General features: G+C 40.3%; 3 protein-coding genes and 1 long non-coding RNA gene across 8 annotated transcripts; 2 read left to right on the plus strand and 2 right to left on the minus strand.

Moving 5' to 3' along the window:
• Positions 1-8,548: 8,548 nt before the first annotated feature.
• Positions 8,549-20,840, minus strand: LOC125326282. Its single transcript, XR_007203728.1, has 3 exons — positions 20,742-20,840; positions 13,268-13,521; positions 8,549-8,693 (listed from the first exon to the last, which is right to left on the minus strand). It is a non-coding gene; the product is annotated as an uncharacterized LOC125326282 (long non-coding RNA).
• Positions 20,841-36,901: 16,061 nt separating this feature from the next.
• On the plus strand, positions 36,902-48,149 carry TMEM33 (transmembrane protein 33). 2 transcript variants are annotated; one of them, XM_048303950.1, is made up of 8 exons: positions 36,902-36,995; positions 37,101-37,165; positions 38,482-38,576; positions 39,013-39,200; positions 40,172-40,239; positions 41,035-41,168; positions 43,110-43,193; positions 44,614-48,149. In XM_048303950.1, the coding sequence occupies exons 2-8, from the start codon at positions 37,109-37,111 to the stop codon at positions 44,741-44,743; spliced, it is 756 nt and encodes a 251-aa protein (XP_048159907.1). In that variant the 5' UTR covers positions 36,902-36,995; positions 37,101-37,108; the 3' UTR covers positions 44,744-48,149. The 2 variants fall into 2 exon arrangements, with proteins under 2 accessions (XP_048159907.1, XP_048159908.1); XM_048303951.1 differs by having other exon boundaries at positions 36,919-37,009.
• An 8,196-nt stretch (positions 48,150-56,345) lies between these two features.
• Positions 56,346-91,909, plus strand: SLC30A9 (solute carrier family 30 member 9). 3 transcript variants are annotated; one of them, XR_007203444.1, is made up of 19 exons: positions 56,417-56,528; positions 58,326-58,502; positions 61,047-61,109; positions 64,929-65,028; positions 65,822-65,914; positions 66,139-66,221; positions 67,260-67,318; positions 68,066-68,133; positions 70,629-70,731; positions 72,576-72,631; positions 73,964-74,099; positions 74,519-74,558; positions 75,002-75,073; positions 75,522-75,629; positions 76,552-76,717; positions 81,125-81,254; positions 84,000-84,113; positions 85,592-90,779; positions 90,870-91,909. XR_007203444.1 is itself a non-coding variant. In XM_048302774.1 (18 exons), the coding sequence occupies exons 1-18, from the start codon at positions 56,432-56,434 to the stop codon at positions 85,634-85,636; spliced, it is 1,710 nt and encodes a 569-aa protein (XP_048158731.1). In that variant the 5' UTR covers positions 56,417-56,431; the 3' UTR covers positions 85,637-91,909. The 3 variants fall into 3 exon arrangements, 2 of the variants coding, with proteins under 2 accessions (XP_048158732.1, XP_048158731.1); XM_048302774.1 differs by having other exon boundaries at positions 85,592-91,909; XM_048302775.1 differs by lacking the exons at positions 81,125-81,254; positions 85,592-90,779; positions 90,870-91,909 and having other exon boundaries at positions 56,346-56,528.
• Positions 91,910-96,540: 4,631 nt separating this feature from the next.
• Positions 96,541-127,822, minus strand: BEND4 (BEN domain containing 4). 2 transcript variants are annotated; one of them, XM_048302776.1, is made up of 5 exons: positions 127,374-127,822; positions 118,506-119,072; positions 107,108-107,199; positions 103,570-103,810; positions 96,541-100,398 (listed from the first exon to the last, which is right to left on the minus strand). In XM_048302776.1, exons 1-5 carry the CDS (start codon positions 127,735-127,737, stop codon positions 100,181-100,183), a joined length of 1,482 nt encoding a protein of 493 aa, XP_048158733.1. In that variant the 5' UTR covers positions 127,738-127,822; the 3' UTR covers positions 96,541-100,180. The 2 variants fall into 2 exon arrangements, with proteins under 2 accessions (XP_048158733.1, XP_048158734.1); XM_048302777.1 differs by having other exon boundaries at positions 100,306-100,398; positions 103,641-103,810.
• Positions 127,823-144,179: the final 16,357 nt, after the last annotated feature.

A 144,179-nucleotide genomic window follows, 5' to 3' on the forward strand; every position in this document is an offset into this window, starting at 1 on the left:
TCAGAGCCCACTCTGCTCAGCTGTCCAGTGTCCCGCTCTGAGGTTTTGTCAGAAGCCTGCCCAATGCTCAGGAAGAAGGTGCTCCAGCAAGGGCACCATTGTCTGTAGGTCCTTTCACTCCAGGTACTGGCAGCTACAGCCTTCAAGAGAGGTATGAGGCACTGCCTGACTGTCTGGAAGTGTTCAAGGTCAGGTTGGATAGGGCTCTGAGCAACCTGGTCTAGGGAGGTGACGCTGCCCATGGCAGGAGGGTTGGAACAAGATAATAGTTAAGGTTCCTTCAAACGCAAACTATTAATTCCATGATTCCGTGATTCTGTGACTGTGAATGTCTTTGGTGGAGCACCTTCTTTTTGCTTTTTGTTATCTATAGAATATGGAGAAGGGCACATGTTAACATGCTCATTCATCTTCCCCTCAGTATTTTAAATCATTGTGGTGATGCATTATTGAAGATGTGCATTTGTCATTTTGACCCATTCCTTTTCCATTACTTCTCCAGAAGATAATTAGACGAATTTTCCTCCTTCACAGATTGAAAGGATTTTTTCTAGTCACCAGATTATTTTAAGAACTCCTTAAAAGATATCTTTCACAACATTAGTCAAATATATGCTGATCAGAAAACTTTCCATCCCAGAATATTTGATATGTTTTGTGATATATTCAGCTTCCTGCTATATGTTGTAGTGGTTTTGATTCAAAATATTCATTATTTACTTATTTTCCTTCTGTGAGATAAGAATTAGGAGAAAAGCAAAGCAGGCCACAAACCTTAAACAGTTGCAGTACAATGAAAGAGCTTTATTACTAACAGAATTAAAAGTAAAGAGAAAACAACAAAACAAAATTAAAGTAAATTCCCCCCCCCTTCTTTCCAGCACTTCTCTCCTTTTATCCAGCTCACACAAGGGATAACAGAACATGGGATGTTAGTCAGTGTTGCAGTTCTTGAAAAGTCTCTCTCTTATGCTTAAGGAAAAAAGGGTTTTCCTTCAGTTGCACGTGGTTCCCAAACTGCCACCAATAGCAGACCCGCCCGGAAACAAACAGTCTGCTGTGTGTAGAACATCTCTCCCATGAAGAATTTCACAGTTCTTTCACACTACAGAACATGGGCCATCACATGGGGTTATTCATCTTTTTAAGGATAAGTTATTTTGGCCTGCACACAGAGGCTTTTCTTTGCCACAAGTCTCTAACAGCCTCTCACTGCTTCTATATAGCCTGGCATAGGCACTCTTCACAAACTTCATAGGCACACGTTGATTCTCCACCCCCCCCCCCCATGTTCTTCAAATGGATTAAAGAGACAAACAGTTTGTGGTATTACAGTTTCTTACCACGGCATGCAAGAAGGTTTCTTTTAAGCTGCGCGCCAGAATCGCGGCACCGCCCTCTTTTCTCCTGTCGCCATGCTCAGCTCCGTCCCACGTGACTCACTTCTCTTTCTCTCTGACTCTGAAGCCGCCATGTTGAAGAGTGTTCTTGTTTGGGCTTTACGGTGGGGAAAGCCTCGCTCCCTCTGTGCTGCTGGCTGCGTGGTGTCCTCTTCAGTTCAGCACGGAGTGTGCTGGTTGCAGACAGGAGGCTCTGCCGGCTCCCGCTGGCTCCGCCGGCTCCGCATGGAGAGGAGAGGGACCCGCCTGTCCCCAGAAGCCGCGCTGGATGGGTTTAGCTGTGAGCAGTCCATGGCTGGTTTGAGCTGCCTGCGGCTCTGGGACAGTCCCCCTCAGTGACCCAGGGTCCGTGCCGCAGCGATGGGAAAGGGGGAAAGGGGGAAAGGGGCAGTGGCCCCGGCCCGGCCCAGCGGGGCCGGGAGGCTCGGAGCCCCCCCACCTTCCAGCAGGCGAGCTCCGACCAAAAGGGGAAGTCCCGCCTTTCCGTGCGGTTTAAATATGTAAATTGTGAGAAGCGTAATTGGTCTTAAAGACTGTCCATCAACTCAGGGTCAACCCAACACATATGTTTCCCTTGTTTCTTCATCAAATTATCTGCTTACATGAGAAGACTTCTACTCATCCAGCTTTTCACTCTGTATTCAGTCTCTCAGGGGCAGCTGGATATGGCTGGACTGTTTGTTGGATGGACAGTACTTGGGACAGACAGTTCAATGATCCCACGTGAGTTACCTCTGTTTGTCTTGGGATAGCACATGGGCAGAAAGGACTCCATCCCTGCTGGCAGATCCACCAGATGCTGTAATAAACACATGATAATAAGGCATGGTGCTATCTACAAGGACTTTACTATGGGTAGACAGCTTCCCAATCTCTGCAGGTACCTGCAGAGATTGGGAAACCACCCTGATTCCAGCAAACTACCCCAACCTTGGACACCCTTAAAACATCTATTTATGGCTGTTCCTAAGAGGTGTGGGTCTTTGTAAAGGGGAATTGGCAGTGTGTCGGGATGATAGCAGAACAAGGATGAATCCTGATTGATCGTGAGGCTTATGAACATTAGCCAAATGTGGTCATTTGTGCAATTAATGCAATGATGCTGAGAACAGCAATATCTAGTACTTTATTGTAATTCTCTGAACAGAGTTTTGAACTAAGAAGGAGTAATTTTGCTACAATGAAAGTTATTTATGTTAAAGATACATAATGATATTAGGACTTCAAAAACTAGAGCCACAAACCCATTAAACTGAGAAAGCTTTGAGCTATTTTATACATCTTGTATTTGCATTTTACTTATAATAAATATAAATTGTGAATATTCCCTTTAAAAATGTCAGAAGGAAAAATAATTACCGAGGAATCACAAATTTTGTTTATTAGTATTTCTGTTTCTTTTTGTACTACAAATTTTAAAATATTAATGAAGTCACTCCCGCAACCCCCTCCATACCACTTGGTAGTGTTGTCAGGTTGGAAAAAGAAAAAAGTCACAGAAACTTGTAACTTACTTAAGTCAGCACATTCATTCTTTCTTTCATCTGGATAGCTGTTGCATGGCTGGAATAGGTTGCAGCCTCCCAGCTTCTCTTTGCTGCAGGAAACTTTGTAATAGCACTTAAATAAATAAAGAGACTGGGTAGGAGATTATTGCTTTCATTGTGCTATTGTATATGTGTATTATAGAGTCACCCCGTAGATTGACACAATTAGTTGAATGCAGGACAAGACAAATGTTGTGTATGACAGTGGGGTAGTATTGAAAGATGACCCCATATCTGGAGAGCTGAGAGTTATGGATCCATTGATGGCTGTTACCAGTGTTTTGAAGCGTGGCTGTTAAATTTTGCCTGCTGGCTTCTGGCTGCTGGCCTGCCAGCCCGCCTGCCTGGGCAACCGCGGGGCTGAATGAAGCTGCAGGCAGCTTCGGCACTTTGTTCTTCTGTCAAAAAAAACTGACCACTGACTGGAGGAGACTCTGCCAGGCCCAATGGGGACACAGCACTGCGGAGCTTTGTTGCTCATTTCTTTCCCTGTGCTGCTGTTCTGGAGCAATCTAAAGGGCTGAGACGCTTTCAAAGGCTTGTGTAGGGCAGCACTGGATGAGAAAAGAGACTCTGTCCACAAAGAAAATAACCTAACAAAATGAGATTTCTAATAAAATACAAGGCATTTCCTCCACAAAGAAAATAAGACCATAATAAGATACTTAACAGTGACAGTTCAGCATCTCTTACTGCCAACCATTTTCTTTTTAGATGCACACATGTGCAATCAAAACATGTATGCCATAGACAGCTAACTCGAAGTATCCAGCCTGGAAGATGCTGGCAGAAATTCCTGTCTACTTTGTTTTGAGTATAGGTGTAAATATTTTATATTCTTTAGTCTTTGATGACCATTTCACCTGTAAACAGGAAGGCCAGTATTTCCCTGTTAAAAAACAAAACCCCAAAATTTAAGCATTTTAAATAAATGTCTCATGCATTTATCAGGAGAATTATTCAGGGGACCTCAGAGATTTTTTTTTTTTCTAACTTCCTGAGTAAATAAGGTTTCTGCAATCCTACTCTCTGGGCTGTATGTTACTGTACAAGCAAGTGACCTAACACGGGAACCCAGAGGACTGTCTGAAATCAAATACAGCAAGACAGTGGACAATATGTTCTTTGCAATCTCATTAAATGGGTAAGAGTTCAACTTTTTTCTGCTGAAGAAAAATATCATTTTGAGTTCAGACTGTGCGAAGCAGGGAATCCACCCAACAAGATCTTTCAAATACATTCATGAGAAAAATCTAGCTGCAGGCCCATAAGAGATGGTCACATTCTAGAAAGCTCATGAGCGTAAGCATTTACTAAGAAAAGAGGATTGTCTCTGACCCCATATAGCAAAAGCTAGGCACATGATTGGCTTTCTTGGGGGAGCCGTTTCTACATCAAGTCCCAAAATACCGGTTATTAAACATGTCTCTCACAGGATTTATCTGGGTAAGCCTCTGGTCTGTTGAATTCTGATGGAGGAAATTCTGTTTTCAGGAAATTAGAAGCTTTTGTCTGACTTTTCTAAACTAACACCTGTTTACAGTACTGGTAAAACAGGCAAGTACAGTCTAAATGCAATTTATCACTTGACCCTGCACTTTGTCAGAGGAGTATTCTGGCTGTGCACATACACAGATAACTCTGTCATATAAAGGAGTCTCTGTTGGCATAAGCTGAAAAAGACCTTATATCGCTGTGGAGTTTTCTTATTACTGATAAGGTAGGAAACATTTTTTGAATGAAAAGATCAGGAGCCTACATTTCCTCAGTTTGCATCAAATCCCTATGGAAGGAGGAAATTTATGAAGAGTTCCCATCAAATCAGGAAGAATCAGGAAGACAGACTTTTGAACTTCTTTTGAACACCGCATAAAGTAATGGGAACTGTCAGGCTCCAGGCCTTTGCATGATCCAGTGCCCCTGACTGTTGTGGTCCCATGGATGTTGTACTGGCAAAAACCACCCTGGCTGGTCACTGCAACCAAATTTCTGGGCTTTCATAACCTCTTTCTCTTCCACTTTGCATATTTGGGAGAGCAAGAAAGTTCTCAGGACAAAGACACCACGCATGAGGCGATGAGTTTAACCAAATCATGGATTCCGGGCAGGATTGGAAGTTAAAGCTGTCAGGAGAGTAACCCCATTACTGTTAAACTTGCCTAACTGACCCATTCTCTGGCATTAGAGTGCCTGTGCAGCAATTTTTGTGGAGACACCGGGAAAGGAGAGGTGTCACAGGGCAAGGTGGGACACTTGGGTATTCTTTCTGCAAGGTGCCAGCAAATGTTGGTATTCCTTGCCAGGAGGGAAGAGACAGTTTAGTATTAGCACTCAACTAGATAGAGGGGAGACAAGGACTTGGCTGGTGGCAGGGAATCAGGCTAGCAATCATCAGATTGGATTCTGATCTTAATTTCATTCTACTGAGCCCTGGTTTCCAAGTCAAAGTATGCACTGGTTATCTCATGGCACATTTTTTTTCCTTGAAAAAAAAAAAAAGATAAATAATTCTCACCCTGACAGTGCTGCCAAACTGTGGAACTCCATGTGTATTACGATCTCCAAGAAATCACCAGTTACTGAATACAAAATAACAGCATTTTTTCACACCGTGCTCATTCATTAATACTTGTAAAATGCTCTGAGATCCTTGGATCTAGACTAGGATAAAATATGCTGTAATGTTACTGTTAATAATAAAATCAGGATAATTCAGAGATAAAAGATAGATGTAATAGAGTTTGTATCTAGGAAGAAACAACAGCAGTTTCTCTTTTCATTGTTCCAAAATGTCTTCGTTTGGTTTTCAGAGACAAATTGAACTGTACTAATAATTTCATTTAACTCAGTGATTTCTTTTGTCCTTTTTTATTTTTCCCCAAAGCACTCTTGCTTTTGCAAGACAACAGCAATTATGACTCACTCTTCATACACATTTCTTAATAAAGTTGTTCTCTTATTCTTCCTTAACTTCCCAGCGCTGAGGAAAGGTAGAAAGTTAGTGGAGTTATTCTATCCAAATGTTTTGTTTTGTTCTTTACCTTTGCTGCTAACTACTGGTGTGAGTACTCCCAACCCAAAGCAGGTGACAAGAAGGACTCAGTTCACACCTGTAAGGGTTGCTACTTTGTGTCTCTCTTAAATCTGCTCATTCTGCAGGTATAAATAGCTCCTCAGAAATCAGTAGGATTTCATAAGGTGAACAAGGTTTTCGCTTTGCTGACTACAGTAAGAGTTTTATCTGATTCAGGATTGGTCCCAACGGTGAATGATCAAAGCCAAAGTGGTAAGAGATGAAGTGAAAAAATGAATAGTGATCCTTTTCCCCTTACAACCCGTTCTCGTTGCTGTATTGAATTCTGCCTCTGTACAAATAATTCAAACCATCTCTTTTCATGATGCATTTTCAACTATTATTAAAGGGGAAAAGACTGTTTCTAGAACTTTGCTATTACTGAGAAATACAAGCTAGTGTAGAGGATTTTTCATTCATCACAGGAACCCTAACTGCAGGGTTTCAAAATATTCTTGTCCTTGCCAGCAGACTGTATTTGCTTGTTAAGGTGAAGGACACAGACAAGGTTTAGAAGATCACTCCTTAAGAGGAACATTTTTACATAGGATTTTTCCCGCCACTAATTTTACACAATACTTGGGCATACGGAATGTGTGTTACTGTATTCGTATACTCAAGGTACCATTTTGCACATTTTAATCAGTGAATTGATTACTTTTTGTGGGACCTCAATGAGTTTCTTCCTTGTAGGCTGTTATGCTCAGTAGGATACGTTTCCATATCAGTCTTTATAAAATCAGAGCTTCTCCATCTAGTATTTACATGGCAGTAGTTTTAGTTTACCTCAAAGGAGCCTTTAAAAAAATATTTTAAAGGGCTTAACCTGAGGAAGGTTTACACAAAACAAAGTATGCCACCATAATAGGACACTTGTCACTCTCTCCTTGCTTGTCAGGATCCAGGACTCAGTTTTTTGCCCTGCCAGCCAGAATGGCTTTCCACCAGCACCACCATCCTACTAGGGCCACAGTGGATGACCGCCACAATATTCACCTTCTCTGGGAACAGGGCTTGGCTTATGTTTCTCCCTGACAAAGAAAGAGAGGCCAGCTCAGCTGAGAAGCCTTGGGGACCTCAAAACTCCATGGAATATGACATGAAATTTGTAGGCCCTCTTCCACCCTTTGATTCAGGACTTTGAAGACAACAGACACTTTAATATCCTTTATTTAATCTACTTTTTAATTACTATTGCAGCATCCACAGCGTTGGCTCACTTTTCTCCTGCTCACATATGTGTGTGTTGGGGGGTGTATAGGGGGGTGTTGCAGGTGTTACAGGTGAGCCATCACACCAGAGAGGGATTGTGTTGCAACAGGCACCATCTCCATTACAAAAGCCCTGGTCTGGGCCACTTTGAGATTACTCAGTTTTGAGGGGCAGACCTCTATCCCCTCACTCATGGGCCCATGACTGTCAACTTGTGGGCCAAGCCAGGCCAGGTCCCAGGCTGCTCTGGCAGGAAACTGTGTGGGCTGGGGCTGGCAGGGCTCCACAGGGGTGTGAGGGTGCATGCATGCTTTTTTGTGTGTGTGTGTGAATGTGTCAGGAGTGCCCCTTTGGCCCATGTGTGTGTGTATGGGTGGGTGGATGTGTATGAGGGCGTGAGTGTGTGTGCCAGGAATGCCCCTTTGGCATGTGTATGTGTGTGTAGGGGAGTGTGTGCATGTGAGCATGCCAGGAATGCCCCTTTGGCCCGTGTGTGTGTGTGAGTGTGTCAGGAATGCCCCTTTCACCCGCCTCACCTCCCCGGCAGCGCGCTCCTGCCTCCGGCGGCTGGTGGCTCAGTGCACTGGCTGATTAGGTAACAACAGAGCACCTTCCCTCCCTGTTTCCTCTCAATGCGCTTGGGCCACGGCTTTTGAAGGAGCCCAGCCCTGCCACTATCCAGCCATTATAACGGGATCTATGGGGCTTTATCCGGAAAAAGCTCAGCCTTGCCCCAGGCTTCATCAATCATTTAGACCAGTTCAAATCCCCTTCATCGTGTTCCGCCTCATTAAACCTATCGAGGGGGACTGAAGAGAGTTTGTATAGGTCCAGAATGCCTGTACACTCCTCTCTATCTCAGATAGCGCGAACGGAGGGAAAAAAAAAAAAAAAGCCGAAGAAAAAGGCAAAAAGGCAAAGAATCAATTAAAAGGAGTATCTCTGCCCTGTCCGCTGCTTTCGCACGTGAGCCTGGCCGGGCATCCCCTCCTGATGGTGGCTTGTGGAGCCCCTTCACACTCCGCCTGGGTTGTCGGCCCCGGGGGGGCATTAAACTGCCCGCAGGTGTAAAGGCCGGGGCGATGCGGTCTGTCCTGGCCCCTCTGCTCGCCTGCAGTCACGGGAGGAGAACAGCCCCGTGCGCATCCCTGCAGTCAGGGAGAGAATGGGCCGGCTGCCACTGGGTCCCGTGCCAGCATTTTTAAAATAAACGTATTATTTTATCCCCTGGGAGAGAAAGAGAAATGAGCTCCAGCAAAACGGTACTGATTGTTATTTATCCTTATATTTTTATTCTGGCGACGTCAATCGCCAAACTTGCCGGTGCCTTGCCCCTCTTGTTCCCGCTCCCCGGGCTGTGGTACGCTGCCAGCCGGGATGCGCCGCTCCGTCGGGGCTGCGCTTCAGTCCGCGTCCGGAGACGCGCTCGGGAACCGGGCTGCAAAATGCTGACATCTGCATCTAAAACAAAGAGGGACATCTGCATTATCGCCGATCCCTTCTAATATTAATAGTCATAAAACCCGGAGTGATTACCGAAAAGGAACGTGTCAAATTGCCAGGAGTCTGGGTGGGGTTGGGTCTAAAAAAAAAAAGGAAAAAAAAAGAGAAAGAACTAACCAAACAAAATAATAATAATATATATAAAAAAAGGCAACGCAGTGAATCCAAGTCTGTATTTTAACTTTTTTAATAACGATTTTTCCTGTGCTGTAAGCTTGCACCGAATCCTGGAGGAATTGCTAAATCAGATTAAGGTTATATTTTGCAACAGACTGGATGGAGCAATAAAGGAGAAAGCGCGGAAATGGGACTTCACCCATCAATTAGATCTCTATTAGCAGCCAATGCAGGCTTCACCACAGGAAATGTCACGTCCCGGCAGAAGCAGAGCCTTTCACTTTCCCCTGAAATTAAACAATTCTTCATGCTCGCAGACCCCGGGCGAGCCGAGCCTTTGTTCGCCCGGGTGCAGAGGGTGCGCGTCCCGCCAGCACCTGCTCGCTGCCTGCGCCGGGAGCCGCGGCCGGGCCACCGCCTGCACAGGTTGCCCCAACACCTGCGCTGCTCGCCCGCCTGCCCAGCACCCAGGAAACCGCCGCCTTAGAAGGCTCTATTAATATTAAAGGGGTTATTCCAGTCATAAACGGACCATTACCAACACAATGGGCAGTATTTTGAATAGCAGGTCGGCTCATCTGCCTCCATAGATCATAACTGCCAAAACCGTCCTCCTCTCCCCCCGTGGCTTCTCATCTCGGGCTCCTTGGGGTTTATGGAGCCAAAGACTCTTTCGCATCAGTCTCAACAGTGGCACCGTCGCAGGGTGTGGGGTCGTGTTTAGCTAGGGCAGACAGAGTGGGCCGCTCTCCGGGATGGAGAAAGAAGCTTCTTTACACCGTGTGAAGCTGAGTGCCGGGGCGAGCTCGGCTCTGCCTGGCAGGGCGTGCCTGGTACTTCTCCCCCCTCTTCCCCCTCCGGCACTGCAACCAGACGAGCCACCGGCTCCGGGGAGCATACTGCGGGGAGGGAGGCAGGGGAGGGCACGGGGCCTTTCCCGCACACATCCCCCCACCAGTCCTTCCCCCCTTCCCGCTCAGGGAAAAGAAAGAAGAAAAGAGAAAAAAAGGCGTTGAATTTGCCCATAAGCAAGAAAGGTGCAACAGGAAAGGAATGGCCAAGAAGGGGGAAGTCACGGGGGGGATAAAGGGAGCTCTGTTGCCCCGGTCCTTGTTGTTCTTGCTGCTGCTCCATTCAGGCACCGAATTCAAATGGATATTTTACAGCTCAGTCCAGCTGAACAGGAGCTCAATGCCTGAAAGCTGCCGAGCTGCCTCCGCGGACATGCTCTGGGCCCGATATTATAATTTTCATAATGCGCTTTTATGTAGCTTCAGCCTCCTCCGGTGAGGAGCCCGCAGAGCAGCTGAAAGGGGCTTTGAGAGACTGGGGAGCGGGGCTGCAGCGAGTTGCGAGCCCCCCGCCGGCGTGAGTGGCACCGCCTGCCCCGGCCGAGGGCTCCTGCCTCCAACCCCCAGTCCCTGGCCCGCGGCTCCGCCGCGCTTCCCCGCCTGCCGGCCCCAGCGCCGCGCAGTGCGGAGCAATGCGGTGTGCTTCAGGGCTGCTCCGGCTTCATGTCTCTGGAGGGGTGTGCACCGTCCGTCCCCGCCACCAGCACAGGGGCACCGGGACAAAGCTCTGTTTCAGCCCGGGCACCCGTCGGCCACTAGCGACGCCCTGACCCGGTTGAGTGTCTACACCGGCCCCACCAGGGAAAAAGGCAAGGAAAGAGGGATTCTCCCCCTCAGACAGGCAGGAGGGAGGGCAGCTAAACAGTAGAGAATCAGGAGAGTTATTTCCACCGCTACGAGCCAGGTCTACTGAAAAATACGCAGCTGTATATTTATCATCCTGGGTAAGTCATCCGCTGCTAAGAGGGTCCCTGGCTGAATCGTTAACCGGCTGGAGCCAGTGCCTGGGAATGAGATTCGAAAGATTATTGATTTCCCTTCGGGGCCAAACGAGCCAGCTCCGCCAATGCCCGCGCGCCCCCGCCCCGCTCAGCAGGTGCGTGAGCCGCGCTCGTCGTGTGAAAACATCCGAGGTCTCCCCTCGGAGACGTTCTGCCATCCCCTTCCCTTCCGGCTCAGGAGGCACCCAGTGGCAGCAGCTGAAGAGATAGTCACTGGCAGAGGAAAGGGCCAAAGCAGATATTTCTAGCGCCCATTTTAGCTTGGAGAGCGTCCTCAAATATTTGCCTGATAGACTGAAGAAAGGGAAATTTTAAAAATGGAGGGGGAAAAAAATCAGGGAAAAAAACCCCAAAAAACCACCACACCAAAACCCTGAGAAAGCAGAGTCCACAGAGAGAGAGGCTCGAGGCGCCGGGGACAGCTCAGGCCGCGGCCCAGCCTCTGCGCGCCTTCGGCCGGGAGCGGCCAGACAGCGGCACCGCGGTCCCTCGGAGCTTCGCTTAGGGATACAGCACATAAGGAGGCAAGGGAGAAATCCGATTATCTGTTTCTAATGCAGCTTTTGACGTTTTGCACGGAGTGAAAGGCTCCCTAAGGTATAGCAGGGAGTGAAAGGCTTCCTAAGGAGGAAATGATTTGTTTTATTTCGCTACTTATAACTGCAACCCTCGTATGAGTGTCTTGCCCCCAAAATCTTGTCTAGCAACTGCCGCGTGTCACTCGCTAAGCCCCTGCTAAGCCCCTCTATGTGTTATAAACACATAGAGTCTTTTTTAAAGCAGGCCAAGTCCGTAGACGTGTGGTCTTTCTCCTTCATGTGTCCCAAAAATTTCCGCAGCCCCCTTGCACCTGCGGGAGGCTGCCTGGGGGCCCTGCCGCCGTGCCCGCACAGTTCCCAGCCCACCCCTGGCCTCGCACACGGCCTGGCTGAATCCCGGGGTTCCCCGCGGCATACGAAGAAGAGCTTGGAAGGAGGGCAGAGAAGCAAACATATCTTCGCCAGAGAAAAGGGAAAAATTACAACAACAAAAAAGGGGTTTTTTTTATCTCGTTCAGGTGGAATTTCACCCGAGATACGGCTGAGGGAGGGGAACTGTTCGCAGTCCCGAAATCTGCATGGTGTGAATGGCTGTGTTTCTCACCCACGGGCCGTGGGAAGCCACCAGTGCCCACGAGCTGCTTTAACCCTTTCTCGCCTCCTTTCCACGTGCTCCTTTGCAGAGGTGGAAATGCTCTTGGGCAGCTGAACCACCTCCTCCCCCACGACTGCTTTCCCCCCAGGGGAGAGCGAGAGGCCGTGGACCCCGTCTGCGCTCTGCAGAAGGGTCCGGATGCTTCGTGAAGGCGGCTGTGGCCGTCGCAACGTGGGTGCTGCCGTTTCTGGATCGTTTTGATTGTGAACCTACTGCGCTCATGTTACAAATGCAATTAATAGTAAAAGCAGCCTTTATCTATGGAGCAGGAGGCAGCTGCACACCGCAGGTCATTATCCATTAGCGAGTAATGTTCAGCACTTAGCAGGACTGTCGTGTTCAAGGAGAGGAGAGGAAAAACAAAAGCCTTATCTCCGGTCCTACTCCTTCCACCACTTCCCTCTGCGCGGGAGGGAGACCAGCTAGCGGCAGGTTGTCCCCTGGATAGGGCGGGCTGGGTGCCTGCAGAGTGTGGGGACCTGGTGGGCTTCCCCCCGGGGGCAAGTCCCCCTGGTTCAGTGGAGGAGTTCTAGTCTAAATATATATCCTTCTCTCCTGCCCTCTTCCCAGAAGAGTCCTTCAGTTTGCTTCGTAGCGACCGGCAGGGGTCGGCAAGTGCCGAGCCACTCCTCGCCCCAGCCGTGGGAAAGCAGCTTCGTGCCTCAGTTTCCCTATCCTGCAGACCCAGGTCAGTGCTCCCACCTCACTTTCTGAAACACGCCCAGACCGATGCCCCGTGCTGCTGATGCGAAAGGTGTTTCCACACCTCCGCGGGCCGCCCACATGACCTGAGGTGCCCGTTCTAACCCTGCTCGGATGCGTGTAGCATCTAGGGAGCTGGACTTCACCCCACAAGACATTCCTCTCGGGACAGTTAGAGAGCCGACAGAAACCCAGGAGGCAGAAATCCTCCCCTCGGCCCCACAGCAAGGCTCTACCTGCTGAGGCAGTTTGGCAGAATCCACCGAGGTCTCCGCCCGAGAGTTTTAGGGCTTCTCACCCATTAGGGTTCAAGAATACAGTGAGGACATCCAACAGGTCTGGCTAAAACCTCACTCGGGCCACTCACTCATGGCAGCACAGAGCAAAATACTTCCTCTGCAGCGTGGTGAACTGCAGTGAATCACCTACCATCTGCATAAATCTCAGGATAAGATGAAATATCTTATTGATTCCGTTTCTAAAGAAGTAGAGGAAGGAAAAGGGGGGGCGGGAGCCAACCCCAAAACACCCTTTTCTGTTTCTGGAAAAAGGAGGAAAAAAAAGCACCTCTTCGTAGCTCAGTGGGGAAAAGGTCAAGCTACTATTGACAAGTATGTAAAGACATCTTCTAACCATGGGAAAACATGTATAAATTGTTTCGACTCACTGCATTCAAAACCAATGGAAGTGAATTACAAAACTGCACTTCTTGCATTGTTGGACTGAAAGGATATCTATTTATCATCTTATAAGACAGCTCGAACGATCTTTATCTGCTTTGCCCACTTTCTGACCCAAATTCAGGGTTTTTATGGAAAATTGTAGTCAGTTTGATTGATGAAATCCAAAGATGTCTAAAATGGCACCAAAGATCTCCAACTGTGCAGACTCCAACCGAGGGCTTCAATGTTGGCATTGTTCCTACGAAAAAAGTTGAGAAAACGAGCAAAAGTTAGGGAATTTCTGTTTAAAAACTTCAAATTTCAATGAGGATCCCGAACCTATTATCCCTATTCATGGGGTGAACTGTGTGAACATAAAAGTATTTCCCACACATTGCAAAACAACAACAACAAAAACCCCCTTAGTTTTAAGCGGCTCCATAAACCTTCTTTGTAAAACGCTGAATAACTCTGAGCAGAAAATAAGCCCAGCCATTCCCGTTTAGAAATAATCTAAGTTTAAATCTTATAAACAGGAAGCTCACGAGAAATGTTTAAAGAGAGAGGAGAAAAAATATATATGTTTCATCTGTGCATCCGAAATTAAAGAGAGCCTTAATTTAAAATTCGGAGACGTGATGAAAGATTATTTTTATACCCGGTGTGGGACTTCGGAGGGTTTAACTCAAGGTTTAGAGGGAGCAGTTCTACGGAAGGTGCTCTTTCCCTGCCTTCCTTGTAGAAGGAAGCTAAAGCGCTGCCTGCCAGGATTTAACTGGCAACACATGGAGCTGAGAGCTGGGGCCCTCGCAGGTGGGTGAGCGCTCGCTGCCCTCTGGACCAGCCCAGATCCACCCGGGACATGGCTGTGGCGCAAAGCCCCGGCACTGCTCGGCCACGGATCTGTTTGCTAGCGACTCCCCGTCTCGTTTGGGGCTATGCATTATTGTGGAACACTGTCACCTGCCTAATTGTGCTAAATGGCCACCTCCTATTATTAATAATAGCTGGAACGTGGCTCCTAGACACGTTACCAAGGCTGGGAAGCTGATGAATGAAACCCCTACTAGGGAAAATCTTGGTAGCTGTCTTCTGTCGCATTACCCACGGGGGCCGACTATAAATCTTCCTTCATTTTAACCACGTTTACCCTCATACTCCTCCAGGCTAGGGATGCTGTGTTAAGATTGCACTGATGTGCCAATGCTTTGGACCAGCTGCTCCTAAATACAGACAAGTCCTTGTCAATTAAGCCATTGAGGAGCAGGGCCTGGGAGCTCTGGGGCATTTTAGCAGGCAGCAGTGTGCAGCCCCAACAATTAGCATCCATTTTGAAGGGACCTCCAGGGCACAAATGCACAGGCAGGGAAGAATCAAAACACCAGGCAACTTCAATTCTGAAAACTGGTCACATAATGATACTGAACAGACCGGCCTAGGAGAAGTGAGCCAATCTTTCTTGGGAAGGACGTTTAGCCGCTCCCCCAGCCAAGCCGTAGGGCCGAGGCACGCCGCGAACCGCGGAGTCAGAGGAGATAAATGAACACATTCATTTGCCTGTGTGAGCCGAAGTTTCCTTTGGCGGTTCTTCTTTGTAATTCGGTGTCACCTCAAGCAGCTGGTGGCATCCAATGCTCCCATGATCCTGGCCTTTGGCCCAGGCGGAGCTGGACAAGGCAGCCCGCTCCAAGGAGAAGAGCTGCGATGTCTCAGGTCAGAGAGGCCAAGCTACCAGTGGGACAGGCGGAGCACTAGGAGTTCAGCTAAACAAAACCCCGAGGGGATTAGGGAGCCTGGGGGATCATTAGCGAAGGTGTTTGCTTAAGTCATTAGGAAGCCGGTAGCCAGGGGAAAAAAGGCTTGTTCCACAAGGCACCTCCCTAGAATGGCAGGGCTGGAAATGCAGAGGATATCACAGCACAAGACTATGTGACCCTACCAAGTTCAACAACAGAGCAAACAGCACATGCCATTAGGGACGGCAGTCAACCGGGAGGTAACAAAGAGGGGAGGGCACTGGCAAAAATGTTCATGTATTAAATATGGAAAAGTATGGGGACAAGGGCAAGGGTCAATGAAAGTCAACAGGAGAGCAGGCGTAATGTTAGAAAGAATTTAATATCAAAAATACATAAATCTGCACGGGAGGCAGCCCCAGAATAGGCAGAAAGGAAGGCAGCCTTGGAGTCAACATTCACTTGGTGATAGAGCCAGAATGGATAGCGCCAGGTTGTTAACATTTAACACAAAAGTTAGCGCGGAATAAAGGACGCAGGGCCGGCTCCTTTAATTGTGGCCCCACCGGGAGATTTCCATATGTCACATTAAATGGATAACACCAGCCCCGCTCCGCAAGGCTTCTTCCGCAGAGTCCCTCTCTCTCCCTTCACTTTCGTTCCTTATTATCTCTTTTTCCTCCATCCCTCTCCACATGCCCCGCGGAGCTTCCAACGGGGGCTGAAACAAAGGTCTGCCTCTGAACTGGTGCGGGGAAGGACGGGAGAGAGGGAAAGGAGCGGGAGCGGAGGCTTTCGGGGAGCCGATGCCCTACCGGGGCTTCCCCGCCGACCCTCACCGGGCGTCAGGGCTCGCCAATAGCTGTCGCGACATGAAATTTAACTCCTGCGTTTTTTGTTAGGAAAGCGTCCTCAAGTTAAAGTAGGGTCCGAGGAAATAGGACCACTGTCCTGGTTCGGGAGGGCTCGGTTCAGCACCGCGCGGAGAACCGGCCGGGCCCCGCTGCCGCCCCCGCGCGGGGCCCGGGCCTGTCCGGCTCGGGGGAGCGCACGGACCGCGGGGCGGGGTGAGCGGGTTTTCGCGGACCAAACAGAAAAGAAAAAAAAGAAGCAAAAAACCCCCGCGCCCCTGATCAATACGGCAGTGTTTCCGCGCTAGTTCAGGAGGTCAGGCGGGCGTAGACACAGCATGGAGAGTTATTTATGTCAAGTCGGGTTATTGTAAACGAAATCCAGCAAATTGCACATAAGTTCCTCGGGGCCGCCAGTGGGCTCGTGGGCAGAGGTCAGTGTCAGTCAGTCTGTCCATCCCTCTGGAGACAGTAATTGTCCGGGGCCTGACACCGCGTCGGGGGCGATAGGCGGCTCCATCCATCTCCATCCAGTTATCCCGGCGCCGAGGCCGGGGCTGCCCCCTGGTCCGCGGGTGCGTGGCACCAGGCCACGGCCGGCCCCGCTCCCGGAAATGCCGCGGGGGGAATGCCACGGCTCCCACGGACCGTGCCGCGCCGTTCCCGCGCGGCGTCCCGCCATCCCCGCGCATCCCGCGCCGGGTACCGCGCCTCGCCAGCCTCCAGCATCCAGCTCCATCACTACCCTATACTCCCTTTATTAATAGGGAAATTCTTCCTTTCTGACAATTTAATAGTCTAAAGTAATCTTCTGCGTGACATTGCCCATCCGTCTTCTCAAAAGAGAAAACAAAGGGGATGTTTTTTTCTTTGGGCCTCTCCAGATCCTTTTCTATTTTAAGAGGGGCTCCCCACAATGGGGTCTTTATGAACCATAATGGTTATGTTTATGAAGCCAGCGATACCAGTGTATGAAGACAATTTTATGCCTAATTAGAAAATGATGTAAGCCAGGGGGAGACAAAGAGGGCTTGTCTGCCGTGGCTGGGTCTCCGGCCATCACTCCCGGGCGAATATATCGCCTCTTCTGTGCTTTACGTCCACTATTTTTATAACATCTCGTCCATTAGCTCCTCAAACTGTTTATGATATCGTGGACAGTTAGTAAAACAGCTCAATTTAGCGGTGAATTAAAGCAATTTTGAAACTTGTTCCGAAGGGAATCGCACGGGAGGCGAAGAGCAGCCCTCCCTTCTCCTATCCAAGGGGACTTCACCTCTGGGAAGACTCCAATAACTGCAACTCCAGCCCCACTCGATTAAGGGATAATTTTTAATATATATGCAATAAATGTTCACTTTGTTAGATTGAATGACAGACAATAATATCGGCAAATCTTCATATCCATCCATTACCGGCAAACGAGCCGCACAAAGAACATATTTGCTTTTGATTAATTTATTTGCAGACTCTGTTTGATAAAGCAATAACTATTTGGTTAAACTTGACATTCGGTCTTCGGGGGGTTATCAGACCAATTCCCTCTCGTTCGTGGGTGATAATAAAGCTGTTTAAGCGGGATTAATTATTAATTGGTTGCAATTAATTTCCTCTCTTCTCCACGTCGACAGACAATGAGGATCACTCACTCCCAAACAAAAGACTGACATAGGAGCATCCTCGCCCCGTCTGTATCTAGCTATCTGTTTATTCATCTGTCCCTTTCCATCTCTCCCGATTCCTGCGCGCAGCTTCTAAACTTTCCTCTACCCTTCAGCAGGGAGATCTCCTCCTCGGCGGGGTGAGAGGGACGCCGGGATCCCAGTGCGCGCTCCCTCTCCGCGACCCAGGGGCGCCAGTCCTGCGGCCGCGGTGACGGCCGTCCCTCCCCGGCAGCGGAGAGCACGGAGCAGCCCTGGCCCCTCAGAGGGGCTGGTCTGGGACGGAGCTGACCGAACAGGGATCCCAGGAGGGCGGCCAGGGAGCGGGTCGCTGAAGGACAAGACTCTCCGATTCAGCCGCAGTGATGAATTGCTGTGGGGGAGAGGAACAGAGCTCCTCTCCCCCCATCTCCGTGCTTCTGCTGCTGATGAATGGGCCCGGAGGATGGATAGTCCAGAGTGTGTTATATCTTCATCAAACTGTGAAACCCCTCCCTTTACTAATAATCTGTCACAACTTTACAGAACACACACTGAGACCAAAGGGAAGCCCCTGCCCTGTAGCCTGCCCCTTCCCTCCCCTGTCAGGAAGGGCTTTATCCGGGCAAGGAGCACGGGGGAGGGGGGCTCCCTCCGCGGAAAGTTTTCCTCGTCCACTGCTCGGCCTTTTCCCCCTCGGCTGTCCCAGGAACCCCCGCCCGAAGGGCCCTGTCCCCTGGCCCGGGACTCTCCGGCCTCTGAGCCCGGTCTCTCCTTGCTAGCCGCGGGAAGCGGGGCTGGTTCTGCTCAAGACAGCCAGAGCAGGGCGAGCCGAAAGCACCCCAGCAAATTTCCAGCACGGTTTTGAGTAGCGGGAGACATGAGGCCGAGAGGGGGGAAAGTCCCCCGTTTTCCCCGGGCAAACGGAGGAAAAAAAACTAAGGCGAGACCCAGCATCCTTCTCCAACGACAGATCTTTCTCCTTCCATTAGTATTTCTTTCGGGCACAGATAAATCTCCCTTTTCCGTCGCGTATTTGCATTTCGAGCAGGTGCATCTTCCAGCAACGATGTTCGCTCCTCTACTCTACACAATTAAAAACAATAATCAAAACTAGCTGTTTAAAAGTAAGGAGAGCAGCAGGAGGTGCCGTGGGTGACAGGCGGCACACACTCACCGCACCCGTGCCCCTGCCCGCCGCTCGGAGCCCCGCGGCGCAACCTCTACCCGCGGCCCCGGAGCGCTGCCTGCCGCTCCCTCTGGCTCTTCACCTAGAAAAAGGGTCGTTCCGGATTATTCTGCTGTTAGCAATAGTCATTGCTCTGTCCCGGAATAGTTTAAGGCGTAAAACTGAGGCAGTGAAAGACATTAGTCTAATGAGGTTTGTCGTGTAGAAGCTGTTGATATTATGTTGTCATTCATCTCATTTAAAGTCCGAAGAAACGCATTCATGAGATTGTTTCTTTATTTTTTCCCCCCTTTCTCCCCCTTTCTTGCTGTTTTTAAAAACATCGCTTTCTTTGGCTGTTTGCTTTAGGGGCTTTTCATCTGCGTGTTTCAGATAAGAAAAGAAATCAGATTCTTTTATTTTTCGATTGGATCCGAATTCCTTTTGATGTCCCCATTTAGTGCCTTTGACTTCTCCTGTGAATGGCAGCCTTTTGTTGCCGTCCCACATGCCCTTTAAGAAATTCTCCCTTAAACGCCTGGTACCCGCTGATGGATCCGTTTTCAAATGGACGAGAAGGAAAATGCAAGGAGCGAGAGGCCCGTTTCCTTAGTAATTGCTCGCGTTTGGGTGAAAATGCAGATATTTTTGTCCGATGTGGGAGTATTGGGAGAAGAACATCAGCAGGGGTTTAAAACAAAGATCGTCAGCTGCGAACTCGCTGCACAAGACAAGAAGCTCGCTTGACTGCCTTTGGTGTCAAAGTTGGGGTAACCTCCAAAGTGGGGAGCGGCGTGCAAAACCTCCCGATGGCCACAGTTGTGCCGTAGGACAGCGGGCAGCAACGGAGCGCCGTCCGATTGCCCGGGCCCCGGCCGAGCCCTCTGCTCCCCTCCCTTCCCTCCCTCTGGGGCACAGCCCTGGGCACAGTTATGTCAACAACATCGCTGAGAAAAAAAGAGTTTGTGATATATATACATGTATATTCATAGGGATGGAGGGATGGATGGATGGATGGATGGATGGATGCTGCATGCATGCTCAGATATTGCTGGCTCTAAAGAATGATTGGAGCCTCCCAAACTACACTTCGGAAAAAGCCACTGTAAAATAAATTCGCCATCCAAAAACGCAAACACCCCTGTGCTCCGAGGCTCGGGAAGCAACGAGGACACCACCAGACCGAGAGTGATCAAAAGCTAAACCTCACAGACATTCCCGAAATACATTATTTTTTTCATTTTTAAATAAGGACATTTCCCCGCATTTTGCCTCCAGGAAGTTTAAATAATTTTTAAGTTATCGGTAAGCAATCAGAAATCGCTATCAAGAAACGACTTCAGGGTCCGTGAAGGGGGATCAATCTCGTATCCCACAGCGATCCATTCGCTTAGCCGTGAGCCCGTTTTCTCCTCCAAGTACAGCATTATTTCTTGTTACTCGTCAGGGATACATGGTTTCAAAAACACTGCCTGATCATTTTCGGGTTTTGTCTTTTCTTGCATAAACACTCTTCTCTTACACCGCTATGTCTCGGGACATTGAAGGATAATTAAATGCCAACAGAAATAGCAAAAGGTCGGACACGTTACTTAAAGCTATTTACTTCCACCTAAGTAGAGCGCGGGATTTCGGAGCTGTAATGGGAAAAGGCTGCGGTGAGCCTTCGCCAGGAGACCCGGTGAGCCGGCACAGGTCGAAGGGACAGAAAGGCTCCGGCTCCCGGCAGGTAGTGAAATCTCAGCACCCGCTTCTATTTTTTTTTTTTTTCCCCCTAGCAAGAGCCTGCAGTGGCCGATCTGAAAGCACCGCTTTTCTCGTGGGGAGTTCTCCAGGACAGAGACCTCGTTGCCCCCTAAGCACCAAGAGCTAACCAGGGTCCTCCAAGTCATCTATTCTCCAAGGGAAAAAATATCTTACACTGCGACAGGGAGGAGAAAAAAGTAACAAGCAAGATTTTCTTTAGAATACGAATGCGAGAGAAAAGATTGCATATATTTAGGAACAAATTTGTAGCCACACATAATATTTCGATTCTGCAAAGATAATGGCAATAAGAGCAGAGTGAAAGGTGCCTTACTTACGTTTTAGGCGAGCGCCTTCCCTTCCACACTGACCTGCCTCCTGTGCTGTAGATTATTTTATACATTTCTCCCAGATACACTTATAAACAAGTGGAAATTTTGCATCCTACCCGCACCATTTTATACATGATGAGCCATCAGTAATAGGATTATTAAACAAAAACCGTCTGAGGCGCTGGCGTTAACCTTTTTTAAAATGGCTAATTAGGTTTTGCACAGAAAAATTAGATTTAACATTGCTTACATTGACTACATTTTCAGTTGATGCTACAATAATTTGGGGGGTAGGACGGCTTAAACAACTCGAAGACATAATAAAAAATTAACTATTTTAACATATATTATAGGTCCCCTACACTTGGGTAAGGCAAAGAATATTTTCATGATCAAATATTATATACATAAAACTAATTATCTCTCGCTGCTGCCTCCATCAATTACGCGGGAGAAGGGAGAGGTGTAGAGCGCCCTCTGGTGGCTCGTAGCCGGAACGCGCCTCGCGCAGACACGGCTCGCTCCGTCCCTCCTCTGCCCCTTGCCAATTTTTTGGATGGAAAAAATGTCCTTTTAATTGACCTACAGCTAGATTGATTTGTAACATAAAATAGGGAGGATATTGTTTATTTGATCTGTGTTGTTATACAGAGATAGTTATGACAGATGGTAGACAGTACTTGTCAAAGTTACTTCTAGACAAAGAGGCCTTCCTTCCTTCCTTCCTTCCTTCCTTCCTTCCTTCCTTCCTTCCTTCCGAATTCCTTCCTTCCGAATTCCTTCCGAATTCCTTCCTTCCGAATTCCTTCCGAATTCCTTCCGAATTCCTTCCTTCCTTCCTTCCTTCCGAATTCCTTCCTTCCTTCCGAATTCCTTCCTTCCTTCCGAATTCCTTCCTTCCTTCCTTCCTTCCTTCCTTCCTTCCTTCCTTCCTTCCTTCCTTCCTTCCTTTTTCGTATTTATTTCTAATTTTTCTCCTCTCTGTAGAACCTCATTCAAATTTATCTCAGAACCTTTCCCACTGCGTGTACCTCGGTGTACCCCGAGTCGGGCACGGAGGAACGCCACGGCCCCTCAGCGCCCACGGATTTCCCACAAGTGCGGGACTGCGCTGGAGGCTCCAGGCACCGAGTCCGGAGCTCCGCTTGCGCGGCCGGCTGTGCCCGCGGTGCGGGGACCTTCCAGCGCCCACCGCCGGCCGCGACACGCTGGTGAGGGGCCGGACCCCAATCCCCGCGGAGCTCCGCGGCGCGGAGAGGCCGCGCATCCCCCGTCCCGTGCCGTGGCGGCTCGGGGTGTGTGTGTGTGTTTTGGGAGCCGAACGGCGGAGAGCCGCCACCGAGTTGCCAGAGGGCCCAGCGGGCGAGAAGCGGGTCGGCAGCGCCGTCACCCAGCCGCGAGCTCTCACCACGTCCCTTTCTCCCACCACCTGCATTTTATCCTGCTTTTCAAAACACCCACAGATAGCAGACATCATCTCTGAAGAATCTACACGCAATTAAGGGGAAAAAAGCCCATCTTTCCCGCCTGGTCTATTCACTTACCTAGGTATTTACCGAAGAGAGAGCTTAGCTTGTTTTTCATCCTGGCTTAACGAGTAACACGTAGAGAACCTAAAAGGGCCATCAGAGGAGGAAAAAGCTTTCAGATGAAACCAAATGAGAAATGCATGCAGTTTATCCAACACAGCAGTGTGCATTGCTAAACTGAGTGTGTTCTTCTCATCTCTGTGGTGGGATGCTCTGTTTGCAGGGCAATTAAGGAAAATGGAGACATGTCCCCTGTGCAAGAACTGCAGGAAGAACAGTGTATCAGAAGGCACTTGGATGAAGTTTTCAGAAATAGGAATGGTAAAAGAGTATCTGTCCTTCTACAAAAAAATCTCGCTCTATCACAATAGATAACAAGGCCAGATAGTACTGCGTGAAGGTGCAGTATTTAGAACAAACAAACCATTATACAATTTAACATTTAAAACACATTTAAAAGCATTCTATCATCATATTAAACACTCATTAACTAAGCCTACTCTAGAGGCACAAGAGTATCTGTTCATTTTTTCAGGTTGCTTTTGCCCTATGAAGGCTTTACTGAGCTTCATGCAACTTCCTGGTGTCACCCTCCAGGCACTCCATTATGTCTGTAGTGTTCAGTCTCTCTGGAACCATGCTTTGTGTTGTTCCTGCAGCCTAATTTCTTAGGAGGGAAGCCCCCCAGTTTTGCTGTTCTGATGCTGCAGGCTGTGCTCAGTGACTCCAGGTTACAGATACTGTAAGGAGACACCCAGGTTATCTGTAAATGATCACATTTCACTTCCGCTGATTTAGTCTTCTCTGAGAGCTTTAAAATTTCTCATTCGAATTACTTTTTTTAGAGGTATCTTTAATGGCACTGTAGTGAGCTGTGTAGACAGACACACCCTTAGGCAGGAGAGCAATCCTCAAGACTGTTCTCTGATCCATAAGCACCATGGTTCAGAGAAAGGGAGAGAGAAACACTTTAGCAGCTTCCCCTCTGTTACCCAGAACATGCGTTACCCTCCACAAAATCTGCTGAAGTACCTAAAGTATACTGATAACTGCATTTTCTCCACTGGTATATAAATCTGTTTATTACCAGCATTTCAGGACTTCCCCTCTGTTTATGTGTACCTTCTGGGTAACCACTACTAACACTTACAAACTAGGTATCTCCCCACCCTAATTTCCCAAGAAGCAGGATCTGGTGGGGGAGCACAGAACGCGCCGGATCTGCACCTCTACCCCATTCCCCTAATTTCACCTCAGGCTGTTTTCAGGGGCTCCACCAGAAGCAGTTAGAGCTGATAATCTACTCATTGGTCCTCTGTGGCAGCTTTCTGTGCAGAGACAGGCAGTACTTAATAGACTGTATACTCCCCTATTTGCAGACTAATATTCACTTAAACATCCAGGAAAGAAACAAACTCTTTTGTATTCAATCATTGTCAATATACCAACAATAAATGGAAAAGCTGAACCATGCATATTTTTTATTAAAATATATGCCTCTCCTACCTTCACTGTCCACAGCATTTGCCTCAGCCACTTTCAGCAATATGTTATAGACAGATATTTTGGCTGGAACTATGCAAATATTTGGAATACAGAACTGAAATATCCTACTTTTCTTTCAAAATTTGCCATATTACATTAAGCCTGCTGCTGCTGGAATAGACTACAAATATATCGAGCTTAATAACACTCTCTAAGAACCCTAAATCTTGGTATACAATGCAGAAGGTTTTTTATTGAAAACAAACAACTGAAATGGCCCATTAGGACAGTTAGCCCAGAGCCCTGCCTTGCCAGGTTCATTGCTTACAGTCAGGACCAGAGGTATAATGCAATTATGTGGCTGTGTATTGTGCAGCATCTCGGGAAAATATATCTCATCATAAGCCTGTTTTTCTCTGGTAAAAAGAGCTTGTGGACAGCTTGATGGCAGGATATGGCTGGTCTTTGTGTGTGGCGATAGCCAGACTGATGGTAAGAATTAAAGACAAAACACTGCCATTGCCTGTGATTTTATTTAGTTTTGAGTAACATTTTGAGTAATTGTTGTATCAAAGGGGCCTATATATTTGCCCAGACCTATTCAATTTTTACAGTGCTCATTGGCAGGTTTTAGCTCATTCCAAGGGACAGATGTTATTTTGGGGGAAATACGTACCTGGGACTGTTCCTAATAAGTAGTCCTGGCAGGGTATATAGGCAGGGTTTGTACATTTCATCCATATGTCCAGAAAAAAGACACAGGCCAATTTTATTTACTTATATTGACAGCTATTTTCTCATAGTATTTTTTATAAATAGCTGAAAAAGGAAGTAACTTCTTCTTATCTGATTGTTTAATTTTGAGGGCATCTTGAAAGGCTACTAGGTAAAAGTGTTGGACCAAGTAATTTCCTGTCATGCATTTAAACATTCAGGAGGAACTAATTCCATTCTGATGGAATCAGAGTTTAGAGTATGAATAAGTTTTCATTGGGTTATAGCTTTTGTAAAACAAAATCTTGCAGCAGAAACATCTTTAATTAGTACAGTAATTATTAACTTATCAAGAGCAATTTTGATCTTGAACAAGAATTTCCTTTGTGCTGGGAAATTTCTTTCTAACGCTACAGGAACTGCATAGAATTGATAGCAGTGATTTTCCAAGTTAAAATGTTCTATCAGTGAAGCCACTCTGAGTCTCATGCATGGTATGGATATGGGGAAAAAGGATCAGGATCAGAATACAGGGTTTCTGTTATCTCTATAGCTTCTTAGTTTTAGTAATGGGAAAGAGCTACATTTGCTGAGGATAAGTCAGAAAGTGTCTGTGTACCAGTGGCTTGGTGACAACTGGACAGGTAATCTGTACTGCTAAATTAAAAAGGGCTAAGCAGTATGACTGACTCCAAATGACCAACATTTGTCCACCCTGTTTTTCATTTCCTATACAGATTCTCTTTGATGAAAATTTATGGAGATAATTTGAAGCAGAACAAGGACCGAAGGAGGAGCTGATATTGTGGACAGTCTATCACAACTGCTCAAATTCACTTTCTGAATCTTTTTTATTAAACAGCTTAAATGCCCTCTGCATCATCCTGACCACCCTGGATTTCTGGTGCAATGAGAAATGATGCTGTGGATTCATCACATGAATCTTTAAAAAATTGTGTTTATACTTTCTGTGCTGTTCCAAGGTGCACACTGTATCTTCAACATCACTTTATCTAGGGACTGCCAGGCGACTATGTGGGATGGATTGCAGAGAGAGGCCAGGAATCCATACTTCCTGAAATAGGTAGGAAAATTATCTTTGCACATAGGTCTTTGAATTAAGACTGCCGTCACATTTTGTAAGGATATCGTTCAGTAGCCTTACAACAGTTATTAGACTAAGGCACAGGGTTTCTGTCATTTCTCACCTAATGATGTAAGTCAGTAGCACAAAAGGAATGAAATTGAACCTCCTCATACATGGGCTCCTGTGGCAGTTTAAACTGTAACTCAAGCTCTATTTCATCTAGAAAAATATTTGTCTTTTCTAGTTGCTTTTACTTTTAGATTGATAAACACACTGAATTGTGTGGAGACTTTTTTACCCGAATAAATATCTACAAGGAACAAGTATGAAACCACTAAACTGATTTTCACTCCTGGTTTTAAAACCAGGTATCAAAGTAGCTATCTAGAGATGAGATCTAACCAGAGATTAAACCCAAGTAAACTGTTTGGTATTAGCCTTAGGAATTTTATTCTTCATAAAATAAAGCTCTACTTTGATACCAGGTGTTAATGCCTTTACTGAAACTGATCTTAGCTGATAGCATTACTGAAAGGGCTTTCAGCAACTGATAGAAATTGAAACACTATCTCTATTCATGTATAACTAATACATATGGTAGACATAATTTAAATGGCTTGATACTCAGTATTCAAATAGGAAAGAAAAACTATTCACACTGATCTCCAGAGCAGAGCAAAATCAGATGACTAGTGACTGAACAAGCTAGGTTCATGAAAACAATCTTTGAATATTATGGGTTGAATATAAAGAATGCACAGAACAGATCAAATCCAGAATGCAATACTGTATTTCTATTCACTGGATATCAATGTGCCCCTTTTATTGGTCTTGCAGAATCTGAGGAAGTCGTGATTAGATGGCATGAGTGTTCCATTTTCAAAAGAATAGATAAATAGCATGAAAGTTCTCTTATGACTTTAAGAAGAAATTCCCCCCGCACTATTTCTGGTTCCTAGTAAACTTTGCTGTTCTTTGAGAAATACCATTCCTACAAGATATCATGCAATTCTACATCTGCAGATGCCAGAAATACTGGGATGCCAACACCACTGAAAAAGTCCTTCAATATATTAAATACTTCTCCTAACTATCCTTCTTGTAATAAATATTATTCACTATTCATTTCTAGTGACCTTTTTAGCAGTGTTAGATTGTTTTATACTTTAAACAAGAAGAATCTTAGTGTGAGGATCTCCAGTGAAATTTTATGAGGTAATTATGCAATAAATGATGAACGTACTACTTGCAGTCGTCATTGTTCTGTGTTCTATTGCTTTTGTTATCACTACCTCTAAAGGTCTCAAATGAGGCTACTGAGACTTTGTTGAATGCTGCACTTGCTCAGATTAAAAGAAATCTTGGTGTTTTCTTTTTTCTTCCTGGAATTTTGCAGCCTGAGGTCCTGACGGAGGTAGGTGGGGTCATGTCAACCAAGGCAAGTGCACCTCTTAGTGCTTACTGAAAAAGTACAAATGTACTGCTCCATTTAGTTTTCAAAAACAATGAGCAGACACAATCCAGTTTCTGGATAATTAGAAATCTGGATTATCATAAATGAATTTACTTGAAAGGCATGGTAGGAGTTTAATTTTTCACTACACATAGAATACAGACTGTCAGATCATAATGCTTTAATTCTCCATTAAACTGAACACTGAGAAACCTGCAGAAACAGGAAATTCACCCATGTTCCTTACCCATTTACTATGTAAGAGTTCTTATTAACTCCAGAATCACAAAATGGATTTCAAAACCAAGGTTACCACTGATTTGCTATGTTACTGAGGTTCATTCACTGGGGTTTAGTGAGAGGAAGACTTGAATTGCATCTGATATGATATCGTTTTCACAACAGAATCAATTGTGAGGTTTTCCAGCACTGACAGGGACATAATGAAAACAGATCTGTCTTCTGGCCCTGCTATCCCTTGTTGAGCAAGATGTGGCATCTTCAGATGAGATGTGAAAACCCAGCTTTTACTTTTGGCAGAAAATAATAAATTTGACCACTAACCATGCCTTTCTCTTTACCTGCTGTTTGGTCCTCCATTCTCATTTTTATTAGTTTTGCAGAATTTCATCTCTTCTCTAGGCCATGCACTAGCACACAGGATATCACCCTGACAGAAGGATATAAAAGACATTTGTGTCCTCATGATAGGCATGTATTTGTCCAAGTAAAGAGGACAACAATCTGTTTATTTTCTTATGCTGATTTTCTTCATGAATCACAAGACTATTTAAAATTACATTCTAATTAGAGGTAAAAACACTTTAGGAATAGAAATGTACTAATCTGATGATTCACTCATAATTTTAACATTAATCCAAAGTCACAGTTAGATCTCCAAATTCTTATTTACATTCTTTTCTGACTCATCCATGTTTTACTTTTGAATTATTATTTTCCAGTTCTATTGCTACATGATAAATCCTCTGATAGGCATATGTAAAGCCAAGACAAATAAATGATTGATTGACACAAGTTTTATTTTGTTGCATGAGCTGGTGCTCACAAGTGAAAATAATTAAATTTCATGGCTTATGCCTGAGGCACTTCTAGTATAAAACTGTTGTAAAATGCGGATCATATTTAAAAGTTAGAAGTGTACACTGCCATTTATGGCGCGGTAAGGTCATTAGATGAGAAGATGTTACCAACATCCATATTTTTGCTGGGAAAACAGCCTTAGTTGTTTCTTTTGAGCTGAGGTCTTCATAAAAATGGACACACTAGAAAACATTCTTGAGGAAGCAGGTTCTGTGAGCAGTCAGACCTTTTATGGTTACTATGTTTTGAACTCTACAGGTCTCACAGCATCCTTATCTGAGTCATGGGCAACACCACCATGTTAACCGAAAGAATGTTTGGTGTCCTGGCCAAAAGTGCCACATCTTTGTTGTGAATTTCAAGAGGACAAGCTCTGTGACCTGCTCTCTGTCCATATTTCAGGCTGTTAGCTCACCTGTGCCTTAGGTCCAAAGCATCCATGTGGTACTGAGGAGAAGTTGATCTTGGGATTACAGCTGATGAATGAGGTTCTGACTTTCTTGGTGCCCAAAAGAGATCCAAAAAGAAGCCAAAGACTGGAAACTCAGTGAAGTTTGAGAGATTGGTGTTTCAAAATTCAGATGAAAGTCAGGATTTTACCTTGTGCTTGGAGACAGCATTGACAGACTGTTCTCACGCCTTGTGACTTGTTTTCTAGACACTTCTAAGAGAATTTTGTCTCCAGCTTGAAAGCAGGGGGCAAATTTTTAGGGAAATTTTAATCATTTGACTATGGAGTCCACTATGGCATCTCATTTTAGTCACAGAACCTCAGAGATGCTTTTTTACAGACATCTTGCAAAATTGTTTTCTCTCAGAAATTGCAGAATTGTAACATTTTTGAGATTATTAAAATAAAATCACAAATGAATAAATATGCATTATGGAGAAACACTTTTGCTATGAAAAATTAATTATTATTTAGAGTTTTAGTGTATCAGCACTAGCAGCATCAGTTCTCAAAGGATGCACTAACCACTGAAATCCTCTTCATTTTGTGGTTTGTTCATAGTGTCCTTTAAAACAAAACAGTAAAAACAATCACGTTTGATGCTGTTCACACCCCACCAATTAATGGGTACAGTTAACCCAAACCCTCTATGGATGATTTGGAGACTTTGCTCTTAACAGCCCAGAAGGAATTATCTGGGTTTTCAAGCTATATTCTTGATCCTGTATCTTAGAAATCAAAACTTCTCATAACGATGGAATTCATGAAAACATTTATTCTGTTATTAACCTTCACTGTTACTCATCACTTTAACTCCTATGAATCCTTAAGACTCCTTATCCTTCAGTACCTCTTAACAACGTCTGCTACTCCATGAGGTACTTGTTATTCTGACAATGGTGGGTGTCATCACTAGCTGTTCCAGTTTCTTCATTTTTGCTGCTTAAGATTCTCCCTTTGCACAAAACCAAACAAATATTGATTGGAAGGGACCCCAGTGACTAGGTGGTCCAACCGCCCCCCTTGAAGCAGGACTACAGCTGAATCTTGAAAATCTTCAAGGACACAGATTCATATCCTGCTGCTTGTAAATTATTCTCTCATTTCTTATTGTTCATCTCATTTGTCAAGCACATTCCTGTCACTAGGCCTGCTAGAGCTTTCTTCTTACAATTCAACCTTCTCCATACTGATGTTTCTTCAGCTATTTCAATACCTCTCTTTCTGTTGTTTTTTTTGATTTTTAAAAACTGTATTAAAATTAGTGTACAAATGAAACTTTTCCCTTTTCATCTTCTTTTCCCATTTTCTTTTTTTTTCCGTACTGTGAGTCTTAATCCTAGAATGCAGCTCAAAATCCTTATCATGAATAACTTTTAGTGGCCAAGCATCTTCCCATGTTTCCTACCTCACTCATCATGAATTTACCTGCTGAGGATGTTTTCTCATAACTTCTGCCTCCCCAGTGGGTTGCCAGAGGAATTATGCTGAGAACTGTCTGGGTTTCTTTTCCTTTAAGCATCTTTCCTGGAATATCATCCATGTAACCACTGAATGTCTGCACTGAATGCAGTCAATTGGGTGAACTTCCAGAACTTTTTTTCCAGCTCCCGTCAGAATTATTTTAAATTTTACATCTGCACATTGTTTCTTGCTGCAGATAAGACTCTGAAGGAATCATGTGATGAGCTTGCCAGACTTTTTAATATTTCAAGGTTTATTAATAAAGACCCTCTTCCTAATGTCATCCATGAAGATAAAAACAACAGTGCCATGTGAGAATTATTTGTAGCGGTCTTGGACCAACTGTAATGTAAAGCAAACTTAAAGAATACTGGTTTTTTAAAATCTCAGTTTTATCTTTTGATTAGGAGAATTTGCTTACTTTTCTGAACTGTGCAACTGATTGAAATTCCTATCAGGAAGAATAAACAGTATAACTCACCAAAAGTCCTATTAAACCTCAGTGAAGAAACTAAGAGTGAGTGTACTTGATTTTCTATAGACATACCCTGAATTCCCTGTGTTTCTCTTGCAAGTTGCTGATTGATAATGCATCAACTATTACATTTCAAAAGCTGTCATAAATGCCAATAATCTTGCTCAGTGTTTAACTCTTCATTTTACTTGTGACCCTCTCCAGATTGCTTACAATTTTCCTTGTGTAAATGCTAAATATCTCCCTTGAACCTGAACCTCCCTGTATTTTACCTTCCTAATGAAGTACTTACTACTGGCTGTATATAAACAAGCAAAGATTGCTAAAGAATAAGTGTTGGATAGGTCTTTTCTGCAAAAGCCACAGCAGGGAGGGCTGAATTCAATAAAAAGTTATGAGCCTCAAAGAATATCCTTCCATTACCAGTCACTCTTGTTAATATATAAATCAGAAGCTTTGTGACTGAGCAAGAAACTTATCCTTGACTTATCAAGTAGACTATCTGACTAATTGGTATCCTTGAGGATTTTTATATCTCAGTAAGAACATTTCTGGGCTATGGACAGCTTGATTTCATTCAATTTCATGCCACTTCAGCACATGATTAAATCAGATTTAAATGGATGGACTTTACCTATGAGTGTTTGGAAGGACAAATCTAATTAACCTGATTGTCTTTCCATGTATTCTTTATCTTTTCTAAGTTTTAAGCTGTTATTGATTATCAGTGGCTACAAAAGCAGTTGGATAAAATATGCACATACCTTTTTTTTTTGGCAATGATTATAAACTTAAAATAATCTAACTAAATTATATTGAATAAAATAAAAAAAAGAGGGATTCATTTTATAAACTGCAACACTTGCCTGCTGTGTCTGGAATTGGATATGCTGTAAATAATAAAACACCAATGAATAAAAATATTCCCACCTCCAAAATAAGCAATAAAATATCTGTAGAACATGTCAGTGGACATCTCAGTCGACTCTGCTTAAAATTTAATATCCAATATCAAGTGTTAAAAATATTTCCACATATTCCTATCACATAATCACCCACCCAGTTTTCTGTGACTGAATTTCTGAATGGGAAATCACAAAGAATGCAGAAAGTTACTGATTTCAGAGTTTATCTGTAGTGCAAAGTGCTTTTGAAAATTCAGTACCTGGAGTATGTACTACAAGATTAAGAAAAATTTATGCAATATAATAAATTAGATCATTCAAACCCTGGTTAGGAAAACATACCAGACTGTGTAAAAAACTGTCCAAAATCAAAAGCTTCTTTCTGAAGCCTCCTCTAATTTTAGTAAGGTCTTCTCTATATACCTGTATACCTTTACTGCCTAGGACATTTATAATGATGGTAAGAGTGAAGGTGATATGGACAGACATGAACAAAGGTCTAAAGATGCTTGTGAATGAAACCAGAGGCAACTTTGTGGGTGCAAAGAACAAAAAATATGCAGTTCCCGCATTTATTGTAGTTGTGTGAGAAAAGTTTTGTATGTGAATGGGATGGGATTCCTGACATATTGGCTGGTACACTTACATCAAAAAGAGGTCTTTGGCTTGTGTCACCTTCAGGTAAAAGCAAAAAATTCCTTGGTGGTTCATTTTTATTCAGTTTATACAGCTTGCAACCCTAATTATTTATCTGCAAACTTCTGCTTGCACTGAGTGGCAGAATGTAATAATAATATCTCTGCTGAAGAAAACAGGACCACAGATTATTGTGTTATTAGTTTTTAGTCATTAGTGCGGAACATGTCAAGTGCTACTGTCATCAATCTTTATGGGGTTTTGCTCAGATCATATAACAGAGTATTTTAAAAAGGGAGTATTTCTTTTCACATTTCTCTGCATACATAGAGCTAACATTCCTTGCATTGTAACAGAACTTCTTCTTGAGAAAGCTCACAGGTTTGGGGCTTTGTCCCTTGTCCTCTTTTCATTCCCTCATTGTAGCCTGTGATCAGTACAAGATAAGGAAGCCATTTACCAGGAACCCAGTACTGAGTTCAGCATTGATCAATACACTTTCAGATACTTCTCTGAGCTTGCAAGATGATGCTTATCAATCTTTCCTGCTGTGGTATTTATAATCAAGCACTACAGGTAGTCGAAAGTTTACATCTATAATTCACTGTGTTCCTCCATTTGTTGATATGGTCTCTTGCTGCAGATTTCTAAAATCTTCCTAATCTTCCCTTGATTAATTTTTAAAAGAACACTTGCCTATCTTTCTTTCCATTCTTAAATTTTCAATATTTTTCATGTCTCTAATGGGTTGGACATTGCAAATAAAATACACTGGCAAGGTTGCTCTCTGATTCAATCACGACAATCCTTGTGCAATACCTCAAATCTTACAAAAGACATATATAAAGTTAACATATTTCTTTTTACAGTCTTAAGCCTACACTTGCAGCTTCTGTGTCATTTATTTTAATAACATAGGTATATAACAAAATGCTGAGAGTTATAAAAATGCTGACACAGAAAGCAACTGGAAGAAATTTTGCACATCTACTTCGCACATCTTCAAAAACCTTGTGGTTTCTCTTTTTCAGTGCTTTGGCACATACACTCAGTGATTAAAAGGGTAATGTTTCCAGGAAGGGTGAGTAAATGGAAACTCCAGCTGCAAGGGAAAAGAAAGAAGAACATATTCGATATTGCTACAGACCATCCAGCAAAAATCACAACGCAATCTGGTAGAGACAGAAGACTTCTGTTTCTTTGTCTGAAAAATGGAACAGGCATTTACCCAATGTCCTTTATTGTTTCTTGAGATTTGGATAGCCAGCTTGAGACAACCACAAACAAGAACCAAATTGTTCATTACAGCTTTTCATAAAAACTTATTTTATCTTTGCATTATACACTACTGATACAAATAATGGAGCTAGTTTGGCTACGAGGAACTGCAATCCTATCAATCTTTAAGGAATGTTCTCTCTTTTATTTGAAATAAATGAAAACTATATACAGATGCTAGCAACAGTACCTTCTTTCAAATCAAGAAGGATGAAAGAGATAAATCATTATCTGAACCTCAAGTGCCCCTTGCTGCAAGGTGATGAACACCACATAAACAATGCTACATCATTGTCTGTTAAAATGATTGAGAGTTGACACCACTGGAGACAAAAGATTGCATGCTTGTGATGGTGATGCTACTAAAAAGACAATAAAAAAATTCAAATTTAAAACAACCTTTAATGCAAAATACTGGTTCTATAAAGTATTTATTACGGCTGTCAAAATGCATTGACTAAGAATTATTGTTTATAAAGTATTTCCATAGTGTCGGTAATGAGGTTATCAGTAATTCATTTGAAACACCATCAAAGCCTTCTTTGGATATTCAAACTGGCTTCAAATTGCCTATGGAGTTTTGCATATGATTTCATCTGAAAACACATAGTGACTAAGAAGAAAACCGGCAAGGGTGGCTCTGGTCTTATATATTCCATTTCTAGCCCAGTTATGCTACTGCTTGTGTGCCTACAAGTAAATTAGTAACCTTTTTGACCTAAAGTCTACATTGAACTTCATCTAATTAATGGTGATGTTGTGAGCATTAGTAAACTTGCACTGCCTCTGGAGAGTCTCAGCTCCTCAGTCTCAGCCTTGCTAAACAAATGTAAAGCATTGCATTCCTATTTTCTTCCATATAATTCCAAAATGTGTGACTTACTTTGTAGACATAGTAAGGTGCTTTATTTTTTTCCCCAGAGACATCAAATGGATTAGTGGAAGTGGATGTATACATCTGGGCATAAAAGGTGAACATACATCCCTTTGCATCCATAACTCTTTAAATTAAGAGCAAGGTGATCCCAGGTATCATTACCATCAGTAATTCTTTGATACATGTATGCATGTATTGGGGGAAAACATGGAAGTGTTAGTTAAAATTTCAGCCACATCCATGCTGATTGTGTTGGACTGCCACTGGAGAAATGGGACTATATTGCTAATGAGGTAGGTAAGTCCTCAGCCATTACAATGATACTCTTCTAAATATCTGAACTATCAATCACCAATTAAAGCAAATGGGTGCCTTGATGGTATGGAAGAATCCCCTCACAATTGTTGGAAACAAAATCATTAATAACACACAGATCAATTTCTGCTCCTGCTGTCTGCTCAATCAGCAGTGTCATAGCAGAGGAGAATTGGGAAAAGGAGAAGCCAATAGCTGACATTTGATTTCTAAAGATATAATTTAGTGTCTTCTTTCAAGTTAAACTAAACAGTAGCATGGTCTGAAGTGCTCAACAGAAGAGACTGTACCAAACAAGAAGCAACAACAGGTGCAGAACAAAAGGGGAAAGTCAGGAAAATAAGGATTGGTATGAAGAAAAAAGGGACTAGTTGCAAAGGGTGAAGAGGGACATTTCTTATTAAATCTTCCAAAGTACGACACTTTTTAATCCATTAACTTCCATAAATAAACAATGGCTAACATTCCATTTCAATGAAATTAAGGCAAAATTGTGAAAGACAACTTTTGCTGTTATGACCAAGAGACACCAAACCAGAATCTAGAAATGAATGCTTTGCATACAAGTGCATTGAGCACTTCCTAAATTACAAGTGCTAAGAAATGAAAAAAGCACTCTTGCTAAAGACATGCACTTGTCATCCTAGGTTCATTTAAGAAATACAAGTAACCTTCAATACTGACCAGATTTTTTTCCCTTGTGACATTTCAGTGAAACATTCAGTGGTTTTCATGTTTCAGCTGCATCCAAACAAATCACACGGATATATCAATATTTCATTTTGCAATGGAGTAAACTGGTAATGGTTCAACTTAAATTTACTGGGCTATATTTGAATTCTTTATTTTGGTTTAGCATAAATTTTTGCCAGACTTTTTATTATACACCTGAGAACGCCCAGCAGACACACCGAGAGTCCTAATTCTCTACTGCTGTTTAGTAGAGTCTCCTCCACCTGCAGAAAAACCGTCCCAAAATAGGAGGTGCCTACTTCTCAGTTACCTTAGTGAGAGATGAATGGTGGGGAGAGAAGTGGAAAATCAGGTTCTGCATCTTCAATTTGAAAGTGTTAACTAGCCTAAAATTACTTAGATTATTTATAATTGTTATGGTATTAGAATCCTATCAGCTGACTCTTTTGCTCCTTTCCTTGTCAACATACTTCATTACACATTCTTCCTGAGCGTCTTCCAATCAATCTTCAAGTTTAATCCCCGTAAGCCAGAAATGAGGCTGATTGCGGATGTTGATTCCAACATCCTTGGTCACAAGAATATATCCTTCTTGCTGTTAAAGAGTAATTGAATTGAAAGCATCTGGGAACGATTAGAACCTGGAGCAGACGGCTTGCTGTCCTGAAACCCATGCTGCCAGAAGGGGGAACCTGCTGCACATCCTTGAGAGAAAGCCACCAGCACAAACTACATGAAGCCGTATGAGCCAAAAGGCAAAGGTATCGGTCACGAGGCCCGGATTTTGTTTTCTTTTGCTTTATGCTACTTCAGACGAGTTACAGGCTTCCAACTGAGAACAGAAACATGTTCACATAGCTATCCGGCACAAATAATAATAATAATAATAATAATAATAATAATAATAATAAATCAATATTAAAGGCAAGGGGAAGATTAATGAAGGCAGTATTAAACCTTTCCAAGACCTTGAAAATTACATATGCTACATGTTGGAGAGTGAGCAGAAGGCTGTTTCTGCTTTGTGCTATCCAGCTTAGTTCTCCTGTCAGACGTTGCTGATATACCTGTACTTGAGTAAAGCTCCCTAACTTTATGGTTTAATGATTACTGATCAAAGATTTCAGAAACTTCTTTCGAAGATCCCGCTTTTTAACGTAGTACCGCTGATAGTACGAATCTTTAGGCACACGTGGCTTTGAAGCTGCGCGCTTTTTTAAAAAAAATTATTTTTTCGCTTTTTACATTATAGGGAATCAATGACACTAAAACACAGGGACGCAACCTCGCATCGTTTTTGTGCGACACCACCGGGCTACCGCAGCACCGGGAACTGCGGAGCGCCTTGCCTAGGTCCTGTGACTCTACGATTCCAGTTTATATTGCTGATGCACAGCACTAAGCCTCGCCAGGTTGCCGTGGAAATCCAGAGCCCTGGAAATCCAGTCGGCCTCCAGTGAGCAAACACTCCTCACACTGGGGCCGAAGCGCGCATTAATAGTGTTGCCGTTGCTGTCACCACACACAAGTGCTCCCGAATAGACCCTACAGACGGGGCTGTCGTTGGGGCTGCTCTGCACAGCGGGGGAAGGGACCAGTGTCCTGCCCAGCGGGCTCGCCCCGCAGCCGCAGCGCCGCACCCGCCGCAATCACGCCGGGACATCCCCGCGTCACCGCCCAGCGCCGTCGGGAGCGTCCCAGTCACCGCCTACATTGCCCGGCAGCCCCGCAGTTCGCGGGAAGTGGCGTCCGGCTGCATCCGGGAGTGCGGCTCCGCAGGAGCGTGTTCCGTGCCCGGTGTGGCGCTTGCGGTGGGTCGCGGCCGGGCCGGGAGCGGGAGCTCGGGAGGCGGCGGCTGCGGTCGTCCCTGTCCCACAAACTGAGGCGCTTCTCTCCCCGCAGGTGCGGCCATGGCGGACTCCACGCAGAACGGGCCCATGCCAGGCGGGGCCGGCGGCGGGGCCGTGGTAAGGAGCTCCCGGGCCTGAGGGGCCCGGGCCGGGCGCGGTGCTGCTCCGGCGGCGGGGGGGTCCTGCTGGGGTGGCAGCGAGGCACTGCGCGCCCGGGTGCGGGCACGGGGAAGCTGCTCTCGCTTCGCGATTGAAAGCGTGCTATTAGTGTGCCGCCGCTCTTGAAAATGGCTCAGCTGAAAGTAATTCAGTGTGGTAGCATCTGTATTTCACAGAATCATAGAATATGCTGAGTTGAAAAGGACCCACAAGGATCATTGAGTCCAACTCGTGGCCCTGCACAGGACACCCCAGAAGTCACACCATGTGCCTGAAAGCATTGTCCAAACGCTTGAACTCAGACAGGCGTGGTACTTGATGCTGGGGAGCCAATTCCACTGCCCAGCCACCCTCTGGGTGAAAAACCTTTTCCTGATAATCTAACCTGGCCTTGACACAGCTTTATGCCATTTCTGTTGTTATATTGTGCAACTAAGATACGAGATCATATTATAAAGATGCTTGTAGGTTTCTGGTCATTTCCATGGAGATGCACTAGGAATATAGAGGAGAAGAGAAATCCTCAAAAGCTGGTCCAAATTTAGAAAAAAACCGTAGCTCTTTCAGGTGGAAGGAAGCTGTTGTTTTGAGTCTGAGGCACATATAGCCAAAAGCATTCTGTGCTTCATGACAGCCTTTCTGGCGCTGGGGCTATAGCAGGACTGAGGAGGGCTGTAGTTAGGGAGAGCTCAACAACAGGAGAGGTGCAGGATTACTATGAAAATGTTTCTGCTTGTTCAAGGCCAGGAGTATGTAGGCCAAAACAATGCCACTTTCCTTGTAATGTAGTTTTGCTAACTTTACCTGACCCTGTATTTTTCCCCCTTGCTAAGAATTGTGGAGATTTAGCCCCACCTGTGTATTGTATTCTAAAAGAAACCTTGAAGCAGTCGATACAAAAGTCAGTCAGGTCTAGAAACCCTACATGGTAACATTTGTGAAGCTGACTGTTTAGTGAGGTGTGTTTGGATAGGAAAACTATTTTTCTAGAAGTTCTTATGACTGTATTTGATTGTATTGTACAAAGGAGCCTCTTGGTTCTGAGGAAGCCAAGCTATTTTTGATCTGGCTAGTAACATTGTATGAGCCAAGTATCACAGAACAAAAGAAAAGCTTTCTGCTTCAAGCTATAATTTGCTTATATTTGAGATTGGAGAAAGACTTGCAATTCAGTATAGCTGGGAAGAATGTTCATTGTATGCAAATATTAAGATACTGACTTCTGTTGGGGCTGGTCTTTTTTTATTTTTCCTTTTTTTTCTTTTCCGATGTAGCAATTTCTGATGGCTAACAAGTTGGATACAGCAATGTGGATTTCCCGCTTGTTCACAGTCTACTGCTCAGCTTTATTTGTCCTGCCTCTTCTAGGGTATGTAGTGTAATATTGTAAAACAGCATTAAAATTTACAAACTAACTAGATTCCCTTTGCATAGAATTGTTTTTTCATGTAAGAGTAAATTGCTGTTACTCAGCTTACTTGGATGCTTTTTGTCAGAACAGCTTACAGATTTTAGATTGGTTTAAAACACTTGTAGATGTGTTTGGAAAATGTGTTGAGCAAATGTAAAGTAGTAGTAAATGCATGTTTTTGTGTGTAAATGGAGTAATATATTGAGTTGTTTTACTTTAGGCACCTTCAGTAAAGTCAGTGTTAACCAGTTTTTGAGTTATTTTTTGGTAATAGTGGTTATGTACAATAATAGAAATAAATACTTTAGGTATTGTTCAGTTGTGATGCAATTCTCGAGGGTAGAAGACTTCTGAGCTTGGTTCACATGGTAACATCTCCTCTGACGATTTGCAGGTTGCATGAAGCAGCAAGCTTCTATCAGCGTGCCTTGCTGGCAAATGCTCTTACCAGTGCCCTCCGACTACACCAAAGGCTACCGCACTTCCAGCTTAGCAGGGCATTTCTGGCCCAGGCTTTGCTCGAGGACAGCTGCCATTACCTGTTGTACTCCCTTATCTTTGTGAATTCCTACCCTGTTACAAGTATCCTTTACTTGTGTCATCCTGCTAGTGTTTTTAAATATATTAGAAATCTGATTCTTTTAATCACCTTTGCCATTGTTTGAAAAACTAGTTTGAAATGTTTGCTATTCACAGAACATACTCTATGTAAAATATGAGAGGCTTATGTTGATTGATCCATATTCAGTTTAATCAGCTCTATAATTAGTGCACTGCATTCTCTGGCTGTTTAGATTTTCTTTTTTCAAGATTTAAGTTTGGTGGATTTTATGACCGCTCTCCAGTGATATTTGGAGAAGTTGGTAATTTTCATTTATTGCTGGTACAGGGTTTATACATGATTTCTCACTGTAGCAGACATTCATCATGTAGAGAGATAATTATTCAGTAGTAACTTTCTCAGATAAGTTATTAAACCAATAAAATCTGCAAAAAATTTGCTCCTGTGGATTGTCAAAGGTGTCAAATGTCAGAGCTGACATTTCTTTATGCCACGCTATGTATGCTTAATGTCCTGCTCCTAAAATCTTTCTGGCAGAGAAATGTCTACATTCTTGTTCTGTAAAATCTCAATGGCTGCCACCTGTGTGTTCTTTGGTAAAGAAATTAATTTTGTATCATCTTTTAACAAAAAATATGGCTACATGTATTTAAGAGGTTTTGAGTAGTAAGCTCACATGTGCCTTCTGTGCAGAAAAAACGCATTTCTTTTTTCAGTAGAAACACACTGGTGTGTAATGGTGTGTGTTATACTTTTGCATGTTTGCAGATAGCCTTATTTTGAAGTTAATAAAAAGGCATAGCAAAGAGATGTAAGAAGCAAAAGGAAGAGCTATAAATATAGATTTTAGACTTACACATATCTTCATCCAGTATAGGTCATTCCAGCCAAACTCTTGCAAAGAGCCATCGAGCTATGACTTGTGTAGTATAAAATCACAGAGAAATGAAGCACTTGTAAAGTCTGTAATTTTCCTTATGGCTTGCTTCAGTGAGTATTTTTCCAGTTCTGCTGTTCTCTCTGCTTCATGCTGCCACATACACAAAGAAGGTTCTTGATGTAAGTATGATATGTATATGTTACGATTAATACAGTTGGTATTCTTGGGGTTTATTAACAGGTTTAAGTTGCAGCTCTGGTTTGGTTTTCTTTGGTTTCACTAGAGGAATTAGAGTGAAACTGGAGTATAGAATCTCAGCACAGAGAATTTGAGAAGACTTTTCTGGGTTGGTTGGGTTTGGTGGTTTGTTTTTTTATTTTTTCCCCTTCTGTGGGATGATATGTTGGAGTTGACACTAATTATTTTTCTTCAAATGCTTTTCTTTGAGGGAAACAAAAGCTGTGGAACAGTTAAGTTGAAACTTTAGATGTGTCTTTTTCAAGCTAAACCATATCCTGAGAATTTTATTTTTCTATTTCAGTAGTAAAGTAACAAACTACAGGGTGAGACTAGCAAGCAAAATACTAGCCAGTTGGACTTGCTGCTCAATGCACTGCCTCGTGCATTTCAATGTAACTCCAGGCTTTGGTGTTCCTAACTGGGCTGTCTTGCTACCGTGGGCACTTCCTCCTAGTGGACTGAACAAGGCTCGTAGCCATCTCTGTGCAGTTGAACCTAAAATGGGTGGATGAGGGAATTGCAACACCTGATGCTTTTAACTGAATTCTGTAAATTACGGAGTTCCAAGCCTGCAGTAGTTTTCCTTAGGATACTAATCTCAATACTGATGAAGTCTTAAAATGGGTGATATAAATGGGTGGTAAATGACAATTGTTTGTATTTTGTTTTCTCTGTGCTAATGAAGATAGGTGTAACTTGCAGGTTTTCTGTAAATCATGTTTTCTTATTTAAAGGCACGAAGTTCAAATAGTTTGCCCTTTTTGAGAAATCTCTTAGAGAAACTGGATGCTAATCAACAGAATATTCTAAAATTCATTGCTTGCAATGAAATTTTCCTGATGCCAGCTACAGTTTTTATGCTCTTCAGGTAAGAATTATGATAAATATTTAAATAATTAGCAACTTGCTACACAAGACTACTTTTTGCAAATGAGTTCTCTGTGGATCATAGTACTCCATTTGTATGGTTCTGCCTGACCAAGGCTTGAATTTCAAGTAAAATTTAGTTGATTCCTAGGCTTCTTAAGTTGGTGCATCCTGACATCAAAAAACATTCATTGTGATGCAACTGAGCACCAGAAAACCTTCCCTTTCATAGCGTGGGTGATGAGTCACATGGAAGTTTATCAGGCTTGAAACTTGAATTCGCCTACATTTCTGTCAGTATATTGTTCAGTAAGTTTAATTTTGGTTAGTTTAATACAACATTAAGATTTTCAGCTTCACTGAAAATGAACTCTTATTTTTTAAAATTAGATTCCTGAAATTTAAATGGCATGGAGTTTCATTATGCAAAAACTGTGCAAGCAGGAGCAGGTTGCATTCTCTCCTATGATGCTTCTGAGCAATGACCCTTCTGGGTTTTTTTTATTCCATTTGGTTTTGCCTGCTGTGCAGCCTGTTGAATTCATTTTAGGGATCTTGAACATATTGGAATCCTACTGAAGTTGTATAGGCATAATGACCTGCCAGTCTCTGAAGTTTGGGTCATCGCCTTTTAGTATTTGGAGGGGGAATACAGCCTTTGTTCTCTACAAGGTATAGCATACTGAGAGCATTTATCTTGAGTGGTCTCATAACCAGTAGAAGGGAGGCTTTATCTTCCTGGAAGTGGATAGGATGCATAATTTGTCTTTATCTTTTGTTATATCTGCTGAACATTTCAATGCTTCAGCCCTCAAGGATTGCATTTCATCTAAGACCACTTACCAGCTGACAGATACACTCTATCCAGTATCTGAAACTTTCAAGTGCTTTGAATTTAGTATAGCTTTTTTTTTTCTTTTGCCTCTCTGTGGAGAATGTAATATGAGAAATGTTGCTACTTGGTATGTCATCTAGCAGATACTGAAGCTTGTAAAAAACCATATGCCAAATTTTAAAATAATTTAATTGTTAAATGCAGCTATTGCGAGATCTTGTTCTTTAAATGTTGTAGCATATTAAATTGTTTGTCAATACTGTACAGGTTTCAAGATTTCCTCTTTTGTCCCTCCTGTAGCTCACTTTCACTTTATATTTTTCTTCTGGGTAAAGATGCTGCTAATACTTGAAGGAGTTCTACTTCCTGGAGCCATCATGTTTAAATTCAAACAGAATTTTTAAATAATGTATTTAAAGTCACTAAAGTGATTTTAAATACATGCCCTAAGTCACTAAAACTTTGGCATTTCTGTGCTTTGCTGTGTATGGTTTGTGTGCTGCGTTTTCACAGTTTCACAGCACAGCCATTTGAAACAGCAGTTTTGTGAAATACCAAAACCGAATTTCACTGTAAGTGAAATAACTGGGTATTAGCTTGGCATTAAAGTCGCATTATACGTCTGTAATTGTCTGCAATGTGTTCTGAGAAGTTTTGCAAAAGATACTAGAAATATGGCCCAGATATTCAAAGTAAAAAGGCTCACTGTAACTGGACTACTTGTGTCAGCCAGTTTTTGTGCTGGACCAACACACGTTTTCTTGCTGCGGAACACATCCACCACCATTCCTGTGATTCTTTGCACACCACCAGAAATGAGGCATATAAAAACACTTCATAAATATAAAATCAATACAAGAACAGCGCTTCTTTAACTGCTTCATTGAGCAGTTTTATTCTGTAATGGAAGCTTCTGTATTTGTAAGTATATGGTTATGTACTTTTTCTTGTCAGGTCTAGATTTTCTGAACCAATGTGACCCAAATCTAGCTTTTCTTTGAGCCCAAGTAGTTTGCTTGCTTTTCTTAGAAAAAATCCTGGTATTGGTGTTTTGTTTTGGGGGGTTTTTTTGTCACTAGTAAGCTCTACTGAACTATTCTCTTTCAGTGGACAAGGGAGTCTGCTCCAGCCATTCATTTACTATAGGTTTCTTACATTACGCTACTCTTCTCGACGAAATCCATACTGTCGGTAAGTACTAAATTGATTTTGGAAGTTAGTGTTTAACTGCATAGTGCTTAGGCATTCAGAAACTTTTCATTCTAAAATGAATGCAGAACTCATAATACTACATCTGCAAATGGCAATTATAGAATGTGAAATACACCTGGATGTTAAATAAATCCCTGGCTGGTTAAAGGTTAGATTTTTTCACGTAAGTGGTCAGAAAGGTACCACTATTCTTGAATGGGAGCTTTCAGAACGTGCTTGTGTAATTAAAAGTACACTTTGGAAGAAGGTCTTTCTTTTCAGAAAGATATCCTTATTTTTAGATCCTAGGTACATATGAGGCTAAGCCCATATATAAATAGGCACTTAAAAACTTGTGTAGTACTGGAAAAGAGAGAAGTTTTATTTTGAGAAAAAAATGCCGTGGATGATCTTAAACATGTTCATTACCTTCTGTAGTTGAATTCATAAATAAAGCTAATTATATTTTAAATAGGACCTTATTGTTTATGAAGTTGGTCAAGCCAATATTGTTGCTTTAGACTTTGAAATCATAAATATTTCTATGAGCGTTTTCTCAGGTGAGTGCTTTCTCAGAAGTTTTCTTATGACCATTACATAGCATAAGGTTTTGTGAACATACTTTCCAGTCTACTTGATCAGAAAATGGCTTGCTAAAGTGCCGAGAAAGTGGCTTTGGCTGCCATGGTATGCAAGGACAGGTCTGAGAATCTTAAGCTTAATTGTCTTCTATTGCCTATTTTTGCAAGAAATCAATTGTTCCATCCTACTACATATATTTATTTTTAACTAACACCAACAACATCGATGAAGTTGCTTTACTACTTTGGTATCTAAAAATAATTTAAGCTGTGCAATACTAAAATTGACTTTCAGTAGAACTAGTTTATCCAAAATGTTCTGCTGTCATTTTTTTTGTTTTAAGGGAAACTGTTGATGTGGGTTTTATTTCTCATGCCTGTCGTCTTCTAGTTGCTTCTGCAGTGCAGGATTCTTGCATATTGGGAAGAAGTAGCACAAACACTTAATTGCCTCCCAACTCCTTACACTATTTGTGATAAAGCATTATTATTTTTTCTCTTTTTTTATAGTGCTTTTTATAGTCTTTATAGTATTTCTTTTTTTTTTTCCTTTTGTTTATTTGCTTGAAGGTGGAGTTTCTCTGTTGTCTCTACTTCAGTAGCTTCCAGTCGAGGATGGATATAGAGTTAGTTAAAATGTTAATGTTTAAAAATCAAGAATTCTGATGCTCTTGAAGATACTGCAGCACTGAATTGGTCCAAAGAATTTAATTTAAAATGTCTCTGTGTGTGCGTATGTGTGATGTTGAGAAAGGAAGTGAATTAAAAAGATATATGTAGATAATACTTCTGAAAAATGCTGTAGGATTTTAAAACTGTCTTTAAATCTGATTTTTCAGGACTCTCTTCACCGAGCTCAGGATTGTTGTTGAACACTTAATAATGAAGCCCTCGTGCCCTGTTTTTATAAGAAGACTATGCCTCAGCGGCATTTCCTTTATAAGCAGATTGGCACCAACTGTTGCATAGCCAAATTCAGGCACTTGTGTTTTGTGAACATTTGAGCAGCTGGCACTTCTGCTGATGATTGGAAATTCCTGGTTTTACACTGGTCTCACTCCAGGCTGTATAAGAATACATATATGCTTTTCTTGGAAATAATACGAAATTTAGCATATCAAAAACAAACAACAGAAACTTAAAATTACTGTGCTGTATTGTTAATTGATAAAAACGTAGCTGCATCCTACCTAGAACGTGCCCAATCATACAAGTTTGTTGTTTTGCTTTATTTTTTAAATCAAGGATTGTTTGAGATTGATTGAAACTTCTTGTAAGAGATCTGTGCTCACTAGGTTTATGTTAGTTGGAACTAACTTTAGCTACTTTAGGATGTCTCCAGTGGATAGCAGTTGATACACATACCTATGCAGTACACTTTGGACAGTATATTTCTGCTTACAAAATGTATATGTAGAACTATTTTGTCCAATTTATACTCAGTGTAGAAATACAGCCCACTTTGAAGTTAACACAAGGGAAGAAAATCTATCAAGCTGACAGAGATAACACTTTTTGTGAAGGAGAGGCTATTTTTATTAATAATACTTAAAAAGAACTCTCCCACATTTCTACCTTGTGACATAATCTTACCTTACACTGTTGGAAGAAATACCAAGACTGATCACAGAAAACTGTGCAGTTTTCTTGTCGTAACAAGTTGTTTTACCAAGCCAAACTGTTGACCTGTAGGATTTTCAAAGATGCAATGCTTAAACTTTAACCATGTCTCAAATGAACTGATCAATGTAAATGAAGTAACTTTCGCAGAGTCATTGCAGATTGGTTCTTGTGTCCACACAAATGTGAGACTGCAGTAATTCAAGCTTTTTAGAAAATTAATCTGTAGTTAGCTCTATATAAATTGTTATTCCAGTTTCTGAGACCCTCATTGTGATGGGAAATTTGCATAAAGAATTGTACCTGTTTAGGCAGCTTCTGAAACAAATGGGTGTAGGATTTCTTGGCATAAATCCATCTGATGACTATGGAAGTGAATATTAAATTAAGTGCATAGATTAATTACACTGATGATGCATTCACCCAGCAGCTGAAGGGTAGGTTATGAAAAAATAATACTATCTGTCTGAACACAACTTCTTTCCAGAAATTCAAGGCAAAATATTTGCCAGATTTTCTGTAGTTAGTGTTAGTATTCTAACTGCATAAAGTTAAGGGGCTTTCATTGGCCTTTTGTAAACTTCTGTAGTACTGAACTTAACTATTCTTCCATGGTCAGAGAAACCTTACGTGAAACTCTTTCAAAAACAGTCTTGAAGCAAAGTATTTTCCTGTAACTGTTGAGTTATTTTGATTGTGATGTGAATATCATTCTGACTTTCCAGTTGTATTAGTTTTTAGATCAGAGCCATGTATTTATAAACTTATTTCATTTTTTTTCTCAACCTCTTGGTACTGTTGAACCAGTTGGTAATTGAATATGATATTCTTTGACTACTTGTCTTGCTCTCTGAACATTATTAGCTATTTATAGAATACTTGCACACTGCAGAAGCAACTGCATGCAGTTAATGCTCTACAGCTGCTAAAGACTTGCAATGAGATTGATTATATGTATATCCTGTAATTTGAGGATTTTATAAAAACTAAAATTTCTACTGCAATAAAAGGAGTGTTAAATGTAACTTGCTAGGCTTTTCAGGCTCATTGTCTCTCTTAACACAACTTACTGATGCTTGAACCTGGAAGTTGAGCAGAATGCTGTCCTGTGTGTATGTGTGCATGTTCTTATATTCCCAGTGCTGCTCCTGAATTGGGATATGATGTCTTGTGCATTTCTAAATTATTTTATAGGGAATTTTTGCCTTCTGAGGTGCAAAAATTTATGACCCTTTCCTTCAAAATCTAACCCAAGAATGAGCACTGCAACAATGGCATCTAATCAGAGAAAAAAATCTAGACTTACTTATTACCGTTTCAGTTCCTCAGCATGATTCTAGACCCTCTGTCATGTTGCATGATGTGTTTTTTGAATGGTGACATCAGACTCTCTTCAGCTGTTTGCACCACTGCGATTTAAAAATTAATTTGGTCATCTAAGTTGATCTCCCACACTGGGAGTGGAAGGCAAATAAATCTGTAATTACTGTAAGCAAAACAACATATTACTTCTGAGCAAATTTTTGTGGTCTGACTGCTGTTACAGGTGCATTCTCCTGTTCCTTAATTGTATGATGTTATTAAATTAGAGACGAGTCTAAACTAGATCCAGTGTAATGCAGCTGTAACTGAAGGATGCTAAGTAGAGATCCAACTCAATGCCGGAGAAGGATTAAAAGGAGTAAGTGAATGACAATGCTGTGAGTAAAGAGTTGGAAGACAGTGCTATGAAGTAGAACTTATGTGTGGATACTGAATTTAACTCTATTAAGTCTTGAAAATGGACCAAGAGGAGGAAATTTCATAAATGGGATTTGATTTGATTTGATTTGGCCAGTAGTATATTCTTGACTTTGTGAGGAGTTGCTTGACAAATGAGCAGCTTGTGGCCTGGTAAAACTTACTTCTCTGATATGCCGAGAAAACATGGAACAATGTTGTAAGAATAATGTTCAAACCAAATAAATAGGGTAACTGACCTGTGCACTGCATCAACTTTGATTTTTATTGTAGCCTTTCAGCTGCCTAAGTGATAACACTTGAGTTTCTTCAATGCCAGCAAAAACATTCTGTCCTTGAGCCTGGTTCCTCACCACAGTTTGTGACTGTTTCTATTCTAATTATTAAATTAAACATAAAATTCTGGTTGTATCCTGATAGCTTGAGGTTTTTTTGGTGAAGAGAGCTGTATGTTCATGCTGCTATGCTGTCAACAGCTACCCGTGGTGCAGAGGCTGTGACAGAAGTCTGTGATTGTAGAGAAATTTTGCAACTGACCATAAAGTGCCTGCCAACCCCAAACTGAAGCAGATGAGTTTTTGTATTACTGAAAGGTACCTAATGTGATAACTGTTTCCACTGGTATACATCACACTGCTCATTGCTTTTTGTCATCTTAGCTTTCATAGGTTAAGTGCTGTTGCATAGATTGTGTGGGTAGCCCAATCCTTTGCTCTGTACAAGCTTTCTGTAGAAGTGATACTTCAATATAACACTTGTCTGTTTTCATCTGTAGGTAAGGTATCAGGAGCCATTGAGTCTGTTGGAGTAGCTAATGCCAGTTGGGATTTCTTACGTAAAAGTAACTCACCAATATATCCATCCTCTCCTTTATTGCCTTTTATTTAATTTTATACATTTATTGTGATTTCTGTGCTGTCAGTTTTATGTTTTGCTCCTTTCTTTGATGGGTGTTTAAGTGGAGCAGTATCTGTTAATGTCTCAAGGATTTAAATAAAAATTATTATAATTATGAGCCACTATTTCTTCCAACAGTTTTTGAGCTGCTAACTATGTATGTGATAGTACTGTCCAAACAAATAATGTAGCCAGTTATTTTGTACAGTCTGTGTCAGACCTTTTTATTGTTAGGCACCTGTATTGCAACCTTTGCTGTACAGATGCTATGTTTATTAAGGAAGTTATTTTACAGACAGGAATAGAGACATGGAAGGAAAGAGCGCTTGCCTGAGAGGATGTAAGAGTTCTGGCAGAGCAGGAAATAGAAAAAAGAGAGTTGGACAAGTGCCCAGAGGAAACTGGTTTGTTTCTACTCCACATATGACTTGTTAGTCCTGCTCCTAAAATTATACTAACTGTAGGCTTAAATACTTTAAAGGTACTGTACCTTACATTGCTCAGATTAAGGGTAAAGAAGACCATTGCGCTAGAACACCATGTTCTTTTAAAGTGGTGTCAAAAATTGATTTTCATGTGCAATGCTAGGTGTGGCCCTTGTATCATCATCTCTGACAAAAAATCATGCAGCAGAGTAAGATCCCAAGCACTTAAGGTACTAGATGGTAGTAGGGTATGCTAATATTTTTAAATTGTCTATAATTTTTAATTGCTGTGGTACACCTATTTGTGGTTAAACTATATAGACACTGAAATTGGTTAGTGTATCTTTGTATTGTAACTTCTATAGTGCTATAATTTTCTTAAAGTCACAGGAACAGTCAGGCCTTGCTGTTTTAAATTGCCTTTTAAGGACAGAACCTCAAGCAATCCTTTATTTCAAAGATGGAAAGATATCAGTATGGATAATGTAATAGAATTTAATCTTAAATGTGAATTCAAAAATCTTTTTCATAAAAGCTCAGCATTACTTATTAACTTCTCTGCAGAAGCTAGCTCTGTGATAATGGCAGATGTTGTGCAGGTAAGGGAGTTTCATTGCTTAGTTCTGTGCCATCCAGCTGGTATAAACTTTTAAAATTAATTGAAAAATTCATCTTTTACTTGTATTCAAGGACTGAGGCACAAAATGCTAATGTAAGGGCTCAGAGGGGAAATACAGTTCTCCTGCATATTTGAGAAAATGTGAAGCCCTTTCAAGAAAATCTAATAAACATAATAATCGCAGGCTGCTGACACTAAGGAAAAAGCACCTCATTCGCTCTTTCTTTTATGCAGCGATTTACTGGTCCCTACTGATTTTCAAATTGGATCACTGCAGTAAATCATCCATACCAGTACCTGTGAAAGAAAGCACTGGGATCCATATTTGTTCAGTGCTGTGCTTAAATCAGCAAGAATGATAAATTTGATGGTATGAAATTGGAAATACCAAGGGCTTCTCTCAGTGAATGAGCAAGTATCTCCATTTGTAATTTATTGTGACCCTTCTTCACAGTATGTGCTTTGTATGTCAAATATTTTGTATGTCAAGTATTTGTATTTCAAATACTTTGAAACAAATTAAATAGTTTTCTGTATTGATACCTATTGTTTTGTTGATGTTCTTGAAATCAGATTGTGTATTTTTTCTGGATTTTAACTATTACTAGGGTGTGTTGCAAAACAGCACTTATTTAAGTTCCAGTCTCTGAGTCAATTTGAGTTAGTGACCAACAGCTTTGTGTTAAATGTTCCAGGTGCATGTTGGGTGTTTGTTTTTTGTGTATGTGTTTAGAATAGTGCAGGATGCAGTGAGCTACTGCAGCACCTCATTTACTTTTTCTAGAGAAACAGGAAGATTAAGGTGTATATCAAAACAGAAAAAAGAGCTGATTCCTGTCTTTAATTCATTGGAACTATTCTGCTTTATATCTGGCATAGGTAATTCCAAGTCCTGTGGAAGAAAATCTACCTGTGTGCCCAGTTTACTGCCATGTTTTCAGTGCAGGTGTTAATAGAGAAAGTTGTACACCTGTGTTTTGGCAAAATTCCTGTCTTTTAATTTTAGAATAGGTTACTTTGTGACTATGATTACATCCTACTACCTAAGTAGGTGCCACTGCTGAACTGAAAATGAGTCGTGGTTACTGCTGAATTACTTGGAATTTTTGTCAGGATAATAATAATTTGTTTTGCAATTACTAAGCAAAACTGTGAACCACTGTTTTTAATAATGTGACCCTGTTATCCTCTTCTTGTGGGCTAGGTGTAGCTCATTGGTGATGGCACAGTTAGTAGCCGACTTCTGTTCAACCCAAGTGCCAATCAGATGGGCTTTATTCTACCACACCAGGCTACCACCATACAGCTGGGCTTTTGTAAAAGCAGTAGTATGGATTGTATTTTGAGGAGCCATGAAAGACTTTGTTCTTACTTTAAATTGATTTGAGTTCATCTCTATCACAGCTTCCATGTGTCTGACCATGAAAACTTGCTTGTGAGGTGAGTGAAGTGTTGGAACAGTCCAGACTCTTGCCTGGCTTGGGGAAACTGCTTTCCTGGAACAAATGCAGATCATGGTATTTTCATTTGCTATATGTGTTCCTATGAATATTTGCTCATGTTCCTTTGCCAGTGTTAAAAGCAGGAGTATGTTAGATGAAGATGATGCATTAGTTAGTTGAGATATTTCACAGGAAAATTAAGCTGAAAATCAGAAACTGTAAAAGATGCAGGACTAGATTATTTGCAGGGTTTAAAGCAGTATCAACTGTAGTTTTCATGAAGGTGGAAATGCAATAGAAAAGGAAGGAAGAAGAATGGGGAGAAAAATAATGAGAACACAGAAAATCCCAGAATCATAGAATATGCTGAATTGGAAGGGACCAATCAGGATCGGCAAGTCTGACTCCTGGCCCTATGCAGGACACTCCAAGAGTCACACAGTTCTGTGATAAAAAGATGTCTGGAAATCCTGCTGTGTGCTCTGTTGCTTTCACAAGCCCCAGTTCACCATTCATGGTTTTATGCCATCAGTATCCTCTGGATAGTACTTAAGTTTTCATGCTGTAAATTACGTATAATTTATTCTCCATAAAAATTAAAATACAATTGAAATAGCCACATGGTACAGGAGATGACAGTCTAATTTTGGTTTACTTAAAATAGAAAACAGCTGCAGTGGAATTATGTGTTCTCTATTATGTTTGAAGCTTCTGTAGTGAAACAGTAAAGAAAGAAATGCTCTGGGCTTGTTTTTTTTTTTTTTCTTGGCAATCCGGGGGAAGACCTGATACATACAACTCATGAGGTTTTGTCCTGATGTATGTTTGCATAGAAGAAGATATTTGTAACTTCGTATTTTAATATTTTTGGATTTAATTTTTTTTAATCTGGAAAAGATGACGAAACAGATGTCTGTGTATTACAATCCCTTTCAACATACTTTCTGCTATTACAACTTCAGTTAGGTTCTGACTAAAGCACAACAAAAATAATTGAAATAAATGAATCCTTTCAGTGTTAAAGTATAAATCAAAGCCATTAATGAAAAGTTTTTTGTAATGGCAGATGGAAATCCGAGGTTGATTTTCTGAATTTTCGTATGTCTAGTGGCATTTTCAGTTTTTTAACTGTATAATACAGAGAAATATTGAAGCCTTAGAAAACTACAGGTACAGCAACAAGCATCAAGTTCAGCATGCATGTGTTTGAGCATCCAATGGCTCTATTCACATTTCTAATTATCTCAGATTTTTTAACATCACACTGAGGCAGAGGTAAGACATTCAGGTGCACCAGTGTGTATGTACTGTGAATGGATGTGTATGTATACTTACATCACTAGATACATGACTAAATAAAATGTAATACTTTGAGGGTTTTTCCTCCTTTTTGGAAGTGTTAATATACTTTGCACTTCATGATGAAACAGCCTCTTCCTGTCCTCTGGTGGCCTTCTCTCTCTGCAGAATGTTACACATTTGTAAGGGAAATAGTTGTTAAAGAAGTTTCTTGCACTGCACAGGTGCTTCTAATACACTGCCCTTATGCACTTCAAAAGTACTAATTGAGCTTATTTCACATTATTGTAATTTTTTTTTTTCTTACAAGCAAAAGAATCAAGCTGCTTTTAAGCTGGTCCTTGCTTGGTTCATGTAAGAAATTATAGGACAAGTGGAGTAGCAAGAGACTGAACCTGATGATGCAAGAAGCTTCCTCCAGACCTGTGTTCTTATGCATGTCTGTATATTACTGTAAAGTACTTGTTTCAGTATTTTATGTGTTATGTACCTAGTATTGTTTTTAAGAATTTTAAACTAGCTTTCTGCTTTTGGGTGAAGGTAAGTGCTGCTAACCTTAAGAGTTCTTTTTCCTTACTCAGAGGCTGGAAATTCTATTTAATTATATGATTTGTCCATTTGAAATGAAATGGAATTCTTCCTCCGTGTGCTAATTTTATTCCAAACTACTGACCTCTAGTGGCTGATTTGCAACTATGAAGCTAAAAGTTTTAGTAATGTAATGTGCTCGTCCTGAGTATTGGCTACAGGAAAGTAACTTTCCGTTTAAATTTCTCAGGAGAATAATGCCTCTTCATGATTTATTGTCCTTTGGCAGTCACTATCTGCTGCTGCTGCTGCTGCTGCTGCTGCTGGGGTTGAAACGGCTTGTTGAGCACTGCTGCCCCCAGTTCAAGAAACTGCAGATGACTGCCGATGTTTAGGTCAATGAACTGCATGTGAATAACTGAAAACACTTATCCGTGTGCTGGAAATGAAAATATTTACTTTTAGTTTATGTAAATCTTTGACCCAATGACCATGAAATAGCTTTACAGACCTGTGTGACTCAGAGTGGTGTTATGCAGCTTCTGAAGATTCGCCATTCTGTGCTTTGGAAGAGTCATTCTCCTCATGCACCTGCCCACCACAAAATATTGTCTCATTTTCTGTGAATTTAAATATTTTGCCTGAAAAACTTAGAGGTTATTTGGTATCACTGGACACTTCATTTATTCACATATTTTTTGTACTACTGGTATGTAGCTGCTTGTGTTAACCGTATATGTGTCATAAAAGGTACAAAAATCAAAAGTCTTTCCCTTTTCCCTTTTTTCCTCTTGTTACGCTCTGTGAGAGACCCACAAGGCAGGATATGATGGGAATCCTAAAGAGTAATTTAAACTATATTAAGTCAATACCATCAGCTCTTCCTGTGGATCTGGGGACATGGCAAGTCTCTCTCCACGGTATGAACTTGAATATTTAATGAATTTCAAATTTAAAAATATTCAAATTGGCTTTATATTACTTCATTTTTCATACAAGGAACACTAAAATCATTCATTTCTTATTAGCCTTTACATATCACAGATTTCTTGCTAGGCAGTAATATTGCAGAATTTCATCATGATGGACTGTTGTAGCTTGAGTAATACAGTCAGTTACTGAGTTATTTTAAATAAAAAGGAATAAGGAAAAAAGTTTTCAAAGGTCTGTATTTCAATCCAGTCACCTGGCTTTCTTGATCTGCAAGCAGTTCTATGTAAACTTTTCAAGTGTCTCCATAAAACAGGTTGTAGCCATAGTCCCTGTTCTTCCTGAAGACCTCGTAAGGCAACTTAACCTTACAATTTTTTATAGGCAAGGTAATATGCTGTATAAAAAAGGGTTCTAGAGTTTTTGCAAAAGGAGGCCTGAGGAAATGACTCTGACATGGTAGCAAGTCTCCCCCTCTTATGAGCGACATACCAAGATCTTGACACAATTGGTACATGAGTAACCTCTGTCCCCTAGACAGAGGTTGAGATGGCACAAAAGCCCATGTACAAGCATGGTATATGGAAATAATATTTTCTTATCAGTTTAGCATTTAGCAACTTGAATGTGAATGAGACTTCTTTTTTTTTTCCTAGGTTGATTTTATGAAATACAGGCTTAAAGTAGTCATTGAATAACCCTCATTCAAAATTAAACCTCAGAATGCAATTCCAGCTATATTGATTGAAAACAAGATCTCACAGATTTGCTGTATATAGTACTCTTTGCCACAGAGACAAAGTTGTTAAATGCAGTTTGGATGTTCTGAAATACCATATCATTTAGGATTTTTCTCTGTTCATTGCTAGTGATTGATAACTCATAAATTGAGATGCTCATAAATACAGTTGATTTTTTTTTTCTTAGGATGCTGCAGCTGCATGCCAGGAGTCTTGGTAATTCATTATCAATTGCTTTATGTTCTTGGCTATTCCACACAGAATAGGCTGTTATTGACGCTCTTTTACTTGCTCTTTGTCTCCATCAGTTTTCAGTGTTTGCCAATATAAAGGGTCATGCACAGTAGCTGATTGTGTAAATCCTGGTTGATCACCACACTGTTGGTATCTATTAATCTGTCTATACTATTCCAGTTTTATTATTTTCCTTCTTGTTTCATATTTACAATACCAAAACCAGAGAAAGCAAATTCAGTAACTTTCAGATGGATAAAAGAATATTAAATAGTTAGTGGTTCCATTTGGTTTTAGAGAGGAAATGATAAACCTAAACTTAGCATCTCTTCTAGAGCATAGCAATGAGTCTTCAGAAATTACAAATGTTTCAAGAATTTCTATATGCTTTCAAACATCTTTATGTAGGGGAAAAAAAATAGGGAACTCTCAACCTCCTCTTTATTTTTGTTTTTTACTTAGGCTGTTGCCAAAATAACCAGCAAACCATGTATCAGCTGCATGTTTGACTGCAGGTTGTAAAGTAGCACAGGTGAGGTCACTTCACCAATTTCAGATGGAGTCTGTTTAGTATTTAATTCCAGTGCTGTACATCTGGTACTTAATGATACAGCATCTGTTGCAATACTCCTGATTCATTTGGTATGGCTGCAGTTGTACTACTGGGAAGATGAGTGTTAATTATTCTGTGGAAGTATTTTACTTCAATCTGTCTCCCCTGGGCTTCTAGGAAAATTTGTTTTGGCAATGTTACTAGGTAGCTGGTAAAGACGTGCCAGTAAACTTTGTTCAAAATGTAATTATGTATGTTAAAGACAGGCACTGTAATAACTCTCCTCAGTGATCAAATGCTTTGTGGATTATCAGGTACAATAATTATCCAAATTCCCTGTCAAGCTAACTTCTGGTGAGCTCCCATGTTCCTCCCAGTGTGCAAATGAAGGCAAGGAAGCCTGAGACTTTCTCAGTCATGTAAACCAATATCAAAGCTATACTGGAAAAAAACTTTTTAAATAAAAGAGTATAATACAGTGCCAGTGGGACTGATTACAGGCATGTGATCCAGGCTGTAGGTGAGCAGGGCAGGAGGTGTCACAGCTGGGCACGGGCAGCCCTTAAAACCCTAGAGCACAGGGTCAGCCACATGGCACTCTCCCTGGAGAAAGACATCATTTTAAATCCTGTTTTAAGCACTGATCTGGGAAGGGCATTTTAGGTGATGGCTTAGGCTAGGGGGAGCACATTTTCATTTAGAAATAATGCAAACAGATTCAGTGTACGTGCTTTAATGTTACCTATGTCCAGGGAAAGGCAATGAAGCTGGTTAAGGGTCTGGACCACAAGTCTTCTGGGAAGTGGCTGAGGGAGCTGGGGCTATTTATCCTGGAGAAAAGGACGCTCAGGGGAGACCATATCACTCTCTACAACTGCCTGAAAGGAGGCTGTAGCCAGGTGAAGTCAGCCTCTTCTCCCAGGTAAGTGACAGGACGAGAATCACAGAATAACGAGGTTGGAAGAGACTGCCAAGATGCAGTCTGAAGCTGCGCCAGGGAAAGCTTAGATTGGACATTAGGAAGAATTTCTCCATAGAAAGGGTCATTAGACATTGGAACAGGCTGCCCCGGGAAATGGTGGGAGTCACCATCCTGGAGGTGTTTAACGAAAGACTGCATGTGGCTCTTAGTGCCATGGGCTAGTTGACAAGCTGGTGTTCGGTCGTAGGCTGAACTCGATGATCTCAGAGATCTTTTCAACCTAATTATTTCTGTGACCCTATTGATAAAATGTCTAATGTGCTTTCACGTCTGCTAACAAATCTAACGCGCGTACCTTTGTTACACGTGCCCACCCGTATGCCCTCCACCAGGCACAGTAAAAGAGCAGGACCTGCTGCCGAGGTGCTGCAGGCCCGGCGGCGGCAGCCGAGGCCCAGCCGCTTCCCAGCGCCAGCCCGGCGCGACGCCGCCCCTCTCCCCGGGCCAGGCGCAGGCGCGGCGGGCGGGGCGGGTGAGTCAGCGGCGGCCCCACGGTGCCCCCGCACATCCGGGTGCCGCGGCGCCGCCCACCGCCGGCCTCCGGCCACCGCTGCCGCCCGGGGCCAGCGGGGCTCCGCCGCAGCCGCGCCGGCCTCCGCCGATGCCAATCGCCGCCCGCCCGCCGGCCGCTGCCGAGCGGCCGCCGCCATGATGCCGGCCCTGGCCGCCCAGCGGCGGGGCTGCCGCGGCCTCTACCGCCTGTACCTGCGGTGCCAGGCGGCGCCGCGGCCCCGCGCCTGCCACGGTGAGTCCTGCGGGGGGCGGGCCGGTGCGCGGCGCCGGCCGAGGCTCGTAGGGAGCTGTGGCGGAGCTGCGCGCTCGCCTGGGCTATAGCGAGTGCCGGCGCTCGCAGGCGGTGGCGGCAGCCGGGCTCCCTCCCGGGGTGGTAGCACCGCTGCGGGCACCAGTGGGTCGGGACCCGCCGGGAGCGCCGGCTGCTTTCTGAGGGTCGGCTTTAAAAAGAAGGAGAACGTGCAGGTGTTTTGCGAGCGCAGTGCCGGGCCGGGGTGTCCTCGGCCGGGCTGTGCCAGCCCCGTCTGACGTACAGCGGGCACGTCATGCTCCTGCCGTGGCCGAAGTTTGCAGTAATTACATAAAATGTAGCGCGGTCTTTCGGGGTTTATGTTGGTCCGCGGAGCGAGCCCCGGCTTCTCCTTTAGGCCGCAGATCTCATGGAATTTGAGTTCTGAGCGGTTTTCCCCCTTTTCGTGTAGTCACGGTTGAATTGCGGCAAATGCTCTTTTTCTTTAACTCTTTCTTGTGTGTGCATGGATTAGTAGGAAAAATGCCCTCTAAATGTGCTGATTAAGTTTCTCCTTTTCAATTATTCCAGTATGACCAAAGCTTAGGAAACAACACCGCTCATCTTGTGCCGCGTATTTATTGTAGTGTTTGATAAATTCGTAATCAGTAAGTTCAGTGAACTGCGTTGCATATGAAAGGCTTTTGTCACATTTGTGACTACAGTTAGTAAGAGCTGTCCTTTTTTGATGAAGTTTTCCTTCGGTAAGGTTCAGGTCGGTGCACACAGACATGCAGGTGTGCAGAAGACACACACACAAAAAAAAGGAGAGCTGTTGAGGCTTTCATGGAATGAATAGTTCTGTAAAATACTATCTTCTTTTTGTGAGAGGTATGTTATTAATAGTTAAGTGGTCGTGCTTTGTATGTCTTTATTTAGTGGCACCTCTTAATTATTTTTTTAAATGTATTTATTTTTTAGTGAGTACTTTCCAAAGGAGCCAGTTTCCCTGCTGCATTTCTGGTTGGAGGTGTTATTTACCCTCTCTACAAAAGTGTTGTGCTCCCTAAAAGAAACTGGTTGCTAATACGGATTGGTCTGTACTGCAACTCTGCTTTTGGCTAAGCTTTTGAAATTGAAGATTGCCTACCCAGGGTGGTTTCTCAATGGACTTTTTGCATATTTATCTTGTAATTTGTTTATTGTGAATGTTGCAAAATTTAGGACACTTCCCTATAAAATGTTTTGTGTAATGTTGCGTGCTTTTCTATATGATTTCTGTAGCAACTGTATGATTTGCACACAGTTCAGTTTTTCTTCATGGGTAAGCTGTGATTTGTGCAGAGTGTGCACAGAGTGAAATGAAATGGCAACACTGGCTAATAGTTTTGTAGTGGTCTGTATTTGTTCTTTTATCAATATATGGTTTTTAAAGACTTCGAGGCAGTATGACTAGAATGGGACTTAATGTATCAGAAAGCCAATCTTGTCAAATAGATTTTTTTTTTTTTTTTTAATTAACCCTTAAGATCATCCAGAGATCTCGGGAAAAATGCTTACTGTACTGTGGGAAAAACCCCCTAATGTTAGAATGAAATTTAAAAGTGGATGTTTGAAGGGAGGTAGTGAAAACATGCTATATACTCTCATTTTGTAATTCATAAACATGGGTAAGATAAGCACGGATCAGTACTTAAAAGCTAACTTTCCATAACTTATGCTGGTAGAGCAGGACCTCTTTTCCTTCTTTATTCTTCCGAAATGGCTGCCTGAAACAGCTTTTGTTCTTCCCCTTGTTAGGATGGCAAGTTTCAATGAAAAGTGGGAGCCTGTCTTGTATTCTACCATGCAGTCGCCTGCCTGTGCAGTTGATGAGTCAAGTGAGAGTTTATACCTCCAATGGTCAGAAGAAAGATCTTGGATCAGAAGATACAAATGGATCAGCCCGTGGAGAAACCCTGCATAAAGTTGAAACAGGTAGTACTAAGCTACAATGAGGAGTATGTATAAAAATGTAAAAGCTTAATATGTTTAGTGATAACATTTTTCTTTCAATTGTGTGATACTATGATTGCAGAATTCTTAGTATTTTTTGGTTGTGGGCATCTGTATAGAAAATTCAAATGCATAAGCAGGGAGGAGTGCTGAAATTTATTTCTTTGTCATTCTGATATTTTAAGGGTTTAAGTTTAGAGTAATCAGATTTAAAGTGGCGATGGAGAAAATGTGGATGTTGAAAGGGATTAAGTAATTTAAGAGGTAAGAAATGGAATATATTACTCAACTTTTGCCACTTTGCTTGCTTATTTGAATTTTTTGGTAGTATTTCAGGTATGTTGTGTCAAAGGAACTAATGATAAAGACTGAACTAGTGTCACTGTTGAACAGTGGGGCATTTCAAGGCCAGACTATAAATGACGGGTAAAGAAGGTTGAGCTGTTTCATCTGCTAGAGCTTTCTAATCTGACAGTTGTTAGAACTGCAGCATTCACATTAAACATTTGATACAGGGTGCATAACCTGATCCTCCCTGCTGTTCTATTGTTGATCTTGTGCTTGTTAGGTGCTTGTGAAATTTAGAACTGTCGTGTACTTGCTCCATTGTAGCATCCTCTATTTTTGATGCTTATTAACTCTGAGGCTGCACAGATACAGGCTCGGAAGACTGTGCTTAAGAGATAACAGATGCTTTTCAAAATGAAAGCTCTCTTTCTGTATGCTTTTATGGGAGTGGTCTTTTAAAGAAAATTTCCTTTTCCTCGTTGTCAGGATGGCAGATATTTGTTCCTTCTTTAGTAACTTGTAAATTCCTGGGGCTTGCAACAGTCTTTAAAAGCTAGGAACTGTAGCCAGCTAAGGGTATTACATTCTAATACTTGGAAGTACAAAGTGACTCTTAAACGTTGATCAGTCTTGAAGGTTCTAGTCTTATCAACCTCTACGTGTCTGAAAAACAGTGATTGTGAATTGAAGTATTCTGTGTCCTTTTTCCTCAATGATGCACCGTGATTTTGTTCAGTCTCTAAGCTGAGGTAGTAAACTTCGAAAGGGTACTTGATGTACGTAGATCTCTGTGCGTGGATATAATCTTAATATTTTTATGTCTTTCCCCCCCACCCCTGAAAGCTTGTGAACCAATCTCTTGTTAAATAGTTTTTGTGATATTTATTTTAATGATATACATGTTGTACATGTTTTTTGAAAAGAAGCTGCTACTCAAGTTTTTGCAAAACAATCTCAGTGGAAGTTTTTTATCATGAATATTGATGGGTCAGCTGCTTGGTATTTTAAACCAGGTAAGAAAAGAAAGGACAGAAAAAACAAAGAGTTTTTTTTCTTTTGTTTTCAAGTGAAAGGGATGACTGTTTAAGGAATACTAGTTAGTTATGGTGCAGCCTTATTTGCTGTGTAGTAAGATCAGCTTCAGAAATTTATAAACGTTATTTTTGCAAGAAAGTATCCTTGAATTGTTATTAGCTGTAGTTCTCAGTTGCTTTTAGGGCATTAACTAACTGCCTGATGGAAACATAGTTACATAGTCCAAGCTTCAAGAGAATCTGATCTTTGAATAATTTGAGTAGCATGTTAAGCTAGGAGTACCTCATTACTTAACACCAACCAGCTTGAAAAATCTTCATTGTTTTTAATATATCACATTCAACAAGATAATTTTAAATTTTGTTAATGATTATGAATGTGTGGCAAACCTCCAATGTTATAGAGTGGTAGGGCACAAAAGAGTGGATATGTTGGTTTGACATGTTAGAACCATAAGTTTTTTGTTCTAAAAGCTATGTTGAGATGTATGAGATAAGGATGTGGTATTTGTTTGTATTTTCTAGTAGTACTTCTAAGTAGAAATCTCACTGAATTTACTCAAATATATTGTTTTCCAAATATTAAGATTAATTTCACTATTGTAAATTGTATTTTAATTTTTTTAATAGAATCATATCCACAAGTTTCAAAACCACCTAAAAGACTTTGTTTTCATTCCAGCTCCAGTTTGTTACATATGAGTTGTGGGTTTTAGTTTAAATATTCTGTGTTTTAGGGAGCTAACTTTTTTGTAAATGAAGAAGCTTCCATCCCTTAAAATTGAATCCCAGCTTGGAAGCTCTGGAACACTCTAATACATAGCAGCCATAAGCTATATAGAATTAATTATATTTACTAACCTAAAATTTTGCGTAAAATTTGTCCCAAACCATAAGTGCACTGTTAAAATATTTTTTTTTAATTTGGGGTGCTTTCTGAATTATTTTGCAAATTGGTGTTCTTCTGCAAGCTGCTAGGAGTTTATTGATCAATGCTATATTAAATGTTCACTTTTTTGTTTTGTTTTGCTTTGTTTCTGTCTTTTGAGAGTTTTAAATGTTGGAAATCTGGCAAAAAATTTTCTAATTGTCAGGGTGCAAAGCAATATTAAGATATATTCTAATGTTATGTCAGTCAAACTCTTTACTAAAAAGAAAGGTAGGTACTTCCATATTTACAGGGAGCTTTAATTTTATTTTACAGGACAAGATACAACCAACACAGGCCAAAACCAGTCTTCACCTAAACAGCCAATCCAAGTAAAAGGTAAAGGAGTACTTAGTGTATTGAAACTTTACTGCTGTATGCTAGTAGTCAAAAAAAAAAAAAAAAAGAAGTGTAAGGAAACTCTGGCTCCTCTTCAATTGTGTAAACAAGTTATGTGAATAGCATTTTAATACACACTTGTGTGCCAGCTTTGTTTGGTACCTGTTTGTTTGAAAACGACTCCTAAAAAATCAAATATAGCAGTATTCTTTCTAATTACACACTCTTCTGTGTTTGTTGGTAATCTTCATTTAATCTGCAGAGTTCTTCAGGAAAAGACTGATTTGTTTGTTCACATGTTGTTGCAGTCTGTCCTCCTTGTGTGTTTTTAGGCATGTCCATTCACCCTCTCAGACTTAATGTGGCTAAGCTGAATACTTGATCTTCCTTGTTCCTTGTTCTAAGTCTTCCTCTGTTCTTTCTTATTACTGAATTAATCTAATCAGTGTTGCTTCTAAATATATTTTGACCATGTGAACTGCCTAATCTGAGGTGTGTAAAGTTCCCATTTGTGTGTAATAATGTGGTGGGCTTGACACTGGCTGGACACCAGGTGCTCACCCAGGGCAGTCTATCACTCCCCTCCTTAGTTGGATAGGGTAGAGAAAATGTAATGGAAGGCTCCTGAGTTGAGATTAGGACAGGGAGAGATCACTCACTGATTACTGTCATGGTCAAAACACATTGGACTTGGGGAAAATCAGTTTATTTTATTGCCAGTCAAATCAGACTACAGTACTGAGAAATAAAAACTAAATCTTAAAACACCTTCGTCCAACCCTTCACTTCTTCCCAGGCTTAATCTCCTGCTTTTCTCTAGCTTCTCACCCCCAGTGGTGCAGGGGGATGGGGAACGGGAGCTGGCATCAAGCACATTGTCTCTACTACTCCTTCCTCCTTGGGGAAAGGACTCATTCTTCCCCTGCTCCAGCATGGGGTCCTACAACAGGAGACGGTCCTCCATGAACTTCTCCAGCATGAGTCCTTCCCTTGCACTTCAGTTCTTCATGAACTGCTCCAGTGTGGATCCCTCTTCCACAGTGTGCAGTCCTTCAGGAACAGGCTGCTCCAGTGTGGGTCCCCCACAGGGTCACCAATCCTGCCAGCAAACCTGTTCCAGCGTGATCTCCTCCCTCCATGGGGCCACAGGTCCTGCCAGGAGCTTGTTCCAGTGTGGGCTTCCCGTAGGGTCCCAGCCTCCTTTGGGCGTCCACTGGCTCTGGTGTTTGGTCCTCCATCAGGAGCACAGCTGCCTCACCATAGGCTGCAGGGGGATTTCTGCTCTGGTGCCTGTAGCAGCTCCTCTCCCTCCTTCTGCACTGACCTTGGTGTCTGCAGAGCTGTTTCTGTCATGTGTTCTCACTCTTCTCTCCTGGCTGTGCTTGCCGTTGTGCCCAGTTTCTCCCCCGCCACTGCTTGTTAAATACATTGTCCCAGAGATGCTGCCGCTGTTTGGATGGACTTGGCCTTGGCCTGTGGTGGGTCCCTCTTGGAGCTGGCTGGCATTAGATCTGCCAGACATAGTGGAAGCTCCTGGCAGCTTCTCAGAAAAGCCACCCCTGTAGCCCTCCACTGAAAGCTTGCCATGCAAACCCAATACAAGTAAATATATGCTTTACTCATCAGTTACATTGTTTAAAAACATGAATGGCAAAATAAGAGTGTAACTTTCTTTTGTATTTTTAATTTATCATGACTTGATTTCACTCTGTCTTTATTCACTCCTTCCACACTTTATTATACTAATAGTTCCTATTGTATTATTGTGAGAATTTTACGCCATTAAAAACCGCTTTAGATTACTCCTAGCATTCTATATATCTAAAGTCCTTCCTGTCTTTCCTCAAAATAAAGAAACATCAAATCATAATTTCTTTTTGTAACAAGGCGAATCAGTGTTTATGTATATTTTCTGTACACTTTTGTCTACATCTTTTATGTCAATTTCTTTAGGTTTATTGTCGATTAGTATATGCATGTGGGGAGAAAATACAAGGTAGATAGGAGAAATTATTATTTCTGAGAAATAATTGTGAAAATAGATACATCTTTCAATAAGAGTTTTTCCTCTCTAAATTAAAGATGTGCAAGGAGGAATGTTTATGTTAAGGATTTTGATAGTGTCTAGAAGGTGGAATTCTAATCTTAAAAAGCTGCTCTGACTTAGAAACTTACTGATCCAAGTACTACTAAGTATTACAAAGACAGTAACATTTTTAAAGGATCACTAATCTTAAAACAATGTCCTTTTTAAGTGTTTTTTTAACATTCTCTTTTATAGAGCTTGTCTTTCTCTTGTAAACACCAAATAGATTTTTTTTCTCCACATTTACTACAGTTTTATACAGTTACTTGAACTAGGAGTAGGATTGTTGAGATACTGTGCAATGTACAATTGTAGTACAATATATACAATGTACAATATATGATTTATTTTAGTGAAATTTACCTGTATTTCTGAAAGATGAATTAGTAAGTGATAAATCTGTAAGTTGTTTTATAGTAAGGTTAATATGATTTGGGTGTGTATTTTTTTAAATAACAGATGGGAAGTGTTCTTGATTAAAAATTATCAACCTGTTCTAACATTAGTAAATGGTGTACTGTTTTTAGAAAATATCTTAAGATTTTTTTCATCACCTTCACTCAGAAGCTTTGTGGGATGAATGTGGTTATTCAGGGACTTAAAAAATTGTTCAAGTTCAAACTGGATGAGAGAAATCAGATTATTATGATAAATATTGATACCTCTACTGTTAGTGCATCGTGGAGAGTCAAGCAATATATTTTGTTGCTAAGCTGCAAAAAGACAATGTAGAAGTCTGGGAAAAATTTTCTCGAAGTCTTTAAAAGCAGTGTCTTTCTGTAAGTATCCTGTGAGGAGTAGCTCTGGACCAACTGTAGAAATCATATCAGTCTTGTGGTATGCCTGAAGTTCACGTGTGCTCTAAGGTCTTCTCATCAGTAGAATCCGAGCTTTTTGTTTTAAGTTGTATTCTGTAATGTTAGTTACATTACAGTGTTGGTTGTGTTATATCCTTCCGAATGTAACTAGTCTTCCAATAAGCATATTTTTAATGCATGTTAGTGTATAGTGATTTACATTTGAGAATAAGATGAAATTATGTACATACAGACAAGTGGGAAATAATGGCATAAATTTAAAATTCCATTTATAATTTTTCTGAATATGTGTGGTGTTCTTTTCCTTGTGCATGAAAATCTGATGTGATAAAAGTACATTTTTTAGATATAAAAAGCATTATAAATAAAGAATTAATGTTTTTAATTGTTATAAATGCCCAATGTTAAGAGTACTAATTTTGAAAGTAATAGTTTGGAAAAATGATGTATACAGTCTGCCTCATTTCTCTGTATGCTCAGCAAGGGTCAAAAGTCTTATTTGCAGAAGCTGGACTTGATTATTGGAAAAAATAGAAATGGAGCAGTCTGTTGGTATTTCAGTTGCTAGACCAGGGGTTTCCAACTGGCCATATTTGAATGCTATTTATGGAGCCAAGCACCATCTCTGACATCAAAGTTGGAGAGGTAGCTGGCAGTGGCAGTTATGTTTGAGAACCCTGAACTACAGCTTAGTAAGTAGCATTTTTGGAGGTAAATCATTCTACTCTTACTCATTTCCACAATGAGGAAGATACCTTACTCTTCTCTGTCAATTTTCTGTATCACTGGCAAGCATTGTTTTTCAGATTTCCACTTAGAGATATTACAATATGACACTAGATTGAGTTACTTTTTGAAGTTTCTGCTGTAGTCTCCATGAGTGACTTAACTTGTGTATCTCTTTCTTTATTTAAGTGAAAGCAGTCCTTAAAAAAAGAGAGTATGGACCAAAATACACACAGAATAACTTCATCACTGGAGTCAGAGCAATAAATGAGTTTTGTCTTAAATCCAGGTATGATGGGTTTGAGTTGAGATTTAAATTCAGAATATTTGTTCATATGTGCATGAGAAATAATTGTGATTGTAGAGTGATTTTGCACAACTTTTTCTAAATGCTTTTGTGTATACATAATTTTAAGTGGCTGAAGTTAGTTCTTGCTTAGTTTTACAGTGGACTAGGAGCTTGCACTTAATTTTCATGTTTCATTACTTGCTTCTTAGAGTAGTTTATTTGTACCTATGAGACCATAAATCTCGTTGGGGGGAGACACCTCTGTTCTTCACCTGTTTTTACATAATGGTGTAGATGCCCTAATGTGTAGCTCAGCATAGGAAATTTTATCTGTTTCCCCAAGTAGCTTTGTTATCTTCAGCCTTTTGCAGCTTGTGCTGGGAGTATAAATTTTGGGATTAAATTTGTTAACTTTTCTTGTCACATGACTTCTGATTTCCATTTAGAGATGCTAATTCATAAATCTGCTTGTTTAACATATGTACACATTATCAGTTACATACGGATCATTCATTGGATGTTTTATTATATAGTGTTTTAATACTTTGTCTTCAGTATTTCATAGTATGAAGACATGATTTGGACTTCTGTGTTTGAAAAACAGTAGTTTTCAATAGCCTCCTAGAGATACTTGCTTCATGTTATCTATATGTTCTGTTTGAAGTAAACAACTTCACTTTTTTGTACAGCAAATTAGTAATATCAAAATTGTGGAACATCACCTAGACATAAAAGTCAAATTAGAACAATATGATCCTTTCCTTGCACTAAGCTCTTTGTCCCCTTTCTTTAGTGATTTAGACCAGCTGAGGAAAATTAAGCGACGGAGTCCCCATGATGACACTGAGACTTTCACCGTGTACCTGAGATCGGATGTAGAGGCAAAGTAAGAACATTTAAAATGGATGATGAGAGAGAGAAAAGAGTTTTTAAAGTCAGGTTTGCAATGTATAAGGGCAATAATGTTTTTTGTTTTCTATCAGAACAGATTTTATATCCTGATTATTGTAATAATTACTTTGCAGATATAAAATTGGAGGGTATGTTTTTATGCTTGAAAAAAAAGTTGCATGAATAGAAACATTGTTAAGTTACTTTTACTTCATGCAGGTCTCTTGAAGTTTGGGGTAGTCCAGAGGCTCTTGCCAGAGAAAGAAAACGACGTAAAGAGGCAGAGATCAAGTACAGAGAAAGTGAGTATAGAGTTTTCAAAGAACTTGAAATATAAAATCAGGTATGATTGTTAGAAATCCACCAGATAGTGTTATTTTATTGAGAACATGTAAATTTGGAACTAGCAATTGCTGATTAGGTTTTATGGCATAATCTTAGAGTAGCATGTTTTACTATCTATGCAGATATAGTCTGTTACTATCTTGCAATTTATCTTCTTTGTGATGCAGCAAGAATGTACATTCAGTTGAGATCTATAGTCATACTCTTTTGGGGGGGCTTTCAATTTCTAGATGATAATTTACATTTTCAATGCCTTTGCATTTCTTTTAATTTTTCTAATAGTTTTCTAATTCCAATTTTGAAAAGAGTTAAAACTGATCCAGATGTTTATACCATACCGTTACTCATTAATTTTTTTCCTCTGAAAAGAATTCAGCTTGCCTTTGTGTTTCAGAAGGGGAGAAGTACCCCCAAATAATATATTTTTGTGTAATGTTATTTTTGTTATCCTTTCTGATATTGTCAATAACATGTACAGCCAAATCAGTAGTGTTTAATGTATTTGGATCTGTCTAGTCAGTTAAAATCACACAAGAGGCAATACTGCTTCAAGATACTTAGTGCAGTTGTGCACCTTAAAATGAGAGGTAAAGTTTTTTGGAAACAGTTGTGCTGCTAGAACACCCTTCTGGCGAAAAAGGCTAGAACTGCAGGTACCTGTTAAGGTATCTGTAAGTGTACTGAAAGTGCAGTCAGGAGCCTTGACCTGGAGAATAATTTTTGGATATAAATAAAATGCCTGAATTTGCAGAAGTGTATTGAGGTTTTACCCTCTGTGCATTATCATTTGTTGGTAGAAATGATAACAATGTATAGGATCATAACATATTGTATTTGTCATTTTGCATGAGTATATAACAATATGTGTTTGTGATTAACAGTATCAAGAGAGGATTTTTTTCACAGATAGATTATGCTGCATAAAAAAAGTAGACTTCAATTCCTGAAACTACTGGTTACTACTACATATTCATGATACTAATTTTGTATTGCAGATCTGTTTAGAAACCAAAGGCTGTTGTGGGAATACAAGGAGTTCTTTGGAAATACTAAGGTAAGGACGTTTTCAAGTATTTGGCTAGAAAAGTGTCATGAAATGTATTATGCTACCTTTTGAAGGCAAATTAGTGTAACTGAATATTATTGGAAGATTTATTTGCACTTTATTGTACTTTTTGTAGTTTACCAGATCCATATCTGATATGCAGTAGTAAATGTTATGATGACAGCTTGAATGGGTTCGTACTGTGGCAGTGTAATCCACCAGTAAGAGGGTTTGTTTTTTCAGTTGCCTTCTTACCAAAATCACAGCTGTACTCGTGATTTCATGTATAACCTATTAATATGTACAGTGAATATAGTGTTAATTAAAAAAACCTAAGTAAGTTTCTTTAAGGAAAAAGACCCCAGAAGATGAGTGCTTTTGTCTATGCACTGCTGGCCCGTCCTCTTTGCTTAAGCAGACAGATACCCTAGATCCAGGTGTATAGAATGATTCTGTAGCAGGTTCTGGGCCTTATGGCTGCAGTGGCCTCTGCTGCAGACTTCACTGGAGGTTTATTTTTTTTATAGCCAACTATTTGTAGAAATATGGAAGACCCAACTGCACTTTGGCTGAACATTCAGTAGTAAATTAGTTGCCTTCAAGAACTGTAGCTTCACTTTTGCAATACAGGGTAGTGCAAAGTTTTTAATTTAATAATAAATAATTTAATATTTAATAATTTAATTTTTATTTTATGGTAGGTGTCTCACGAGGTCTAGATTTAGTTATTAAATAATCTGTTATTTCTTTACGTAGCCACGCTCCAGTTCAGCAGCTATGTTTTTCAAGGGACCAGGGAAGGTGGTAATGGTAGCTATTTGCATGTAAGTAAAAAAAATAATGTTTTGTTTATGCAAGTATAAAGCAATTTATTTATATTGTCCTGGAAATAGGAACAGTGTGTGTATTTAAGATAAAGATACCTGTGTCTGTAACTGAAATCAATAGATCTATCTATTTATTGTTGATAGGAGAGAGTTTATGTGAATACATTCATCAGTACATAGCGATCAGGTATTGAATATATCTCTGATGAGAGAAGAGCAATTTTTTTGGAATTGATCAGACAATAGAGTTTCTTAAAGTAAAAACTAAAATTTTGAAGGATGTGAAGAAGCAGGTATTTAAAATTGTCCTTTTTTCTTGCTCCTTGAAAGGAAGCTTTTCATACATTTTAAACAGTCTTCCATATAACCAACAGAAAACAATTCACTTTTCTCTTTATACTGTTCTTTAGCTATTTTCTTTCCTAATTGAAAAGGGGGTATTTTTTGAGTTTTTTAGCTTTCACAAGTTTGAATGAAACAAGGTTAAATTAATGATTCTGATGTAAAACAAATGATCACAGAGACTATCTGGTATGAAATAGGAGGAAGTGTGTTAAGTTTTTCTCAGGAAATGGAGGCTAAAAATTACTTGCCATGAAACCTTGCAGTTTTTAAATACATTTTGTTTTATAAAAGCTATTTAATTTTAAAGGCCCTATTGATATAACCAAGCATAATAGAAAGAGGGAAAATACTTTTTTTGGCCCAGGAAACCAAAACATTTTGAGCAGGAAGTAACTCTTTGAGCTTCTGCAAAACGATATTCTTTTATTTGTGGAAGAAAAATACAAAGCTCATTTGACTGAGAACCTCCCTTTTTACTGAGTATTCTACTAGTAACTGTTCAGAGCCTTTTAAGTTAAAAACATGTAAGAATTTTTAGTATGGATGTTTCTAATGGAAAAAAAAGACTGGGGGTGTTGTGGTCATTTCTACCTCCTTCTGTTTCTTACACTCATACAGAGAAAACAGACCTTTCCTCTTGCTTTCTAGATAGAGCATAGCTGTAAACATTGCATTCTCTTCATAAATACCTTTGGATTTTTGAGTATTGGTATACAGGAATGCTTGGCAGCCAGTCCAGGAGAAATTTGTAGAGATAGTTGTGTTGCTCAGTCATCTTTTCGTGGAGCTTTTTCAGAAGTTCAAGCTACTCTGGAACTCAAATATCTTACGACTTTTCAGAGATTTAAGTCAAGGCCAGCATCAGTGCTCCTTTGCTTGTGGTCCTGATATTTTTAAAGGATTTTGGCTTTGTCTCAAGAAGAATCAATCTGTCTTAACTTCTGCAGTTAGAATTATTTGGTAGACTTTTAACAAACTTCAGGTTTCCCCAGTGAGGATGAAATGTGGTTCAGTCAAAAGTTGAGTTGTTCTATGGATCCGTGTGTGAGGGTATAGACCAGCTGCACTGGAACACTTTTGTGTTAATAGCTTTGGTTTGTGTTCTGTTAAGATTTCCTACTTTCAGGTCCATGCAGATAGAAATGAGGTAGCTAAATCAGTTCGGTACAATGGAGCAAATACTTTCTGAAGTGGTGGTGACTGATGTAGAATGTAACTTTGTTTCCAACCAAATCAGAGCATTTTAGCTGCCTTCTCAGAATCTGCTGGGTTTGCTTCCTCTAACTTGAATGTAACTTCTGGCACGTGTTGTTAAAATACGCCACTACAAGATGTTGTTAAAAGTTTCTTGTAACACTTAATTTCTTTAGATAATTTAAAAAATTGGCAATAAATGAAACTCATGTTAAAAAAATATAGAGGAGGATATTATAATTCTCTAGTCTGATTTTCTGTGCAATATGATTATAGCAGTTAACCTGCTGATTCTGATGATGTTTGAAGTGAGAATGTAGACTTGGACTTTAGTGCTAATAGTTACCTTTGTGCAACATAGGACAGTGTTTACTCCAGTAAACCTGTAGCTGTAAAAATGTCTTCTTCATTCGCACTGAACATCTTAATGGAGAAGTTCCATAGATAATTTTTACAGTGTAATCTAGTGACAGCCTTGTCTTCCTGTCTCTTGCCTTCCTGTCTCTTATCTTACATTTGTATCCTACTGAGAATGCCTCAGACTGAGATTGAAGTAGGGAACCTTGCCCTATAGAATTGGGAGAGGATGTGTAGGAGGCAAAGGACTGAAAAAAATAGAAAAGGAAGTTGTTAAGACTTGTATTCTCCCACTGGTAGAAAATTAGTTGTTCTGAGTAGTGACTGTGATGGTAGTTTTCAGGAAGTGTTACTTGTTTGGGACTGCTTAGAAGTTAATGATTTTTGAACATTATCAAGTTTAGCTGAAAGGATATTTTTCACAGTAACCATGCAGAAAATCTATATGAGTTATCTGTCTGCACAGCTCTCTAATTATTAAACTGATATTTGAGTTTACCACTTTCTGGCAGGTAATGCATGATTGTACAGCACCTGTGGTTTTGCTGTAAATATTAAACATCAAATATTTTGGTATTTCTTCTCTTTGTTTTCAGAAATGGGTTGAATTTTTTCTTTAAGCTACTTGCTTGGGTTTACACGGGTTCTGCAAGTATGTTTTCAGAAGCCATACATTCTTTAGCAGACACATGTAACCAGGTGAGTATTTTTTTCCATTCTGCTAAAGTTAGTACTTGTAATAAAACTTGGAATAAAGACAGATACTTACAGTAGTTGTTGTGCACTTGAATTAAAAAAAAAATAGGATGCTTTTTAATTTGTATTAATGTAAGAATGAGAAATCAGAATGTAGATTTTGAAGTTTTTTTGGAAATAAGTTGAAGGAGGGGAGTTTCAGTAAGAACTGTACTCAGCTACTTCATGGATCATGAGTGGTACTTGAAACTAAGATGATTTTGGTTAATATTTTGGTTCACTGTTAACTTGAAATGCTTCTCCTGTCAGTTATTGTAATATAATGTCAGACTTTGTTACTTATTCATCCCTAGGTAGAATAATGATGAGAATTTGAGCATCTTGTTTTCTTTTTCTATTCCTAGATTACCTTACCAGCCTCTCACAGCACAAGTAGCCACATACATGGCACGTTTACTTTGAGAAGTGAAGTGGCAGGCTCAGAATTGAGCCTGTAATATTAATGTGCAGGGATAAAATTAATGTTGTTTTTTCCACTGTTTTCTATAGTATGCTTGAAGCATGTGTTATGAGACCTTAAAATGATATTGCAAGGCTTTGGGGGGAAAAAAATCAACCCTTAAAGAAAGGGTTGAAAGAAAGGCTCATGCAGCTCAAGAAAGATGAGTCCTTGGGTAGCTTGTAATTCATAAAATGCAACAGTCTTGTGCTCCTCCAAATTTGAGGAATCTGTGGAACCTTAGAGCAGGCTGAATATCTTGAAAAGTCTATTAACATAGTTTTGGCAAACTTTTTCCTTGAGTTGGACCTAGTATGCTTTTCCGTCCCGGAAGACTGCGTTAGGACTCACATTTTGTTTGATGGTTTTATACAACCTTTCAGCTGTTCCAAATGTAAAGTGAAGACAGGGGTGCTCCTAATTCAACTGATAGTACTTAAATGTATGGGGAGGCCAGCCTTGAAGTGTTTGATTTTTCACTTGGCCAAGTGTGTCAATGTACAGGTGAACCAAGTTTGATAGTGGTATTATATACATTGGAGAGCTATTCTTTTAAATAGTTTTTTTTTTAATAGTTTTTTAAATATCAAAGTTGAACGTTCCACTGAAATGTGGAGGGTTTGTTTTGTTTTTTCAAATAATTGAGTGTGTGGTTGTGGGAAAAACACAGGAGAAACCTTGCTGCCTCAAAGCAGCTTGCTGCTGCTAAGACTAAAGTGTCTGCATTTTAGTATTTGTTACTATGTTTCATTATCCATAGTCCTAAAACAAAACATGTGCTTTGCAAAATTCAGGTCTAGATTTATAATTTATTGCATCAACAACTTAATACATGCCTAATTAAATATATGCCAGATAGGCAATTTAGATGGCAGGGGGTTATTTCTTCCTTCAAAATATGCTGAAAAGTTGCAGTGTAAAGTTACTGCTTTAAATATTATGTCATCACCATACTACACCACAGTCAGTATAATTTCTCTTCAAGAGGGATTTATTTAAAAAGCTTTGTTCCATGAGCAACTTCATTCCTTTGCGCTGAAGCACAGCAATAACACTTGTGATTGCATGTAATGTTCATTTTCAGTTGTAATTCTAAGTTATAATTAACAGTAATTATATATACACACCATATAATTGTGTATATATTATATATGTAGGTATAGCTAACAATTTTTTGGCAGTGGTAGATTTAGATGACAGATTTTGAGGATTATATTCCAGCTCTAGTAAGATATCAGTAGCAAAGCATATATGCAGTTCAACAAATTGCATCTATCTTTACCTTTCAAGTTGAGTTGATACAGAATGTTTCTAATTTTTTTTCTTTTTAACCTTTTGTCTTAAATAGGCGTTGCTAGCTTTGGGCATCAGTCAGTCTGCACGGACGCCTGACCCTAGTCATCCGTAAGCTTTTTGAGTAAATAAAGATTTTGGTAACTATATATAGGAGTAAGATCAGTTCTTGTTTGTGCATCGCCTTGTTCTTTTTAATTTGCTGTTTTGTGTCATTTCTGAAATGTATTGTTTCTGATTTTACAATAGATAAAATAAGAAAAGGGTTTTCTTTCAAGCTGCAGGGGTTGTAGTTTCAGTGGCTTGGTGCATGTTTTGATTGGTTTTTTGTTGGTTTTTTTTTTCATGGTATGCTTTTGCTATGTTTTCTTTTAATTGACATTATTTCTCTAAGTTGTTGTGGGCTCTTCTGCCTCTTCCAACTAATAGATCTACTTTGTTTTTACACACTGTTCATGTGGATCACAGGATTTTTTAAAAATAAAAATTACTGTCCTCTTCCTTTTTTCAACAAGTGCTATTATGTGAGCCAGTTACTTGTACCATAAGGAGTTGTGTTTAACATTAACTGCTCTTTGTTTTTATCTAGTAATAGGGGTAGTACTTGATAAATTCTTACAAGTTCATGGAAGTTACAGCTGTACTCTACATTGTATTTTCTTGGGGTTGACCTGTTTTACTCTTCATATGTTTGGGCAAGTCATTCATTCTTTAAGCACTAGTTCAAAAATACATCTAATTTATGGAATTAGTTACCCTTTTTTTCATTAACAGCATCATTAAAATTTGAAAAATTTAAATCTTAGATTTGTGCAAATATTCATCATATCTCCTTTTTCCCTCTCACTTCTTTCCCTTCTTCCTCAATATAGACAAAAAAAATGCACTGTTTGTAGATGGAGTTAAAACCAAAAAAAGGAATAAATACATACTTTTAATATTGCTTTAATTCTTCCACTGCACTTAAAAACTGCAAGTGTTGAATGTCTGTAGTTAGCTGTACTACTGAGAGATGTATAAATTTTATTCCCTTTCAATTAGTATTATGAATTATGTAGACTGGCTGCTCACAAAACTAGAGTCCTCATTTAGAGGTAGCATTTCACTAAAATCTAAACCTGACGTGAATGTTGCTTGGTTTTTTTTTTTTTTTTTTCCAGTTGTAAAATCCTCAGTCATTGTACCAAAGCTAATACAGCTGTTTAAAAACAGGTTATAAAAATATTTATGCTTGGTGTCCTTGCATGTATTAGATATCCTTTTTCAAGTAGGCTGTTTTTTTTCCCCTTGGATTAGATTGGATTTAGCTGCTTTGTCTTAAATAGATGCCAAGTCATATGATGATAATTTAAGGCATGTAAAAATTGATGGCAAACTTTGAGATATGTTTGTAGAGATGTAGAATCTTATATTCCTGAAATAATTTTCTTTCCTTTCTTCTAGGTATGGTTTCACAAATATGCGCTATATTGCCTCCCTGATTAGTGGAGTTGGCATTTTCATGATGGGTGCAGGACTTTCTTGGTATCATGGGATCATAGGTTTACTCCACCCTCATCCTGTAGAATCTCTTCTGTGGGTAAGCTAATCTTGTTCGGTATTGTATTTAAAACCAGTGACTTAATAAAAAATAGTGTCATAGTCTGAAGTTCTCTTCGTGAGTCAGTTTGAATCCCAACACAATTAACTCAAACCATTTTTAATGAAAATGTGTTTAAAGAAAAAAAAAAACCTTTTAAGAGCTACAGTTGATCTTGGAGCAAAATGAGCTGTTCTCTAAACCCTGCATCTTCCTTTTATAGCCCCCACCAAGAGGTCCTCCTTTCCTGTTTTGGAATATATTGCATGAGTCGAATATTACTGGTTTCCTTCTGTTTAGGAAAATTACATGGCACAGTGTGTAATGTGGTTCTGGAATGCTACGTTTGGATAGCCTGTGGTGAAGAGATCTGTAGAAATACGCATATAATATAGTAACTGATTCTTTTTTCCTTATAGGCATACTGCATTTTAGCAGGGTCATTGGTATCTGAAGGAGGTATGTTGTTTCAAGTTCCTATTTCAGTATTTGTAATCTCTTAAGATTACTGTGTCAGTAATTACAGTAATAATTGATCCTTGCTCACGCAGTGAAGTTTTGAGCTCTGTTGCAAATACTTGTAAACAAACAAAAAGAAACGTGTGAAAACTTTTCTTTTTTATATATGTCTATATAATAAGAAGTTGAAGAACACATAATTTGGGAAGTAGACATGGAATGCCTTTTTGGTATTAAACTATCATTGAATATAACTGTTCTGATTTGTATGGGAGATACACGTAGAAAAGAAAGCAACTATGCTTTATCTTTATTCAAAGTATCAATAATCAGAGCTTTCTTTATGATCTGTTGCTATGATATAAAGAAAAGTTCCCTCTTTTCAAAATGGAAACAAGTCTTTTTGCCTCTAGCATTTTTCAGCAAAAACTTTGTTGTTTCAGCCACCCTCCTTGTTGCTATAAATGAAATTCGGAGGAGTGCTCGAGCCAAGGGTCTCTCATTTTATCAATATGGTATGTATCATTATAGCAGTAAAGTATGTGGTTATTTAAAACACAATCTGTTCACTACTATTTGCATAATGATAGAAACCATTTTCTGTTTTCCCTTTTCCCTTTATTGATCTATTTTCTATTCTACTAACAAATAACATTTTACAAATTAGGTGAAAACTATTCATTTAAGAGCACTGCTTAAATACTTGGCTAAGTGCATGTATTTTTCAGGATAAATTGCCCTTTTAATTTTTCTAACATTTTTGAGATGCTTCCATAACTGGGTTTTTCTGTGTATGTATAAATGCTTTCAGAAGTGTGTGCATATGCCAAAATTCAGATTACACCTATATACTTGCATAAATTGTTCTTTTAAATTGCTGTTGTTATTATAGTTTAAGTACTGTGCATAATGTAGTAAAGCTAAGCTTTCAAAGCAATGTAATTTTTTTTGTTGTATGTACAGTTGTGCAGAGTCGTGATCCCAGTACCAATGTGGTGTTACTGGAGGATGCTGCAGCAGTTCTGAGCGTGGCTGTAGCTGCTACCTGTATGGGTCTGACTTCTTTAACAGGTAAAATTCTGCACAGAGGCAAGCAGAATGTGGATTTCTTCCCATGCATGATATGAACATAGAGCATTTCGTTTGTATTGGTTGCCAAATATGTCTCTGCTCTTTTTTTCTGATACTTGTACTCTGTAAGCAGATTTTTGAGCTATTTTGTCATACAAACTAAGTTATTTTTTACTAAACGTAGGATGATCTGTGTAGCAAATGGTTCAAAGAATGTCTTTGCTGCATAGTTAAGTTTTCTAAAGAGGGATGATTACTTATTCATCCCTTTTTATGTATTGATTTTTAAAGACAATAATTATTGGAATTTTGTTTCTTGTGGCTTCTAATGGCTTCATTGCGAGTTTCATTTTTTATATAGAATTAATTTTTAAATTTCATTTCTAGTTTCCTTCATCAGCTTAAAAACACAGTATTATTTCTGTGGATCTGAACATGAGTGTTTGAAACTTATTAATAAGTACTATATTCCAGAAATGGTTCATACTTGCAAATTTTTGAGTTACTGATAAAAGAACACTGGATTTTGTGCTGCTACCTATGTTGAGGTGGATATAACTTTGTGTATAAATTTATGTTTACTAATATAGAAACACATATACAGACAAGAGTTTACTTGTTTATTAGTCCTGCAGGAGACAGGAGTGGTCCTAGGAGGGACTTAAGGATTTATTTTAAGATAGCTTGTTTTCTTCCAGCTTCATTATGTTCCTCAGTAGGAAAAAATCTCTGCTGAATTAAAAAAAAAAAAACCTAAAAAAAAAAAAACTTGAAAAAAAAACCCCACCAACCAAAAAAATCTCACTAAAAAGCAAAACCCAGAAAACACCTCAAAACTATGTACTCTTTTCAGTGTGAAATTGGAATTCTCTGCTATATTTTAGAAATACTCTGTGAAACTAATTTGCTCTATCTTGTTTAGGAAACCCGTATTATGACAGTGTGGGGTCTCTAGGTGTTGGAACTTTGTTAGGAACTGTGTCAGCATTTCTAATCTACACTAACACTGAAGCCCTGCTGGGACGATCCATTGAACCTGAACAACTGCAGCGGCTCACTGAGTTACTGGAAAGTGATCCTGTAGTAAGGTAAGGATCTTTACAGCTCAGTCTCTACTATGAACAACAAAAAGCAAGAAAATAACATTTAATGGGAGAAGTCTGGTAAGATTATTTTTAGTGTGGAATCTTCTGTATTGGGATTCTAGAATCTTTATTATTGCTGACTTCTATTTCTGTGCTAAAACTTTCAGTAAGTGAATACTTGGATCTCTCGGGTGTTCAACAGCTAAAATAGCATTGCAGATATGTTCTAACAGCCACATTAACTACAGGAATTGACAGTGACTTAATGAGAAAGCCATCACAGACTTAAAACTATTTTCAAATGCATGAAATGCAAGTGCTTAAATGATACTGTTATGTTGCTTGAATAGTTTATTAGCACTTAAATACTTAAATTCTGTTAATATTCAGTGTGTGGAATTCTATAGCAGTTGGCAGGATGTGCTACAGTGGTATTATGATGCAATGGATTCTGCATGTTACATGCTTATAGAATTAACTCAATGCTAATTTCTCCTTTGCAAGTCTGCAATTTGTAGTAAACTTACAGCTCATCGTAATTCTAAAATCTTGCTTAAATGCTTTTCAATGAGCTATTTTAGCTTTAACCCTCTTAACCTTGATTTAGAAGAAAACTTATTTTTGTTTTCTTCTAAATCTTTATTTAGGAATATATTTCTGTGTAAATCAGCTGAAATATTCTAGTGCTTTTTAAATTTGTAGTAAGTTTTGAGCTGTGAAGGAAAAAAACCCAAGCCCATTAGTTAATGCCAGAGTACTTGAAAGAAACTAAGTGCTGCATCCTCACAGTTCCAGGCAAGAGGTCTGGACGACATGCCCTTCATTCCAGAAACTAAACAAGATTCCTATTTGGAATACAATTCTGTTAGTACTTTCACATGTCAGTAACTAAATTGAGTATTTGTGGTGGCCCTGGGTTAGTCTGAATGGTGAAGGATGTGTCAGCAGTGCTGTGTTAGAGAAGGTGAATTCACATGACTATTTGTATGGGACTTCTATAGTTCTTTTTTTCGAAATGTGCAGGTGGCTTTTGCTTGTCTGAGGCTGAAATAATAAAATTTCTCCCAGGCCAAGTACCATTTTATATTGTATTCTGTTTTATAGGTGGCTCTAACTTCTCAACAGAGCAGACTTAGTTCACATTCTTCTTGCTGTAGATTTTTTTTTTTAACAAGAAGTACCTTAATTTTAAAAAAGCGTGAATAATAAAAGAAGTAAAGACTTAGTGAGAAACTGTGTGTTTTTATTTTCTGGAGGTTAGAAGCTGAAACATGTTTAGGTGTTTATCATACCTTCTGTATGCACTTTGTCTTCAGTTATCTCTTTCTTAGATCCATTACGTTATCAGCTTTGATTTCTTTCAGTGCCCAGTTTGTCTTTGCCCAAGTTCTTATAACAAGCCTACTATCCCTAGCTCGGTTAACATACATCATCTAATAAAACATCTGGTCTTAATCTCAGTTCTCTGTGATGTAAACTTACATTACCCTTGCTTGTTACCCTTGCGTGTACTTTGGGGAAAAAGCTGAAAACAAACAAACCAAAGGCTGAAATAAGAAAAAAAAATCAGGGCAACTGAAATGAGGAAGTTTTTTAACATTAACTATTTCTTCAAAGGGAAATTAATGACTGGAATTAGTGTTCTTAGTATAATTCTTCTCTCCATCTTTCTCACTATTTTTCCTTCAGTTGTCAGGTGAAGTTGTCCTCAGTTAAATGGATGGACTTGTTTACTGTTCTTAAATTTTGGCACAGTGGTGTTAACCTGGTTTGTTTTTGTTTTAATTCTCATCAGTATTGCAAGATGAAAAATCAATTTGCATTCACAGTTATTCTTAGTTCTTTTTACTCTTGAATATAAGTTATGGAACCTGCTGGATTAGAAGTATTTTTTTCCATTTAAATATCCAATATGCTTCTCTCCTATTAGTAGGAAAATGCTTTGTTGTACTAATATGATCTTGCTTACATTCCATTCTTAACTCTCATTGACACCTTTGGTGCCTAAATCATTCTTGTGGTCAGCTTAACTGAACTGTGGGAAATTAGCCTTTCATAACTGTGAAATAAAATATGTGATGTGGTACAGACTCTGTCCTGATTCTGTTCTTATGGAATTTAATCACAGATTCCTAGGCATAAGCTATTCTTAGTGACAGTTTCATCTTTAATTTTACTTCATTGTAACAGCTGTTGGGTAGTTGTGCTTCTGCTGTGCTGGAAAATCTGTCATTCTGGTTTGGACAAAAACCAAAACTATTACAACCAATTGCTCAAAAGCAGTAACTTGATGTTCTCTGACAAATTTTTCATTAATGTGAAACTTGCTCTTTTCCCTGGTTAGAATTGATGTTGTCTACTAACCATCCAGAAGTTTCCATAAGCAAGCTTTGTAGCTTAAGCTTTAGCATACACATTTGTATTTTTGAATGATTAGTGATTTTTCTCCTCTTGGCTCACTGTCTTATCTTTCCTGGTCAGATTATATGCACAAATTCCTTCACATTTATAGAATATGCATAATTTCACTGAATTTTATCAGGCTGCTGCTTAATGAGAATCTCAAATATCATTTATTATCTTCTTGCTTAGCTCTGGTGGGCACCTGATATGTCTTCAATATTTTTGAATCACATGGCTCCAAATTCCCTTCATTAACCACACCTGTTGTCTTAAATAGCTTCTTTGTGGTGAGGTAGTTTGATGCCATCTAGTTTACTCCCATTAATACTGTTTTGATTTGATACCTTCCCACAGAATAGTTGTGTAAATTGGAATGGAGCTGGAAAGACTTTATTGCTATCAGTAAGCTGATAGTTCTTTTAATCTGCTTAAATATTTACGAAGATGTATGTTTTGGTGTCTCTATATTTAGTTCATGTTCTGTTTCTTTTTTAATATACTTACCTCTCCTCCACCTTGAGTATTACAAGAAGTATTCTGTAAAAGCGTCCTGTGATTGTTCATCTTAAAGTTTCTGTCTCCTGTTCTTTTTTGGCTGTTCATTCTAGCAGGCTTCTTCCAACATACATGCCTTCTGCTTTCTTCCTGCACTGCCTGTGAAGTTATTTCTGATTTATAAACATTCAGATGCAAAGAAGCATTTCCAGTTGGGAAGAGTAAATTTGATTAAGACAAAGAGTGTGCTAAATGTAAAGATTCAGTGAAATTGTACAATTTAGCAAAATAAATGGAGGTAAAGTTTGGTACTTTCCATCAAGTGAGCTGCGTTGCTAAATCTGAATTTTTGTGTTAGAATTTACCAAATTGTCAAGATTGCATTTTTTCTGTTAATAAACTAAAAGTCTTTGAAATATTTTATACTTGTTTTACTTCGAAAATGTCAGAAGCAGGAATTTGAAAAATGTGAAACTTTTGTGATTTGTGTCCCGTGTTTTAGACTCCACTTATTTTTTCTGACCTTGATGGAAAAATGTGGAAACTTACTCTGCAGTGGCAATTTTAAATTCTCTTGGCTTTAAAGATAAACTGAGTTTTTGCTAATATAATTAGGAAAAAAATAGACTATTTAATTTTTTTGAAATGCATCACCATATGTCTTGGTCCTGAGTTTACTTCTTATCCCAAAAAAATTAGGAGCTTGTTGTTTACTACCTATATTCACACATTAGAATTTGTCCAACAAGCTGGAACAAAACTGCTACAGAAAACCAGAATTTTTCAAAGGACCAAAATATAAACATTAGAGCTTTCATGTTCTAGTATTTATTAGGAACCTTTAAATAAATATACATTTTCAGCATTTACAAACAGGTGTATCTTGATAAGCTGTGATTAATAGTTCTGAAGGATCAAAAATGAGTTCCAAACAAAATATCCATAACTTTTTCTTATGTCAGATGTATTTTTGAAAATTCTCCAAAAGATCATGCCTTTACCAACTTTAGGAAAGGACACTTCTATAATTGCAATGTGTCCTTTCAGTGATTAACAATAGGTTATTGTTCCTTTCCTCAGAATTGAGGGTACTTAGATTGTTAAATAGTGTCATGTATATGTACAAAAACTTTGGAGTAGAAAATAAGTTGGACTTGAACTTTTAACACAGAATAGGGAAGTTCTCACACTTCTAATTGTGGATTTTTAAAAAATATACTGTTAGTCTAGTTCTAAATGTGTGATGCTTCTAGTAGTCTGGCTTTTATTGCAGTGATTTATAGATGTGATGGTGTTGCAGAAACCTGTCGAAGTGGTATAACCAGTTAAACATAAATCAGTATTTAATGGAACTGTGAGTGGGCAAAATGAGGATATTTTGTCAAAGGCAGTGACCTTTTAAAATTACAGGATCATTTTGTGGTGACAGTATTGTTAACTTGAGAAGTCAAACTTAGCTAGTGGTTTGTTCTATGTTGTTTTACATTTTCTTTAAAAATGTATATGTTTCAGAGCAATTCATGATGTTAAAGCCACAGACATGGGAATGAGCAAAGTGAGATTCAAGGCAGAAGTAGACTTTGATGGACGTGTTGTTACTCGGTCTTACCTGGAAAAACAAGACATTGAACAGCTGTTACAAGTATGTGTAAAAAATTGCTTTTGTAACCCCCAGTATCTGGTATTTACTTTCCAATTTCAAATACCTCTAAACCCAAGACTTGCAAGTAGGTGAGGTACATTTCACTTCTTCATTTGAAGGGTTGCAGATGTTCTTACTTTGTGTTAGTGTTTTAAATGTACTTACAGAGAATCGTATTATGTGCTGCTGAAAAAGTGCCTGAGTAGGAGGAAAGCAGGGGTTTTTTTTAACTCATTACCCTTGAGATTGGCTCAACTGGTCAGAGCCAGGTGCCAATAGTACCAAGGTTGTGGGTTTTCTCCCTACACAGGCCATTCACCTAAGTGTTTGAGTCGATAACCCTTGTGGGTCCCTTCCAACTCAGAATATTCTGTGATTCTGTGATTGTTTTGTTAGAAAATACAGATTTATAAAAAAAAAAAAAGAGAACATAATTCTTCTAATACATTTATTGAATTACAAGATCTGCAGTTAAAACTAGAAGCCTGTCACCTGCAAAAAAGCATCTGTTTAGTCAGAGCCATTTAGCCTGGCTGTTGGTGATGCAGTATTAGGGTTTACAGGTCCAGCTGTTCAGACTGGGTGTGAATATGGATTGCTTGCATCACATGATTCAGCATTTTGGTGATGTTTAAAAATTACCATCCTTAAGTGTCAGTCTCTGATTTTAGTATAGTTCAGTGTAGCTTTTCTTAATCCTTCTTTTCAATATAGAAATGCAGAGATGTTCTCTGCTATATGGCAGAACTATGAAATATGAAGAAAATAAATATTATCTAAATCAAAAGGAGAGTTTTAAGTGAGCAAAATGTTTTGCTTCCTTACCAGTTTTCACTGGTAAATTTGCTTGTGTACAAGATTTCTTTCTTTTCCACCCTTTCAAAATGAAATACAGATGTCAGATGTCTGCATTTTATGTCTGTCCATTAAAAACTACTTAGAAGTTATCAGAGTTTACCTTTAAATTTTACATTGCAATTTTTTAAACCATTAGTATCCCAGTTTTAAAAACATGTCAAATTAAGAATTATGTATGTGTATGTACAGTACAATATCTGACCTGTTCATCTACTGGATTTCAATATAATACATTTTGGAGAGGAAGAGTGCTATCAGCTTTGTACTACTGAGGCACTGCAAGTTTGCCTGGTTGCTTTGCTGTTGCAGTTTTCAGTACGCTAGTCTTCTTTTAAATGCTTTGTTAGATTTTATTCTTTACCTGCTATTTCCCTTGGCAATTGCATGCAACCTTCACCAGTTCTTCCAATACTTCTAGTATTGTTGGAAAAGATCTTCCTGATTGCTTGTAGGTTGGCAACTGTTTCTTACACAAGTCATTGTTCTTTCACATAGTAACCTCATGTCAGCTATAAAACCATTGGTCCTTTCAGTAGGATTCAGCCATCTGAAGTCAAAGGTGAACATCGTGCTTGCCTTTTGATCTATACTTTTTCAAATAAGCAGCTCATTCAACTAGCACTGCTGTCAACATTATTCTTTCTACAGTTGTGAAATGTTTGTTGAAATGCTGTCATTCAGATTACCTTGGCTTTTTTCATGTTAGACTTGCCGTGATCATAGTCATGGGTTATTGTGGTTGAGATATTTTTTAAGCTTGATCAATTACATTATTCCTCTTCGGTTTTAGAGTAGTGAGAAGGAGAAAGAAGTTGATGTCATGTACTTGAATGCACAAGAAGAATTAGCTGTTTCATAGTTTCTGTGTCTGTTTGCAATAACCTATTTATCCCAAACATACTGCAGCTGAGATAAACTACAGGACAAATGGCTTCCAGACAGCTTAGTGTGAGACCTCTAAGGAAAGCTCATGGCTTTAAACTGAAAGGTGATAGATATAAATGAGATATAAGGAAAAAATTCTTTACTGGGGTGGTCAGAGTGGTGAGACAGTGGAACAGGTTGCCTAGAGAATTGTGGATGTCCCGTCCCTTGAAGTGTTTAAGGCCAGGTTGGATGGGGTCCTGAGCAACCTGGTGTAGCAGAAAGTGTCCCTGCCCATGGCAGTGGGGGAGCAACTAGATGATCTTTAAGACCTTTTCTGACCCAAACCATTGTAAGATTCTATGGCAATACTGTAGTACCTGCTTTGGTGCTGCTGAAGTCTGTGTTCTTTTGGAGGGTGGAGTATAACATTCTTTCTTCCTTAATGTCATTCCTTCAGTTTCATATGCTGTTGGTCTCTTAGTCTGAGTTCCTGTCAATTGTCTTCAAGTTTCTGATATTATGGAGGAGTCATATTTACAGCAGTGTTTGTAGTAATCCTTATGGACTTTCAGATGAGTTGGTTATGTGATGCCCAGAGTAGGCAGTGTAATGGAATAGCAAGAATGTAGAAAATGGGGAAAGAATACACAGGGTGGTGAGACAGTGGAACAGGTTGCTCTGCCTTGCTGTGACAAATACCTCAGAAACTTCTAGAAAATGAATGAAATTCTCTAAACTTATTTGGAAAGTTGAGGAGGAAATCAATTAAAGATAGAAGAAGGTTTTGTATCACATGCAGGTGTAATGATAGAGCCAGCTGTTTTCATCTAATAGATGCTACTCTTCTGTGTCTTTGAGACATAAGAACAGATGATGTTTTGAGAGTAAATGGCAAAAGCTGAAGTGTTTTGTTTAGGTTTTTTTTTTTCCTCCCTCTTGAAATATGTCAAGACCCTCTGGAGTGTTATTCCTTTATTTTCTTTTCCTCATCTCAGTCTCTTAAATTTAATTTCTTCCTAGGAAATTCAGCAAGTGAAAACTCTTGAAGAATTAGAAGCCTTTATGCTTAAGCATGGTGAGAATATCATTGACACTCTGGGAGCTGAAGTAGACAGACTTGAGAAGGACCTGAAGGTAAATTTAACTGCTTATTAGTAGTGCTTATTCTGTGATATATTTTAAACAATATCACTGCATCTAATTTTTGGGATTTCATTTGTAAATATGAGAGAGAGAAAGAGGCTGATATTATGAATGCAAATTTTCTCGCTATAGTTTTATTAACTAAGTTCTGACCACCAGCAAATCCTTCCTTTGCCACTGATCCATTTGTTACGTATTTTGTTCCATTTCATACCAACACAGAACAAATTTTCACTAAATAGACCTGAATGTGTCTTTGTAACTGTATTCTCAGAATTTCAGATTATTTATAGGCTGTTGAATTCTGTTTTGGGTATAAAAAAGTACTTTTTTTTTTTAAGCTGGTTCTTAGCATTCTATCAAATATTTCTGGGTGATGGGACTGCTACTCAACATCTTTCACTCTTGTTTAAGCCGTATAGTGTTTATTTGACTTTACAAAAGCCTCTCAGCTTTCTTATGATTTTTCTTTTAATTCTGCTATTTAAATATCTTCTGGCAGATGCAAGAAAGGGTTATTTCCATTTTTAATTTTGTAAGTATATTGGGGCTGTCAGTCTTACCTTTCTGGCATGAATTCAGAACTACAAGAATATTGACCCCCAGATAAAAGCAGTCCTGCCATGACTCTCTTTTCTGGACATGAGACACTACTCAAGAGCATGGCTGTCCTTGCTTGTTATATTTCATAAATATTCTAGTTTAAGCTTCTATCCCTAGGTTTGTCCTGTTTTAAAAGTCAAAATACTGTTTTTGAATTTAATTGCACTATCTGAATCAGTTCTTCCTGTATGGTTTTGGAGGAGCAGGATCATGTCTAAATTTTTTATAAACATAGATATGTTTTTTTGGTGTAGGCATATATATAGTGATTGTGTTGGTATTGAATATGCTTTACTAAACATACTAGTCATGTTCACATGCTGGATGACTCTGAAGTCATGACTTTCTCATGGATTATACAATTGATATAATGATGATAATGTATTTCTACAATATCAGAAAATGAATATTTCTTAATAGAAACAGTATTCTGAATCTTTATAAATAGCTTCAGTGGCATAGAATAAAATATTTCAAAAATCTTACCCGTTATTCAGGAAAGTATCTGTTAAAACTTTAAGAAAGTGGGATATGTACATGTACGTGTTCTGAACAGTTTTACATAAAACTCTACTGCCTTTTTAAAATTGAGAGCTCCTCCATACTTTATAAAGCATAAGAACTAATTTATTCATGATGTTGAAAAGTATTTTTCAAATAAAAAGATGACCTAGCTTTCAAAAAATGCCTTATAATATGGACAATGTTTGTTGAAACTCTTCCTCATTTTAAAGTAGTCCCTATGTTACCCAAAAAGGGGATTTGTTATCCAGTTGACAATATCATACAAGAAATAAATTACTTGTAATGATGCACAAAAATGTATTTGAATATCTTCAATACATTGTTTTTAAATTTTATTTCAGCAACGAAATCCTGATGTTCGTCATGTGGATTTGGAGATACTGTAGAGCTGAACAGGAGAAATCTTCAGGTTGCTACCCTTGTGGAAAGAAGTCACGTAAAGGGCTGAAAAGCTTCAGAAATTGCAGTGACCTCAGCACCATACTTCGCTTCCTTTGCTGTAGGCTTCCTGGACTGTTAGCACTGCTTCTGTTTCTGGAAGAGCGCTAGACTTGCAGACAAAAATTTCCATGGCAAAATCAGTTTCAAAAAGCTACTTGAGTTAAATTCCACAGGGGAGTCTGTCCAAGTATATTTACTGCGATTCAGAACTTAAACCTTGAGGTTTAGTTAGGCATGTACAGCTGCCTGAAACTATACAACACAGTTTTTCCATTTGTGTCCCTTTGCAGTCAGTTTGCACTTCTTTAGTTTCTTTCAAGATATCATTAAAGGTTCTTGGGAGATATTAAGATTAGCTAGGAAGAGTTTGTTCCAGTGGAACCTGCCAACCTTAAATTGTAATATTTCAAATGTGTGATTGTTTCACAATTTTTCTTTTCTATGAGATAAATTGTTTCAAATGGGTGCTGGCCTTATCTCAAGTACCATGACCTGGAAACCTGCTTTTTGCCACCATTACAATTACAACTGTACTTCAGGGAAACAAGGTTTTTCACCTCAGAGGAGCCAGCTGTATGGGTTTAGCCAGAGTATATTAAGTTACTGTGAAAAATTACTATGTACAAATTTCGGTGCACTTCCTCTCTTTAAATTTTGTTTCTTTTTTTCCTTACTTTGACACTTGTTTTCTTATTTGTAAGTATCTTCAGATGTAATCTGGGAGATATTTATGGTAGTGCTTATTAAAAGTTACCTGGCATTTTTGGCTTTCTATATTTTAATAGACTCTATTGCCAGATATGGTCTTTGCTAGAAGATGCAAGAGATGTAGCTGGAATATATAATAGTAAAAACGATCTATTTATAATTAAACAAATGAATACATTGTATTTTTAATTTATTTACCTTTAGATATTATCTGAATTCAAAACCACTTACTCTGCATTTTTTCATGACTTGAGCTTGCTTGTTTGGGAGAGTAATTCTATCAGTGGTCCTCAACAATCCAGAGATAAGTGATTAGTTTATAACTTTGAAATGTGAAATTCTACAACTGTGTACAATTGTCTCAAGGCTTTCTGCAGAAGGTACTCAAGTTGTACCAGATTCTTTGAGACCCAGCCTTTATTAATAAGGCTGTGAGTACTGAACATGCAAGTTGAAATATAAGTGAAATAACTGTATTTAAATAGCACTGAGGAAAATTACTTATGCACTTTAACATAAAATTAGATTTGCTTATGGGTGAGTGTGGTAATAAGACCATCCTAGTAACTCAGTTGCTGAGTAATGACTAACTTGCTGAAAGAAGGAATGTTGATATGAAACACAAGTCTTCAAAAATCAATTTCAAGATTATATTATAAGCATTGCAGCAAATAATTGTGGAGACCAATATGTCCAGATTTGACTAAAAACATTTTAGAATATTTTTTTTTCATACTAGGTGTCAATTACCAGTGAACTATGAGAATTTAAAATAACATGCCTTTTTGACAACTGCAAAGCACTTTGCATGCTGGTCATTTTAAGTAGAAAAACATTCCAGAGTTAAGTTACAGATGGGGCTTCACATACAGTAATTGTGGGTGAAAGGATCTCCTCAGTACCCTTTTCCATAATTCCTATTCACTGGTGGCTTCTTTATAGCATATTCCCTTATTATGGCTAACTTAAAAGAAGGGTTACTTTATCTGGTTTTCTCCTATTGTAGAAATAGTTAGTATATTTAAGCCTGATGATTTAAAATGCTGTTTAAAGGTAATTTGGAAGTCTCCCATATCAAATAAATACAGCATATTTTAGCACATTATAAATAATTTGCCTTTCTCCTTGCCCTTCTACGTGAAATTCATCTCTTCTCAGAATGCACTCTCCTGGTATTAGTCTTATTCATGAAGAGGACTGGAATCTGGTAACGCATAACATGTTTTCTTCTCCCTAGAATATTTATATGGATTTTGAATTTGAATAAACACATTAATAAACCAGTTATTTCAGAAATCAAAAACCTGAAGAGAAGTAAAACTGGGAAAATGTTCTTCTTGCAGAGGTTAGTGAAGACAGCCAGTGTGACCAAGTGGTTTGCGTGCTGGAGTTACTGATGAATGAGTAGTGTCAGTGTGCAGTTTGCAGTGCAGAACTTTCCCTGCAAGGTTAGTAAATGTTATCTCAATAGCAAAATGTTCCTGTATTGTTTTCAAGAGGAGGCATGAGCTTATATTCTTACAGAACATATGCTCCAAAACCCTATAAAAATGTTTTTTTTATTCATTGGAGATGTAATTCCTCTGAATTCTGATCTTAATTTCCTTATTTGAGTCAGAAAAATACCCATCCACACCTTTGTTTATATTCCAAGATAGAATTCAGTTCCTTGTCTCCCAGTTACATTACTGATTATAGCATCACAATATGTTAAATTCAAGATGCCAGGACTTGAATGTTTTTGGGTACATTACAGTTGACCAGTCTGAAGACCCAGTTCTGTTTTTTAAAGTGACCTGGATGGTGATGTACTACAAAAAGGCAGGCAGACTGGTTTTGGCAGTACCTTGGAAGTTTACATGTCATGCAGTTGGATGGAAGTACTGATTCATTGATTCGTTGCCAGGTCGGAAAGGAAAGTAATTCCAAGCTGTTACATTTTAATTTATATGTTATAATTTACAGATTGTTCTTAACAGATACAACATTTTTACTGCTTTTTTTTCCTTTAACTGTCTTTATAGTCAAAACCTTGAGGTGATGTGGGTCCACTACTTAGTTTACTTTTGCTTTAATGTTTTTGGGGAAAATAATTAGCTAATACGTTGACATTTACATGATAGAGTCCTCAGATTAAAGAACTGTACAAAGTGTGGAGGAGTGAATCTTTTCTTTATCACAAATGCAATTACAAAATGGTTTTTCTGATTGATTTTAAGGAAAAGAAATGGGATTTATCTAACAATAAAGTTATATTCTAGGATTTTTTCAATTAAGGTGTGGTGTTTTAAAATAATTTATTTCTGTAGACTGGCCTTGCAGGTTCTATTTTTTTCAAATTGTGTTCAAAGTGTGGCTGCCCTCTCTGCTTTGTGGGAGATTGCTTACATGCTGTGCAGTGTCTCATAATTCTGTAAAACTTGTGATGTCTGAAAAGCTTGTCTTAGTGTTCCAATATACTGAATGATCTTAATGTATTTTAAATCCAAGCTGGCTGGATACTAATAATATGTTTTTCTGTAGATTTTTTTTTTCTGTAAAACATAAAATTTGGAAGTGATTATCTTACCCCCAGCAATGAACTTCAAGTCTGAATTGTCTCCATTATACACCAGAATTCAGCATTTGATGTGGTCTCCTTTTCCCCCTCTACCTTTAAAGCATTTGTTAAGGATACAGTGGTAGTAGTAAATACCTCAGTGGATCACTGTATTACACAGACTGTTTGGTGGTTTGTGTTCTGGTCCAGAAGTAGTGGGGACATGAGCACACATCTTTTAAGGATCGGTTTGCATCCTTTATCCCCTGTGACTCATCCTTGAACTGAAGGCTTTTTAGGCTCTATTTTTTTCCTTTCTTGAATTCCCACACAGATTTTATTGGTTTTTTAAAGTGATTCTTACTTTTAGAGGAACAGGCCATTATGAACAGCTTATGTTTTTAATAGCAGGATTAAATTCTACTCGTCTGTGAATTTTGTACTGTACTTCTTATTCATTAATAGTTGACAATAGAGATTACTGTTTTGAAAGCTACAAACCATTTTAGCCCAAACCAAGTTTTCTGATTCTGTCAGGTGCAGCTTTTTCAGCTGTATCTGAAGACTCAGTTTTTATTGAGAGATTTCTACTGCCCCCTCTTTGATAAGGAAGAGTACAGGAAGGTTTTTAGGTACTTTGTCTAGGTTATACATTGTTTGCAGTCCTGTTTTCTCCTTATTTGTAATCATTTTAGCTGTAACAAAGCTAACAATTTGTTTCTGTAACAAAGAAAAAATACACATTAAGGAAGTACCTTAGTGCTGAGTACATCAACTACAGTCTTCATACAAAGAGTTTTTATGCCTTTGTGTATTGAAAGTGTGGCAATTTTTGAAAATCGTCAATGAAGTAATCCTTCTTCTAAACTTGATTTAGATGCTTTCCTTATAAAGGAAACCAGAACACCATATTGTTTAAGATTTGAAAACAAAATGTTTCCTTTTATGGTCATATGTTCTTAAGGCATTTTGGCATAGTAGAACTATTGATGAATATTGACTCCTGTACAAAACCTGCCCTTCTGCTCATGCCTAAAGGCTTACAGAAGTGAATATAAAATGACAGTGTGCTTTTTTCCTTCTAGCTTAAGTATTGTGCTGCTACTATTCTTATTGTTGGCTCTGAATAGAGAGTACCACTAACATCTCTCTTGCAGTTTACCTGCATAATGTAAATGAGAAGTCAAGATGTACCAAAAAGATTTTTTTTTTATAGAGGGTTTGTGTAGCTTAAGTAATTTTTCCTTTCTTGTTAGTGAGACACAAATCATTAAGATCAAAAGTAGACTATATTACATAAAAAGAGTAATAGAAATCCAGGCTTTAAAGCACAATAGTTCAATTTTTGAAATGTATGTCCTTTGAGGAAAATAAAACAGAAGCTCTAAGTCGATATATGATCTATAGAAACTGCAGTCAGTCAGGCTTTGCTGAAGCAAAAGAAATTAAACTAAAAGTATGTGATAAAAAGAAAAGAATACAAGGAAGGAAAAGACCCAAGACATTGAGCACTTGGAAATAGGAAAGAATGACAACCATCTAAAAAACTTGTCCAGAAATAAGAAATTATGATTGCAGAAGAAAAGAACAGTAAGAAATTATATTTTATTAGAATGCACAAAACTAAATAGGATGATGTTTTCTTTCTTTTACCAATATTCTGATAGTTGAATAATTCCTCCCTCCCACTCCCAGCAAAAATTCATCTTTTTTTTTCCTGTACTGAAAATGAGAGCCTCTGTCTAATTATGTCCTGATATGGCGTTCAGCCTTGCAGGTACAAACGTATTTGTCCACTGAAAACGGCTAAGGGTGATGTAATCTCGGTCTTTGTTGGTGAGGTAGGTGTTTGGTAAGTGGAGGGTGAGTAGTGTTATTTGTGGTAATGGGAGCTGGAGTGAATTAAAGAGAAAATTAATTGATTCTTTCAGAGAGAAAATGACTGAAGCACCATACTGAATGTGCTGTGGAAAATGAGAAGCTCTGTTCTAAGGTCCAGAGAATTCTTGCAGTGGGCTGTAGTCACCGATGAATGTTAGTCTGTATTTTTCAATTTGCTGAGATGTCTGTGAATAAACAAGATTTCTAATTAAATCACATTCTGAAAAGGAGTTAAAACATTCAAAATGTAATGTGAAAGGATGTATGTTTTTAAAATACCACAGACACTACAGCACATTATAATAGATAGGCAGAAAATATTCAATATTACATGGGGCGCTTGTGGACATTTTTTTTTTCTGTGTGAATCAGAGCCACCAATTAAAATAAAGGGTCTTAGTTACTTTTTATAAGCATTACACTAACAGCAAGCCCAGTCAAATTTTTATATAGCCAGCATTCATAGTGCTGTTCTGGGAAGGAGGTGTCTGTTAAAATAGTGGAATACAGATCCATAATCTAGCATTAAGTTTGATTTTTGTAATCTAAATTTAGACTGTGTTTAAAACTTTAGGGGTTGTGATCAGCTGCTTCAAATCTGAAGTCAGAAGAAAAAAAAATGCAATTATCTGTAAATGATGTAATATAAAAGGGATTTTGTAAGTTTCTCTTCAAATTAAATATGCTGAAGAACTGTGTGAGAAGTGTTTGAAAAATGCCTGAAGCATTTGGAAACCGTTTTGGCTATTGCCAGAATGGTATTAAGTTTGAAAGTCAACAGTGAGGATTTTCACTGGTGGCAGAACTTTCAAAGGGCAATCTCAAAGTCAAAATCTATTTTTCCATGCAGCCTTTTAATCAGATTAACCAGCCCCTCCCCACCTGTGCCTTGCATTTTGGTGTATTGGCTTTTTCATTCTGTGTCCTGGTTAGTCCATATTAGTATGGGGAAGTCATTTTGATTTGTGGTGTAGACATTAAAATACTTACCTGCATATGTTCTTTGTTTTGTAATTATACTTAAATTCAGTACATTCTGTATCATGTCTGGAAGTTGTAATTACTCAGTAAAATGTTACATAGCCAGTAAGGGTTGTGTTCTGTTAATTTCAGCGATTTTATATGCATTGGAAAAGTAAGCAATAACACTGGCTTTAGGCAGCTGATGATTCACTATATTTCTGAATTCAAATTGCATATAACTATTTTATGGATGCAAAACAAAGTTTCTATCCATCTATTTATACTGGTTATTCAATTTGCCTTTGTGGCACTGGCACACATTGTTCAATAGCATGCATTTGGTGATGGAGCAACCTGCCCAGGCCAGCCAGCTCTCTTCTTTAGTTCTCTAAACCTCACTGGCAACTCCACCTTTCATCCCATTCACCCCCTGCCCTCCAAGAGGGCGGTTCCTTCCCCAGTACTGAGAAAGCTCTTTTTGCCTGGCTCAGAGGCCCCACTGTCAGTGTGTCCAGTTTAGACTACCTGTCCTGATCCATATGTAGGGATGACATGAAGAAAGGTAGTACTACAGATAGGTTGCATGTCTCTGTATAGTCAGGTTTATGTGTTAGACTTGCGTAGTAACCATAGTTTCACAATCCCAGCAAAGCTGTCCAAGCCTCTTAAGAAAAAGCTTGAAATTAGCCAGCTTAGAAAGGATTTAATGTACTGTCTGATACACTTAAGTGCCACTTTTTATCACTAATACCGATAAAACAGCTTCTTTATCTGGTTATGGGAAGAACTGTTTCTAACCAGGCTGAAAAAGTTTTATGTGATTGGAAAGAAGAGTCAAAAATGCCAGAAGCCTGGGTGATGAAATGGAGAAACTTGAAAAACTGGAGGTTTTGTCTGTATGGTATCAGATACCAGAAATAAAGTGGTCAAGCAACATATTGCAGGAAAGATTTTGGCTACGCAGTGTATGTCCTGATTGCTAAGAATGTTTCATTTCATAGTTGAGAGACTCTCAAGGGAAGTTTGTTGGTTTTGTTGCGTTTGTTTTTTTTCTCTTATGAACCAAATGGCACAAGATCTGCCTGAGCAGAGAAGTGACAGACTTGAGAGCCTTGTCTCTTGTCTGTCTGAGGTCAAGTTCAAATACTGGGCTGTCTTTTGGGCTGAGTAACCAAGCAAGTGGTCTCAGCCACTTTGAAAGAGAGAGCTCTGTCTTTTCACATAATGTAACCTGGAATCTTCAAAAGCCTTTCTTTATTTGCTGTCTGTGGCATTAATTGAAAGGCCATTCCTAAATAGTTGTGTTAAATGGGGGCTAATGGGTTGAAGTGGGACCTTGCAGTCAGCTGGTTGAGGTGATCTAAAAGTCCTGTTCAAGAATGAGTTTTGTCTGTCTTTGCAAATATTTTATGAGGGACTTATTAAAAGATATGAAAAGTAAACGTTCCTTTAGTGTTTGAATTAAACTTTTTTTGAAAACCTTAGGAAAAGGGACATAATTTCTGCTTTCACAGAAGTTGTGCCAGCTCAGCTCCTAGTAAATGACGTGTATTGATTTACCCAAGCTCTTTGTGATTTTGTTTTTTAAATTTAGACTTCTTCACTTCTGATGCTGAATTGAGGCTTAGTAAGATCTTTTCTAGGTTCTCTTTCTGGCACTTGAGGTGACTTAAATATTCACTGCTCTAGTATAAACTGATCTTCAGTCTTTTAGAGAAGTATTGTTTTTACCCCAAATACTGACTGAACAGCAGTTTACCATTAAATCAGGCTACTCTGGATACACCAAACATTAAATTTAGGGTTTAAATATGGGGGTTTTATTTTCCTCTAAGGCAGTCGTAAAGAAAATCCGTCTTGCATTTGATGCACATAAAAATGGTTCATATATGAACCTCTGTCTCTGCATGTTATAATTGTATGTAGGTGTCTTTGGCTGCAGATTTGTACCTCACTGATCATCTTTCTCATGAAAGACAACTTTCTCAGCATCTCCTAATGAATTTGGATAACTTGGAAACCTTGATGTGAGAAAGACTTTCCAGTAAGGCTGTGGCTTTAACCTGTTCTGCTCCTTTCCCTTTATGCTTTGCACTGATTTCATTGGTTCTGACCTTCAGTGTAGAACTTCAGTTTCCAGGTGGTTCAAAACAGGAGTTTTAGGTGGAGAAGACTCATTCCAAAATCTGTGTTCCAGGAGCTCCATCTGCTCAGTAGGTAATTGGACACTTCTGGATCATTGAGGGAGATGTGTGTGATACTCTGGCTAGCATTTGGTGGGTTTACGAGTGTGCCAAGGTCAACTTTCTTCTTGGAAATGTCTCACCCTGGAACAGTCTTCCTGATGCTGTGGATGGGAAAGATACCCCAGGTGTTTCCTTGACATCCTGTTTGTCAAGGGGCTGTGTTGGAACTGCTTGCTGCTCTGCTTCTTTGGATTATCCTTTAGCAAATAAAAAAATCCCTCTTTCCATCAGTTTAATAAGTAGTTAAGGTTTTGGCTCTTCGAGGTTCTCGCATCATTTTGTGAGAATTTCAGTTTTTCAATCACATTACTACAAGGCATTTTTGAACGGTTTAATTAGACTTTTTCTGCTGTACTATTGACCCTGTTCCTAAATGGGAACTAAATTTAATATTAACTTTTCTAATGGGAAACTACTTTGAGTCATTAGCAAACCTGTTTCTTTCCATTTTCCTACGAAGACAACCTAGGTTGAGGCAATTATATCTGTCAGATGAGTGGGAAAGTTTAAAGCAGTTTTCAGGACAAAACGTTTTTTTAGCTTTTTCCCAACATTGTTCATGTCAGATTTTTTTGTCTTGACTTAGCTAATTAATCTGCTGATATGACTTTTTTTTTTCCTTGATGTGATACATTTGCAGTAGAAGCTGCTTTTATACTTCAGATATTGAAGGGTCTGTGGAGGAGGGTTTTTGTATTCATAGGGCAAGGTCACGTACTGAGATCTGCCAGGTATTCCAAGGGACTCCCTGGTGCAGCAGGGAAGGTTTATCCCTGGAGAGCTGTTTGTGTATGAACTTGCTAGGAAATAACCAAGACAGAGCCTCTGATTTAAACAGGCCCCACTCAAGGAGTGGTCAGGTCACACCAGTGGTGTTGGTTTGCTCTGTTAATAGCTAAGATTTATATGATTGTCACCTGGAGCTGTATTCACAGTTGCCTCAAGCACTTGGGGACTGTTTGTAGTTACCGATGGTGCAGACGAGCATAAGTAAGAGTCAGGGAGGGCAAGATGAGTTATTTTTGAGATTACATGCAGTTTCCAAACAGAAACCGACTTTGCAAGTTGGTACACATCGTAGTGTTGTCCATGCTGCATACGAGCCAGTGGCAGTCTGCTGGCTTCAGTCAGTGCCTCAGCAGAGGGAAGGAGGCAGAGAAAACCCTGCCTAGCTGAACTCTTGAGGACAAGATTTTGCAATGTGAGTAATCTTATTAAAATAAGATTACAAACACTTTTATAATATGAGATTGCACATGAGCTTGTTCAAAGCAAATGAGGTTAAAACTAAATACCTTCATATGCATGAGGTTCAATGTCTGACTTGGACCTTAAAGTTCTCTTCAGGGACATCTTGTGCCTCAGGAGAGATGCAACTGCCAGCATGGGCCATGCTTCTGAGGGCACCAGCACTGTTGCACTGCAGGAGCACAGTTTAGTCATTGCCTTACCAGTATCTTTAACAGGTTATTAGGTGAAGATAAAATGCGACATTATTGAATTACACTTCCCATCTGTGGTACTTGTTCCACTGCAGTTACTTCCTAGGCCGGCTTCTTTCCCATCCCAGGTACCTCTTATACCCCTTCTCTCTGCTTGCCCAGCCCCAGGCACTACCTCTCATGCTTATCCCCTTCCATATGCTCTGCTGCTAGACCTTATCTCCGTTTTTGAGTTTCATAAACCCAATTGCTGCCTCTGGTTCCCTACTTATGTACTCTTCTTCCCTGCCAGCTTTCCCTGCTGGGTTCCTGCCTGTACTGCTCCTTCACCCTGTTTGGTTTACACACAGCCCATCCCTTTTCCATCCTGCCTCCAGATCTACCCTCACATTTCCAGCCATTGCCCAAAAGTCTGGGAAGACAAAGTTTTTGTAAGATAAGCTAATTATAATTTTTTGCAGATGGATTAATACAGGTTTTTTACCTCTGTTTCTCAGAGTTACCTGAAATTATTTTGGTGGGGCGTTAGTACACTGTTTTCACTAATTGTGATTTTCACCAAAAAAATGCAGTAGGCTGAAGCCCCTGACCTAGAAAATACTTGCCCAACCCCAGTTAATTTTACAGCATTACAGGCACCTGAAAGTGTTGTTTTATAATGGCACTATTTGGTAACCATTTCAAATGGCTGACACCAGCCTGTGGGCAGGCCCGTCTGGCTCCACAGCCCAGCAGCAGTGGCTTGCTGTGGTGAATGTTTGTAACCGTAATTCCTCTACAAGTGATCTGGAGCCAGGATTTTCTAAAGCATTTAAAGAGAACAGGAGACATTCAGCCATCACTGGGTTCTGAATTAAAATAGGATTTAAACGTCACTGCTTGAAAATCCAGGTTTTAAGATTGCGGATGGGTACTTCTTTTGAGCAGTCTCTCTCTTTAACCAGCACATAAATCTATGTGGTTGTATACTGAGGTGAAAATGATTTATATTATATTCATACTTGAATTCTTCATAATCTTTCACTGTGGTTTTTGGTGCTTCATACCAAACAAGCATTTAATGCAAAAGAAAATGTTCTAGCACTTTATATAAATCTAAAACTTTTAATATATATTTATAGTGAGACCCAGGTGTCATGGCTGTCACACTGACACAACATTGCCTCTAGAGAAAGAGAGAGACAGGTTAACCAGAGACTAACTTTTATTGTGCATTTTTATGCAACAGAACAAATGGAACTGGAGGTATGTAGTAATAAAATCAATATTCAAATTAGAATTAACACTTGAAATAGTAAACTGTAGGTAACAAATGTCTTTATAATTAAAAAATATTGACTGTTTAAAAAATTCTCTAAGATTTTATATTCTTTAAAAGAAATGTGTGTTGCCACATAGAAAACAATTCACACATCCTATAGAAATTGTCACAAAAACCTTACTAGTCTATATTACACTATGCACTTTTCTTTTGTACAATATCTGATAAAGGTCTATCCCTAACCTGTACTTACTCTACACAGTACAATCATCATTAGAAAGTATTCATAGAATTAACTACACCATAACAATAAAAATATCAGGATTAATGTTTTTTTTAAATCACAGTTTCTCCACAAATATTTGTCATAGAAAATATAGCGAAGGCATGTTGGCACAGATGGGCGTGCGGTGCTGCTACACGAAGTTTGAGAGAAGGCAGATACCTAAATGACAGTAAGATTAAAGCGTATGGAAGGATAAGACAAGAATCTCTATCCTCCTGGGACTTTCTGGAGTGACATGATAGATAGCACTTTCCTTCTGTTGCTGGGAAGGGATGTACTGGCTTATAAAGCACACTGCCTAAATATGGACATTTCCCTCTGCAAGGGCTTATGTGCTATCTATTATTTCAGGTCCCAAATCTAACATATTGCAGATATTTAGATGCTTCAATGTGTATGAATTTATAACACCTAATGAACAAATTAACGGAATAAGATGATGTGCAAGGTTTGGGGTTTTTAAAATGAAATGTGTGGGTTAAGTGGTCATGATGGCAATTAAAAACAAAGACAGATAACTGACAAAAGTTTTTATACTCTGTTATTTTAAAACCAAACATGAACAAAAATATGAGCTGGTGTCTGTTAATGCCTGTCTGTGGCCATGATTCATGTCACTGGCTAGTGCACATAAGCAGTTGAGGGCAACATTTTGTTCATAAAGAAAGGTCCAAACCTGCAAAGCCATTTCTACTGCCAAAGTGGCTTTCAGGATGAAATTATACTTTTGGTTATTTTGCACAATGAGAGTAGAGGATTGTGAGTGGTTCCAGGATGCTGGCTATGCTTTTTACACTAAAAATAAAGCTAGGCTTACTAGTTACTTCAGCAAATCTTTCAGTTAGTAAGTGAGAGGTCTGTCCAGTTCAGTAATTCTGTTCTGTGACTCTTAAAAAGTGTTTCTATCCTAAACATCATACAATTAAGCATCTGAAAGGAAACCATTACAATGTTTACAAAAATACAGCATGATACATATCGCTGTGGACAAATTTACAGTATAATGTTGACTCACACGTTCTGACATGTTTTACCAAATAGTTCTGGCATGTGTCACCACATTAAACATAGACCAGCAAGACTTACACCATCTGAGCAATGTAACATCTTCTATTATAGTTCTTTTAAAAAAAGTGTAAGTTCAACACCGAAAAGCTACTATAGGATATCTGTACTGTGACATTTCTATACACTGAGTTTCTCCTCCAGAGGCCACCATGTGCTGTGACCACTCCAAGAAAGTCACCTCCTGCCTGTAATGAGGGAATGCTGTTCTAAACCCCTTGGTCTAGTGAGGTCCTGTGTGACTAAACTGGTAGTTGACTTTTAGAAAATAAATCAGTTATTTTGGGGCCAGTGAGTGCCTTTCAACCCCCTTTTAAAAAATCACCAAAATTAAAGTGATCCGAGAGATACTGGACATTGGAGGACCTAAAGCATATGGGGGCTGAGCAAGGTCCTCTCTATGGCAGTGCACAGTGAGCCTGTGTCCCGAGATGGCCCATGGGCCAGGAGAGACCAGTCACAACCACAGGCAAAGAGGAGGCAGAGGGCAGGAAGGAGCTCCTGTGTGGGTGAGCTGAAATTTGAGAGACTTCCTCAGCCCTGCAGCCAGGCTGGCCCTTGAGGAGCGCTGCACCCCAGAGAGCCCTTCTTGGTCTCTGAGGAAGGGGCTGGGTGCCTCCTGCCTTGCCCTGTGCATGGGGAGAAGGTCGGGAAGGGGAGGAGAAGGGTAAAAGGAGCCATTAGTAGCTATGCTTGTGGCTTGCACAAGGCGGTGAGGAAAGCTGGGGAGTATGAGAGATGCGTTCAGGAGAGTCAACGCTGATGAGGTAGCACTAAGGATGGTCAAAAGTGAAGTGAGCTTGCTTTCCCAAAAACAGTTCCCTGTACCTGCCAGTGGGGAAATGTTGCCTCAGGAAGAGCTGGTTCAGGCTGTGGAGGATGCCAACACTGGCCTGAAATAACACAAAGGTAAGGAGATGGAAACACCCTGATGTGGAAAAGAAAGGGCATCATTTCTTTGGCATTGCGTATTTCTGGCATGGATCAATTTAGAGGGACAATGAACTCCTAAACTTTTAAAATTAGACTTCTTTTGTAGATTGACTTTTGTTTTTAAAGCTAATATCTGCTTCCAATGTTGTGCACCATTGTGAGTTCTGCTGCAACAGCTCTTTTCTTATAGCTCTCAGTCTGGATCCTATGTCCACTTACTACAGAACACTAAACCAGGTTCTTCTTGCCCAACCCCTCCCTGAAAGCAAAACTGAGCAAAACCAGCACATTGCCTCACCTCTTTGAAGGAATAGATATAGAACACAAATGAAAGTGAAAACAAGAAAAGGCAATTTAAAGCCTCTAAAGCTACATAATATGGCTGCAGAATAGGAACAGACAAAGGAAAATCTGTCTTCTGAAATGGCAATTTGTTTTTAGCAATCTTGTTTTAATGAAAACTGTCATGATCAACTCTAATCCTCTAGAAATCTAGATAAATATACTGTCTGTCTGATATACAATGCAATTTTTATCTCTTAGAGGTGCCTGTTATTGTTCTGGGTCTTTGAAGGATTCTGCTGTTGACGAGTGCTTCTGTTTTACTCGGGAAGCTTAATTTCCTGACAGAGTTGGCTAAGAAAGTCCCTGGATTTTCTATCTTGTGTGGTATTTTAAGGTAGCATTTATAATTACGTTCTTTTCTGTTAGCAAATGGGAAACCACTCCTTTTTTGTTGTAAGTGTGCAGACTTATACTTAAATCTTCTTGTCAGGGAAAGCAAATAGCACCCAGCTCTTCTGAGTCCAGGCCTAGGATTGTTATCAATAAGCTGAAGAGATAGTAGCTGTTGTTTCTTTCGACATTTTTAGAGTTTTTAAATAACCTTTCCTCTATAGCTGGATGAAATGAACTGCATGTTCCCTTTGAGTGTGCTATGAGGGATTTGGAAATAATAGGCACTGAGAAGTCCCATAAAGCAGGTCTTGAAATTGATTTCTTTCTGTTAACTGGGATATGGTAGGATGGAGAAGCTGAAATGTACGCAATACATGTTCAAACATGCTTTGGACTCCTAAATGACAGCAGGGTTAAGTGTGTTTAACAAACAGTCTCTCCTAAATTAAGTGGTTGCTACTGTCGTATGATGTGGTTCTCACTGCCATCAATCTCCAGATCCATCTTGCATACCTCTATTGAAGACTTCATCCTGTGATCCGGGGTGGTCAGTCCCTTCATAATATGAGGTGCCATTGTGAAGGAAAGTCCCCACGGCACGGCCCTGGCGCGCGTGTCCCACCGCGTCACTGAACACCTTGTTTATTTGCTCTTCAGATGGCATCCACCAGTCGGGGTTGGAGGTACAGTGCATCCTAATGAACTCTGCAGGAAAACATGCAAGGATAAAAAGCAACTTGCCTTTGCAGCATCTGGTATTGCCCAGGCATAAAAAGCTCATGGGAAATAAGAAAGGAGGTATTGCTGCTCTACTTAAGCAGAAGTAAAGTCTTTATGGGGGATGCCATGATAATGCCACTTGGACATATTTTATTTCTGCACAAGTGTGTTTCTCCACATGCAGTGTATGTTGTTACACCTGATCTACCTCAGTGACTCATGGGACCTGGATATAAAATCCCTTCTTGTGGAAATACAAAAAACTAATTTGAAGTGAAGGCTGTGATTTAGCACGTGCAATATGGAAGCTAACACGAGCCAGGAGGTATTTAATTTGAAACCTGTTGGTGTCTATACCTCAAGGTGATTGCTGTTGGATCTTTCTGACCTCCCTCTGCTGGCTTCTTCAGCATCTGCAACCTGCAGGAGCCCCCAGCCCGCTGGAAAATGTCACTGCCATTATTTCAGTTTGGTGCTCCTTTCTGTTTGGGATATCTTTCCTTTCTAAGTTCTGCTATTTTCATCTCCTTGTATTTTACACCTATTTTTTCAGAGACTAATTTGGCCTTAAAAATAGCTAAATGAGATTTGGGGAGCCTTGCAATAGTTTTCAATGCAAGAGAAAATGAATTGTACTGCATGTATTTTAGCTATTTAAATAGCTGCTGCTTCCACATACAGCTATTTGTATGTGATGTTTACATTTTTTATAATTTATTTTTCAGATTCTTTGACATGCTATATGTTAGACTTGCAGAAAGTGCCTTGCCAGTTCTGGAGTTGTAACTGCTAGACATAGCTCAAATAGGTGTATTTGGACTTTGAAATATCCAAATATGATTTTTAAATGTGAGGGCACCTTATTAGGGATATTGGATACACTGTACCTCATATGGAAACTGAGCTGCTTATTTATTCTGTAACATTAGTTATTCCCTCATGCAGTACTGTGCATCCCAGGATATTTTTAAATTCTATTTTCTACTGTTGACAAGCACAATAAGTGGTGTAAGGTAACTTCATTAATGTCACCACATCTCCAGACAGGGAATGCTGTGCTTTTACATGAGTTCCCGTGCCTGCAAGGTATCTCATCTGTTGGACAATTAGGATGTGATTTTTGCATAGCTCCTCCAGCAGTGTGTCTACAAAAGTGATAGCGATCTCTGTTTTAAATTCATTTCCCTGGAAATCCACACAGGCAACAGTAATTCCTACCTAGTTATGTTCACATGTGCCCCCACAGACTCATCTTTTTCTCAGAGAAATGGTTACCACGTAAAGGAGTAGCGCTATAATTTAAGCATGCCAGGATGTTTTAAAACTGGTTCCAGACACCAGTCAGTTGTAGGAATATATTAAAAATGTTTATATATATTTAAACTACTCTGAGTGCAGAAAGAGAACCAATTTGAACTCCCTGCTATGGTGGAAAGGCATAATTAGCTGGGTTGAGAATTAGTCAGACACTTGTTACCTTGGCTTGTAAATGAGTAGGAGCTAGTGGCCAACTCTCAGCACTGGAGGATGTTGTCATGTTCCCACCCACACACGAAAACCCAAAGGGAGAGCTGTCTACTCTGCTTTCTTAGCTGGTCATTAAATACTGCATGTTTTGGCTTCCTCTTTAAGCTTCTGAAAATTAAAGAAACTATCCTTTCTCTTTCTCCCAAGGAGTGCTCCCCATGTTCTGTGTGTCCAGGACCTCAGAAAAGAGAGTGACTACAAGCAAAATTCCATGTACAGATGAATTTACTATTAGTCTTAGGAGACAGGTGAGAGAAAGGGGAAGAAAAGGGTATCAACACTCTGCTTGTGCATAAATTATTAGGTGATACTTAAAGTGACTTAGTAAATGCTAAAGCACTTGTATCCAGCCTTCATTTTCCAGGAGGACTTCTGGGCCCCTGAATCTCTCTCTAGACCTCTGCAGCATGGTGTGCAATGGACTTGCCCTTCAATTAGTCTCTGAGTGAGTTCTGGTACAGTATCATACAGCAGGTTAAAAGATTCATTTGTAGTACAAAAAGAGTTTGTTTGCCTAATTTGTCTGTAAAATCTGAGTTCATTACCTGGTTACATCAACGTACCCTAACCACAAGTTTTATTTACTTAGCCTTATTGGATTCTTCTACCCTAAATGGGAAGAGGCCCCATCTGATGTATATAACCACTTTGGACTCCAGTTGAATGAGTAAAGATATTTTTATCACTGACTGACCACAATATAGCTTTTACATTACATTGATTAGCAAAACATTATTGAGGTTAGTTCAACCAAAATTTCATGTATGCGGTCACAAAATACTATAAAGTTAACTGTGAGTTAATTAGAGGAATAATAAGCTTATGCATCCATACAATGCAGATGCTGATACTAAAAACATATTTTTACTTTGGCTTTAAAAAGTCCTGTTTTGTATGCTTTATTATAAAGCTTGGTACCAGCCTTTTCAAACAATTTTAGGAAACCGAAGTACACAACATTCTTTTCAATCTGTACCCTTTCTGTGCAATATCCTCACTCTCTGACATTGTGAAATGCTTGCAAAACTCCCCTCCCTTTTCAGGCTAAACATGGGGGAAAGTTGTTCCCTAACATTTTCAGGCAATGTTGCATCAGTATGCCAAAAAAGAAGTTAAATTCTTGGCAACACGCTTGTGTACTTTGTAGGCAGTTAACCTGCAGATGTTCTTGACCCTAGAAGAGGTTTTCAAAACCTACTCTGAAACTCAGCTTCTAACTCCAGTGATGCATCATACCCTTACTAGACATTAGACTGTAACTATTCCTTTGGTTAGTTTTGCTGTGTATCAGTGTTAACAAATGACCTGAGTTTATTATAAAAGCGTGTAATCAGGACTGTCTGGTTTTGCTAAAGTGTATTAGTGTCATGTGCCCTTGCAGTTGTCTCCTCTCTTAAATAAGCAGCCTTGTTTTTTCCCATCAAAAATACCCAAAACACATATATTATACATACATACATACTTGTATGTATGTATGAAAAGGAAGTGGAGGGTTTCTGGGTGCTTGTCACCTGCCTGTGAAACCCCTTCTAAGTTCTGCAACTGTCAGCCAAATGCTTCTACTGAGCCAGAGCCAATGTGGTGAAATGAGATCACATATGGTGGACACTGAGCGAAAAGATGCAGTACCTCTGAGACATGTTACTTTAACTGGATCCAGAGGACGTCTTTCAGGACCTGTCTCTCCTGACTGCACTGACCTTTTCCTTTTTCCAAGGCCGCATGAGTACTTAAGCTCATCGGTTGTGAAAACAAATCTGATGAGATAGCGAAGGAGCCGTCGTCCATCTTTCTTGGAAGAATTTACAGCCTCATCCCACTGTTTACTAGTGATGTAGACAGGGTAGTTGTTCAGCAACTGCTTACTCCCCTGAAAAAGTGAAATATTTCTGTTGCTTATTTTAAAAGGCAAATAAGTGAAGATGTCAGTTGCAATAAAAGATACATTTTTTTAACTATCTGCGATACTGACAGTGAAACACAACCCGAAGTGAACATGTAATTGCTCTTACAGAGAATGAGTACTTCTAAAATTATATTTCCATTTTCTAGAAATCAAATTGGGTGAGGTATGATGAATACATTTTGAGAGGTGTAGCTATTGATAATTTCCACTATCACAAGCAGGTTAAAAAGAGTTAAGAATCAGCAACTGGGCATACTATTTAAGTGCAATGTTTCTTCTTAATATGTTAAAATGCATAAAAAGGGTCTTTGAAGAGTGTGATCAAATGGATCGCTTCATCGCTGCTGATAGTTTCCTTCAGAGGTGACTCTTTTGGTCTATTTTTATAATAAATTTATTACTTCTGTAGAACACACCTGAAACTTGACAGCAATTCTGTTACTGTGAAAAATGTAAAGAAAATAAATAAAGGAACTATGAAAACTAAAAGCTTCATTATTATTAATGAATGCTGTATTAACTCAAATTATAGCTTTACAGAAATGCCACTGTGTCAGCTGGAAAGAAATTTTGCTTTTAACCTTCATAATTCGTGTGTTTCAATATTCCAACATTAAATGAATGCTGTGGGACTAATTATGGGGGTTCCCATAATCCACACACATTTATAAGCCCTCTTAAGTCAATTGTACCCAAATTGTATTTAATTCTTGTTGCCCATAAAATGCTAGAGTTCAGGATTACCCAATTAATGTAAGATGGTACTGTTAATATACTTGAAATAATTGAAGTACAGAATAAAAACCCAAACCACACCCTCCTAGAGACTCATTCACTTTTACAGCTGCACTTCTTTATCGAAACACATAAATCTGGAAGCCCAAGTAGTAAACTCTTTGCGTAGCCCCCAGGTTCGCCAGGAGCTTGCAGTGAGCTGCAGAAACAGAGGTCTGACGCTCAGCGAGGCAGCCACATGCTGCACTAGTGGGCAACTGCTGCAAAGTCCTCACTTCCAGCCCTTTGATAGCTGAAAACTTTTAAGGACTACCCTTGCCTTCTTTCATATATCTATTATAGCATCCTGGGAGACAGCTTGAGAGCATCTTTGAAGTTTTTCCTCAGGTATTTGCTTTTAACTTTTTGCAAGCTTGATAAATATATGGAAGATTGAATTTAGTGAAGACCATGCTGAGATTATCATTAGATAATCTGTATGATCTAGAGTACCACCATCTCCCAGTGGGGTTAGCATCACTGGGAGCTCAGCCTGTGTGACTGTCTGCTACTTGTTTGCCTTGCTGCAAGCTGCTGGCAAAGACAGCTATGGACAAACCCAAAACTCTGCAAAGGAAGCCAAAATGTAAGGGAAGAGATGGGCTTTGTCTGTCTGAAGGGCCACTCTCCCCCAAACATCTCAACACTTCACTCACTCCCTTGCAGCTGTAAATTCAAGCATATAACCCCTAAGAGAAAGACCCTTTACCTAGAGTCTAGCCCTGTTATAATTCTCTTTGCCCTTTGTTATCTCCTCACATCACTGCAAACAGGTCACGGTCAATTCCTCCCCCTCCATTCATGATACAGGCAGCTGATTTTTTGCCCAGTACATGAACCCCTGGGAAGCCAGTAATAAGTCTGAAGAGCTCTGCCAAGAAGAACATTACAATCCATCCAGTCCAGCTCCTTGTCCTCTTCCAACAGGGTGCAGGGGCTGGGGAAGGAAGAAGAGCAGAGGGGCAGCATGGAAAGCTCTTTGGAGGTAATACACCCTTATGCTGAAGTAACTGTGATCACTCTGTCCCAGGGGGAGCTGACATGAGTACTTCCTTGGCTTGTTCCGCTAGATCAGTACAAAGGACCTTGTGATCCTCATGTTGGTACTTAATTTTTTTCAGCAGCTAGCTTCACATCTCTTTTACATAAAGTCAATTATTTTCCTACCTTAGATTTCTGAGACCTATTTTTTCCCTATTAAAAAAACCTTTTAGTGAAGCAAGGACCATTCTTACTGATACCACTGTAAAGTATAAACTGCAGGTAATTGTAGGCACTGCCTTGTTTTTAAGCCCTATCAAGCCTGGCTTATGCAATGCAAGCCCATAATGGCACAGGGTAAGGCTCCAGGCTCACTCGTGTGCCTTAAGGACAGATGCTCATGCGTGGCTTTGCTAAGCAGCAAGCTATCCTAGAAGCTATTCTGTGTTTGTATATATAGCAGTGATTAAAATGTGGAGCAGAAAGGCATAACATCTAGATTTCATGAGAGCTCACGTTGCTATTAACTGAGGAGAGGGTAATGAATTTTGCGTAACTTTCTCAGCCTCAATTTTATAACACTTCTCTTTTGTTTCCCCTGAAACTCGGGATATTTTTCCTCATTCTTCTCCAAGGCATGATATAGTGCTATGCTATTCTATTAAACAGTTACTGGATTCCTGGTACAGACACACTTTCACTGCTTCCTTGGAAAGTAAAGCACTTCTGGGCAAAACATTCTCAGTAAATATATGATGTGGTTTGGTGTGTCCAGCAGACATTAAACTACAACAAATATAAAAACTCCCAGAAATTAAATAAGCAGACTCTGAAGGAAGAACCAAAATACAAATGTATCTCTGCTTGTATTTGTACATGACTAAGTTTATGAATAAAAGATTAATATCTGTGTGCTTAATTGAATAAAAAATTCTGTCACACTATGACAAGCTATTCCTTGTGGGATATTACAGAACAGCCTCAGTTTTTATAGTACTTGAAAATTTTAGTTAAGCAAAAGAGCATTAAAAAAAGGAAAATGAATCATTGGAATATACTTGAATGATAACAGCTAGTGATAAATATAAATACGTATATATTAATTTGCACAGGATAAAACTGAATGGAGGAGCAAAGTGATACACACCCTGAACTGCTGCATGCCACGTGCAGCCACTCTCAGTCACCCAGCCACAGCTGTCACCAGGCTAGCTCTAGCCTAAATTCTACCCACAAATATGGTGTTTCTGAGGAAAGAGGAGAGAAAAACTACCCAAGCAAGGCAAGCACACCTGGTGCTGACGGAGGGGGAGTTACGTGCTGCTCAGTGAAGTCATTCTAGATTATACTAATGATCAGTTTCCTCCATTTGGGGGATTACTGTACTTAAGAATGACAGTTTTTAACCTATTTTTTACTACTAAGTGCCTACTGATTTATTTGCCTGCATGTGTTTAATGAATTATCAAGCACAAAGAGAGGTAGCTTGTTTTCACTGTACACTACCTCGGTCGGATGGTCTGTTGGCTGCGGTACCATCAGCTGGTTGTGATGCTGAAGTACGGTCTTCAGATAATCTAAAACGGTCTGGCAGGGCACTGCATGAAACAAGTTGCAATTACTGTATATTAGCTATAAAGCACAAAATAGAACAACAATATTAAATCAAGCAGTGTTCTTTAGTATCTATTTTCTGTGCCTGTGAAATTTATTTCAAATAGGAAATACTTCTCATTTTGATTTGTGCAGACAATTTAATAAACGCACAACAAATGTTGTATTTCCTATACTGAGATCTCTGAAATTACTTTTATTTTCTGCCCACTAGTTTTCAAAGGGTTTTTTTTCCAAGTTTGAAATTATAATTACTACAAATACAAATTAGGTCAGCAGTAATGATAATAAGAAAAAAATCTGTAAGTACTGTAAAAATCCCAAATCACACAAAGGAGAAAACATTTCTTGGACCTAAATAATGCATTGATTGACATGTAAATATGCTCAAATGTTTTTCAAACTACAGTCTGATTAAATATACTAAAGAGATTCAATGACTCGTATACTTTAATTTCTATTCCTTTCCTCCTCCCAAATTTGTTATAAAACTAGGTGTTAGGCAAATAGCTTTACTTCTCTTTTCTCTCATCTTCCCCCCTTTCCATTCCCATCACTCTCATCCATTTCAGTAGTGGTACCAACATCCTATTCCCTTCTGTTGAGGTGATAGGTTAATTAGGGATGATTCAATTACGGGTCTCTCTTAAGCAGATGCTGCCACATCCCTGATTAACTCTGGAGTATTTTTGAAATACAGCTCTTTTCTCCTGAGCCTGAAACACCATAGGAGAATTAAACAGATATTAATCCAGCATTACAACTGACTGGTGCAAGACTAAATAAGCATAGTTTTTAAGGTACTTTATGACTCTCACATTTTGTATGGGTTGTTTTTGCAAAGTATTCAGATTTAATCATAGCTTCAGCTCAAAACCCAGAAGAAATATTTGTGTTCCTCTTTTTTTATTACTATTTCTTGGCATTTTATTATTTCTTTACACCTGAAAAAATGTGGTGTTTTGGGCTTTATCTTAAGTTGATAATCTGAAAGCAAGCACTGAAATAGCTGAGGATGTCTCAAGGTAGGATTTACAGATATTTTGCCCTCTTTGCTTGGCATTCACACCACACAGCAACCACACCCCTGTCTAGGCAGCCAGGGTGCAGAACAACATTACTCTGTGCAAAACAGATCCTTTACTGGGCGATAAGTGGAGTTACATCCAGCAGTCTGCCTACAGAAGACATGCCAAGTGCCTGGTTTGATGAATAAACTCCAATGTTATTGCACCCCACATTGACTTCTCTGTAAAGACAACCTGTCTATTTACTCCTGCTTCTGGTTTGTCACACAGTAAGTAGTTTCACTGCAGGCTATCCAAGGATGTGCTTACTTATGTTCTTCCAAAGGGATGGGGCTCAAAGGAGAAGACAACAAGAAATTACTTAACCTGTTGTGTCCCCAGCAGACGAAGTATAGATCTACTTTAACCGTATGCTGCTGATAAAATGCCTTCTCAATACCAGTGAGAAACATGAAAGTACTAAAAGCTGGCCGAAGCTTACAAAAACTTCTATCTTCATAAAAGCAGTTTTGAGCACAAAATTGTATGATTTTGTTATCATTGTAGTGACTGGAGGATGCTGAGCACCTTTTGACTTTAAAGCCATGACAGAGCATAGTTTGCTATTGGTACAAATAACCTCAGCCTTTCAAACACCAGGTGCTATTTGCAAATCCAGACTTCTTGGGCTGCCATATTACCCGAAGCCTGGAAAAAACCACAAAGAGGGCAGCATGAGGTGCAGAGTCAAAGCTTTGGTTTTGCTGCTGTGCCCCTCTTACAGCTCTGCAGATATTCTCTTTGCTGAGAACTGTTTCCTCCAAATCCTTCAGCAAATGTAACTTTTTAAGAGCCTGGGAGTCCTAGCTGTGAAGATGGATAATCATTTAAGTCTGCTAGCTTATTTATTTTGTTTGTCTTTGATGTGGCCTCTATAGGGTTAACAAGATCATAGCTCCAAGGGCTGATACTCTGCATGTTTATGCAGGTATCCACTATCACAGATATCACCAACAGGGATCTGTGCTTACTGTAAGCAGTAGGAGAGACACCAACATCGAAATAACACTTGTTATGATTTAGTAGAAAGCCTATGGAGAGGCACTAATTTTCCTGCCCATTAGGGAAGAAGTTTCCACAGCCTTTACTTTCTGAAAGTGCCGGCATCTCAGAACGGACACTGGAGGTGGCAAAGTAACCTGGCCTGCAACGAATGAAAGAGCAAGGTCTTTGCAGGAGCTAAAGGACGAAGAGGAGAAGTACCTACAGGCGACCTGGTGTGCCAAGGAAGGCTGGTCTGGCTAAGATGTTAAGCAGGACACATGTAGGAGGTGGCAGGTATTTGCTGTTATCGATCCAAGTTTAAGTCTTTGTTGTTGTTCTAGGTGTCTGTATGTTGTAACAAGTGCTTATTCAGCACAGCTTGTCACAGCTTTCTCTGCAGAGTATCCTAATTTCTAATAAATAGCTGAACAGTGAGTGTGGTGGTCACCAACTGTGCCAATGACAAAAACCAGGCTATGATCTCTCAGCCTGAGCTGCCACACAGCACAGCGACTCCCTGGACTAAATCCTCCTTGCAACAGACAGCATCGATGGGTAAAACAGAAGCACTCAAGTCATCATCTTCCAGTGATGCAGTTTCTACCCACAAGAACATAAACCTTATTTCAAGTCTGCATTTTGTTTTCCTTCAAACCGGGTTTTACAAAATTTTTGGAAAAAAAAAGGAAAATGCCTGTTACTTGTTACATACCTCGTGGTAAAGTAATTTCTCCCTTTGCTTTTAGCGGAGCTCAGCACCTCTGGAAGATCAGTGCTGAGCTTAGCAGAGTCCCTACACCTACTTACATGTCTGTACAGCTGAAGGCTGTGGCTCTTTTGGCCATGCTGTACATCACTACTCAGGCAGAAAGTCACCGTGTCTTCCAGAAGCTTTTTCAGTGTACATTTCCAGGGGCTAAAACCAAGCAGAGCGATGTTCTCTGTGCCTCAACACACGTGATCGGCCAGGTCTGTCACCTCTCATCTTCCTCACTCACTGACTGTATGCTTTCCCTCAAGGATTAAAGTATTAAAAGCATGGGCTGTGAACAGTTTCACAAAAAAAATCCCTCCAGAAATTTAACTGCGTAATGGCAATTTCCCAAATACAGATATATTTGTACTTTAAAATCATGTTTTGTGATACAATGTTATGTAACATCCTGAATATCTGTAATATCCTCATCAACCAAACTTTTCATCTCATCAAAACCATAATTTGGCAAGATGTTGCCTGGTACTAATGCCATTATTCTGTTTTAGTACTCTATTAATTTAAGCTGGCATTAGCTGTGCAATTAGTTTGTCTGGGCTCAATATCAGGCCAACAAACCCACCATCATCCAGGATATCTCATGTCCTTTAAAAAAAACCCCTCAGATAATATTTGCATCTTTCAGCCTTCTGAAGCATCCAAAATATTACAAAACATAAAGAAAAATTATGGTCAGACCTGTCTTTTTCATGTTTGGTTTAGCTCCTGAAGTGAGTTGTCCAAACCTCATGATTCCGAAAACAAGCTGCTTTGGTAGCAGCTGCCTAGTGCCTTTGGTAATAAGTTGATGTGCACTTAGGGTTGAAAAGCTGGTGTTCCCAAGCAGCTACTGCTCTTCAGCTGTCCCAGCATTGGGAGGGAGTTGGGACAGGCAGCTGAGGCTGCACTCCCACATGAAGCTGGTGGTGAACATGTGGTAACACCCAGAGTTACAATGGAAATGGAAAATATTTCTACCTGCTTACCATCATCATTACATTGGTGTGACCGCATCACGTTACCCTTCACAAGTACCAGAACAGAAATACTCAATGAACAGTTCCATATTATTGATAAAATCTATTTCCATCTGATAATGGTCCAACACTGTTATTAGGATGTCGTATTTTTCCTTTATTTTGCCAGGGAAAGAAAGCCTTCTCTAGACAACGCTCCAGATTTAATTTTAATTATTAATTTGTTACTGATCCAAACTTCTGCTTTTTATGCATCACCATTAACTTCCCCTCTAATCTTTGTTATGTTTCTAACTGTTCCTTTCCCTCTAAGCTGGTTGGTTTTGTAACCAACATTAAACTTTTCCTCCTAGATAGTCTTTTGGGGCCCTCAGTAACAGGCTTTTAATGTTTCCCAGTTATCACCCACTCTATTTTTTTTTTCTTTTTAAACATTTGTCTCTAATGATTGTTTCCAAATTTTTATGAAGTGCCAAGAACATCTCTATTATTGGTTTGAGCTGGGTTTTTGCTCATTATAAATGTTAGTGGGACACAGTCACTTGCATTGGTATCTGTCAAAATGAGAACTCTCATCTATCCTCCCAAAAATGCGGCCTCCAGTGTAAAACATTCCAGGGCTGTTTATATTGCCAAAGCACAGCACTGTGAAGAGATGCTTGGGCTTGCTGTAAATAAGGCACATCTCCAAGGTAAATAAAGTGTATCTCCAACTTCTCCTGCAGCATCAGACAGTCCCAGTGAGAAGGGATGGCTCAACCCCAGCTTGGCTGCATGTCTCTGAGCAGTGGCCTCAGCCCCATAAACAGACAGTAAGAAATCTGGTTATTCTCTTCATTAGTAAGATTTTGTGCTCTGTAGCTGACACTGGCTAGTATTCCTCCTGGTGTTTTGCAGAAGATGAATCCCTTAGCACTCAAGACCGTTTACCTCTGACTCACCAGTGAGGAGGAGAACTGGGAAGGGTGTACATCTACATCCACCCCGCTCAGGCCAGCAGCTGTTAGCTAAGACTGGCTCAGCACTGCAATGTGTCCTCCTTCACTTGACCTTGAGCGACGCTTCTCTCCGAGTTCATTGCAGGGCATTTCTAAATTGATGCTCGACTGTCAAAAAGATGTAACAAATGATAGGGAATGTGCTGACGAACCACAAGGCTGTGTGAATTTCTTATAACATTAATGGAGATGCCTTTGCTGCCTGAGATTTGGAAAAGTGTGCACGGTTTGGATTATTTTAGCTCATACAGTAATTTATTTCAATAGTCATCTGAAAGCCAGTGAAAGCTGCATGGATGGTCCACGAAGGCAAATTGTTTGGGGTGTGATGAGCTGGAAAAACAGCAAGGGGCAAGAAGAGGTGGAGGTTAGGATCTGTGGAGGAACTGATCTCAGTGCTCAAGAGCCTAAAAATTTGGATGTCTGTGACTGGATGGTAAAATAAAACCAGCACCCATTTGTAGTGACAGCATACAGCAGAAATCAAAAGAATCGACATAATATGTAGGAGGGTGTTAAAGATTTCCTAAACTGACCTACATGCCAACTGAAAACAGGGAAGGGAGAAAAATTGTAGGAAATATCCTATTACTTTTAAAATCCCTCTCAGCTGTGTTTTTCCAGGCAAATTTCTATGAATCTACCTCTGAAAAGCCATTGTACTTTTAATTTTCTTTTGCAATAGATTTCTTCCAGAAAAACAATGTTCCTCTCCCATATGCCCCTGGGATGTACACCTCTGCATAAACAACAGATTAAAAGAGATAAAACAAGGCAGCTATGTATCTCATTTAAATGATGCTGCCGCATGCTCCTGTGGCTTTTATTTTTGTCTGTGCTCTCTCATGTTCCTTCTACTCATTAGAAGGAGCCCCCTCTTGCGATCCCTTTCAGCAGTGAAGTCTTCCCTTTGGAAGAGACATCCTCTATAAACCCCTCTACTACACATTTCTACTGCTGGTAACTAACAGAGAAACCAAGAAGTCCCCTGTGAGAAGGGACAGGTTTGTGCCACCAAAACCCAAATGTTTACTTGCAAAGGGCAAACCAAAGTTGAGACGAGGGAGTTCATCCTTGACAGGCTGGACTGCAGCTCCCCACAAAATTCCCACCAGCTCCTGTTCCTCAAGTAGGCCAAGAAAACTGATCTCCCAAATTCTTGTGGGTTTGTATCCAGAAACATGGAGAAAATAGATAAAGCAAGCCTGGTCTGCTGCAGTTACATGTCTCAGTAAGTTTTTGTACTCAGGTTGGTTTAGCAAAGTAAGCTGTCATCCCCAGCAGCAAGCAAAGCCGTGCTACAAATCCAAAGGGGTTCTTGTGCCAAACACTGGGTAACCGTGCTCGAGGCTCTCTGTTCTCACACTAACTTCACACTTTGAAGCTGAACAGCCCAACGAGGCCACAGATCAGACCAAAACATCCAGAACATCAAGGGAAACCAAAGAAGCAGTTAAATGTGAACATCAAGAAAAAGGACAAAAAAAAAGGACATGAAAAAGTGTTCATCATAATCCTTGATGGCTGCTTTATCTATGCTGTGGCTGTGGTAGGCTCTTTGGAAACATGAGGCTCTGAAAGTATAAAGGCGACAGGAGTTGGAGGGAAAAGTAATATATTTTATTAGATCATCCAATAGTCAGGAAGAAGAGTCAAGCCTTGGGCACACAAAACCTCCTGGAAAGCTTGTCTAACTTTTTCAATTATGTTGATATTAACTCTACCTGCAAATCCCAGTTTGCTTTGGCTGCATCCAGCCACTGCGAGTGCAGTCTCCATAAGTGACCAGGCCTCAACATTTGAGGGGGTTTTCCTTCCCTATCCCTCCGCTATTTGCTGGAGTACTTTTTGCTGCTCAGCTAACAAAGTAAGAATGATCATTGTATTTATCACACACTGCTTCATCTTAATTACTAATTTATACCTTTTCACTACTTTCAGACTGATTTATCCAAAACCACGCAGCAAAGCTGGGAGCACCAGGAGACAAACCCTAACTCATGATTATAGACCACTGCCTTAACCACCTGGAAACATTTCCTCCCTTTCAGGTAAGAAAGTGTGAGAAAATCATGCTGATAATAGTGAAGAACTGTTTAATACCCTCATATACTACATGGTTAAAACCCAGGTCTTACATGCAGCTCCACAAATATGTCTTTAAATTCACTACTGGGAATGTATCACAGCCACAGTAATTTCTGTATGGAGGAAAGGGACTAGGAGACACTTTGCTCCTCATGTGGATGGATTACTTTGCTTTGTTCTTGATAATCTCAAAACCTTAAAGAGCCAATGATGTTTGCCAAACTCCTTCCAAAAATTGCTTTAACTTTAATTATTTTTCAAAAGAAGACAAGATAACACACTGAATGACAATCTTTCTCTTCTGTTCAGTTGAATTGAAAATTGAAAATGTTTGATTAATGTTTTTCCCTAAAAAAAAAAAAAACAACGTATTGGGGAAACTGGACAAGTTGAAAGAAGTTAAAGTGCTCCAAATCCCAAGCACTGAAATACTAATTTTTCTTCATTTATTCTACAGCTGGAACAATTAAGATTTCACACAAATTTAAGTATTGTTTCAGTCAAATCAAACGGGTACTTTTTGAGAAAAAGAGATTCACCCATTCAGCAACCAAAATATACGCAATATTTTACCCATGTAATCATTTCTTTCCAGTGGTGATCTGCCAAAGAGTGATGCTAGGCTACAGACAAAAAGATCCTACAGAACTGAAGGGCTTCTACAGCAACAGGGCAGAGTCCTGAAAACTGAAAAATCTTATTTTCTGTGTCCAAAAGCTACAGGAGGGTATGTCTTCTGTAGTATTTGTTAAAACAGAAAAAAGTGTCATTGCCTTTACATCTGCTGAGAAAACACTCTTTTTCTCGGTAGTCTCTTTGTCAGCCTTGCTTTGCAAAGCTAGAGGCAGGGATGTATAGCAGCAACTATTTTTAGATCGCAAACTCTCATGGATTTTAAAAGGGCTTTTGCATATGGAAACTAAAAAAAAGAAATGCAAAGTATTTCAGGAGAAGGATAAAATGATTCATATTATACAGCAGAAGGGAAGGGTTGGTGCTTTTATATTCTGCTGGTAGAGTTGCTAGTGGGAATCTCAGCAACTGTGGGGAAGGCATGGTGCACACTGCCACCACCCCACAGGGTACCCTGCCAGTCTCATCCAGCAGCTCTGGACTAGCTCCCACAACGATGAGAAGAAAAACCACTATGTAAAAAAATTCCTGCTCTTTCAGTGGCTTGATGGAGACAGTATGGCAGCATTCACACTCATATAGCCACCGCCTCAGTTGCCTCTCTGCCGCACTCATTGCCTTCCCTGGCCCATCAGATGCCCTGCATGAGGTGGATGAATGCTCAGGGAAGAAAGTTTGTGCTCTTAGATTACTTTGATGTGATAGATGGTGGCAGACAACACTGAAACACCGTAGAGGGCTTTCTGTCTCCCTCCTGAGGCATGCAACATCTTGATGGGCAAAAAAAAAAGGCTCAGAGGACAAGTGCCAGTTTCCATACAGAGCTGGGCATTTCAAGTCACAGAAAAATTACTGCCAGCTTTTTTGGTAGTAGAAGCTCACAGGAGCAAAATGACCATTAGTGACAAAAATAATTAGACATTGCCTTTAGGTGATTTTTGATTAACTTTGCTCAGTGGTGGCTGTGTGACTGCCTGAGGAGCTCTGTCCTACCATGTAGCAAAATTCAAGGGAGCTTCTGCGGCTCTTAACACTTCTCCAAACACATGGGTCATTTCAGATCTATCTGGATATGCCACCAGACAGCAGCAGATGTATCTGATGATGATTTTATGTTGGCAGATGAAGTCCTACCTCCTTGCACAATTTTTATGTTTGTCTGCTTCCTTTGATACACTGTTAACAAGGAGTTTCATGACTCCTGGGAGGTGTAAAATGACTATGATTATGAATGTTTATCACTTTTAAAGGGAGATGAAGGGTAAGTGTGATGACCCAGGTAAATACTAGCTGCTTAACCCAGCATTAATCCTAGCAAAATACAGGCAATCACAACGGGATCCCAATGACAAAGAACTAAAGAATATGAATGTAATTAATTCCAGTCAAAATGGTCATATGGAAAGTAGATCTTGCCAGACTAACCAGATTGTCATTCTTTGATGAGATTATAGGTTCACTCAAAAAAGTTAGGCTGAACAATATAAGATACCTAGACTCCTGAGGGGTATTTAACTTACTATCATGAGTTAGATTGCAAAAGTAGCAACACTCAACACCTAGTCTAGCAGACTAGAACATATATAGATTAGGAACCTGCTACTGACATCTCAAATAATTGTCATTGCAGGAATCATCATTAATAGATGTGTTTCTAGAAAGGTCCAACAGGGACTAACAACACCCTCAATACCATTCAACGTTTCTAACCAGTATAACAAAGTTAATTTAAAAACAACTAGAAAAATTCTGGATGATACAGAAATTGACAAATCAGCAACCAGTGGGCAAGTGGGACAGTGGGAGCAATCTGGAACACTTAGTACATGAACACAGACAATACAAGGTGTGTACTTCTAGGAAGAAATGTGCACAGAATGAGAAGCTCAGCTGCACAACCCACCAGGGAAACCATGGGTGCAAGCAAAGAGTCTGTTCTCCTTTTTCAGGCTCATAGGAACATATTGCAGGCATTTGTAGTGCCCAAATTTTAAAGAAATTAGCAGGAGAGGAGAAAAAAACTGCAAAGAAGGATTCAGCTCATTTGAGGAGTTTCAAACAGTTCTGTTTGCTTTGTTTATTTAAAATGGAAATTAAGTCAGCTTTCAGTCTTTAAGTACTTTCAATCTGAAGAAGTACCAAGACCTATAGAGCACTTCATTTAGTGGAGCAAAGCATAAAAATCAATGGCTAAAAGCTGATTTCAGGGAGTCAGGCAGGGAACACGGCACATATTTTCACCAGTGTAATTAAGCACTGGAACCAAGTGTCAGGGTAAGAGATACAGCCGCTGCTCACCAGCGACTGGAGGCCTTCTGAGATACTGCTTGAGTCAAATACAAGTTATGCGTTAGTGAAAGTCAAAAAAATTACTGTGTTCAGTACAGGTGACTGAATGAAAGCTGTCAATCAGATTATGGACCCTACAGGGTCATTTTTGGTCTTATACACCTGAAGGTAAGACTCAACAGGAATTGGAAGTCCACACAATTACCTTTGTCACGCAGTGTTACCAGATGATGTACTAACCACTGCTGAAACCAGTGACAGCACATGAGTTATGGTAACTCCACATTTTTGGGAGGGGTGAGGGAGTTACTCCAAATTTTCTGTTTTCTTTGCACCAAACAATGCTGCTTATAGGATTTGCCAGTATCCCTATGGACCAATGCACAGAAGAAAAACACAATGTGATATAAATAATGCATAGTACATCACTGATATCAGGGGAGAAGAATTATGAGGACTACTGCTTGCATTTTGCTCAGATTTTGCAACAGCCTCTACATATTGGGGCAATAGTTGGTTTCTGCCTTCTTCCTTTCTGCATAGTTAGGAGCTTTGAAGTATTTTCTCTCTTGCAGCTCATGCTATACTATACCTGCTTTTCTGCCATTCAGAGACTGTTCAACTAACTTTTCATGATCTACCCTAAGCACCTCAAATTCCGGTAAAAAAAGTGCAGTTTCCTAGTGTTTATACAAGTCAGAAGCATGTTGTACGCTTCTTTCCTTTGCTAAGTTCCAATTTGCTTTTAGTGTTACTATTTGAGGTTTTTTTTTGCCTGTGCTGAAAGTTTAGAAAATACAAGTCCAAGACACTTTGTTCTTATCCCACACCATTCTTCAAGTATCTTGGCGCACCTGAACAGCGAGAAGTCCTGGGTTTAAAGGGCAAGAGAAGCTTTTCACAGAAGGGGTTTCTATTTGATTGGTTTCTGTCCTTCTGCTCTCTCCCAGTGGCTTCCAGGTATTGCTGAACTGGAAAAGTTGTTAGGATTTTTTTTTTCAGATTTTATTTGAAGGTGAATAGGAGGAGATGTATTAATGCTTCTCACCAAACTAGCAGTAATTTAAAAGAAACTGTTCAAGGTAAAATCCAAATCTATTTCTGGTAAAACTATGGTGTAACTTTGTTTAGTTTCCTTGAGTAACCAAAAGAAGGAGCCCCAAAAGGGAACTAGGTTTACAATGTCACTTAAATAACAAGACAGATAAAGAGTTACAAAAGCATATGCTTGAAATTACTACAACAAACCACCTGATATTTGGAATTTGGGGTTGCAAGTACATCCCTACCTGAACACAGCCAACTAGTGTAGGACTCAAGATTCATATAGAGGAGTAATTTTCCACTGGGCACAGCTATAGGAATTTTGGCTGGAGACAAATTCCAGTGTTTGATTACTATGATCACAACCTTAAAAAAATTACTAGAACTTGAAATACACTATTACCCAAACTATTTTTATCACTGAATGGCAACATTATATGGCAGGGGATTATTTACCTGGAATGCTCTCCAACTTTCTACGAAGCTCCTCATTCTCTTGTTGCAATGAAATTACCTCCTGCTCTAGCTCTTGACACCGAGGGCAGTAACCTTCTTCCTCTTCCTCTTCTTCCTCCTCTGGAAGTGTAGAAGATGATGGATGACCATGAGATTCTGATGTTGCTGGAGATGTCCATCCACCTAAAGTGTGTACTGGAGAGGTTGAAAGTGGATCCACATCTGCCAAATGGCTAAAATCATTTATTGATGAGGTGTTCTGAGAAGGGAAGCTCCCAGAAAGCAAATAGTTCTGAAGGGAATCGGTAAAAACTCTCAGAAAGGCTGAGGTTTGTTGTTTCTTTTGCATATACTGCATCTCTATGTCTAAAATGTCTGACGTCTGACTATGGACCACTTTCCCGAGCTGACATTGCTCTTGTCTTTCACTATAATTTGGGTTTTCCTGCTTTATACAAGAAATCATGGACTGAGAGTGATTGTTGTCCAGCAGTTTTCCACCACAATTTAAGAGACTTAGAACCCGGCTGCATTGTTGGGCAAAGGCATCCAGAATCATTCGACTCTCTGCAACAAAAGAAAAGATGAATCACAGAAACCTAATGCAAAAGGTTATGCCAAGGCAGCAGCAGCTAGATGAATGTACACAACTGTTTACAGCAGCATGCATTTTATTTCTGAACACATTAAAATTATGGCTTCTGCTTTAATACTTCTGCAACACTGTGATTTAAAACAATCCTGACTTTGTTTCTATTTTGAGAGTGCCCTTCTGCCCTTGCTGTTAATCAGAAATGCATTGTGATGATAGACACTGCTTACTGACATCTTCTTTCAGAGGGATTAAGTCAGGAAAATGGGGAAGAAAATAAAAATTCCATCCAATTTGCTACAAGTAAAAGTTCAAGTAAGTACTTCCCTGAAAGCCTATTTCAAGCTGCTGGAGGGCATTGTCTGTACATCTTTGTAGGACTTTGCACCACACCTTTGTCCTTTGCCCGGTTCCTCTCCAACAAGGCTTTCAAGCTTTGTTTTTTTCTCCTTTTTGTCTTTGATGCACTTGTTTGACATTGGGCACAGGACACTCCACAAAACTGACCCCCAATTCTACGGACTTTGCTTCTGTTTCTTTTGTTCTAGGTTCCAGATATGTCCAGGAACAACTCAGAGTGATAAGCACTGACTCCTCTTCTTAAATCGAGCAAAAACACCCTACAGGTTTGCGGGCAGGCCAGTACAGTGAAGAGTGGAGTTCTTCAACATGCTCTGGATTCAATCAGGAAACTGCATAGGGTTGTGCAGCAGTTTCTGGGGGCAGCAGCTCAGCTATGGAAGTAGGATAGGGATGCCGTGCTGCACATAGTCAGCTTTGCCTCTAATGACAGGAGGTGTCATATCTCAGGGAGCAATAGCAGCTTCAAGCTAAACCTACGCAGTAGGATGGCTCATTTCTGCAATGTCTACATGTATAGCACAAGCTGCTGTAATACTTCTGGGACCCAGATAGAAAATGACCAAGATATTTATGACACGACCTGTTCGGCTCCCCAGTAAAAATAGTGCTTTTTAATTTTTTTTAGCTTATTCAAAGCTAAGTTCCTCTAGGTATCTAAACAGAGGTAACTAACGTTTTGCATAAGAAAAAAAGACTGGTGGGTTAAAGTGCTGCCAATTTTGGAGAGCACTTCTCAGGCAGGCTTGACTTTTAGAAAGTGGCAAACGCATTTACTTTTGAAAAGGCAACCTGCTACAGATGCATGAGACTAAGCACCCCAGACCTTCATTTACCTTCACTTCATCAGTAGCCTCATCACACTCATAATACATAAAGAACAGAAGCGTTCAGAATTCAGGTCTTTAAGAGGTACCACTTTTCACAGCACTTCTTCAAGATCCAGAAGATACCCTGTCTGCTGGAAAATCTACTTCACACTGAGGCTAGTACCGCTGGCCTGAAGAATATTTGAAACAACACTAATTTGCATTTGCACCATCCTCCAGATCTCTGCAAAGAGGGCAGGGCTGAAGCAGCACACAAATACTTTCAGTCTTGAATGCAGCCAGAGGAGACCTCCCTGACACAAAACCCTAGGATATGATCTCCTGAGGACTTAACTGAAAGAACAGGAACCTGGGGTGGGCAGAGCAAGCCCAAGCCCAGTGCTGGGTCACGAGGTTGCCCAGGGCCATGCAGGGATTGCCCAGGGACTCTGTGTGAAGGACTGGAGTAGCCCTAAGACCACTTCAAGCATCCTCACCATCAGCCTCCTGCATTTACACACCGTACCACACTCCTGTAAATGAGTTCAGACTAACGAGGGTGGATTTCTACAACACATCTTTGATCCAAAGCATTATGCAATACCCTCTGCCCACACTACAAACTCCAAAGGGCAGAAATGCACAGGCACTGCTGCCCCCTTTGCAAGGGGGTGCCAGTGAGGTGCCAGGTGCTCTGTAGTGTCCATTATCCACTGCCTTTCCTTCTCTTTTTCTACACTAACCTAAGGCCAGATGCCTTTAACCCTTATAGTCAATGCCACTGCAAAACAACACAGCACAACAGACGTAATACGACTTAAAAGAAGAGAATCCTGGTGACATGGCAACTTTCTAGCTGAGACGTGATAAACCAAAAGGAAATCAGGAAATTCAAGCATCACTAACAACCTCAAGATGTGTTTTCTTTGCCTTATTTCTTTCCATATTTCCCCTTTAAAATTATTACAGGATGATATTGACTGTAACTTTGCAATCCCATGACAGAATTTCTTTTCATTCATTTTAATCCTGTAATCTGATTCCAGACCTGAAGCCATATATACTGTTTGTATTTTAATCATTATTGTCCCTGTTCGAAAAACAGTCACTTATTCCTTGCATATCCTTGTTGCATGGGGACAAGATATGAATGAAACAACTGCAAAGGGATTAGACTATTATAAGAGATGTTATTCTAATATTATGGTTTATTCTAAAACCAGCAAAAAGTAACCTGACATTCAAATTACTAGTTTTGAAGAATACCAAAATACACATTAACATCAGTAAAGATTAATTAATTAAAACTAATTATTAGTTTTAAAATTTAATGCATTAGACACATTCACTGTGATAATGGTTTAAAATGCAACTGAAATTTTATACAGAAATGACATTATTGATTTAATCTTCAGTATCAGATCTACTACAAGGACACAGTAACAGCAATTACTGTTTTTTTTCTTAACTTCAACCCATACTCAAAGACATAAAAATGAGCCATGACAAAGCAGGGCTCATTTGAAAGGCTAGCCCAGAGATGCACAAATGCTTTTTTTGTGGGTACTGCTGGGCAGCAATAGTGAGGGATGCTCTCAGCACATATTCTGGAAATATCTGTCTCTGTGCTGAAGTAGGTTCTGCTTTGAAGATACTTCTACACCAGTAATGGTGCACACACCCACAGTCTGAACAACCCTAAATGAGAATGATAACTACAGTAATTTCTTATGATGGAGAAAAAAATAAAAACAAATGCTGCCCATTTAGCATATATTGTAGAGATTGGGATTTCAGCTTTTACAGACTGACTGTAATTAGAAATGCAAGCACTGTGCAGTGTCTAATCACCTAAGAAATGACAAAAAGTTGTTTTTATGTGATTACTACTGAATAAACACCAGTCTATGATTCTTAATTGATTTAATATAATGTATGTATTTTCTGTGAAAGTAGGATTCTATTGAAATCACTGTGCTGGACTAAAACAGTGTAAGCAGTTTATAAAAGTCTTATTGTGATATTCCTTTTCCTTATAACCTTGCTCACCAACCATGTAATTCTAATGTCTCAGACCCCAGAGTCTTTACTCTTACAGAACTTCTATTGACTTTAACTAGACATTTGCCTGGAGGTGGACTTGCTGGATAAGACTCATAAAGTGCTAAGAGAATAGGATTAAATTGCTAAAAGTGTAAGTATTCCTAACTAGATTATTTGAGACTGCAAGCAACCAGAAGATACTATCATATGGTAAATCAGGTACCAGCTCCCAAACACAGCATTCATCTTTACATCTTTTTCTCAATGATGATGGACTAGGCGATCTTCTTAGCTATTCAACTGCCAGACTGAAAACAGGGTTTAGTATGAGCAAACATCTGAAACTCAATCTGATAACTTACACTAAGGCACCAGAAAAGATGTCTGGAAAATTTGGCAGGTTAACTTCAGCTTTTTCTACACCTAAAGATCTTTTCAATACTTAGATCAGACAGCTTTATTAATAAGGCATTGTGTTGGGTCTCAGTAGCTCTGGATTCAGGTTGTGGCTTTTCCATAGTTTCCTTTGTATTCTTGGGCAGCCGGTTTAAAAAGTCATCTTTATAAGTACTGAGTGGATCTGAATGCCATACATTCTCCCCTGCAGGGAATGTATTCATTGGTATTTAATTTTCAGCAAGATTGTGACGTTTGGGTTCCTTAGCAATTTCAATCATCTCACTCTTCACCTTGCAGTGACTCAGCCCTCTCACCTGATTATTTATATTTCTTGATTTGTTTATTATAATATTCTTATTAATTGAGATCCTGGGGCAGCAGCCTTGTACCCCTTGAACTGGCCTTTATCCAAGCATAGAGACTTAGTCATTATGCTTTTAGATATGACCATCGCTGTAGATATCTGTGCTTAGGTCACAAAATTGAGAGCATCTGACACCTCCTATGACTAAGAGATGGTTTTTTGGGCATCGTGCATGAAAATCATCAAGAAGGTCCAGTAGATCAAGACGACAAGTGTCTGGCCATTTCAGTACTGATCTGAGAGATCTACTTCCAGATGAGGGCTCCCAATTCCTAAGATAAGGCCAAAACACTGGTCTTTACCTTTGCTGTTCACAGAACAAACAGTTTTTCTCTCTGGGCATGACAGAGCTTAATTAACTGGTCATGTTAAATACGCCATATTTTTAGCACTGCTAAAAGGTGTTACCAGCTCTGCACTTCTTCCTCTGCTTTCCATGAAAGCCCACCCTAAATTTTAAGCTGCCCTGCAAGGTCTGCATCATGCTTTCCTAAGGAAAAGGACTTTCTTTGGTGGATTATGGTACTGTTCAATGCACATGATACCAAAGACAGAGATACACATTGTTTTCATACCAGGAAAATAATCTGAACATATTAACAAAGAATTGGTATTTTACAGAAGAAAATGGGTATCTGCTGGTGCTTTGACTGAATCCATCTGCATGGCTCATAGAAGCAACAGCAGTCAGAGTAACCACTAGAGGAGACAGAAGGATTGTGTTGCAGTGCAGCTTCACATTTCTCATTGTAAGATGACATTTCTCATGCAGGATCTTTCCCCACATGATGGGCACTTGAGCTAAATTTTTCTTCACCATGGCAGTGGGTGGAGAACACCTGCTTTTCCTCCCTTCCCTAGTCCTTCTTCCTGCAATTCTGCTGAAGTATGGAAGCGAGTGGTCTCTTAGAAAGCAACTGAGGGAAAATTTGGTCACTCTTGGGAAGAGCTCTAACCATTAGAAAAAGCTGCAAAAATATGGAAGCATCTTTAGTCATGACTGAGTTTGAGGTGCCCACTCTAAAAAGCAAATTTGGAGCTGTGAATCCCAAGAGGCCAGAAATGTTATGCCTGAAGTTTAAGAATCAACCACATTAAGTGTTTAAGTTGCTGGCACAGTTAGGCATCCCAGGAGCGGTGTTCTACTAGCTATTTGCTCACTGTTGCCTGCACAAGTGAAAAGGTATCCCTGAAACTGAACTTAGGAAATGGGTGTCCCTACAAAAGTAACCTACAGCACTCCACTCTTTTATTCAACTAAGCACCTGCCAGGTGCTGAGGGTAAACTAAGTGGGAAAACTGTACACATCATGGATGGTGACTGCCTTGTGGAGAATGCACATGCAGCTGGACACCTGCTAAGGGGATGATCTGTCCCTCCCTACAACACCCACCACTTGAGATGAACCTGCGGCTAAGAAGTGTTCTGGGCCTGCTCTCCTCACTGCTGTGGGGAGCCAAGAGACTTTGCTGGCCAAATACAGGGTGACTGTGCACGGAGCACATGCAAATGCTCCCACTCTCCAGGGGCAAAACCCCAGCTCTGCTTCCCCAGAGGCAGCCTGAGCTATAAATTGGCTCACACATTAGTTAAGAGGACTTCAAGCCTTTGGACAATGGGAGTACCTCACATACATACAGCTCTGGAGTCCCAACTAGCTCCCTGCTTGTCTGAGTGGTGCTATGGCTCCCAAGCACAAGGTGCCTGGTATTACTCCATCACCAAGCAGGAAGGACAGGCACATAGCTCAGCAAAGCATCCCTACCTCTGCGATTAAAATACCCAGGAGATCTAAACCTTGCCTATTGCTTTATAGAATCACAGAATGTTTTGGGTTGGAAGGGACCTTAAAGTTCATCTAGTTCCAAACCCCTTGCTGTGGGCAGAGACACCTCCCACTAGACCAGGTTACTCAGACACCCATCCGACCCGGCCTTAAACACTGCCAGGGATGGGGCATCCACAGCTTCTCTGGGCAGCCTGTTCCAGTGCCTCATCATGCTCACAGTGAAAAATTTTTTCTGTATATCTAACCTAAATTTCCCATCTTCCAGGTTGAACCCATTACTCCTTGTCCTGTCGCTTCGGTTCCTCTTGAAGAGTTCCTCTACAGCTTCCTTGTGGGCCCTTCTAAGATATTGGAAGGCTGCTATGAGGTGTCCACGCAGCCTTCTCTTACCCAGGCTGAACGGCCCCCATGTTCTCAGCCTGTCTTCATAGGGAGGTGCTCCAGTCCCCTTACCAACTTCGTGGGCCATCTCTGTTAACAACTATCAGCTTCTGGTAACAACTTGTGTAAAATACCACTTGTACACACCAGACCAAGTTTCTGGTCTGTTTTCTCCTGTTCTGTTTCTCTCGGTACTTAAGTCTGAGCAAAGGGTAAGTTGGGACCCATTTAGGAACCTAAAGTAAAGCCTGAACGTGCAGTTGAAGGGACAGGGACTTCAAAGAACTTTGGTGCACGAATGGCAGTCCCTTGACTATCTCGTTCTTTAGCATAGGACTGAATCAAGGACAAGCTCTGAAGCCTGCTCTAGTGCCTGGTTAGTGCAATGTACACAGGAAGAAGAAAGTCCAAACTTCTGCTCATCAAAGCCCAGAGGGCTTTGCTGTGAATATGGCCTCGTATATCATCTACCAGACAGCTGAATGTTTTCCATGGCATAATCTGCTTCTGTAAAGAAATGTAGGTGTCACATTTATCATCAATGTTTTGATTATGGGCCACAAAGAATACTTAAATACCACCATTTGGGCATTTCATATAAGAAGCAATTTCATTAAAAAAGATTAGCTTCTGCCACGGATCACAGAACCATGCCCCAGAGACGTGAATTCTCTGGATAATCTATTCAAGTGTTAAACTTTTTTGGTAAAGTACTTGAATTACTTGTAACAAGACATGCTAAATTCATCCAGCACAAGGCTACTTCTAAGTGAAAACAGGCATTAAAACATAGCCATATATCCTATTAACTAGCGTATCTCCCTGTTTAGTAAGGAAATGTCATCACATTTGTTACAAAGGCAAACAGCAACATACCAAAACAGGATCCAATTTTTCTAAATAAATAAATCAATGATGTGTCAAAAATTAACAGATGAGTTAATATACCCGATGTTATCAAAACCAGATGGTGCTTCATAATATTCATCCTGTTCAGTCAAACCCTGAATATATTCTGGACCATCAGTATATAAAATAGGATGCTGCTATTTGTGATGGCAAACAAAAGCAATCATGCCTGCCAAGCACATACTATAACAGGCAGCATTTCAGCTCTGCTAGACAGAAAGTAATTAGAATGCTTTTAATGTCCAAAAGAATGATGCTGATAGGCTGCCACAGATGTGTAGATTTATGAATATTTATATGGTGGTTTATAGCTGACACTTTTATCAGTTGAAGAAGATAAAATATCTGCCTGACTCAAAAGCTTGACAGTCAGGTTAATAAAATCTCATTAAAGAGAATGACCTATGCAATTATATAGGATTTATTGTAATTCATTTTTGATTGTACGCTGCTTAAAGATGCAATTTCCCATTTCCTGATGCCAAATTTAGGTTGCATATCAAGATCTACGTGGTTTTTAACTCCAAGCCATCACTAGAGGAAAGATATGCATTCAGCATCTCGGTATCTTACACCTTTAAAGGAAAAAAAAAACCAACAATTTGATCTCCTGTTTGTCACTGCATCTTATGAAAACGGTGCAGGCAAGCAGCCGATCTATTTTCTTTCTGTTAAAATCACCACCTCTCTATCAGCAGCCTCTCCATTACCAGCAGCTCCTCCGGTAGCCGGCCCCAGCCTGCCGCCCTCCCCGGCGGAGCGGAGCGGGGCTGAGCGGAGCGGAGCGGCCGGCCCGGGGCTCCCCCCGTCCGCCCCCGCCAGCAGCAGCAGCAGCTCCCTCCCGCAGGTGCGCACCGGCCGGGGGGCGCCCGCCCCGCCAAGTCCTGCGCGGCTGCCGGCACAGTCCCCGCCGCCACCCCCTGCCCACCGCCCCGGGGGCGACGCCGGCCGGGCAGCGGCCCCGCCCGCCCCGGGAACTTCAGCGATGCCCGACCGACGGACGGACCCAGCCGCCCGCCCCGTCCCCGCCCGCATCCAGCCCCGGGGCGCCCGGGCCGCCAGCCCCGAGCGGGGGGACCCCGCGGGGGTCGCGCCCTTCGCCAGCCGCCCGGGAGAGGGATGCGCGTGTCGGCGGGGGGAGCCCGCAGCCCCCATCCCGCTCCCGCCTGCTGCAAAGTGCCCCGCGAAGTTGCGCGGAGGAAAGAGAGGAGTTGCGGGTACCTGCGCTCAGCTCCGCGCCGCCGCCCCCCGCCGCCGCCGGGCAGGGGCCGTAGCGGCCCGAGGAGCTCGGGGCCGGCGGCGGCGGGCGGGGGTGGCCCTGGGCAGCGCCGGGGGCGGCGGCGGGGCGGGCGGGCCCGTTGGGGAAGGGGCCGTGCGGCGCGTAGGGCAGCGGCTCGGCGGCGTGCGGGAAGGGCTGCCCCGCTCCGCGCCCCCGGGGCACCTCCACCATGGTGGGTCTCTCATAGCGCTTGGCCAGCGCCGCCCGCTTCCCGGGGAAGGTCTTCAGGACGCTGTAGGGACCCCGCTGCTTGTAGATTTTGGGGGTGCTGGGCCCCTCCTCCGCCGGCTGCATCTCCTCCTCCATCCTCCGCCGCCTCCCCCGGCGCGGCGCGGCCCCGCTCCGGGGCTGTGTCTGCCGCCGCCGCGGCTCGTCTCTGTGGCACGGCGGAGCCCCGGCGCGGCGGGGCGCCGGCCTGATTGACAGGCGGCCGCGCCAATGCCTGGAGGGAGACGGGCGGCGACCGGCAAGTGTTTAGGGTAATCTCTGCTAATGGCAGCGGGGTGGGGAGGCGGGCGCTGGCGGGGCCGCCGGCGCCCCCGGCACCCCCCCGCGGGGGCAGGTGAGCTGCGGGGCGGGGGACGAGCGGCCGCGGAGCCCCCCCGCCTCCGTCCGGCCGCGCCCGGCCCGAGGAGGCCGCGGGCTACGGCACCGCCCCGGCCCGCCGAGCGACGGCCGCCGCAAAAACTTTGTGTCCCCTCGGCCGGGCGCGGAGCCCCGCCGCCCGCCGGCCATCCCTCCCTCCCTCCCTCCCTCCCTTCCTCTCCCCGCACGGAGCGAGCCGCGGGCCCGCCTCCCCGGTTAGTAGGGGTGACATAAATAATGCCATAAATAAAAGTATTTGGGAGTCCAGGACCTGTCAGAGTTGATTAGGGCACAGAGGACATTTTCTTTCTCATTATGCAAAAGCGTTTCATGGCGAAATAAAAGAGGTTTCGCTGTAACTCATGCATGTCAGATTTCCAGGAATCCGAGAGATTAATCACATTTAACATTATTTGCAACGCCCCCCGTCCGCTTTTTCCAAACTGCTTAAATGGGGCGGACGCGTGGGGCACAAGCTGGTCCCGCTTCCCCCGCTCACGTTCCCCCTGTCGCCTGCCCGAGCTCTTTCAGGGACAGTTAAGAAATAATGAAACGATGGTGAAAGACAGGAGGAGAATGAGATGCCATCGAGAGACGTTTCTGAGAAATGGTGGAGATCTGGGTGAGATGGGAGACAGCTGAAACCGAATGATATGTTGAAGAAAAATAAACGATAACAAACTGCTCGCTTGCTCTCCCCATTCTTTTCTGCGAGGCAATTTTATATTTTGCATTAACATTTCCCTTCCTCTGTCCCACTTCTCGCCTGCTTCTGTTGCTATAATTTATCAGGATTACAATAAACCCTCTGGCTTGTGGAAGTAAAATTGCAGAACACCTTAGTTGTATTTAAGTGGTGGCAGTGGGAAATCATTCCTCTGTCATCACGTGGAGTTTGGGCCACTTATTGTGGTCATCGCTCTCCCATTTCAGCTTTTTTTATTTAGTCAGAGTTGGGCTTGCTGGAAATGAAAAGCAACCCTTCTCTACAGATGGTAATTAACTCCCCCGATCGTCAACCCATCTACTGCAGAAAAGTGGAGCTGAGTTCTACAAGTCAGGCATTCTTTTCATGCAGGGTGTACCAGGACCTGGTTTTGGTTTTGATTTTTTTGACAAGTAGAATAAATTGATTCATTGTAGCAGCCAAAAGCATCTAAGTAAAAGGCTAGTGTAATAGAAATCGCTGTTTTAGCTAAGCAGAATCAATCATAAGTCTCTGTTTCCTGACTGAGTCTGATCACTTGTGCTTAAAAAAAAAAAAAATTGCACTGTAATGCACAAGAAAGACTGGAAATATGTGTGAGAGAAACTGTTCCCACTCAGAAATTAAATATGTCCTCTGCCTTGTCTCATCTGACTGCCCTCTGCCACAGCAGCTATTGGAGTTCAGTACTAAAATTGTATAAAGTTAGTATTAGACTCTTTTAGACTCTTAATAGATTCAAAGAAACAATCCAAAATTACTTTCTCAGGTGTCAACTATTTTCATAGAGCTCACTACTCTTTGGTGTAGACGCATACCCCTCAGCTCCTCATGGAGGAGACAACCCTTGCCTAACATGAGTCCCGTACAGATGAAGAAAAACAGGGGTGACAGGTCATGTCCTCGAGGCAGAGGGTCCAGGGATCCAGGCAGATCATTGGGCAGATGCTGGTTCTCCATGGACAGGAAGAGAGAAGCAGGTTTGGAGTTAATGGGGCTCAAGGCCACTGAAATGAGGCGGGGACCTCATCTGTGAGGAAAATGGAATATGCACTGAATTTCTTTCTGCTGAGGTTTTTGACAGTGCCCATCACCACCAAAAGACCACTTTAGCTGTTTTAGGAAAGATGGGCTTTTCCTCTAGTTTGCTTTCAGTGATTCTTTTGGGTATGTAGACCTAAAAAATGTGTTGATGTCTCCCCACCTTTCCTTTTATGATTTCCCCTGAGTTTCAGATGAGGGAGTCTGATGTTGTGCTCAAAAGATTGTGTTTTGTGTGTAATCTGATGGGCTCCTGCAGATCAGTCCTGTGATGTAAAGTGTTTAATCCTGGTGGTCCCACCTTTTCCTTTGTGGAATCCCCTTTTTTAAGGAAACACCATTTTGTTCCTGGACAGGTATGCAGTCATTCTTGCAGGAGGACTACATGCCTTTGGAGTTGAGGAGAGTGGCTCTAGACTGGCAGATGGTCTTGAAGTACTGGGAGATGTTGCTGTGAGCGGTTTTGGGCTACCCTTTTCCACGGCTGCTCCGCACGGCACAGCCTACAGCTCCCCTGTGGTCTCAGCAAGTAGTACTGAAATTATTATTAACCAAACATTTAACTCTGAATTACAGCTCCAGTTTGGTTACACACTGGATGAAAACAGTTAACACATAGCCTTTACCTTGATCAACTAAAAAACCAAAAGCCTTAGCTTAGCTCATTTTCAGAAAGCCAAACACCTTCATTTCCCTTAGACTGTGCCACGACTTGGGATTTGACCCTGAAGAGAAGGTTGTGTCTTTCCTACCTGTTTACTAATGCAAGTTTTCACTGTTTCACTGACACTAAGGGCTGGAGATCTGTAACAGGATTATTGCAGAGCACTCTAAGCGGAAAAATGATGGGAAGTAACTGACCCTCGGAAAAAAACCTAATCAAAACAAAGACAACAGGCACAATGAAAAATAAGAAACCCAACATTGCTGCAGTATATACTCCTCTGCTCCTAGAAATCATTGCAAAGAGAATATTTGTCAGTGTATAGAAAAATACCCAATCTAGACACAGGCTATCAATCATGGAACATGCCTGTGTTGAAGGTACTGTGAGGTACTCAAAGAATAAAAGTGTGATTCATCTCTATCTTCCGAGCAGGGGCTAAATCTTGCTCCACTTATTCATGGGAGCAGTGCTCCTGTGATAACTAAAGCATGGAGGATTTGGCCATGAACTGCCAATATTGCTCTGCACATTTGGAGTGCATGATGAGAGCTGAGATTGGCAACTATCCTCTGTAATCTAAACCACTCTGCAAGCAGGCTAGCCATAATTTGCTGCCCTAAACATTTAACCCCGGCTAGTTAATTTAAGCTTAGCTCAGTTGCTCATGTTTATGGATAAAGAAACAAAAGGGAAAGCATCAAAAGGAAAAGATGACTGTGGAATTCAATATTTCAGCAGCTGTTGATAGGTAAATGTTATTGAAGTGTGGCATTCAAAACCAAAGGCCTGCATTTATGATAATGAGCCTAACAAGGAAATGAGATTGACACAGCAATTCTCTGTTTTTGTTGTCCCCTGGGGTTAGAGATTATGCAGTGCACGGTGCTGTTTTTAGCCTCTTTGGTGATTCCAACTGTGAGAGACAACGCTGTGCATATTTGTCAAGGTTGCACTTTAATCAGGTGACTCAGGAGCTTTTTGAGGGAGAATGTGAACTGCTGGTCTCACTTAAACCTTAATCCACATCCTATGTCAGAGATTCATCAGCCAAGCAGTGCAGCTTTTAGCCCCTTCTTTTCCTTTATGCTTACTCAGTGCTCTGCAAAAACGCTTTGAACTAATTGAAATGTATCTATCATGGTTACATTGTATTTTGAGAATTACTGGAATGTTTCTCAGTGACATTAATTGGTTTTAAAATATTTTTGTCTTTCTAATCAGTGCAAGATTGATGAGCAGTGGAAAGGGCATTTATACACAGGCAGACACATATTTCCATGCTACATTTGTGTCTTAATAAAATGGTTGCTAACTGGTTTGTTATGCTGAGTAAACACTGGAAAGAAAGAAAATATCCTATAACTTTAGGAGGAGAAAATATCCTCTGTTTTAAATGGGATCGCATGCTGTAAAAGAAACCCCAAGTCTCCCCAAGGGCTGGAAAATGGATAAATGAATTATTTAAATATAGTTAAAAGATACACAGGAAAAAGTAATGGCTCTGATACCCAATGTAGGGAAAATTATTAATATTTTAAGGAATCAATTGTGGACACATGGGAAAGCTTGTTTTAAATTAAAGATAGCTTACATAAAGCAGTTTCAAGCAGGGAGAAACAGTATAGGTTACTTGTTGCTGTGAATTTTTTAGAAATACATCATGGATAAAACAAATGACATAATATAGTCCAAACTTCCACCTGCCCTAAAACATCTTCACTATCTGTGTTGGAGTGTTTTAGAATAGCTTCACCTCTCTGGAGCATTAGCTTTTGCCCTAGCCCTTGCCCAGGCATGGTGCTCTCTCCTGGTCTTGGCCATCACCATATGAAGTAGAGTTGCTCTATAATGCATAGCTGCTCTTTGCAAAGCTTAGTCCTCATTTTGCAGCAGTTGGCATTTTGAGACCAGCATCTTGAGAGGTCTGCTGGCTGTGCACCTAAAGTCAGAGCTCGTGTTCCACAGGCTGGGACCCAGCTTCTTGACTAAACCTGAGCAACTCTCGCTGGTCCTGATGGTTCCTGCCCTTCATGTACTTTCCAGTCTCTGTTGTCCAGGCTTGCAAAAAGGTGGTCCTTGCAGGTCAGAAGTCAGACTGAGCTAGAACTCAATTGGAGTAGAAAATGCTGATTTCCCAAGTAGAGACTTCACTGATATTTTGCACTGAAGTGTTACACTTGGGCCCAGCACTCACACAGCTCAGCGGCTGTTCAAAAATACGGTCAAATTTTGTCAAGCAAGCTGTGCACATCAGTTACAATGAAAACACAGATGGGATGGACAGAGGAAAACAGCTGGATGCAGAATCTTCCTTAAACTCATTTAGATGGGGAACCTGACTGTGGTTTAAGCACAACAGGATACACACAATCAGCCTTGTGGTGTCTACTGAGCAGAGACAACTCAGCTTACTCTGATGAAAAACACAGGCCTGAAAGATGCCTGAAGATACCAACAGTGATGGAGACACAGGAATGACACACGATTCTTTGCTGAGGTAAAGCTTCAGCTCTTAATAGATGTCTTTCCCAGCTTTAAAGAGAGCCTAGGAACCGAAGGGTGCAAATTCTTCCCTGCATTTCCCTTCATCACTATCCCACTTTCAGGCAGCCCCTAAAACTTACATGAAATTATGACAACAGTTTTTCTGAATTCTTAAATGCAGAGTTCAACCACTTCATGGAACTGAAATGAAGGGCTTCCTCTGCATTAGTAATCATGTAGAAGTAGCACTAGTAATGCTGTGGGAAATCCTAAAAAGCTGGGGGCGAAATAATTTCTTGCAGTCCAGAAAAGAGGAAAGTGATGGGCAAAACCTGGAGTTTCTTGAGGCCTCAGTTGCACGCTGACTGGTGCCCGGCAAAATGGCTCAGTTGTGAGTGGTTCCTTAATAGAAATGGGGGGGGGAAAAGGCGACAGCACATAAAGGCAAAATTTTGTGGAAATAGGGCCAGGAGACTGGTGCAGTTTCAAGTGAGAAATAATCCCCACCCTGCAAGTCTTTGTGCCTGGGAATGTGTCCACCACAAGCTACATTTGCTTAGGGGAAAAAAATAGGTGAAACCAGGTTTGCTCAATGGTAAATGCACAGATGCTGTATTTGCAGAGGCTGGAATTCACCTGATGCATCACCCACCTCTGGCTCTCCACACACAGATCAGTTGCTACCAAAAGACATCCAGAGGTGATCTCAGAACAGTACTTCAAATAAGTAACCTTCCATAAAAATGTATGCTTTTTTTTTGTTTAAATGCAAAGGATCTGGGAAAGAAATTGATGAGATGTTTGTGGTTGTCTCAGGTAATAATATGAGAATACCCTGAGCATCCATCAGCTTTACTTTTGTGATTACTCTGTCATGAGAATCTCTTTATATACTAAGCATCCTCATTATTATATTCTTGTTTCTTTGCTATGTGACAGTGAGTTTGTGACCCACAACAGAAGAACTTGCCCATTGATACCAACAGAGACGTAAGAGTTAATTTTAGCTAATTCTCTGTCTCTGAATCCTAATTTAAAATTGAGGAAGTCTTATATCAGCCACTCTCCTTGGAAGTATCTACTGGGTTTGATGCTGGTTCTTCCATCCTTAGGTAGAATAAACAACATCAGAATTTAGATAACTTACATTATTTTAATCTGGACTAACATTAAAAAATTTATGAAAATCTTCCCAGCTGTTAGAAGAGTGGCTCTTCAAGGAAGCAAGGAAGACTGCATTTCTTGCTCTCCCTCCACAAACAACCATTTCACTTATGTAGAATTTAGCTTGTTAAGAAAAAAAGGCTTTTGGGTTTTTGTTCCTTTTTTTGTCTCTGTACTTCTTCAACCACTTTTATTTTTTAATACTATGGTTGCTGTAATTTTGCTGGGAAAAAATCCTCTCTGCTCAGCTCTATTAATGATTGAGTAGGCCATGATTTCCAAAGAAATTGTTGTTTTCTAACTATATATATGTATGAAAGCAAGATGCTGTGGCTCCTGGAAAACCCAGGTATCAAAAATGACAGCTGTCCAGGTTCGAAAGAGAATCCATTGCCCCAGTATATCTAACCAAAACATGAGCACAGACATAGCCTTTCTTTCTTTCTTTACAATTGCAGACTTGCATCCAGAAAACTGGAAAACTAAATGTTAAAACCTGACACACATTTAAGATTTCACATGTTCGCTTACATAGATTAAAAATGCAAATGAAGCTGTCTTCAATGAGATGCTGACCTGAGATCAAGCTTTCTGAAGACAGGCTCTTTCCATTTCCCTCAGAAGAAAGAAACGAGAGTTGAGAGTTTTTATTCACCTGAATGAAACAAAAAAAGTGGAAGAACTATTTATAAATATGTATGAATAAATATTTAATTATATATGTGCTGAATGGTTTAGCTGTTGTTCAGCAAATACATAATTTGTTAATTTTGCCTGCTTCCAATGAATAATTTATTCATCAGATCAGCTTTTTTAATATTCACTAGATGATCGGCTGATCAAATCCTGTTAGCTGAATACGTTATTTGATTTTTTTTGCCCTTTTCAAAAATCACTTAGTCTATTGGAAGAACATTGCTGTGATTTATTAGTGGTACATTCCATCCAGTCCATGGTGACATTCTTCAAGAGTACCCTCCGAAGACAGTAGATATCTTGCTCTTGTCATATGATATTAAACTTTTGTAATCCTGACACGTATTAGGTGTCTTTGACCAGGGAAATAAAACCCTATGTCCAACGGTACACTTTTGTGTCACAAATTCATGACAATACATGTATGGTGCATTTTATTTTTCATTTGATGACTGAATATTGAATTATTTAGATGAGCTACATCAATCATTCCTGTATTCTGGTTTATCCAAGTGTCTACCCTGCAGTTTTTTCAGTACTCTGTCTTTGCAAAGGATTTCTTCTAACCTCTAAAATTGCCATAAAGCTTCAGAGATACCCTGACATTACAGTGTGGAACAAGATGGAGAAAGGACAGTGTCTAATCCTTTACAAGTCAGCCTTGAAGTCAGTCATCTTATAGCCCTTTGTAGCTAGAAAAGGACTTCTTACACTTACCACTTGAAAGGGGAAATTCTTAGCTTTCGATTGTACTGTCTTCATACCCAGGGAGGTCTGCAGAGATCAGGAAGTAAAGCCATGGTGTCATTATGTTTGGAAAATTATTTTATGTTTTTACAGTATTCTTTTACATTTTCATAATTTTTAAACCTTCTGAGGACACACTTTTTCTCTTAAGTTGCTGAAGCTTAAATATTCAAATAAGGCTAGCTTTGTAAAAAGAAGGTTGTAAAAAGTATCATCAATCCATTTTAAAAAAAGACTTCTCAAGCTAATTCTCTGTAACACTCCTGTGTAAGACTTACAGAATATACCAAATAAACAACAGGGCAGTGACATTCAAAAACATTGAGATCACCACTCTGAAATGACCTGTGTAACTTTGAGCTGGTGCCAGTCAAGACCAGTGCCGACATCTAGTACTCAGACGTGTGTGCCACAATCTGTGTGCCACAGCCTAATATATTCCATATTTCAAGATGCATGCATATGTAATAGCCTATATAATATTCCATACAAAAATTGCATTAAGAAAATGTTAAAGTTGCCTAGTTCGGCATTTAAAAGTCAGGAAATAAAATTAAGGTTGTACATGCAACATTAACTCTGTTCCCTAGTGCATTTGCCTATGATACAGTCTAATTACATGATCAAATATTATTTCTCAGATTATACAGTATAATATCTACATTTTTTTTCATCTTGCAAAGTGTGAGGTGCATTAGGGAGGCTTCAGCTTCACCTTCATGTAAAAAGACTTCAGATAAACATGGGCTTGTCATTCTGGAGAAGGGATACCTGAAAAGGGTTATAACAAGGGGTTATAAAAGAATGAGTGGTGTGGGAAAGGTGAATGAAGAATGATGACTCAGTACTCCTTCAACTGTAAAAGCTGGGGACCATTCATTCAACTAGCAAGTTTAAAACACACTTATTTTACATGCCACATGTGTGGACTCAGCACCGTAGACTCTGAGAAGATCCAAACTATAACACATCCAAAAGACACCAGATAAATGTATAGACCATAGGGCTGTGGCTGACTATTACATGTGAGCTACAGGTACACTGCCCATGCCAAGAAGTCACCAAATTGTTGGTGACCAGGAGGTAAGAGGATCTACCTGTGAAGGGCTCATTTAATTTTTTTTCTGTTCTTTCTCCAAACAACCACTGCTAACCACGCTTTCAAAGCATTGCAGTTACCAGTGTTTCCATACAAACTAATGATGATGATGATGATGGTGACAGTAATATCCAACATTTGGGATCCTTGCCACAAGGAAAGGAGAGGTGAGTGTGACTCCTTGGTCTGTTTACCCCATCCTCAGAACTGCTCCTTACCGGAGATGCTTCTGTGGACATCAATAACCCGGCCTAAAAATTTTGCAGGACTGTCCCTGTAAGACTCCATTCCTGTTCACTGCTCCACACTCAAGCAGGATCTCTCCTTAGATCTGTAGAACTGGGTGTTTTAAGCACGGAGTGGAGGACAGCTGAATCCTCCTCGATGTTTCTCAGCTCTTTGGGACATATATATCTGTACCTCAGTGCCTTCTCTACCTGACTAGTGACAGGCGCCGATTGTGAGATTGTTACAATCCACTGCTGGCTGGGGTGGAGTGCCCTTGGTGGGCAGCCAGCCAGTGACGGTGAGCAGCCCTGGGAGCCCTGGAGCAGAGATACCCAAAGGGACACAGGAGTTGACACACTCTCCAGGTAGAGACTGTGTTCCCACATGAAGCACGAAACTGAAGTGGGGCTGTTTTCCTATGACATGGGAGTGTATGTCAGACAAAAAGCAGGTGGAGATGACAGCCATGTGATCGACCATATTCACAGTCAATTCCATTTACCTTGCATCTATTATCTGCCTCCTTCACCTGCACCGTGACTGCTAATTCATTTCTACCAAGAGCCTTTTTATTATGCTAATGAGGGTCTTTAAACAATTGTCGCTAAAAACTCACCGGATTTCGAAAGAAATGGTCCTTTCTTTTCCCAAACTGCAGAACAGCCCTTCCTTTGCTCCCTGACAGGTCTGAAATGACAGTGTTGCTTCACTGGAGGTTTAAGATCTGTTATTTCACTCTTCATTTGGTCTAGAAGTCAGTATTTTACATACTTGAAGACCATGAAATATTAGTTCTGGGAATAAGATTTTGAGGAAATCTTGACAGATAGCAAGGTATTATGTGTAATTAGCACCAAACAATCTTCAATTAGAAGATTTAGCATATACAAATGCTATTTTTAGGAAACAAATAATACTTTATATAATATGTGAGTGATGATTTTTACACCCTCTGAAGTCTAAGGTTCTTCATGCCTTCGCAGATGAAGCAACATAAAAACAGTGCCAATTTTCACTTTAAAAATACTGAATTCTTCATTTTGTATTTTGTAAAATGTCTGTAACTTTCAATAATACAGCTCTATATGTAACACCTCAAGATTATATCTGGGTGAGGCAAAATAAAAAAAGCTGTTCAGTTTTTATTGAGGCGGGAGCTTTCTGTATGTGGGGAAAACCAAGCTTGATGTTTACTTCTGCCACGCTACAGTGACTCATACAATAGGATTTTCAATCAGGGAGGGGAAAAGTAAATGTGAGAGGAATTACAGTCTTTTGTAAGGACATAAACTAAAGTGCTGACCATATACAGCTGTCCCATTACTTACCTGTATGCTGAAAAAAGGTCATTACTAATTTGGGGAGGGGGTTGTTTTGCCATTTATTTATGGGGGTATAAAATACGAGCACTGTATAAACACTTTGCACTGGAACAAATCACTGCACAGCACCCTCCACACTGGGGAGGGTAACTTCATCCCATTGCACATCTTTAATGCAGAGATTGTAAACAACCCTTGTCTCTCTGTTTAATTTTCAAAAATATTTCTCTTTTTTTCCTCCAAACTGGGGACTAACCATTCCACTAATGGATAGATAAGAAGGCATCAATCTTTTTATCTCTGCAAGAGACCCAGCTACCAGTTACTGTCTCTGGAGAGCATGGCAGCCTTGCTCTGCTCACAGTCCATCCATGGGGACCTATATGAGTTCTCTGTGGACTCTTCCCATCTTGTAAAGAGAATTTCCTTCCAAAATAATCCTGGAGGTATTAAAACTGATCTCTGCTGGCTGATATTCCTTCCAGGGCCAGATATGTGGAGGACAGCTGTCCTGAAGGGCTGACATGGTTGGAAGCAGCTCTGTTTTCCAGGATTTGCCTCCCTGTTCCATTACACTTGTACCTTGCCATGTGCAGGATTTTACCCCTGCCTGGCAGATGACAATACCACAGGAATACAGCACAAAGACATTTGGGCTAGAATAATTGCTGTGATGGCAAATCCATGGGTGGAGCGAGTTTAAAGGCAGCTGCAGATGGAATCTCTCACAGCTGTGTGACTTCCCAGCACTCTGAAAAGTCTACATGTCTGAGCCACCAGTATGATGGGGCAAGACAGTTTCTTTTTAGAGTTGTTGGTGGAAGATGACGTACAGGCAATATGATTACAGCTTGGCCATGCTTGGACACAGATAGAGGAGCACTGGAGATGTGTTTTGAACCTTCTTATTGAAGTGTCGGGGTTTTTTTGGATGGCAAATCCACTTTTAGGTCAGCAAGTTGGCAAGTTAGTCTGTCCACAAAACCCCTGAAAAAGAAGCCATGTTCAAATGCCTGAGACCTCACAGTCTCCCACCTGCAGGAGAAAGCAACCAGAGACTGCTTCTTTTGAGTATCAGTGGGGGAAAAAAAAAGATATTTAAAGAGGAAGGAACTTATGGATTCATTTTTCAGACTGATAGAAGCCATTAAATGTTTGCAAAGCAGTTTTTCCCTGTAACATTAGACTTAATGGGGATAAATTCGTTGAAAGACATGATTGCAAGAATGGTAACAGCAGGATCCTGTATGAACTTTGAGTTTAGAGAGTGTTTTTTCTACTCTTCCACAAAGCAAAAAGCTCTTAATATATAACTTCTGAGGCATTGTAAGCAAATAAAAGAGGACATAATTCTTTGCCCTTAAAACTGACTTACGTTAGATGATGCACAGACACAGATGAGATAATTCTGAACTACAACATTCTTCAGGGCTGACAAAGTTCTTGTAAACGAAGACTTTTTTAATCAACAGAATGAACCTGGTTATAACAAGTTAGCAGAGGTTACATGACCTAAATTCTGTTTTAAATTGGTCAAATGTTGATACCAGGTAAGAGAATATACAAATATGCTATGGAGACAACATTAATCAGACATTCACAGGAAGAAGAAGGTGAAACTGTATCCAAACTTTAAAGGGAACTTCAGGGTTGTGGGATAGTTGTCAAAACTGATACTCAGTAAAGCATTGTGACTTCATGTGAGAAGACGAACCTCTCAGACACTAAGTGCTAAAGCTATCCCCATCAGAACATACACTGACATCCAGCTCCATGCTGTAATGCAAATGGAAGAGCTCTGATGCTTAGGCTTTCAATGTTGCATTTCTAAATTCGCTGTATTAAATAGACTCCTTTTATTCCTAACAACAGACCTCAACCCTATTACAGCAAAGAAACAGCAGAGGATATATGATTTCAAAACCACTATCTGACCTTGCATAGTCAATATATGGTGTGGGCTCACACAGTGCTCAGTTCTCCCAAAAAGTAAGGTTTAGAGGTTTGCACCAGACCACATAATAAAGCTGGCAGAGCAGAATATGATTTAGGATCAACCACTTACCATATGGCACTTACTTCTCCATCCTATGCTGCTTCTTGATCATGCTAAGTTAGTCACAGCTCCGGCAGCAGAAATAGGAGGAGTTGTTTATTATCCTCAGCACAGTAATGATACCTCGGGCCACAGTGATAAGTAATTGAAACAACAGGGGTCTTAGAGAGACTTAAAAGCAGAGATCTTAAAATACACAGAAACTGGTGTCGTTAAATGGAATGTGTAACTAATAAATTGCCAGCTATTTGCAGTATAATACAACATCCCAAATTCAGTCATTCTCGAGACTTACAGACTTCCACAATTCCACTTGATACTCTTCAGAGTGTAAAACCCCATCAAGATGAGGCTAAAATAATAGCAACAACAACAACAATAATAATAATAATAATAATAATAGTAACAACAACAACAACAAAAACAGTGTTATTCACACTTACTTTTCTCTAAAGGGATTTCCACTTGTAAGTGCAGGCAGATGACGAGTAATTTTAACACCAAGGTGTGAAAACAATCACATGCAATTAAGAACCCAGTGCTGAATATCTATGATCTACACCTGATAAGGATACAATCGAGCAAATAGCAATGTTTATAAATACTGTTGACTTACTGTATTATGTTCTTCTGGCCTGAAAACATGTTATGTCATACTGACTACAGATTTAGATATTAAAAGCAAAACAAAGTGATTTCTCTTCAATTGTACTTGCCCTAAACAGATATCATGGAGCCCTCCTCTGAGGATGGAAGGATACAACCTCCAAAACAAATCTTATGCCATCAGACCTACTCATATGTATTTCTCTGTGTTCTTTATTAAACGAAATTGCATTTGATACTTTTCATTTGTCTTTATGATCTATTAATAACACTTTACCTACCCATCACTCTGTATTTTGTGCATCATTTTATCCAGTTCTTCTGCTTTTAAGATGGTCCTAGAATTTTTAGTGCTATTCCATGTACTGTATGAATTTTGAGCATCTACTTTGTGCAGATGAGATATATCATACTTAACAGAAAGTTTTGCAAAACCATAGTCTCACATTGTAATGAGATACAGAGAGATTAAGGATATTTTAGTCCTTCGGCTACTGGATGGCACATGAAGGGCAATATGATTAAATGCAAGATAAAACTGTGAGCTGAGTGATAAAACCAGACAAGTACATGGAAGATTCTTCTGTCAGAGGTTTTTCTTATTTGTCATGTAAATATTGCCTGAATGTACTATTACTGAATCTAAAGTTTGTAATTTTGCAGATAGTAATTCTCCATTAGGGGTACTGTTTCATTTATCACTGCTGGGCTGTCTTTGGAAGCCTAGGAAATACGACAGAGTCAGATAACAGTAATCTCCCTTAACCCATGGTCAACTGGCTGTACTGTTTATTTCTAGTAGAGTGCACCATTTGCCAGGGTGGCATCTACCAAGGTACTGCAAATGCTGCCAGTGTGGCTCTGCAATGTATCAAAGCAGTAGCTGGCTCCAACAAAATGCTCCAAAAAAAAGAAAAGAAAAAAAAAAAAAAAAAGAAGAAAAGAAAGAAAATCTTACTGCCGGGCTCTCTAGACCTTCAGGGCAGAGATCTATGTACATCTGCTGCGTGGTTAATGTGCAGAGTGGGGGAGTACCAAGACTTAGGACATGCTCAGCAGCAGGAGCTACTCAGACATCATTGTGGGTCCTTTCTGCCATTAAAGTACAGAAAAGTGTAGCTGATGCTTTGGAAGGGTGCCAGCTGGCTCAGCCCAGGTTTGGGGATCCTGGTGCTGCAGTGGGGAATGCAGTGGTTTAGGTTCCCCCAGCTTCAGCCCACTGCCCCAGAGCTGTTGGGGAAATTACCCTGTTTTTGGGGGTGTCAGTGTGTAAAGAACAGGGATGTTAAGAGTTGGAGTTGTCTCTCGGTAACAGCTTTCACACCAGGAAAAATAGAACACTTGCCCAGCACCGAAGCATCATACCACCAGTGCACACTGGTTCTAGCAAGGCCCGAGGTGTGCAGAGGTTTGGAGAGGTTGCTGGTGCCTGTCACTGAAAGGTTGTGGAGGCTGCCTGCCTGCTGATACAGCTTTGAGGGAAGACAGTGCTCACCACAAGCTACTTGAGAAAATCGTAGGCTCTGTGTAAGTTGCACGAATTACTGGCCAAAGATTTCAAACAATGAATAAATTTCTTCTCAAACTATTTATGAACAGGAAAAAAATAAACCTCACAATAAGGCAGTGATGTGTCGAATATGCTTTCTTTGCCTGGCATTAATGGATATCTGAAGGAGCTGGGTTGCATGACTCATTCAGTCAAGCTGTAGAGATAATCAAAGGGGGTGAGAAATGCTTCCAAAGGATCCCCTTTTGCATTCTTCAAACATCTCAAACTCCCAATGAATTCAGTACAGAAGAATTAAGATGAGGCTTACATCCTTGCAGGTCTCCTGTCATCCTGTACAGCTGAACTGAGACCAAACAATCTCCCAGAGCTCATATGGGAGCCGCACAATTGCCCCTTTCTGTATGCCATTTGTCACATGTATTTTCAGTCCCTGGGCTAGATCTATGCAGACTGCATGTGACCTGCTGCCTGTCCCCTGCCACACTCTTTCCACAAGGCTTTCCCTGTCACCTGGGGATGGAGATGTGCTGTGCGGTCCCGAGTGTCCTGGTAACAAGCTATCTGTCCGCTCTTGGTGAAGTTCTGGGGTCTCTCATGGATATGTGACACCCAGGAGTAAAAGAGAATTATCACTATAAAAAAGTCAGATCTTTTCATGTCTATAATTCGTTCCTGTGTTTGTGTGTTACTGCATTGCATTAAACTCTCTCTAAAAACAAAAAGCTGCAATTCATAATCAGAGAGGGGGGAGAGACACAGAGAGAGGGAGAGAGAAAGAGAGAGAAAGAGAGAGGGAGAAAGAGAGTAATGCTGGGAATCCCAGATTGCTGAAAAGGAGGGGAAAAAACCAACACAAAATTGCTGCCTGAGATGATTAAAGGCACTTCAGCATTTTATAGGGAACAGCCCGCAAAACTGCTACAGAAAATGGGGGGAGATAAGGCAGCAAAGGAGATAGTTATCAGAGCAAGAAGTTGGTGATCTTTTTTGAAAAATAGTCACTACATGAAAAAATCCTCTCTTGTCTCAAAAAAAAAAAAAAGGTGCCAAGAGCAGATATAAGGAACATATAGATGATCAGTGTCCCATGCTTCACTCAATCAGGCAATCAAGATAATTAGAAAGTATGGGGAAGATTGATTAATGGCCAAGACAGACATTGAGTTGACCTTTTCTTTATTACTACAGCAGTACATTTAAATAGTCTTCACTTAGTAGGGTTTAAAATAGAAAAGTGAGCTGTTATAGATATAGTAAATGTGTAACTAAATGCATGATCTAATACCCCTATTCTGTAGCTTGCCTTCCACCTTTAGTCTCCACACCATCTCATCTGAATATGAATTAGTTTAATTTCTTGAATCCATGCTCTAGCAGTTACACTAGTTACTATTTCAAGAGAAACAAATGTATTTAAGATAGTAAAATAGATATAGTTTAAAATATTTTTAAATTGAAAATATGAAAACATAGGAGTCAGTGCTACTTTGTGAATTAGCATCAGTTTTGTTATGCACAGGAGTAGGACAAGGGAAGCTGAACCAGACACCTCATGCTGGGAGCCCAAGATTCAGTGATAAGTGAGGGAATTTATCCAGGACTTCTTTGTGGTACCTTCTGCTTAGGAGAGCCTGGCATGTCTGCAGTAGGATAGCCTGGGCCTCTCCTTCATCATGTCAGAGATTTTGGCTCAATGACCCACAACTGGGGCCAAGGGAGCTGCCACAGTACCAGAGCCAGCAGTGAGTGTCAGAGTACAGAGAGCAGATAGGAATCTCACAGGGAAAAAGAACTTTGCTAAGGCATCTTTACAGCTGTTAGCCAGTCTCCTTGA

The sequence above is a fragment of the Corvus hawaiiensis genome, chromosome 5, assembly GCF_020740725.1.
Source record: "Corvus hawaiiensis isolate bCorHaw1 chromosome 5, bCorHaw1.pri.cur, whole genome shotgun sequence".
NCBI classification, from domain to species: Eukaryota; Metazoa; Chordata; class Aves; order Passeriformes; family Corvidae; genus Corvus; species Corvus hawaiiensis.

What these genes read in the sequence shown, in the direction of transcription:
- TMEM33 (XM_048303950.1), top strand. Translation starts at nt 37,109, where the DNA reads ATGGCGGACTCCACGCAGAACGGGCCCATGCCAGGCGGGGCCGGCGGC. An exon ending in GGGCCGGCGGCGGGGCCGTG is followed by an intron (nt 37,166 to 38,481) that starts GTAAGGAGCTCC and finishes TTTCCGATGTAG; the next exon opens with CAATTTCTGATGGCTAACAA. An exon ending in GAATTCCTACCCTGTTACAA is followed by an intron (nt 39,201 to 40,171) that starts GTATCCTTTACT and finishes GGCTTGCTTCAG; the next exon opens with TGAGTATTTTTCCAGTTCTG.
- SLC30A9 (XM_048302774.1), top strand. Translation starts at nt 56,432, where the DNA reads ATGATGCCGGCCCTGGCCGCCCAGCGGCGGGGCTGCCGCGGCCTCTAC. An exon ending in GGGTCTGACTTCTTTAACAG is followed by an intron (nt 75,630 to 76,551) that starts GTAAAATTCTGC and finishes TATCTTGTTTAG; the next exon opens with GAAACCCGTATTATGACAGT. An exon ending in GAAAGTGATCCTGTAGTAAG is followed by an intron (nt 76,718 to 81,124) that starts GTAAGGATCTTT and finishes TATATGTTTCAG; the next exon opens with AGCAATTCATGATGTTAAAG.
- BEND4 (XM_048302776.1), bottom strand. Translation starts at nt 127,737, where the DNA reads ATGGAGGAGGAGATGCAGCCGGCGGAGGAGGGGCCCAGCACCCCCAAA. An exon ending in CGGCGCGGAGCTGAGCGCAG is followed by an intron (nt 119,073 to 127,373) that starts GTACCCGCAACT and finishes CTTTTGTTGCAG; the next exon opens with AGAGTCGAATGATTCTGGAT. An exon ending in CAACAGACCATCCGACCGAG is followed by an intron (nt 103,811 to 107,107) that starts GTAGTGTACAGT and finishes TCACTTTTTCAG; the next exon opens with GGGAGTAAGCAGTTGCTGAA.